Source organism: Tamandua tetradactyla, chromosome 16 (genome assembly GCF_023851605.1).
Source record: "Tamandua tetradactyla isolate mTamTet1 chromosome 16, mTamTet1.pri, whole genome shotgun sequence".
NCBI lineage: Eukaryota > Metazoa > Chordata > Mammalia > Pilosa > Myrmecophagidae > Tamandua > Tamandua tetradactyla.
In genome coordinates this window covers 82905155-83040164 of record NC_135342.1, presented here as the reverse complement: position 1 = coordinate 83040164, position 135010 = coordinate 82905155, and the positions used below count along the sequence as shown (strand labels likewise).

The 135010-nt window shown below is 56.9% G+C and overlaps 7 protein-coding genes across 16 annotated transcripts in view; 4 read left to right on the top strand and 3 right to left on the bottom strand.

Moving 5' to 3' along the window:
- The window catches only part of CTU2 (cytosolic thiouridylase subunit 2), a 6483-nt gene extending 1156 nt beyond the window's left edge, over nt 1–5327 (bottom strand). For all 4 annotated transcript variants that reach the window (XM_077133275.1, XM_077133278.1, XM_077133276.1 and 1 more), the window contains exons 1-11: nt 5220–5327; nt 4556–4630; nt 4003–4081; nt 3682–3741; nt 2238–2298; nt 1487–1596; nt 1040–1308; nt 784–919; nt 537–668; nt 146–237; nt 1–56 (exon numbers count right to left, since the gene is read on the bottom strand). The exon at nt 1–56 is cut by the window's left edge and continues 48 nt beyond it. In XM_077133275.1, coding sequence (XP_076989390.1) covers nt 1–56; nt 146–237; nt 537–668; nt 784–919; nt 1040–1308; nt 1487–1596; nt 2238–2298; nt 3682–3741; nt 4003–4081; nt 4556–4630; nt 5220–5290 — 1141 coding nt within the window. In that variant the 5' untranslated portion in view covers nt 5291–5327. The remainder of the gene's footprint in view (nt 57–145; nt 238–536; nt 669–783; nt 920–1039; nt 1309–1486; nt 1597–2237; nt 2299–3681; nt 3742–4002; nt 4082–4555; nt 4631–5219) is intronic.
- Nucleotides 5328–5443: 116 nt separating this feature from the next.
- RNF166 (ring finger protein 166) lies at nt 5444–14685 on the top strand. 2 transcript variants are annotated; one of them, XM_077133271.1, is made up of 6 exons: nt 5444–5628; nt 11026–11182; nt 12399–12511; nt 12689–12803; nt 13057–13164; nt 13778–13958. In XM_077133271.1, the coding sequence occupies exons 1-6, from the start codon at nt 5474–5476 to the stop codon at nt 13841–13843; spliced, it is 714 nt and encodes a 237-aa protein (XP_076989386.1). In that variant the 5' UTR covers nt 5444–5473; the 3' UTR covers nt 13844–13958. The 2 variants fall into 2 exon arrangements, with proteins under 2 accessions (XP_076989386.1, XP_076989385.1); XM_077133270.1 differs by lacking the exon at nt 12689–12803 and having other exon boundaries at nt 13778–14685.
- A 5369-nt stretch (nt 14686–20054) lies between these two features.
- Nucleotides 20055–26017, top strand: SNAI3 (snail family transcriptional repressor 3). Its single transcript, XM_077130496.1, has 3 exons — nt 20055–20170; nt 24300–24800; nt 25815–26017. The coding sequence occupies exons 1-3, from the start codon at nt 20095–20097 to the stop codon at nt 26015–26017; spliced, it is 780 nt and encodes a 259-aa protein (XP_076986611.1). The 5' UTR covers nt 20055–20094.
- Nucleotides 26018–41251: 15234 nt separating this feature from the next.
- MVD (mevalonate diphosphate decarboxylase) lies at nt 41252–53250 on the top strand. The gene is made up of 10 exons (XM_077133269.1): nt 41252–41384; nt 45510–45580; nt 46068–46182; nt 47170–47316; nt 48428–48627; nt 50093–50167; nt 50360–50578; nt 50978–51093; nt 51928–52036; nt 52658–53250. Exons 1-10 carry the CDS (start codon nt 41315–41317, stop codon nt 52736–52738), a joined length of 1203 nt encoding a protein of 400 aa, XP_076989384.1. The 5' UTR covers nt 41252–41314; the 3' UTR covers nt 52739–53250.
- Nucleotides 53251–54756: 1506 nt separating this feature from the next.
- CYBA (cytochrome b-245 alpha chain) lies at nt 54757–63185 on the top strand. The gene is made up of 6 exons (XM_077133670.1): nt 54757–54862; nt 60392–60461; nt 60660–60734; nt 60936–61019; nt 61509–61590; nt 62704–63185. Exons 1-6 carry the CDS (start codon nt 54805–54807, stop codon nt 62908–62910), a joined length of 576 nt encoding a protein of 191 aa, XP_076989785.1. The 5' UTR covers nt 54757–54804; the 3' UTR covers nt 62911–63185.
- A 2638-nt stretch (nt 63186–65823) lies between these two features.
- Nucleotides 65824–67484, bottom strand: IL17C (interleukin 17C). Its single transcript, XM_077133669.1, has 3 exons — nt 67413–67484; nt 66814–67139; nt 65824–66462 (listed from the first exon to the last, which is right to left on the bottom strand). The coding sequence occupies exons 1-3, from the start codon at nt 67413–67415 to the stop codon at nt 66198–66200; spliced, it is 594 nt and encodes a 197-aa protein (XP_076989784.1). The 5' UTR covers nt 67416–67484; the 3' UTR covers nt 65824–66197.
- A 6250-nt stretch (nt 67485–73734) lies between these two features.
- ZC3H18 (zinc finger CCCH-type containing 18) lies at nt 73735–128911 on the bottom strand. Of its 6 annotated transcripts, XM_077133264.1 has the most exons (21): nt 128713–128911; nt 128207–128333; nt 126995–127214; nt 123484–124094; nt 117852–117936; nt 116990–117061; nt 109805–109953; nt 109414–109506; nt 108174–108331; nt 100954–101071; nt 99369–99637; nt 85196–85387; nt 82702–82827; nt 80922–81026; nt 79284–79427; nt 78600–78659; nt 77144–77304; nt 76760–76959; nt 76253–76349; nt 75256–75352; nt 73735–74639 (listed from the first exon to the last, which is right to left on the bottom strand). In XM_077133264.1, the coding sequence occupies exons 4-21, from the start codon at nt 124078–124080 to the stop codon at nt 74432–74434; spliced, it is 2931 nt and encodes a 976-aa protein (XP_076989379.1). In that variant the 5' UTR covers nt 124081–124094; nt 126995–127214; nt 128207–128333; nt 128713–128911; the 3' UTR covers nt 73735–74431. The 6 variants fall into 6 exon arrangements, with proteins under 6 accessions (XP_076989379.1, XP_076989380.1, XP_076989377.1 ...); XM_077133265.1 differs by lacking the exon at nt 126995–127214; XM_077133262.1 differs by lacking the exons at nt 126995–127214; nt 128207–128333.
- Nucleotides 128912–135010: the final 6099 nt, after the last annotated feature.

The following is a 135010-nucleotide window of genomic DNA, read 5'->3' as shown; positions in this document are numbered from 1 at the left end:
TGGCAGGACCTGTGGCATGACCGTCTCTGGGTGCCTTGGCCAGCTTCTCACTCGTCCTGTAGCCAGGCAGGGGTGGGCACAGAGGCACCATCAGCCAGAACTCTGCCCTGGGTGGGAGGGCTCACCCCCCCCCAATAGCCCGTACCTGTACACGGTGCTGACTGTGGAGGGGAACTGGGTCTGCAGCCGGAGCACGAAGCCTTCCATCAGCCGGTGGATGCTGGCTTTGTCAGGGGCCTGGACCATCAGATGGGGAGCTGCAGGAGCGGCCCAGGCCGGGGACCCTAAGTCTGCCCTTGCTGGGGCTGGAGGGAACAGCCTGGTGACTCCGACAAAGGGCTGGCCCCACCCCCAACTGGGAGCCTGGCCAGGTGTGCTCAGGCACGTGGACCCCCAGCTGGCAGCACCTCCTCCCCATCGTGGGCCCCAGCCCAGCTCTGCCTCGCAGGGTGGCAGCCTGGGGCGGCGCTTGCTCTGGCCCCACATGCCCCACACAGCAAGGGGCTTGCGTGCTGCCCCTCTGAGCTCACACCCACCTGGGTGTCAATGGCTGGAGTGAAGACAGACGGGACGGTGAACAGGCGGTTGTAGAAGGCGACCTCCTTAAGGGTGTGGTCCCGCATGGGCCTGGCGACCACCACATCCCCGTGCCGGTCGTCCGAGAAGCCCTGGGGGGGGGAGGGGACCGTGAGGACCGGGGGCCCTGCTCCCACTGGCTCTTGGCGAGCTCCTGGCAGCCAGCTCACTGGGCGCAGCAGCCCCGCCCCTTGCCTCTCCGCATACCGTGTCCCAGGCTAGGAAGGCTCCTCTCCCCAGGGCCAGGTTGGTCATGAGCTTGATGGCCAAGCGCGTGCAGCTTTCCCCTGTCAGCACCTTGGAGTAGCCATGGGCTCGGGCCACGTGCAGGATCAGGTGGGTTCTGCAGAGCAGGATGTCTCAAAGGCTATGTCGGGGCAGAGCCAGGGATCCCAGGGGCAGAGGGAGCCAGGGTGGGGGCCGGAGAGGGACCAAGGACCCCAGGGTAGAGAGACAGGCCCACCGGAGGGCCTGCAGGAGCTCCTCCTTGGCTGTCAGTGTCTTCACTGAGTTGAAAAGTCTGGTCAGAGCCTCAGTCTGGGCAGCAGGGGGTGGCCGGGGTGGGCTCAGCTGCTCCTCCACCTGGGCCGAGCAGGAGCTGGGCCCAGCCTCCTCAGCCCCGTGCACGTGCTGCTGCTGGATGAAAGTGTCCACGGCTGCCTTGTAGGCTTCCTCGCCTGCAGCCAGCTCCTGGGCAAAGCACTGGAGCACGGACAGGGACAGGCTGAACACCTTCAGGAGCAGGAAGCACGGCAAAGGCAGGAAACGGCATCAGAGGCCAGAGGCCCACTACTCCCAGCCTGCCCTGCACCCTCATGGCCATCCCGAGGGTCAGTTCCAGGGCTCCCATCAGGGACTCCCAGGTGGGCGGGCAGCAGGATGGGCTCTTGCACACGGACAAGCCACCCACCTCCTCTAAGGCGACAACATGCCAAGGAAAACCAGTGGTCTGCAGGATGGACGTCATCTCAGCCAGGACCTTTGCTCTGTCCTTCGGGCTCTGGCCGCAGGCTGCCCCCTCTGAAAGACCAAGGCAAAAAGAGTCAGGGTCACAGCTTTTCCCCAGAAACAGGCACAGAGCAGGGTAGAACAGTGAGGCCACACTGCCGGGCAGTGACTCTGTAAGAACTGGAGGACGTGAGCCCACTTTCCTCTGGGTGATGGCTTCAGAGTTGGCAGTGGGTTCCTCAGCATGGCTGAGGCAGAGAGGCCCACCTGGGAGCTCCCCGAGGGCAAGGCAAGAACGAGGGACCAGGGCAGGAAAAGGTCCCGCTTACAGTGGTAGATGGCAGCTGTGAGTGCAAGACAGGCCGTCCCTTGGTCGGGCCCTGCTGCCTGTGCAGCCTGGGGATGTCCCTGTGTCGCGGGAGCAGAGGCTGGCCCTCAGGTTCGGCCCCAGATGCCACCTGGCCCTCTCCACGGACAGCGCTGAGCTCGGTCCTGCTCATGCCTGTCTGCTTGCCGAGGCCCTGTCCTTCCTGCTGCCATGAAGGAGGCAGCCAGTGCTCCTGGCCCCTGCCTCTTTTATGACTCACTAAACCTTAGGACACAGTTGGACATGTCCACTCTGTCACCTGCAGAGAAATGGCCCCACCAGAGGGAGTGTGAGCCCAGGCCCACCCCCAGTGGCCACATCAGGAAGGGTTAAAAGCTACACATACCGTCAATGTAGACGACCCCTGGCACAAAGCGCAGCCTTTTGGCAGAATCTCGACTCAGACCCTACAGGGAGATGTGACGAGGGACTCAAAGCCCAGGCCCAGTGGCCAGCACCCTAACCCTCAGGTCCAGGAACCACAGGACACTCTGCCAGCAGAAGCCACTGTCCACCAGGCCTCATGCTTCACCGAAAGAAGTGGTTTAATGACACCGGTCAGCGCGACCTTTGGTGGGCTGCCCGGAGCTGCTCAGGATAGGCCTGCGGAGCCGCAGCTCACTCCAAGGCAGGCCTCGGTCCACTCTTGGCCGAGAGAACCTCAGTGCATGCCCACCCCAACTGCCCTGGTGACCCCTTGTCGCCTGCCCCCAAAAAGTGCTGCCCACACAAGAATATGGTATCACCGGCTAGCAAAGGTAAAGGCGGAGTCCCCAGGTACAGGAGGAAATGGCCCAGCTACTGGGTCTGAAGGAACTGGGGCCCCTCTCACCCCACCCCTCTGGCCAGGTCCAAGGGATCCATGAGGGAAAAATAACAGCAAACCAGAGAAGGCCACAGAAGGGCACTCGTCACAGTAACCAGCACCCCCTCACCTGCATGCCCAAGGCCACCTGCCCCTCCTTCTCTCCCTCAGCTGGACCCCGCCACTGCCCAGAACTCCCCAGCATGGAAACCCCTCATGGGCACAGTTTTGTCAGCAGCACCCTCAGCCGGCACCCCACACCACCACCCACTTTGATGTAGGCCCGGCATCAAAGCCTGCAGGGGAATTCCCAACTGCCTCCAGGACATTCCAAGCTGGCCCTCCCAGGATCACAGGCCACCATGCTCTAGTCTGGTGAATGCCGGTCAGTCTCCCAAACTTGCTTCTCTCCCTCATGGCCTCTTAGCCTTTGCACATGCTGCTCCCTCACCCATATCCCTGCCTCCTTCGTGTCTCTGGGAAGAAAGTCCAGGAAACTCCTTAGAGTCTCCCTGAAAACAGCTTCTCAAGGAGGCCTTCCCTGACCCCAGCCGGGGCAGCTCCCTCTGAACCCCCCAAAGCACCTGGACTTATCCAACCGCCACACCCCAAGCACACGCCCAGGACTGGAGAGGCCTGCAGGGGCCCAAGGGCACCTAGGAAGCACGTGGCCTCTAGGAGAACTCGGACTGCACTCCAGGCGTGCCATCGCACCAAGTAACTGCATGTCTACACAGGACAGCAAAGGGACAGAGCGCTGACCTGGGACCCAGCAAGATACTTCAGAATGTGTTTGCATATCTTATACACACGTCCAAAAGCTCCAGGCACCCTAGGTGGGGCATAGGCTGCTCTCTAGCCCCAAAAGAATACACCCCAATGCCAGCCAAGAAGGCAGAGGCCCCTTCCATCAGCACCGCCCACCCCCACCCCGGAGCTTGGCCCTGCACTCAGGCCTGGCTCAGGAAGGGTGTGGGAGATGTACCTCAAAGACTTGCCAGACCATGGAACTGGACGAAGGGCCCCCAGACCAGGCCAGGAGAACCTGGGGAAGAAGAAATCATCACAAAAGAGCACCCATATTTCCAGAAGGAACTTGTCTACTCCCCACCTCTGAGACGACACCCAAAGAGCCACAGGTGCAGGACAGCAGGGAAGACCTGGCGGGAGGCGGCTGAGACAGCCTGGCCTCTGCAGGAGGGGCAACAGGGACTCCAAGCCAGGGCCCTGGGGCTGGGTTGCCCAGCCTGGCAGCTGGACCCTCACCCAAGGCAGAGTAATCAGATGCCCAGACCCCACGCTCTACCTTCTCTCCAGGAAAGATGAGCCGGTTCTTTCCAAGCACAGCTCTGAACTTGTGGATGTAATACGCCTTGAAACAGCCCCTGCAGCACAAACCACCACCAGATGGGACCCAAATGGCTCAGACAGGCTGCGGCCCCCACCCCGCTGTCCCTTCACACCGAGCAACAGGAAAGCTTGCCTAGCACCTACTGGAGGACTTCTCCTTTCTGTTAACAATCTCTGTCTCTGAAAGCAAGAGAAAGCTGTCTGCCAAAGACTAGATGCTGTGCTCTGCCTGTCTCTCCCACAGCTCACCCCAGTCTAGACACCGCTGTCCCCACTTCTGGCTCTCCCATCCCCTGACCCGTGGTTAGACTGTGGAAGGAGTTTATCTGAGCAGGAAAGCAAGCCTTCCCACTTTCACTAAGACACAAGGGTCAACCAAAGTGATGATAAATGCAAAGTCAAGTAACCAAGTGCTTTTTAAAGAAAGTCAGAGCCTTAGAAGCAGGGGCAGCCCTGAGGGCCATGCAAAGCTGTGTTTGCCAGGGTCTCCCCTGACTCCAGGTGCTCACCTGCAGAAGGCATCTCCTGCTCGGATCACCAGGACCGGCAAACCTTCCTTGCATTTCACACACTTCTGCTCACGGCTTTGAAGAAAGGATGGGAGAAAAGAAAACAAAAACCCAGAGTACAGTGGGCTTGGTCAAGACAGAGACCTGTTTCTAAGCCCCAGCTGGGTCAGAGGCACCCGTGTTGGGGAGCGGTCACAGGAGAGCAGTAAAATAGCAAACCAGGAATTGTCCAATCTATCAACTTAAAGAATGACCGGGGGGGGGGGGGCGTGGGTGGGAGTCTCAAATAGCTGGCGCATGAAGGCACTTCTCAGTCTCTCAAAGGCTGGCAGGGGGAGGCCACACAGAACTTGCTCTGCATGACCCGGAGGAGAGAAAGGGGTGGAAGGGACAGCGACTTCCTCTCCTAGTAAGGACAGCTCTGTGTCCAGCAATGCTGACCCCATGGCTGCAAAAGGTAGGGCTGGGCGAGAGGGTGTTCGTCGACCGGCTGGACAGCCACTCCCCGGTGCTGCGGGGCGCGTCCGAGCCTCCACCCGGGGCTGGGACGGAGAACCGTCGGGCCTCCGGCTCGCAGCGCCCAAGGCATCCCAGAGGCTCCCAGAACGCGGTGCCCAGAAGTGACGGCAAAGCCCGGAGACGGCCGGGGGCACCCAGCTCTTACCCAGGCCGCGGCGGCGGCGGCGAAGGCGCCTCAGCCGGGGTCTCCGCGTAGTCCTCGCCCACCTGGCACATGGCTGTGCCGGGTCGCGCAGCGGACCGAAGCCGAAGCAGCGGGCGCGCCCCGATGACGTCAGCGCGCCGCCGCGGGCCGGGCGAGAAGGCGCGCGTGTGACGTCACCGAGGCGCCGTCGCGGCCGTGACGCACCGGTCTGGGCCGGGCCCGGGGGCTGGCGGCGGCGGCGGGGCTGGCCCGGGATGGCGATGTTCCGCAGCCTGGTGGCTTCGGCTCAGCAGCGGCAGCCGCCGGCCGGGCCCGCGAGCGGCGACAGCGGCCTGGAGGCGCAGTACAGCTGCCCCATCTGCCTGGAGGTCTACCACCGGCCCGTAGCCATCGGCAGCTGCGGCCACACGTGAGTGCGCCCGGCCTCCGGGCTGCGGGCCCAGCGCCGCCGCGGGGAGATGGGGCCGCACTAGGCTCGGAGGTGGGGGCGAGGCCCGGCGGCCGCCCCTACGCAGCTCTGCAGCCCGGCGCGCGGGGAGCTCGGGTGCCCCCTGCGCGGCGCCGCCCCTGCCCCCCGGCCGCGTTCTCCCTGAGCCCAGGCGTCCTGGCCGCCGGCCCCAGGCCCGCGACCCCACCACAGCCTGGGCGCATGGGACGAGCTGCAGCTCTGCCCAGGCTTGGGGGTCCCCGCGGGCTGCCGACGGCCAGGCGGGCCACCGCGGGTACTCAGAGGTCAGCAGTCGGACCGCTGTGCCTGCCGCCTTCTACACAGTTTTTGGAGACTAGAGTGGGTAGTTGTAAATAAATGGCTCGTGGCTTGTGCCGTGAACTCTTTCAGCCTACTGCCTGCTTGTCTTGACTTCCGAAGATAGGAGTTTCCTAAAGCTAGGGGAGGGGCTTGTTTGGAGTCTGCGCTGTTTGCTGTGAAGAACTAAAAAAAGTCAGGCTAGGCAGGCTGATCCACAGGGAACCAGAAGCAAAAAGCACCTTGCTGGGGTTTTCAGTTGAAACAAAGGCACAGTGGGCCCTCCAGGGTGTTTCAGTAACAAGGCTCTCCTCCCAGCCAGGGGCTGGCTCAACTCTTCACAGAACTGCCAGCCTGGTTTGGGAGGAGCTGAGATGAGTGCCAGCTTCTGGGCCTCCCAAATGGCTGAATAATACGGCTCCTGAGTGAAATGAGCAGGGTGGGGAGGGCTTCAGCTGTAGCAGTGCTGCTGTGGAGATGGGGTTTTCATTCCAAGGGAACGGGGTTGGCAAGGAGCACCCAAACTGGTAGGAGGCCTTAGAAGCCTTTGCACACAAAAGCAGCTGACTTCAGAGGTGTCTGAAACAAAGAGGGAACTGGCACTGCTGCTTGCTGGTGGGTGTGTGCCTGCTAGACACCCAGAGAGGCGGCAGGGGCAGTGACAGGACCCAGAACCTCCCTTCACCTTCCTTCCCCTCCGTTAAAGCAGAACACACCTACACACGCCATCATGTGCTGCTGACATGTCTCGTCAGGGTGCTTGCTGCGCCTTGCTTTTCATGCTGTCTGTGACATATGGCAGCAGTAGCGTCAGAGCAGGACTGACTTCTCGTAAACGCATACTGGTAAGCATTTCAAGGTGTGTTTTCGGTCCTCTAGCCTCTCGCTGAGAGAGCTGTCAGGCTTGTTCTGGTCCTAAGTTTAGCACGCCTTTCACCCAGCATCGGCCACTGAGTCTCCAGTTTCTTGGTTTGCACAAACAGAATCTTCTCTGTCTTTTTTTTCCCCCTCCAAATGAGCCTTTTCTTCACATGCACGTTTGGTAACACAGAATACAGAACTCACAGCAATTGTGAAAACATTTTTACCAGTAACCTCTTCTTGTATGTTTTTCTTAGCAGGATTCAACAGCTCTCTTCCTAGTCTTATTGCTGGTCCGGCAAAAGCCTTTTCTCCATCCTGTCTTAAAGTAAACTGCTCCCAGGCTCTTCCTGCTGGCTTTTGTTTCCTGGCCGCTATCTCTCCACCTCCTCTAGGCTTCCTGTCCTTTCTTGCTAAAGCATGCATGCAAATGAGCACAGAAATGTTTCTTTAAAGTGTTTTCTGATGATCACGTCACTTCCCCCCTTGAATTCCTGACTTGAGGAAGCCACCCTCCTTCCACAAAGGAGATTTTATGGTGGCGTGCACTGCTGTGTCTGGAGGCAGGTACCTGGCTCCAGCACCAGGACAGAAGAGGATCTGATAGGGAGGGCAGCTCACACGGCAGTGCTCTGTGGAAGAGGTCTCAGGAGACTCTGCAGGGGCCCCACAGGGAGACGCACCATCCCCAGCACTGACCTAGAGCTGGAGCTAGAAGTGGACCTGGCTTTGGGCATGCATCTGGGGCAGACAGAGCTTGTCCATTCTGGGCCCAGCCCTGGACTACTTCCATGACTCTGTTCCTAGTTTGTGCTGCCATATCTGCCCCCATCTGAGTGTCCCCACACGCAGTTTCTTAATAAAAACAAATCACTGGGAAATTACAGTGCTTGCTTTTAAAGCCAGGCATAGGAAATGGTAATATTTTCTAAGCATTCTGTCCATTCCCAGACTGGGTGAAGAAGATGCTATTGGTACTTCTCTCATACGAGGAGACACAGAGAAGTTCAGCAAATTGCCCAGAGTGCTGTGGCAATGCCAGGATTAGGCTTTGGGCATGAGGCATGGCCAGCTTCTTGACCTCTGTCCACCACCTTCAGTGCTCTTGCAGTGGATGGTTTGGCCTCTGGGTCCCCTTAGAGACCCTAGGAACGGGTAGCAGATTTGCAGAACTGTGTGCTGAGATCCGTTTTTCCACTCAACTGCCCATCACCAAAGCCTCTGCTGGGCCTCTGCCCAGGTGCTCCTGGCCCTGCCCAAGGGTATATGAGCTGAGCAGGACAGGTGTGCAACCGCGAGGGCCCCGGGAAGGCTTGGTGAGCTGGCCTCCACCCCGTCGCCTCTCCTGGCTCCCCTGCACCTGAGGGCAGGGTAATCAATGTGCTCTGGTCCCCTGGAGTCCAGGTGGAGGGGTCTGCCTGACTCTCCCCTTTGCCTCTTCCCCAAGTACCCAGTGGTGCTTGCAGGGTTTGGGGTATAAGAGCAGGTGCAGCCCTCTGTGCATTCGTTGCCTGTACCCCAAGCCTCACTTAGCTACTCCATTCCACCGAAAAGCTGCTTAGCGCCAGCCTGCTCAGGCAGTCCCTGGCAGAGACCTCAATGAGAGAAGCAGGCACTGCTGACCCACCACCGGCCGCCAGCACACCAGGCAGCAGTGACTGGGAAGCAGACCATGAGCCGGCCCATGGCCTGGACACGCCCTCCTGCCTCCGCAGGGAGTGTGGCAACATTGGGGCTGTCCGTGTTGGGCCAGGCCGAGTGCAGGCATGTCGGCTCTTTAGACCTGAGCCCCCTGCCCAGCTCCTCCCGGAAGAAGGCAGGCCCTGCCTTTTGTGCGCCTTTCCCCAGGACTGGATCTCTGAGTCTGTGCTGGGCCCCTCCCCTGCTTCTGGAGCCAGCAACCTCCTGCATGTACTTGCGTGTCTGCTCCCTGTGCGTTTTCTTCTGTTAACAGCTTCGCTGAGAAGTAATTCCATCCTGTACAGACTCTCATTAAAAGTATACAATTCAATGATTTTAGTATGTTTATAGAGTTGTGCAACCATCACCAAAACCAGTTTTAGGACATTTTCATCACCCCAAAATGAGGTCCCACCCCCCAGCAGTTACCCCGCAGTCCCCCTCCCCAGCCCCTCGCAGTCACAAATCTCCTATCTCCATGCATTTGCTCGTTCTGATGTGTCACATAAACAGGATCATACAATACGGGTCCTTTGAATTCTGGCTTTGTGCCCTTAGCAAGACAATGTTTAAATGTCCCTCACATTGTGGCAAGAATCAGAATTCAGTTCCTTTTCACGGCTGAGTGATGCTGTGTCACATGTTGGCCCACTGGTGTCTGCTCCCTCGTATTGTCTGTCTCCTGGACCATGTCTGTCTGTCCCCCTGCACCGTGTCTGTCCACCCCCCACCCCCCGCACCTTGTCTGTTTCTCTGCACCGTGTCTGAGCCCCTGCCCGCTGGTGGGCGTGGTGGCACCCGCTGTGACTCCCTGTCCAGATTTCTGTGGGGACCAGCCTCAAGCACTGCCATCAAGTGTCCTGGTGATGGAACGGCCTTCCTTGGCTTTTATGTTGATCAGATTTTGGGACTGCACAGAGGGACGGCCCTGGAATTACTTTCTGGGGCATGAAGGGGGGCTGGGGTGTCTCCTCTGCAAGCTCACAAGGGGCTGTCGGTGGAGCCTTAGCTGTCGGGCTCATCAGGGAGAAGGTTGCCAGGAATCACTCGGGCTCTGATGCGTCAGTCACAGGGTGTCAGGCCGGCCCCACCAGGGAAGTGCCCACAGGAGGATGAGCCTGGGGGCAGCAGGTGGGGGCAGCACCCCCCTAGCAGCCTGGCCTGAGAGTGCTCACCTTCTTCAGAGGAACAGGATTGAGAATCAGACCCTCCCCTGAGAAGGAGAGGAGAGTCTCCTGATGGCAAAGAGAACTCTAGCCCTGCAAACCTGGCCAAGTCATTTAGCAGCTCTGGCACGTTCTCACAACCCCTTCCGAAACAGCGGCTCACCCCCCCAGGCCCAGCTGCCCAAGGTACCAGGGGGAGCAGAGCTGCACCCGGCCTGATTCCACTCTGCAGAACTGGCCGTCTTCATGAGGGGTCGGGCCCCACTGCCCCCACCCGAGCCAGGCACTGCCCCACTGCCCCCACCCAAGCCAGGCATTGCCCCACTGCCCCCACCCGAGCCAGGCATTGCCCCACTGCCCCCACCCGAGCCAGGCACTGCCCCGTTGCTCCAGGAGCTCCATTTACCATCCCAGTGTCACTGTCTGCCAGGGCCCCATCACCTGAGCAGGCTCCGCAGCGCCTCTCACCACGCTGGACCGAGGTGGTCCTGGGACTCAGCTCCTTCTCCCTTTCCTCCCTGTGGAGTTTCATGCCAAAGAACTCTCCAGCTTCCGTTGGCTGCTTTCCCTCCTGCCTGAACATTGCGCTTAATACCTGCAGTGTACAGTAGCTATAAACAGCAGCTGGCAGGGTGCAGGTGCCAGTGCAGGAAGGCTAGGAGGTCCCCAGGGAGCCCAGAGCACACGCAAGGGCCCCGCAGAGGGGTTCTCTGGCTGGCCCTGGGACATGGGCGCCACCAGACAGCACCAAGCACTCCAGGACAGCAGGAAGCCCCAAGATCATGTTCACGCCAGTGACAGTGAGCTGGTGGCCTTAGTAACCCACAAGCACACACCCAGCCTTTGTTAGTTAAGGCCTCCACTTGGACTGGCTTGTGAGTCTTCAGGAATATCTAGGCTAAGTCCCACTTCCCAGGCGAGGAAACGAGAGCAGCTTGCCCTTGCCCTTCCCGAGCTGGAATGGTAACCCCCCACCTCCAGCACTGGGCTTTTGGCCACCACTGGTGTGTGGCGAGTGTAGGGGCACGGCCCACGACATAACAGGAGGGGGGTCGCTGCCTGGTGCCCCCAAAGTGCCCTGGGAATGGTGCACCTCATGTGGCCCCAGGTGGTGCAACCCTGGGCAGTTTCAGTCCTGCTCTGAGGACGAGTCCCGGAGCCCCTCAGGCCTGGCGGGTCCTCTACCATGACCATGTGTCTTCACTCGGAGCCCCTGGAGGGCTCTCAGCTCACCTGGGCCGCCCCTGCACCCTGAGCCATGAGCCCTGCCTTCGCTGCCTGGTGGTGTGGCAGAGGACACAGTCGTGCCCCTGCCAGCTGGAGGACCCCGTGCTCAGCCCCTGTGTTCCTGCAGGTTCTGTGGGGAGTGCCTGCAACCCTGCCTCCACGTGCCGTCCCCTCTCTGCCCGCTCTGCCGCCTGCCCTTTGACCCCAAGAAGGTGGACAAGGCCTCCCACGTGGAGAAGCAGCTCTCATCCTACAAGGCGCCCTGCCGGGGCTGCAACAAGAAGGTACCCTGCCGCCACAGTGGACCCCGGACCGAGCAGGGGCAGGGGGGAGGCTGCAGCTGCAGGCCTGGCTTCCACTCCCAGGACAGGAACAGGGTGTGCTGGGGGTATGGGGGATGCCTTCCCAGCTGGGGCCTGAGCCCTGCCCTGTCCCCCTGTCCCTCGCTGTGTCCCCCTACCATCGCCCCCAACCCCCATGCTATGGCCCCCATGCTGGCAGACCCACTCTCAGAGCTGTGGGTTCTGGGCTCTGGTTCAAAGTGTGCATGTGGCCAATGCAGAAATGTGATGGCTCAGCAGGGATCACCTAGTGCAGCCTCGACCCCCCCCCGATTGCCCCCCAGCCCCCTGCGATCTCCCCCAGAGGCTGCAGAGAGAGGAAAGGCTCCAACGAAGCACCAAAGGGAGTCTGGGGGCAGGATGACACTACCCTCTCTAAGGCGGGTGCTGCCATACCCCCTGACTTGCACAGCCGAGCCCCCCTTTCCTGAGTCCCCCTTTCCCGAGCCCCTCACACTGGCTTCGGCCCCCACCCCAAGGCTGCCCATACTTGGTCAGGGAAAACCCTGAGCGTGTTCCTTTGCCTCAGCAACTCCTGGTGGGCTCCCAGCTGTGCGTTTCTCCTGAGTTGATACATTTGGATTCTGCCCTCCCGCAGCAGTGTCCAGGGTCTCCCACTCAGCTATGGGGCCTCTCTTGGGCTCACGTGCCCAGCTCCTCCCCAGAGGAGAGGGGCCAGATCAGACCCTCCCGGTTCCCTCCCCTCAGTGACCCTGGGCAGCCTCCAGGGCTCCTCTGAGCCACCTCTTGGACCTTCGTCAAAGGGCAGAGCTGCGTGGGGTCCCCTGCCCAGGGAGGCTGGGCTGTCCCCCGCCAAGAGCTTGCTCAGTGCCACCCCAGCACTGGAGCCCCAGCCCTGAGCCTGCGTGGGGTCCCCTGCCCAGGGAGGCTGGGCTGTCCCCCGCCAAGAGCTTGCTCAGTGCCACCCCAGCACTGGAGCCCCAGCCCTGAGCTCCTACCCTGACTCATCGTCCCTTGCTGTCCCGCCTTCAGGGCAGTGGGGGTTATGTTGGGTTTTGGTTTGTTTTTTCCCACTTTTTGACAAGGAATTTTGCAGGAGATGTTTGTCTTTCCTTCAGCTCTGGGGCCCAAGGCTCTGCCTCCCGCTCGGCTGGTCTTGGGCTGCAGGACTTCTCACGCCTCCCCCTGCCGTCCCCAGGTGTCCCTGGCCAAGATGAGGGTGCACGTCTCCTCCTGTGGGAAGGTCCAGGAGCAGATGGCCAACTGCCCCAAGTTCGTCCCGGTGGTGCCCACGTCCCAGCCTGTGCCCAGGTAGGCCCTCGGGGGGAGGGGCAGCGGGACCTCAGTGCCCTCCCCGGCCCTGGCTCGAGCCTCCTGAGGTGCAGCTGCCTGGGGCCACAGGGGCCATGTCTGTTGGCCTTGGGCCTGCAGTGGAGCAGGGCAGCAGCCAGGCCCCCCTGCGCTCACCCTCCTTCTCCCCCGCCCCAGCAACACCCCGAACCGGTCCACCTTTGCCTGCCCCTACTGCGGGGCCCGCAACCTGGGCCAGCAGGAGCTGCTGAAGCACTGCGTGGGGAGCCACCGCAGCGACCCCAGCCGCGTGGTGAGCCGCCCGCCCCAACCCCAAGTCACACAGACCAGGGCCTCCCTCCCCGGTGCCCTGTGGGCCTCCCCCCGCCTTGTCTCTGCAGCCCCTGGAGCTCAGTCCCATGCCCCATCTGGCCCAGGGCGGGAGCCACGTGGGGGGCTCAGAGGCCATGAGTCCAGCCCGGAGGGTCCATCCTGGCTGCTCCCAGTGGCCGTCCCCCACCCCACGCCAGTCACAGGCCCAGCCTCACCTTTGTGCCCCGTCCCAGGTCTGCCCAGTCTGCTCGGCGATGCCCTGGGGTGACCCCAGCTACAAGAGTGCCAACTTCCTGCAGCACCTCCTCCACCGGCACAAGTTCTCCTATGACACCTTTGTGGTGCGTATCCTGCCCCCACCTGGGCCCGCTGTGTCCGGCCCTCACCCTTCCCCTGGGAGGCTGCCGGGGCCTGTGGGCGTGCTGAGGCCATGTGGCCACCAGGGGGTGCCAGCGACTGGCCGCATCCTCTGGCAGCTCCCAGGGGATCCGGGCAAGCGGGAGCCGCTGAGCCCTGTTGCCTCTCAGTCCTGCTGGGGCTGCCTCTTGGCCCGTTTGCTCCTGGAGGCAGAGCACGTGGGCCCCTCGGGGAGCACCCCATTAGGACAGGGCCTGGGGACCAGAATGGGGTTCCACTTCCATGTGTTTGTAGGGAAGTCAAGGGGCTGCGTCCCCTTTGGGCCTCAGGGCCTGTCTCCCTCTCCCTTCTGCTCAGCCCCCAGGGAGCTAGGCCCATGCCGGCTGCACTCGGAGCCCCTGGGGCAGGGTGCAGAAGGGGTCTGCGTGGGACCTGCCAGGTGCTGCAGGAGGGGACGTCTGGGCTCTTGCCAGGTCCTGCTGGGGAGGCAGCTGACCTGCAAGGGCTGGCCTCGGAAGCCACTCCACGAGTCTGGGGCTCCCCTGCTCCTCCCCCACCCCTCACCCGGGCCCTCCCACCCAACTTGCCATTTTCCAGGACTACAGCATTGACGAGGAGGCTGCCTTCCAGGCGGCCCTGGCCCTGTCCCTCTCAGAGAACTGAAGGCAGCAGCCTGGCCCATGCCTCGGGAGGAGCCCACTGGGTGTGCAGGGAGAGCCAGCAGCCCTGGGAGGGCTGGCGAGACAGCGTCGGGACGGGCACAGCCCCGCCGCCCCTGCAGGGCGTCACAGGCCCCTTGAGGAGAGCACCACGGCGCACTCGGCGCCAAGATGGAAGGTCCCTGCCCCAAGCCAGCTTCGGGCCCCACTGCTGAGCAGAGGCTGGGGAGGAGGGGGTCCCACCCGGCGTCCGGCCCACCCCCTCATCCATCCCGTACTGGCTTTTGTGATACTTAGAGATCCCGGCGTTTTTCTAATATCCAGTGCGATGACCTTTTCACATTTTATAGAGCAAAGGAAAAGCAGGTACTCTTCATATTGCAGTGTCTGTGTTTGCCTAGGAATAATAGTATTTTTCTGGAACATTTACAAAGTTATATTTTTTAAAAAAAACAATAAAAAAATAGACATGGGAAGGAGAGATTGGGGGCAGCAGGATCACACTGGGCACAGAGGGGGTGCGTGTACCTGGGGTGGCAGCCCTGGGCGCGTTTCTTCATGCTCAGGGTGCGGGCCGGTCTGTGGCCATGTGCTGTGGCTCTGGGCTTGCAGGCAGGGCAGCTTCCGGGCAGCCTTGGTAATCCCAGCCTCGGCGGAGATGGGCGGGCACCAGTCTGTGGCCTCCTGTCCCCTTCCCAAAGCGCCAACACCCACCCCAGCCAGGGCAGCCTCACCAGGGGCAGCTGAGGCTCCTGGGGGCACAACACCCGTCGAGCGTTCTCGTTTGTTCCATGATATGTTATTGCTCTTTTAAAAAGGTTTAAATAAAATATTTCAAAGCATCTAGAGCAAGACTTAACCAGTGGGTCTTATTCGGCAAATACGAAAAGTGAAGGAGCCCGAGTATCTTCCTTTATGCAGAGTTTTGCCTTTACTCAGGGGACGCAAAGTACGTGTTCATCTTGCTTCGAGGGCACTTTCAGCGGGGAGGGGCTGTGCCTCCGCCTGTCCCAGCATCCTCTGAGGCCACCGCAGGCTGGCCAGCCGTCCTGGGAAAGACGCCTCTGTGCACTGCCTCTGCCTCTCCAGGGCCCAGGTCCCACCTGGTACCGTCCCCCTCCCCCTCCGCCAGTCCTGACGCCTTCAGCCCATGGTTCCTCTGCCCCCACCGTGGCTGCACCGTGCTGCAGACAGCGAGGCCACCTGGGTCAGCGGGGGACTCAGGGTGGGCGTCCTCCAGCTCTCCCACTGCCACCTAGGGCTGGGCACAGAGGCCAGGCGGGGACCCTCAGTTGTACTCACACGTGCCGGGGAGGTGGCAGTGGCCATGGAGACCACTCCCTCAGCCCTGCAGGCCGCCCTGCCTCCTTTCCCCCACTCCACGGAGGATGAGGCCTGCCCCGCTTGGTGGTGCTGAAGTAGCACAGCTGAGGCCACCTCTGCAGGGGCCAGCTACCAGCCCTGAGCAGCCAGAGGAGGCCACCTTCCCCCGAGGTCCCTACAGGTGCCCCCAAGCCTCTGCCTGTTTTCAGGATGTTGGGCCAGTTGTCCCTTGTAGGACCCATGGAAAGCATCGTACCTGCCCTGCCAGCTGGTCCTGCAAGGCCACAGCCCTGAGATAGGGTGGGAGGGCCAGTGGGCCTCGGACACGAGCCTCCTGCGTGTGGTCAGGCCCACGCAGGCCCTGAGTGTGTGAAGCCTACATGCACACAGCTGTCCCTGGACAGGGAGTCCCGGCCCCGTGGTGGCGTCTCTCCCCCTTGGGGGCTGCTCACATGGCTGCGAAGCCAGAGCTTGGTGACCCTCCTTCCAGGGAACGACTGGCCAGCCCTGTGGGGAGGGGACACAGCAGCTGGATCTCAGCCCCGGCGACCCCAAGCCCTGTCCTGGAGGGTCTCCGCTCCCGGGCCGTGCTGACCTGGCTATTGACCCCCTGCATTTAGAGTAGGGTCCCTGGGATCCAGGATCTCACCACTGTACACCGCATCGTTCCTGCACTCTGAGCTGGGCCGATGATGGCACACTCCACAGGGCACAAAACCTGATGCTGCCCGCCAGCAAGGAAGGGGTCGGGGGGAGCCTGTGGGAAGGACCACTGGGCGCGGCCCCTCCCCCGGCCCAGAGGTCCTGGCGCCCACTGGCAGCAGCAGGGAGGACGTGCAGGTGCAGTGGTCTTGGCTGGAGCAGGTATGCCCCATGGACCTGCCTCCCAGAAGGAAAGCCGGTCCCTCAGCGCCCTCTCAACGACCCAGCGTGATGCCTGCCCACGAGCGGGGTCCCTTCCTCAGATCTGTACTGCACCTTTGGGGGACCCACCTCACTGAGATGGGGTGCAATCCTGTTCCACTTCCCCCGTGAAGGAATCAACTCAGAGAGCCTGCCCGAAGCCCCGTACTGCTGAGAGGCTGAGCTGGCCAAGCCCTCAGTTCTCCTGTACGCCGGCCCCCACCTCCTCCTCGGCTGCACACCTGGAATCCCCGAGGCAGCTGATGGTAGAGCACAGACAGCACTGCCCCCAAGGTGGGACCGGGGGACCACAGCTTGCCGTCGGCCTCCAGCCTGGGGCCCGAGCAGAACCCTCACAGCCATTCTCCCTGACATTGGGGGAAAATCAGTCCAGGTCAAAATGATGGTGAAACGCACTCTGCCCGTGGCTTCCCCGGGGCTTGAGCTGCCGCCATACTCAGGCTCTGGTGGCCTCACAGTAGCCACCAGAGCACAAGGCATCGAGCCCAAAGGCATCGAGCCCAAAGCTGGGATGGTGGCCGTTCGCGAGGAGGAGGTGTGGGTGAGAGGCAGGGCCCCCAGCAGGTCGGCTCCCAGTAGGGCCTTGGCTCTGCAGTGCCTGGGGCCTGAAACGTGGGAAGGACGATTGGTGGGTGGAGGGAAGTGGAGGCCACTGAGGGCCCCACACCCCGGGACACAACATCCCCCCAGCCCCAGGCAGAAGAGATGGTGGGCAGGCGGGCTGCTCTTCCAGGAGGCCAGGAGCCCGAAGCCAGTGCCAGGGCCACACCCTCCCACCCCTATCCCCGAGTCCCTGCCCGTCGTGCCAGGAGGTCCCAGCTGTCACACACACTGTGACCACGTCTTCACTTCATACCTGCCGGAACCCTGCTTCACATGGGCGCATGCTCCCAGGGGCCAGCACTCGGATGAATGTCTCTTGGGGGGCTCAGTGCACCCACCAGAGAATGCCAGGAACCGTGGACGTACCTCTTGCCGTGTGGGCTTTCCCGGGCACTCTTCACGCCGTGGGTTCACAGGCTGGAGGCTGCGCTGGCGCCACCTGAACCAAGAGCTGCCGCGTTGCCGCAGCGTCTCAGGGCCGCGCAGGGCAAGCCCGGGCGTGTGCCCGTCAGAGCAGGGAGGGCAGCCGGGAGCATGGCTCTGTTTGGCAAGCTTGGTGAGAGGCCCGGATGCCACTGGGAAGACCCTGTGCTGGAGTGAGGGTTGTAGCTCCTGCTGCATCATCACTGCTGCCTCCGAGGAGCTCCAGAGGGTATGGGAGCCCCCGCCTGCTCCAGTTCACCATGAGGGGACCCCTGCCCTGAGCCAGGAGCCCTGACCCAGCCCTGGCACGGTCCTGCTGACAGGGCACCCCAGCGTGCCAGGAGGGTAGGGAGGCGTTTTCAGGCCGTGGGACCTGCTGCCGTCTGCTGGGGCTGCATGAAGGGCTCCACCTCCTCTGCAGTCAGCCCGCGGGCGCATCGGCCTCCAGGATGCCAGCCCCAGCCTGGCCACTCGTCCCAGGAGCCCAGGAACCCGAAGCTCAGCCTGGGCTCTGGCATGTCCTGGCCACATGTTTCAGCCTTCTGTGACCTGAGCTGTGGCAGGGGTGTGAGCCTGGCTGAGACCCCCGCTCTCCTTCAAGTGCTCCCAGGGTCGTCCGGCCGGGGAGCGTCCATCAGCCGGCCTCCAAGGACAGGGCCAATCCTCTGTCTTTTGGCCCTCATGCCTGGTTAAGAGAGAGGCACAGCACATGGGGTGGGGTGCTGTGGGGCGAATCCAGGGGCATGGTTCTCAAGGCTGGGGAGGCCAAACAGTAAGATGAGCACGTTCCCTCCCCACAACGGGCAGTCCACCCCCCTGGGCCTCTGCTCTTGCCACAGCCTCCTGGGCAAGGCCAGCTGCGTTGTATAGAAGACAAGATACTCAGAGGGAAGTGGCAGAGGGTGTCGCAGAGAGTGACGCTGCTGCAGGCCCAACACACCTGCTCCCCCGGCAGACCCTGCGACTTCAGACTCGCCCGCCACCACGCCCGCCACCTGCCCCGAGGCCAAGCGGCAGTGCCAAGGGTAGAGGACACAGAGCAGAGGAACAGGGACGGTTACCTCCCTCCCTCGGGCTTCACGTCTGTGGACAGGGCAAACACGGAGGCGCTCCTCAGGGTCTCCTTGGGACCACCCTGAACACAGCAGAAATGCACACCTCTGCAGCCACCGGGGGCAACTCAGAGACGCCGAGGAGCTGGCACAGTCCCTGCATTGTGCGTAACTTAGCGACCTCGTGCCGGCGTTCCTCCTTGCCCTCTCATTGGAAATGCACACACACGCACACACACACTCACACACCCTATTATAACCAGTTCCTTGCACCCTCTTTGATCTGGCTCTGCTTCCTGATGGTTCTTTCATTAATTAGGTAAAATAATACTTCAACATGTTCTTATTCTAAAAAGAAATTCAGGAGGTTGAGGAAAAAATTATATTCATTTGAGACGCACGGCTTGGGGTCACAAAAAGTACTCTTTCTAGAGCCTTCTTCTAATTTCCTGGATAAAAGAAACTATTTGATGTCAGAGGGGGCGAGCGTTTGTCCTCTGAAGGCAAGACTGCCAGGCCCACCCAGACACCCCCGAGGCTCCGGGCTGCAGTGTGCCCCCCTGCCACGAGCGGGACCAGGCTCCCAACTCCAGGCTAAGTGGGGGGAAGTTCTTAGGAGGCACAGAGGCATCCGCGGTGGTGCTGAAATATTCAGGCATTGGCACATGTGCCCTTGCAGCCGGGGGCAAGTCCACACCTTCTCTGTGTGCCAGCCCGACTCCTGGCCACCGGGACTGAAAAGGGAGGAGACCCATGCCAAAGTCCCTCGACTGTGGGAGACAGCTCCCCTGTCACGCGTCAGCAAGGCCTGCTGCTCACTGTACCCCTGTCCCTGCTGCTCCCCGAGGGCTCGGACGACCCCTGCGATGCAAGCGTGTGCTAGGAGGAGACCCACATGTTCTGGCAGGCGTGGCAGAGCGTCCCTAAACAAAGTGGGTATCCAGCAGGGGTAACGAGGTAATCGTGCCTGACGCTTGGCCCAGGGCCTGACAATGAGTAGGTGGGAGGGAAGGGCAATGTGGGTGCGTGTGGGCCAGGTGTCTGCAGGGGTTGCCGTCCCCTCTGATGCAGGAGAAGGAAAAGAGAGCATGGACAGAGAGCTCTCAGGCCGGGACAGGTGGACAAGGCTGAAGCAGAGACTGTACTCTGAAGCCAGTGTGTGTGGCGGGCCCTCTCCCCTCGGTGCATCTGCCAGCCCTGGAGCCCTTCGCCAGGCACAGGCGAGGCCCCTGCCCAGGTCTTGGTCTTCCCTCCTGCACAATGGGTGGTGACCCGGCTGCTCCCTCCCCTCTGTCACTCCAGCCCCCTCCTAGTTCCTCAGCATCCACCCACCTCCACCAGCTGGCAAAGGGCACCCAGGCAGCCCCTCCCAGGCCCTGACCGCGGGTCACCCATGAGGCAGGTCGGAGGGGCGCTCGGGCTTTCCGGGGCTCCTGCTCACCTCCCCTACCAGTGCGGGTGTGGACAGGGGTTCGGGGGCCCGGTGCTCCGCGGACACCAGGTTGAGCCCCTCCACGAAAACAGAAACGCTCCGGCCGCCCCGAGCGCCGCCCCCTGATCCGCGCCGAGCGGGTGCCGGGGCCAGAGGATAGCGGGAGCCGCCCCAGCGCGCGGCGCCCGGGAGCCGCGTAGGGTGGAGGGACGCAGCCGCCGCGCGCACCTGTCCTGGGCGTGGCGCCCGCGGCCGCGCCCCCCGCCCGCGCCGGGTGCTGGTTGGTGGAGTCGGAGCGCTATGCTAATGAGCCTGACCCAGCTGCTGGCACAGGCCCCGCCCCTGTTCGCGCTGGCCCCGCCCCTTCCCCGCTCCGGGCTGCGATTGGCGGAGGCTGCGCGCTACGCTAATGAGCCTGACCCAGCCCGCACCTGACTCCCGCTGGACAGACCGACAGACAGACAAGTGGCGACCCGCGGCCTCGCCCGGGAGGGGACGATGCCGCGCTCCTTCCTGGTGAAAACGCACTCCAGCCATCGGGTCCCCAACTATGGGCAGCTGGAGACGCAGAGAGGTAGAGTCCGGAGCCCCGCCGGCCCCCAACCCTCGCCGGACCCCCCGGGCAGACCCCCGCAGAGCCCCGCAGGCCCCCGCCCGCCCTGCCTGGGACCCGGAGGCCCGCGAGGCGGGGAGCACCTGTCTGCAGTCCCAGCTGGGAGGAAAGGCGTTGCCTGGCCAGCGCAGCAGGTGCCCGCGGCGTCCTTCCTGGAAGACCCCAGTGCTGGAGGCAGGTTCCGTGGGCCGCACAGGCGCCCTGCCCATTTGGGTGCTCTCAGCTCCGACAGGCAGAGCGATGGGGCTTCTCTCCCCACTCGGAGCAGGCTTGGGACCTCCCCTGTGGACGGGCGCTGCCCTCCCGCTGAGGGGATCCCAGAGCCGTCTTTCTGTTGCACCAGGCTTGGGGGGCTGGGGTTGGGGAGGGGCCGGGCCATCTGGTCCTGCTGCGGGAGGGCTCCCCAGAGTGCCTGGTTTGGGGAAGCAGGGGAGGGGGCAGAGCCGTGGGCTCCGTAAGGTGGAGAGGGCTGGACCCTGTCCGGGTGGGCCCCCTGTCCAGGGCCTCTCCCCTCTGCGCCGTCCTACCCTGGGGCTCGGCCCGGCAGACTGGGCCAGGGTGGTGGGAGGTGCTGACATCCAGCTAACTTCACTCCCCCACCCCCTGGCATTGGGGTGGGGGAGGCAGGTGCTCTGTGACGTGACGTCCCTGCTGGGCCCCCAGCAAGCAAGTCGCTCAGCCCCTCCTGGAGAGCACAGAGAGGCCAGGGCCCACCCCATCGAGGTCAGCAGCTCGCTGGGACAAGGACATGCCCAGTGGCTCAAAGGGAGGGGCAGGGAGGGGGACACTGAGAGGCAGCAGTCTCCCCACCCCACCCCCATGCTCCCTGGAGGCCCCTTGGGCCCTCTGTGGGCCCTGGACTGCGGGACCCTCCCCCATCAGTGCCACTAGGGGCACTGCCCAGGCTGGCCCTTTCAGATGGTCGTTTTGGACTCTGCCTAGGGAGCCCTGGCCTGCCGTTCTTTGGAGTGAACTGGAGACCAGAGACTGTCTCAGCCTCGCATCTGGCCTTGGCCACAGCCAGTGGGTGGGCAGCTGGGCCTTCACGGGTCATGGTTGGAAGTTTAAACGCCCATGGTTTAGGGCACAGATGTACCATGTGGCCTCTGGACGGCAATGGCAGGCAGGGGCATGGCTGTGCGAGGACGGTGCTGGGGGTCAGCCCCCCATGTGCACTCCTGTCCCCTCACCGTTCCCCCTGCCACTTCCCCAGGCCTGATGGCCAAGCAGACCATCCCTTTGCCAAGACGTTACCCTAGGACAGACCTGAGGTGCCAGGAGTTGGGGTCCCCCAACCCATCTATTTAAAAAAAGGCCTGTTTAAGTCTCCTCAGGGAGCCCCTGAAGCCAGAAGGGTACCTGAAGGTCTCTTCTCCTGGGACTTGCAGGATGAATTTAAAAAGTGAGGAGAAATGAGAGGGCATGGGGGATGGGGCTTCACACGTAGGAGCAGGAGTCCCCGCTGGCAGGGCCCGTGGAGTGGCTCATCCTGCAGCTTGCTACCCTCCCATTGGTGCCTGCAGGCTCGGCTTTGCCCCTGCTGGGGCTGCTCGGGGCTGGGGTGGGGGTGGCAGGTGTCAGGGGCAGGAGACTATATGCTTCCCCATGTGATGAGCTCTTGCCATATGGAAAGGCCTGGAAGGCCCTTTGCTGGGAGTTCCCTGGACATCCCTAGAGCCGCCCCTCCTCATTTCCCTTGGACTTAGGCTCTCAGCCCACTGCTGCCCACCCTTCTGGGGGATGGAAGGCCAAATGACAGAGTTTTAAAGGGGAGAATTGGGGTGCAGGAGTTCAGGTCAGAAGGCAGTGGGGGGCGTGGAGTTTCCTCTGGCTCCCTGAGCTGCCGCCGGAGCTTCGCCAGTCCTCCGTGTGCGTGCCGCTGCCCCCAGGTGGCTCCGCCTCAGGTCTGCCTCGGCCTTTCCTCTCTGAGCCTTTCCTCTCTGAGCCTTTCCTCTCTGAGCACCTCTGAGGAGGTGCAGAGGTGAGTAGCACATCCTTGCCCCGACTGGGTGAGCCGTGGGGGTGCCCCCCCCCCAGAAGACAGATTGCTTGGGGAAAAGGCTTCTTTACGCTGGTGGACCGGAGGTGAAACTTCTGTAGGCCTTGGCAAGGCAGATGGTGAGTCAGCCAGAAATGGGGTCAGAGAGGGCAGAGGGCGGAGGGAAGACACCGGGGAGGAGGATACGAGAGAGGCGGGCAGAGCAGAGGAGGCCGCTGGCTTCCGAAGCGGTTTGGATCTGCCCGCTTGGGCCGCTACTGCCCTCAGGGGGGCTGTGCTGCCTGGACACGGCTGGAAGGGAAAGGGTCCCTGCGGCTGCCCACTCTCCCTCAGGCCTGTCACTGGCCCTGTGCTAGGCTTCCCCTGCCTTGCTCTCGGGACACAGAGGACAGCTGGAGAAGGCGCTGGAGCCTTCAGCTTCTCCAAGGCCACCTCTGCCCTCTGTGGCCTTTGATATCTGCTTCCCAAGGGTGGCAGGGCCCATGAGACATTCCAGAACCCACAGTCCCGTCACTCACAGAGGTGCCACCTGCGGGCCCAGAGGCTGGACGCCTGCCCTCAGAGCCCCATCTAACCCAGGTCCATCCTGCGGGCAGCCTGTTGGCCTCTCACTGCGGGTGACCTCCATGCAGTACAGCACGCCCCTCCCGGGGCTGCCAGGGTCTCAAGGAAGGGAGATCACAGCAGTGGGCAGGGTGCAGGTCAGGCGGAGAGCGGGCACGGCAGGGCAGAGCACGGGCAGGCCCTCGAGCCCAGCCGCCGCCCCATGTGGCCTCCCTTTGTCTCGGGCCTTTGCAGCTCTGGCTGCCACCCACACATGAGCTGTGAAGTAGACGGCTTTTAGTGTCCAGTGTCATTCCAGAACACTGTGTCCCCCTAAAAGAGCACTGACCACAGATCTGCTCTCCACTGGGCGGTCTGCCTGCCCTGGGTCGTCACCCACCAGGTCTGTGCCCGCGTGGCGCTGGCCTCGCTTGCTCGGCTCCAGGGAGCCCTGTGGGCTCCAGCCTTCCTGCCTCTCCACGGCCTAGGAACCCTCCATCCTGCGGGCAGAGCCTGTTTCCTTCTCTTCTCACCCATCGTGTGCGGCCTTGGCCTGCGTGTGGAAGGGCCCTGCGTGGATGTGTTCTCCCGTCTCTGTGCAGATGCCTGTGTGCAGGGCTGCTGGACCCCATGGCGAGTCCATGTGTCACACATGGAAGGACTTGCAGCCTGTTTCCCCGAGAGGCCGCACCATCCGTGTTCCCTCCAGCATGTGCCAGGTTTCGTTCCCGCCCCCACGCTCTTTATCGGTGTCTGATGACAGCCGTCCTCCGGGGTGGGAGCTGTCACCTGTGGCTTACCGTGCATTTCCCCAGTGGCTCACGAGGTGCCGTGTCTGTTCACGTGCCCTTTGGCCATTTGCATATCTTTTTTTGAGAAACGTCTACTCACATCTGTTGTTCATTTTAAGGTTTCATTAGTGGTTTGTTATTGAGTTGCAAGAGCTCTCTCTGTATTCTGGATATGAGTCCTTTATATGTATGATTTGTCAGTATTTCCCCTGTTCTCAGTGGTTTTTCTTTCTGCACAGACAGGCTAATGCCAAAGCCTGCGGATGGAGGTAGAACCAGGGCTGAAGGCTGCTCAACCCGGGGACTGAGCAAGGGGCTGGGGTTGTTTGGAGATGTGGCTTTGGGGAAACTGGACTTCACTCTTCCCCTCAGCCACCGCGTTTGCTCGGGGGCTGCCAGCGCCCTGCTGCGGGTGGGAGCTGTGGCCAGCTCGCTGCAGACACAGAGCCAGAGTCCCGGGCAGTGGGAGGCAGGAGGTGTGCCTGGGCGCCAAGGGCTCAGCCATCCAGCTGCAGCGCAGGCCCTGGGGCCACGGGGGAGCCTGGATAAGACTGACACAGCGCCGGCACTCGAGACTGAGGGCCGCCCACCCAGGCCTTTTCCCCATGAATGTCCTTGTGCTCCTGGGTACGGGGGAGCCAGTGAGGGCTGCGGCCACCCTCACCTGCGCCCCGCCCTCACCTGCGCCCCGCCCTCACCTGTGCCCCTCCCTCACCTGCGCCCCGCCCTCACCTGTGCCCCCTCCTTACCCCTGTAGGAGTCGACCTCTCCTGTTCCACCTGCGAGAGGCTGGCGCGGCCCCAGGACGTCCCCGCAATCGCCTGCATCTCCCTGCCGGGCCCCCATGGAGAGGATGGTCTGGGGGCACCTGGCCCAGATGCTCCGGAGCCCAGCCCGGCCCCGCGCCCCTGCCAGCTCCCCGGGGCGCCCTTCAAGGATGACCTGAACCACCCCAACCTGTCTCCAAGCCGGGCCCCAGTCGGGGAACCTGGGGACCACGAGGCTCCGGATCCACAGCAGGGGCGCGAGGATGTGACGCCGCCCCCAGGGGGCTTTCCCTGCCTCGACTGTCACCTGACTGCCCGGCCCCCGCCGGTGCCCCGTGCCTTCCCCTGCAAGCTGTGTGCGAAGGCGCCCGCCAGCCTGGGAGCGCTCAAGCTGCACCTGCGCACCCACACGCTGCCCTGCGTCTGCGCAGTGTGCGGCAAGGCCTTCTCCCGGCCCTGGCTGCTGCAGGGCCACGTGCGCACGCACACAGGTGGGGCCGCGGGGCGGGGCTGGGAGGCTGGGCAGGGCTGGGGCAGCGGGGGGGGGGGGGGGGGGGGGGCATGGGGGCGGGGGGCACGGGAGTGGGGGCAGGGGTCTCCTCCTCAGCTTGGTCCATTCTGCTCTGCGGGACTGGGGTGGAAAAGGCTGGCGGGGCGGGCGGGGACTCCACCGGCCAGGTGAGGGGCAGGGACAGCGCAGGACTTGGGAAGGCGGGTGTGAGGTGAGGGATGGGGACAGACGGACAGAGGAAAGTGCGAGCTCGAGCTGAAAGGGCCCAGGAAGTCGGCCTTTTCACCGAGCTTACAGCCCTCGGGGTCCGGCGACAGGAGCAGAGCACCGGACAAGGGCCTACTCTGGACCTGCCTGTGGCGCCCCGAGATGCCCCCAGCCCTGACACCACGGGGTGGACATTTGTGCAGCCGCCATTCTCCAGGTCCCGGGAGACTCTCATCTGCGGACGGCTGTCCCCACAGTGTCCAATTTCCTTTTTCAAAGAACCCCTGAAGCCCCCAGGCCGGCTGTAGCAGGCGGGGAGTGAAGGGTGCCCGGGCTGGGGGGCGTGGAGTGCGGGGCTCCCGCGGGAGGTGGCCTGGGGGCCCCGTGCTTTTTTGGGGGGCTGCCGCACGTCTGCCCTGGCAGTGGAAAGCTTCTCCCTTGTCCTTCTCGGGGACCAAAGTCTCCGTAGCAGGAGCGCGTCCCCACTTCCTGGAGGGTGGCACGGTCCCCCAGCAGCTGGCCATCCCCAGCAGCCCTCCGTGGCCCCCCTGTGGACGCCTGCCCGGCTGAGTGGGCCCAGGGGAGTCATGGCGGAAGGGGCAGGGGGGCCGGCGTTGGGGCCTGTCAGCAGGCCGCACGTCCAGCAGCCTGAGGCCCCCCGGAGGGCCGGGAAGCCCCTCTCTGCCTCACGGGGGTGTGAAGGTGCACAGGAAGACGGGAGGGGCGGGGCCGCCGGGGTCCCGGGGCTCGCTCGGGGCATAACCCCCTCACGCGGCGCTCCCCGCAGGCGAGAAGCCCTACGCGTGCCCGCTCTGCAGCAGGGCCTTCGCCGACCGCTCCAACCTGCGGGCGCACGTGCAGACGCACTCGGACGCCAAGAGGTACCCGTGCACCCGCTGCACCAAGGCCTTCTCCCGCGGCTCCCTCCTGGCGCGGCACGAGGAGGCGGGCGGCTGCGCAGCTCCGGAGCGCCGGCGGCCGGCGCCCTGAGGAGCCCGCAGGCCCCTCTCCCTCCCTCCCCCACGCCGCACGGCTCTGGCCCCGCTTGGTTTGGCCTCCGGGAGCCGAGCCGCGGGAAGCGCGTCCCTGCGCTCAGCTGGCTTCTCACCGGGAACAGCCGTGGTCGGCCTTGCTCAGCCTGGCTCCTCTGACCGCCAGCCCCGCAGGAGGCCGCAGCGCCCCACAGAACTTAACTTCGCAGCTGCCATTGCCAGGGACTGGGGGCTCCCTGGACGCAGTGCCGCTTCCCTCCCCCACCCTTCCCGAAGCCGGGGCGTAGGCCTGCACCCACCCCCAGCCCATTCAGTGGAGAGAGAGAAGACCCCAGCCCAGGCGCCCCTGACTTGAGGGTATCTGAACCCCTGGCTCCCCGGCAGCCTGGCAGTTGCCCCTTAGGCTGGCCCTGCCTCCCTCCCGTCCACCACCCTGGAGGGTGCCCCCCACCCCAACACCGCTGCTGAGGGGGTTGAGGGATATGCGACCCGCCTCTGTCCTGGTCCCAAACACAGCTGCCCAGCAAGTGGGAAAGGGCCCGCCCCTACCCTACCCTGTGGGCTGCCCAGAACTTGCTGAGCCTGTGTCCACTTTGAGAATGTTCGGGAAAGTTCCTTAGGACTAAGCCAGGACAAAAACACCTTCTCCACCTGTGGGCAGCGTCCCGCTGTGGACTCAGATGGCTGCAGAGTGTCAGGAGGTGGACAGGCCCTGGGGGCTGGTGTGCCGACCACCACTGAGGGCCTCACGCTCGTCCCAGAGGGGCCTTGACCGTGGGCTCTGGGGCCAAGGAGGACCTCGGTGGAGTGGACAAGCCTGGAGGCCTCCCACTCCAGCCCCCAGCCCGTGCCGCTGGCGCGAAGACGGTGCTTTGAGAGAATCACGCTGATATCCCCAAAGGCGCCACCCAGCCGTGGCCCTCACTCCTGGGGTAGGGGTGTTGCCCCTCGGGCCCATGTGAGCCCCAGGCCAGGCTGTGCTCCAGGGGGCCACCTCAGGCTGGCAGACCCCAAGGCTGCAGCATCTGGACCTCGTTCTCCCCTCTCCACTAGGGCCCCGTGGTGGGAGGTGGGAGTGCGGGTCCCTGAGTGTGCAAGCCCCGTGGTGGGAGGTGGGCGTGCGGGCCTCTGAGTACGCAAGCCCCGTGGTGGGAGGTGGGCGTGCGGGCCCCTGAGTGCGCGGGCCCCTGAGTGTGCGGGCCCCGTGGTGGGAGGTGGGCGTGCGGTTCCCTGAGTGTGCAGGCCCCGTTGTGGGAGGTGGGTGTGCAGGTCCCTGAGTGTGCGGGCCCCGTGGTGGGAGGTGGGCGTGCGGGTCCCTGAGTGTGCAAGCCCCGTGGTGGGAGGTGGGTGTGCAGGTCCCTGAGTGCGCGGGCCCCGTGGTGGGAGGTGGGCGTGCGGGTCCCTGAGTGTGCAAGCCCCGTGGTGGGAGGTGGGCGTGCGGGCCCCTGAGTGCGTGGGCCCCGTGGTGGGAGGTGGGCGTGCGGGTCCCTGAGTGTGCAAGCCCCGTGGTGGGGGGTGGGCGTGCGGGTCCCTGAGTGTGCAGGCCCCGTGGTGGGAGGTGAGCGTGCGGGTCCCTGAGTGTGCAAGCCCTGTGGTGGGAGGTGGGTGTGCGGGTCCCTGAGTGTGCGGGCCCCGTGGTGGGGGGTGGACGTGCGGGCCCCTGAGTACACAAGCCCCGTGGTGGGAGGTGGGCATGCAGGTCCCTGAGTACACAAGCCCTGTGGTGGGAGGTGGGCGTGCAGGTCCCTGAGTGTGCAGGCCCCGTTGTGGGAGGTGGGTGTGCGGGTCCCTGAGTGTGCAGGCCCTGTGGTGGGAGGTGGGCGTGCGGGCCCCTGAGTACACAAGCCCTGTGGTGGGAGGTTGGCGTGCAGGTCCCTGAGTGTGCAAGCCCCGTGGTGGGAGTTGGGCGTGCGGGTCCCTGAGTGTGCAAGCCCCGTGGTGGGAGGTGGGCGTGCGGGTCCCTGAGTGTGCAAGCCCCGTGGTGGGGGGGTGGACGTGCGGGCCCCTGAGTACACAAGCCCCGTGGTGGGAGATGGGCGTGCAGGTCCCTGAGTACACAAGCCCTGTGGTGGGAGGTGGGCGTGCGGGTCCCTGAGTGTGCAGGCCCTGTGGTGGGAGGTGGGCGTGCAGGTCCCTGAGTGTGCAAGCCCCGTGGTGGGAGGTGGGCGTGCGGGTCCCTGAGTGTGCAAGCCCCGTGGTGGGGGGTGGACGTGCGGGCCCCTGAGTACACAAGCCCCGTGGTGGGAGGTGGGCGTGCAGGTCCCTGAGTACACAAGCCCCGTGGTGGGAGGTGGGCGTGCGGGCCCCTGAGTGCGCGGGCCCCTGAGTGTGCGGGCCCCGTGGTGGGAGGTGGGCGTGCGGTTCCCTGAGTGTGCAGGCCCCGTTGTGGGAGGTGGGTGTGCGGGTCCCTGAGTGTGCAAGCCCCGTGGTGGGAGGTGGGCGTGCGGGTCCCTGAGTGTGCAAGCCCCGTGGTGGGAGGTGGGCGTGCGGGTCCCTGAGTGTGCAAGCCCCGTGGTGGGGGGTGGGCGTGCGGGTCCCTGAGTGTGCAAGCCCCGTGGTGGGGGGTGGACGTGCGGGCCCCTGAGTACACAAGCCCCGTGGTGGGAGGTGGGCGTGCAGGTCCCTGAGTACACAAGCCCTGTGGTGGGAGGTGGGCGTGCGGGTCCCTGAGTGTGCAGGCCCCGTTGTGGGAGGTGGGTGTGCGGGTCCCTGAGTGCGCGGGCCCCTGAGTGTGCGGGCCCCGTGGTGGGAGGTGGGCATGCGAGTCCCTGAGTGTGCGGGCCCCGTGGTGGGAGGTGGGCGTGCGGGTCCCTGAGTGTGCAAGCCCCGTGGTGGGAGGTGGGCGTGTGGGTCCCTGAGTGTGCAAGCCCCGTGGTGGGGGGTGGGCGTGCGGGTCCCTGAGTGCGCGGGCCCCGTGGTGGGAGGTGGGTGTGCGGTTCCCTGAATGTGCAAGCCCCGAGGTGGGAGGTGGGCGTGCGGGCCCCTGAGTGTGCAAGCCCCGTGGTGGGAGGTGGGCGTGCGAGTCCCTGAGTGTGCAAGCCCCGTGGTGGGAGGTGGGCGTGCGAGTCCCTGAGTGTGCAAGCCCCGTGGTGGGAGGTGGGCGTGCGGGTCCCTGAGTGTGCAAGCCCCGTGGTGGGAGGTGGGCGTGCGGGCCTCTGAGTACGCAAGCCCCGAGGTGGGAGGTGGGCGTGCGGGCCCCTGAGTACACAAGCCCCGTGGTGGGAGGTGGGTGTGCGGGTCCCTGAGTGTGCAAGCCCCGTGGTGGGAGGTGGGCGTGCAGGTCCCTGAGTGTGCAAGCCCCGTGGTGGGAGGTGGGCGTGCGGGCCCCTGAGTACACAAGCCCCGTGGTGGCAGGTGGGCGTGCAGGTCCCTGAGTGTGCAAGCCCCGTGGTGGGAGGTGGACGTGCGGGCCCCTGAGTACACAAGCCCCGTGGTGGGGGGTGGGCATGTGGGTCCCTGAGTGCGCGGGCCCCGTGGTGGGAGGTGGGCGTGCAGGTCCCTGAGTGTGCAAGCCCTGTGGTGGGAGGTGGGCGTGCGGGTCCCTGAGTGTGCAAGCCCTGTGGTGGGAGGTGGACGTGCGGGCCCCTGAGTACACAAGCCCCGTGGTGGGGCGTGGGTGTGCGGGTCCCTGAGTGTGCAGGCCCCGTGGTGGGAGGTGGGTGTGCGGGTCCCTGAGTACACAAGCCCCGTGGTGGGAGGTGGGCATGCAGGTCCCTGAGTGTGCAAGCCCCGTGGTGGGAGGTGGGCGTGCGGGTCCCTGAGTACACAAGCCCCGTGGTGGGAGGTGGGCGTGCGGGTCCCTGAGTGTGCAAGCCCCGTGGTGGGAGGTGGATGTGCGGGTCCCTGAGTGTGCAGGCCCCGTGGTGGGAGGTGGGCGTGCAGGTCCCTGAGTGTGCAGGCCCCGTGGTGGGAGGTGAGCATGCCAGCCTGCGCGTCCCCTGTGTCCAAGGGGTCCCCTAGGGCGCCTGCCTCGGAGCCCCTCTGGACGCGAGGACGCGCCTCTCCGGTGGGCGTTTCTGTTTATATCATTTCATAGCAGCCAGCTGTCCGGAGGAAGCTGTATTGTAAATCTATTTCTGGGCCCGGTATCTAGTGAAACAAGTGCACCTGTCAGGCACGAAGGGAAGGAATCTCACAGGCCCAAAATAAAGCCGGCCGTTTCCCTCCTGTAACCGCCCGCGGAAAATGCTCTTGTATGTCTCTCTGGGCTGGTGGCAGGGCACGTGGGGCGGCCGGCAGAGGGGCGCAGAGGGCACTGGGGTGAGTGGGCTGCCCTGCACCCCGGCTGTGGGCGCCTGCCCCTCCGCCCACCGTTCCCGCGCCCCCACCTCGCCCTCCTGATGACCTTCCTTATTATGAGCATTCGCTGGGTGCTCATTTAAAACATGGATTTCTGGGGAGAACCAACAAAGGGGAGTCTAAGGATCTACAGGTTACAGCAGCGGCATGGCAAACCCCTTTTTCTCCACGGACTGCTGCCTGGGTTCCCTCACCACAGACTTTTTTCCTGCTATTTTTTAGTTAATACACTTTATCTTTAGAGCAGTTTTAGGTTTCTAGAAAATTGGCCACAGAAGGTGCAGAGTTCCATCTCCCCCCCCATCAGTTTCCCCCCATTGTTTGTTTGATTTTTTTTTACGATACCTGTGGTTTTTGAATTTTTAAAAAATGTTTTTATTCTAAACCTTAAAAACAAACATACAAACATTCTTTTTTTTTTTTTTTTTTTAAAGACAGAGAGAAGGAAGGAAGAGAGGAAGAAAGGGAAACATCTTTTTTAAACATTTTCTTGTTTTTTTATTGTATTTTGTTTCTCTGCTTTCGTTACATGGGCTGGGGCCGGGAATCGAACCGAGGTCCTCCGGCATAGCAGGCAAGCACTTTGCCCGCTGAGCCACCGCGGCCCGCCCCATACAAACATTCTTGATATACAAACATTTTATACATGGTATTGCAATCAGTGGCTCACAGTATCATCACATAGTTGTGTATTCCTCACCATGATCATTTTTCTTAACATTTGCGTCACTCCAACAAAAGAAAGAAAAAAGAAAAACTCATACATTAGCATAGCCCTTACCACTCCCTTCGCTGACTACTAGTATTTCAATCTACTCAATTTATTTTAACCTTTGTTCCCCCCCATTATTTGTTTATTTTTTATCCATATGTTTTACTCATCTGTCCATTCCCTGGATAAAAGGAACATCAGACACAAGGTTTTCACAGTCACATTGTGAAAGCTGTATCATTATACAATCATCATCAAGAAACATGGCTACTGGAACACAGCTCTGCAGTTTCAGGCAGTTCCCTCCTGTCACTCCAATACATCGTAAACTAAAAAGGGCATATCTATATAATGTGTAAGAATAACCTCCAGGATAACCTCTTGACTACTTGAAATCTCTTAGCCACTGAAACCTTACTTTGCCTCATTTCGCTCTCCCCCCTTTCAGTTGAGAAGGTTTTCTCAATCCCTTGATGCTGGGTCTCAGCTCATTCTAGGATCTCTGTCCCATGTTGCCAGGGAGGTTTACACCCCTGGGAGTCATGTTCCACAAAGAGGGGGAAGGCAGTGGGTTCACTTGCCGTGTTGGCTGAGAGAGAGGCCACATCTGAGCAACAAAAGAGGTTCTCTGGGGGTGACTCTTAGGCCTAATTTTAAGTAGGCTTAGCCTACCCTTTGCAGGGATAAGTTTCATAGGGGTGAACCCCAAGACCGAGGGCTCAGCCTATTGAATTGGTTGTCCCCACCGTTTCTGAGAATATCAGAAATTCTCCAAATGGGGAAGCTGATTTTTAGCCCTTTCTCCCCATTCCCCCAAGGGAACTTTCAAATACGTCTTCAATTCACTGCCCAAATCACTCTGAGTTGCCCCGCTGTCAACACCTGCACCGGTGGGCGCGTCTCCCATGATGCACGAACCAGGGTGGACGTGTGAGAAGCCACGCGAGCCCACGTGCACCCTGTCTCTGGCTGTGGCCAGCGCCTGCGGTCACTCAGCCACCTCACATGGGACAGCTTTGCGGCCGACACGTACCCCGGGCTCCCCCCGTCCCCCGGGCCTGCAGTCCTGGCTCTTCCACTGTCAGGACGGCTTTGCCTTTTCCAGAAGCTCGTCTCGTTGGACTCGCCCAGCACAGCCTCTGCAGAGCAGCCTCGCTTGCGTGGACCCGGCCTCCAGATCCCTCCTTGGCCTTTCCTCCCGTCAGCTCTTATCCGGCTGGTTTGTGCCCCTATTGTTGAGTTCTCAGCCTTTTGTGTGTGCTGTGGCTATAAGTCCTTTCTCAGATAGGACTTTGAAAATATTTTCTCCCAGTCTGTGGCTTTTCTTTTCTTTCTCTTAACAGTGGCTTTTGCCAAGCAGATGTTTTTCATTTTAATGGAGTCCAACTTTTCAATTTGTTCCTTCATGGGATGTGGCACCTCGGCACTCCACCCCTGCATCGTCTCCCAGAAGTTGTATGGTTTTGTGCTTTTCCTGCACAAACCATCACTCCTCAGATGTCCACTCTACTCCCCAAGGTGGAGAGGGGCCGGGCCGGGGAAAGGGAGAGGGCCCGGGTCCCCCTGGGAGCAGGTCCTGCGGGCACAGCCCCCCAGGCCGGGGGACAGCAGACACGGGCAGTCAGTGGGCTCTCTCGGGCTCGGGCCTCAGCCTGGCGGGGCTGCCGTGAGTGGCCGTGGGCAGGCTCCAGGCGTGGTCACCGGGCAGGCAGGGCGGTGGGGCCGAGCGAGCACTCCCTGAGCAGGTGCGGGTGCCCGTGCCTCCCTCCGGGCCTGAGCCACTTCCAGCACCAGAGAGGACCATAAATATCACTTGGCCCAGAATATCCTGGGGGTTCTCTCGGTGGCTGGAAATAGCCCGCTCATTACTATCTATATTCAGAGCCCGTTCTGGTCTCTGCTGAGGGCCTAAGTTTAGCTTCCTGGCAAAGTTCAGTGGAACAAAAGTTGCCAGGCCCCGGGGCCAGCGCCGGTCACAGGCCCCGCAGTGGCTGGAGAGAGGCCACCACTGCTCCCGGGGACGGGCGGCCCTCCCCACCCCAGCCGCGGGGCTCGGGACAACGCTGGGCACAGGCCGGCGCCGGCTCAGCCGCGATCTCCCCTACCCAGCGATCTGGTCCCAGCTTTGCTGTTGTTGAGTCATCTGGCCACACTGCCTCGGTTTCCTCATCTGTAAACAAGGAATGGGGTGAGAACACGGGTGCACACACAGGAGGAGGGTGTCAGGCACCCAGAAAGGCAGAGCCAGTGTCTTTGGAAAACACGTGGTCTTTATTTCCCCTCCGGATCCATGCCCGTTCCCTGCAGCCGAGTCCAGGCTTCCTGCTGGGGTGCTCTTGGGATGGGGCACGGGCTGGCGGGGGGCAGGCGGGGGAGTCCCCAACGAGGCCTGGCTTGGAGGAAAGCACAGCCCCCCTGTCCGCCTCGCAGCTGGGGTGCTCTTGGGATGGGGCGCAGGCTGGCGGGGGGCGGGTGGGGGAGTCCCCAACGAGGCCTGGCTTGGAGGAAAGCACAGACCCCCTGTCCGCCTCGCAGCACGGGGGCCCGCGGGGGGCCGCCTGCCCCATGAGGGCCCCTCAGCCCCGCCCTGGTCGAGGCACCCCCCTCTTGCCCCCTCGTCTTCCCCACATCCCCGCTTTCACCACCCCCCACCTTCACTCCCCCGTCTTCGCCAGCCGGCTCTGCTCACACATGTCCACCGGCAGCTGCGTGTCTCCTCCACCCCTTGACCAGTCCATCTCCAGGCAGCATCTCTTGGGGTTCCCTTCCAGCTTTAGTTCTCCTTGTGAGGTGGGCAGTGACTCATGCCCCAAGATGACGTGGGGTCACTTCATGTTCATGTATCCAGCTTGAAATACCAGCCACCCACCCGTCCTGGACACAGGCCTGCACGGAGGGCCCAGGGAGCAAGCCACGGCAGCGGCCAGAGGGGAGGTGGGGGCAGGGGACAGTGGGGGCAGGCAGCTCATTCGCTTCAATGAACGGGGCTCCCTGCAGGAACTGGGGGGCCTGTGATCCCCATGGACACTCCCTGCAGGAACTGGGGGCCCGCTGCCCCTATGGTTTGGTCACCTCGGTGTGATCTGCAGACACTGAGAGCTGGATGCTCAGATCTGTTTTCCCTGGGCCGGCCCCTGCCTGCACAGGGTGACATGGGCGCCTCAGCATGGCCCGCCCCGCCCTGCCCCCCGTCCCAGCACCTGCGCCCCTGCGCCCTGGCCCCCAGACTGGTCCCACTGTGCTCAGACCGGAGTCCACGTCTCCGTGAGCCCTGGGGGCCCATGTGCAGGGCGTGGCTGGGGTGGCCCGAGTGAGCCCTGTTTTCCCACAGCGCCGTCCATGCTGGGAGGGGCGGGATGGACGGCGGGCGGCTCCTCGGAAACGCACATGGCGAGCCTGTCACCCGCGGGAACAGCGGACAGTATTTCGTGCCAGCCATAAGTGTCCTGCTTTCAACGATAAGTGTTTCTGGAAACAGAATTCCAGAAAGTAGTGTCCTCCACGGCAGCGCGGCAGCCTCGCCGACCCACCAGAACTCTCTGGTGAAAAAGTGATTTTTTTAATACCAGGAAACACATCGGGGCGACATCCAGAAGATCTACCCGACCGAGGGCTCTGGTGTTTCCAGACCCGTGTAGGACGACACAGAAATGCCCTGCGGGACGGGGCAGAGGGGCAGAGCTGGAGGGCCTGGGGCTGGACAGCCGGAGCACGTCAGGTCCTGGCAGGCTCGGCTCACCCCAGGGCTCGGGCCCCCCGCGCCCGTTCGTCCCTGCAGACTCGTCTCCCACGCCCCATTCACCTGGAACTTGACCTGGACTTGCCGTCTCTGCCCTTTCATTCTCGATTCATAAGTTAGCTTGGCTTTGTTCATGACTGGTTTGAAGGGAATATTTTGGCTCCAAAATCGAGAGCAAATATTTCTGTCCTACGCGTCAGCAGAGGCAAGCCGTGCTTGGTGGCAGTGGCGTGTCCGTCTGTCATCTGGGCAGTAGGGAGAAGACTAAGGCAGTAAGCTGTCCACTAGCAGGCCGGTCGGCTTTGTCCCGCCCCACGCCCAGCCTCGATCCGGACGCTGTGCCGACCGCAGGCCCCGGGGCAGGGGGTCTCCAGCGGCCCCATGGAGGCGAGTCACACACAGCGAACCGCACAGTCAAGCCCCCCGCCACAGGGTTCAGCAAATGTGCACCCCTGGGCACCCCCACCCCATGGATGTGATAGGCAGGACCCTCCCCCCAGAACACCCTCGTGGCCCTTGGCAGACCCTCCCCCTCCCCCACTCCAGCCCCCCAGCTGTGGCCTCCCTTCTCCCCCCAGCCTGGGGGCTGAGACACCCTCATCCCGCCTTTGCGGGAAGCCCCCAGTGCACCTGTCGCCAGCCACCTGGCCTTCCAAGTTACCTTCATGTCTCTCTTCGCGTTGAAGACAGGCCGTCGCGCGTCCATGTTGGCCGAGGCCCGGGCAGCGTCTCGAGCGACCCCACAGCCACCACGGGCACCGCGGGTTGGAGTCCCGGGCCCTGCCAGTGGCTCAACAGACATTTGCAAAAGAATGAAGGGGAGCCCGGGTACTGTAGAGGAGCCCAGACGCCTCAGAACCTGCGCCTCTCCAGCCCCGGCTTTGGGGCTATTTTTTAAGTTGTGCAGGTACCTCCTTTAGAGGAGACAGGAGGGGCAGGACAAGGCTACCAGGGTGAGAGCCAGACCCCAAATCAGCTCCCCAGGCCTGGATGAGCAGCCCCCCAGTGCCAGGCCCCGGCGCACCCCAACGTGGCCGCTCTGTCCTGGGCTGCCCCCCCCACCGCCCACCTTCCAGCGGCCATGGGGAGCCTCGCAGCCAAAAACCCCAAGTCCCAGCAATTTGCTTTCTTCTCCTTTTGCCCTGGAATTTCCACGCCCCTGACCTGTTACAGAGAGAAGAGAGCAATGATGCTTAGAAACACAACCGTTCTCTCTCAGGAGAACAGATGGAGGGCTGTTTAGGGAAAAAGAAAGGAAACAACATAAGGGAGGAATGAAGAGGGGGTGAGTTGTCCCTCTGCCATGGTTCCTGTGACTGGGTCCCCATCTCCCACCTCCCCATTCACGATCCCTGAGGACAGAGAGGCGCTGGTCCGGCCCCCGCCGCACATCGCAGGCAGCCCCCAGCTGCAGGGCCTCCACCCCAGCCCGGGGCTGGGGGTGCATGGGACCCTTGATCTCTTGCAGGTTCTCAGGGGGAATTAAAGAACATAGAGTGCAGCAAGGCTGCCCACCCCATGGTTTGGGATTGCTAAGCTCGAGGGCAGGGGTCAGCAAAGGGGGCCTGCGCCAATTCCAGCCCCCTAATTGTTTTTGTATGGCCCAAGTGCCAAGAATGGTTCTCGCATTTTTAAATGATTGGAAAAACCTAAGGAAGCATTAGTGACATCTGACTGTAAGGAATGCACATCAGTGTGGTTTTATGGGCCCTGGCCCGCCCACGTCACGTTTCCCAAGGCTGTTTTCGGCAAAGCTGCGGCTGCGTCTGTGGCGCCGCAGAGCGGATGGCACATGCTCTCTGGCCTGTATGGGAACGTCTGCGGAGCCCGTCGTCGAGTGGGCGATGGGGAGCCGCGGGGGTGTCTGTGCGCGACCTGCACCCTTCCAACTCCTCCTGCCAGGCCCCACGTGGCAGGGGCAGTGGGAGCTGAGAGGCATGGCGAGGGGAAATGGGTGAGAAGGTGGGCGTGGCGGTGCACGTGGGGGGCTCTGTCCAGGAACTCAGACGTTCCTGCTCCAAACAGAACCTGCCCCCACCAGAGAGAGGGCACGGCTTCCTCCCCGCTGCCAGGACAGGTGGACAGGCGGACAGGCCTCAGAACGTAGCTGGCGAAGGGCTGTCCCTGCCCTCCCATCCCCCGCACCCCCACCCTGTACCCCTTCCCCAACCCCACACTCCCACCTGAGTGCACCATCCCCCTCCGCTGCTCCTCCATCCCTGTCCTTTGGGGCTGCGGGGGCTGCTAACAGCTCCACCCTCAATTCCTTTTCCTTCTGGGCTCCTCAGATGTGCTCGGCTGGCCCCGATTCATTTCCTCTGGTTTGCAGTCCACCCTGGGGGGGATGGGCCGCTTTGGGGGGGCGTGGCGCTGGGCGGAAGGCACCGCCCAGCCTGGTGGGTGCCCTGGTCGGGTGCTGACGGCACAGGGGCACCTCCTTCCGGGCTGCCTGCCAACTGTTCTCTTTTGTTTTTTTAGATATTTTTATTAGTAAAACAACATGCAAACATTCTTAACATACGAACATCCATACATAAGTTGTGTATTCATCACCATGATTTTTTAGAACATTTACATCACTCCAGAAAAAGATAAAAAGAAAAAACTCACACATACCATACCCCTCCCTCTCATTGACCACTAGTATTTCCATCTACCTAATTTATTATAACCTGTGTTCCCCCATTGTTTATTTTTTATTCCATATTTTTTATTCATCTCTCCATACCCTGGATAAAAGTGGCATCAGACACAAGGTTTTCACAATCACACAGTGACACTGTGAAAGCTATATCATTACACAATCATCTTCAAGAAGCATGGCTACTGGAACACAGCTCTACAGTTTCAGGCAGTTCCCTCCAGCCTCTCCACTACAGCGTAAACTAAACAGGTGGTATCTATATAATGCGTAAGAATAATCTCCAGGATAATTTCTCGACTCTGTTTGGAATCTCTCAGCCATTGACACTGCATTTTGTCTCATTTCACTCTCCCCCCTTTTGGTCAAGAAATTTTTCTCAATCCCTTGGTGCTGAGTCCCAGCTCATTCTAGGATTTCTGTCCCACGTTGCCAGGAAGGTCCACACCCCTGGGAGTCATGTCCCACGTAGATGGGGAGGGTGGTGAGTTTGCTTGTTGTGTTGGCTGGAGAGAGAGGCCACATCTGAGCAATGAAAGAGGTTCTTTTGGGGGTGACTTTTAGGCCTATTCTTAAGCAGGGTTAACCTAGTCTTTGCAGAAATAAGTTTCATAGGCACGACCCCCAATACTGAGGGCTCAGCCTATTGATTTGGTTGTCCTCACTGCTTGCTAGAACATCTGAAATTCTCCAAACGGCAAAGTGGAATATTTCCCCCTTTCTCCCCATTCCAAGGGGACTTTGCAAACACTTTTTTATTTGCTGCCCAAATCTCTCTGGGATTTATTGGGTCATCACACTAACCTGCACAAACTAACAAAATCTCATGCCCATTCAAGATTCCGTGTACTTATGGTGTTAACTAAACTGACCATGTAAGTTAAATAGGAAATGTGCTACCCATAATACGAACTTTGCACCAAGTAAACATCTCTCCCTTTAGTCTCACACAGAAGTTGAAGTTTCAAAACATGGACGATATCATCCTTTACCCAGTCTTCTGATCTACCTTAGTCCTATCCAGATAACTTCATTCATCCCTCTACTCGACGTCTGACCACTTTTTCAACTTCTTAAACAGGTCTTGAATGGGGTACTGCTGACCTTCATAGCGCCAGCATTCTAACTCTGAGTCTCAGGTGTCACATAAATATCCAAAGTTTCTAGGAAAGACCATGTCATATACAAACAGCTCAGCATCTCAGAATTTAGAAATACCAGTTACACTCCTGAATATAAGTGACTGCTGTAAGAGCTTGCCATCCAGGACCCTTACAACAGGCCCCCACCTCATACCTCATGCTCTCGAGTTCAGCTCACAGAGTTTGTATATCATAGTTAGCGCATATGAGCGAGGCACGGTGATATTTGTCTTTTTGTGCCTGACCCTTCATTCATCATCAGTTAAGTTTCGTCTGCCTCGCTGCCCACTCACAGCTTCATTCCCTCCTGTGGCCGCTCAGCCGTCCACTCAGCCGTCCACTCAGCCGTCCGCTCAGCCGTCCGCTCAGCCGTCCGCTCAGCCGTCCGCTCAGCCTGCCACCGCTCGTGTGCACCACGGTTCCCCTCCCACTCCCCGGTCGTCGTACCCTCACCGCCTTGCAACTTTTCAGAATCCCTGACGCCTGGACTGGGGCAAAGCACAGGACAGTGGACCACGCTGGGCAGGCAGCTGCACCCCCTGCTGGCTGGTGTGCAGAGGCTGGGCACGGGGGAGGGGAGCAGGGGGAGGGAAGCGGGTGGAGGAGGGGCAGGAGCCTCCCCGAGGCCCCCGGAGCTCCAGGGAGAGGAGGGGCTGCACCCCGGGCCGTACCCAGCCTGCACCCAGCCCACCTGAAGCCCTCTGCTCCTACAGCAGGACCCAGGCCACGCGCTCGGCTCCAGCGTTCCCCAAGGCCTGCCTCCTGCTGATACACTTGGAGGCGCAGGATGAACACAAGGGGTCCGCAGCCCCTCCAGGGCACCCCCTCCTGGGTACCCTTGCCAGTGGGTGAAGAGGCCCAGGGGACCCCCTGCCCTATGAGCCCTGATCTGACCGACACTTATTCTGTGCTCCTGCCTGCTGTGATGGTCTAAGCAGCTGTGGGGTGCCGCGCCCACTTTACACAGCTCCCCCGACCCAGGCTCAGCAGGTGAGAGCCCCCCAGGCACGCAGTCTAGGCTGGTGCTTGCTTGCTAAAGCTCATCAGAACCAGCCCTGCGTGACTTGTGTGCACTTTAAAATTCGAGAGACCCCGTGCCACATTTCTCTCGTCAGTGCTGGGCAAGTTCCTCAATGAAAGGAAAGTGGAGGCAGGATGTGGGGGAGGCTTGCTTCACCCGTGGCAGCACACACCCTGCCTTCTCTCTTGCTGCTAAGCCTTTGCTTCCCGTCTTCCCTGCACCCACCGCAGGCCCTGTGAGACATGTGATGATGGAGCAAGTCAGGGCAGCGTGTGGACGTGCAGTTTAAAGTTTCCACTCCACGGCGACCCAACAGGCATCAACCACCCCCCAACCCACACGACAGAAAACCAAAAGGAAAAAAGTCTATCAGCTTCGCATAGTTACTTAACAGAGGGGCGGGTGAGGGTGGGCAGCAGGTCAGCCAAGGACACGGCGTGGAGCGGGGCCGCCTGGGCCTACTGCAGGCCAGTTACCCACCCAGAAAAGCATCCACACCGAGCTACCCGTTCAGGGCAGATGCAGAATTCCTCACTCCCGCTTCGCAGGAAATGAACAGACGTCATCCAGGGTAGGGAAAAGGAAAATGCCATAAGCAGGATATTTAGAAACGTGGAGGGAAGTAAAAGCAACATGAAAAGACAGGCCGCCTTCGGCGAGCCAGAAGCTGGAGGCGAGCGGGGTGAGCAGCCTAAAGCCCTGCGGCTGGGCCAGTCTCCCCCACCTGCGCGGAGCGCGGCCGCCCAGCGCCCGGCGCCGGGACGAGGCGCTGCAGAGCAGCCCGTTGGCTCTTCAGGAGGTTTTGGTGTTTTGCTTGAACTACTAAACTGATTGCAAGAAAAGGGAACCATCCCGCGGGGCGCGGATGGCAAGGGCGGCCTGAGGCCACTGTCCTCGGGTGGGCCCGGCGGGTGCGGCCCCGCGCGGCGCGCGGTCGCCTCGCCTTCCCAGGAGGCGCGGGCCGCAGCTGCCGGACGTCCACGCTCGCGCCCACAGCCCCGCGTCCGGCACTTCTCCTGCAGAATGAGTGCAAACGCCCTGTGCAAAACCCACTGCTGTGCAGCGCCGGACGCCCCGGAGGCCGCGGGGGTCCCCGGCCCCGGGGAGACGCGAGCGAGGGGGGCGGCGAGGGGCGAGACGAGGCTGCCCACCGCGGACGCTCGTGTCCTCTGAAGCCGGAACCTTCCGACGCGGAGGACGTTCGTAAAGGGGTAGGGCACCGAAATGCCATCGCCGACGCCTTCAACCCCCCAGCGGAGGGGCCCGGCCTGGGGGCGCAGGAGACCCCCGGACTGGAGGGCGCGGGGCGGGCCCAGGGCACGGAGTCGTTCGGACCGGGCAGGTGTCCGGCACCCAGCGCGGCCTCTCCTCCCCTTCACCCTCCGGCCGAGGAGGCAGGGCAGGGGCGCCCCCCGGGAGCAGGCACGCAGGGACGAGGGGGTAGGAAGGACCTCGAGCCCCATCCCGCCAGGGCCGCCCCACGCGCCTGCGCAGACCCGGCGCCTGCGCAGAGCCGCCTCACTCCCCAGGCGGCGACCGGGGGCGGGTCCAGCGTCGGGAGCCTATCTTCCGATCGGTCCTATTGGCTGAGTGGTGGAGCGTGGCCCGGCCCACCGCTGATTGGACGGCGCGCGAGCCGCCGGGCCTCGCTGTCCAATCGCGGCGCGTGAGACGGAGGCGGTGGCTGGGCCTGGGGCGCGGGCGGAGGTCGGTGCCGGGCCCGGAGGCGCGAAGTGCGAGCATGGCGTCCGAGAAGCCGCCCGTCGTGGTCACCTGCACCGCGCCCGTCAACATCGCGGTCGTCAAGTACTGTAAGGACGGGGCCGCCTGCCTGCGCCGCCGCCCCGAGGCTGGGCCGGCACCGCGGGGCCCGGATTCCCTCTGCGGCCCCGAGCGCTGAGCCGGACCCCGCGGCCCGGCCCCGGCCGCTCGCGTCGTTGCTCCCTCCTCTCCCCACAGCAGCCTTCATGTCGGGGTTGCGGTGGCTCCACGGGCGGCTGTGCGAAGCCGCCCCGACGTTAGTAGGTGACTCCGCATGCCACCGTCAGGGCTTGGCTGTCCTCGCCCGGCCTGACGGCCTTGAGGCCCGGCCTGCGGCGCGGCGTCACCCCTGCACCCCCTGGTTGCTGAGGGGCGCCCCGTCCTCGGGAGGCACCCCGTTAGTTCGCGGATGCTGTGAACAACGCGGGGTTTTGTGTGAACGGGTGTGGTTTCTCTGTGCTGTGTCCGGGAGCGCAGGGCCTGGCTCCGAATGTAGTTGCCTGTTTGGGTTGTTAAGGAACTGCCCGATGTTTCCTGAGCGGCTGGGCTGTGTTGCAGTCGCACCAGCAGCGCAGGATCCATTTTTCAGCATCCTGGCAGGCATTCACTGATGTCCCCGTTGCTGGTGTTTTTAGCCACCGTGATACAGGTGTGTGGTGGTATCCGTGGCTTCAGTTCACGTTGCACTAGTGGCCAGTGTGGGCGCACGTCTTTAACTGTGTTCCCTGGTCCGTGCGTGTCCTCGTCGGTGGACCCAGGTCTGTGCCGGTGACCTCGTTGGATGTTGGCTTTCTCGCGGTTGAGTTTGGGGAGGACTCTGTGTACTCGGCATGCTGACCCTTTGTGGGTTACCTGGCAGGCATGGATTTTCTCTGTTGTAACCTGCTAGCTGCTGGAATGCAATATACCAGAAACGGAACGGCTTTTACAACGGGGAATTTAATGAGTGCTAGTTTACAGTTCTAAGGCCAAGAAAATGTCCCAATTACAACAAGTCTATAGAAATGTCCAATCTAAGGCATCCAGGGAAAGATACCTTGGTTCAAGAAGGCCCATGAAGTTCAGGGTTTCTCTGTCAAGTGAGAAGGCACATGGCGAACACAGTCAGGGCTTCTCTCTCGGCTGAAAGGGCCCATGGCGAACACGGTGTCATCTGCTAGCTTTCTCTCCTGGCTTCTGGTTTCATGACGCTCCCCGGGAGGCATTTTCCTTCTTCATCTCCAAAGGTCGCTGGCTGGTGGACCCTCTGCTTCGTGGTGCTGCAGCATTCTCTGCTCTCTCCAAATCTCTAACTTTCTCCAAAATGTTTCCTCTTTTATAGAACTTCAGAAACTAATCAAGACCCACGCAAATGGATGGAGACATGCCTCTACCTAATCCAGTTTAACAACCACTCTTGATTAAATCACATCTCAGTGAGATGATCTAACTACAGTTTCAAGCATACAGTACTGAATAGGGAATAGAAGAAACAGCTGCCTTTACAAAATGGGATTAGGATTAAAACATGGCTTTTCTAGGGCACATACATCCTTTCGAGCACACCCTCCCAATCTGTAACTTGATTTTTTTTGTCCTATTAATGGGGTCTTTTGCAGAAAAGAAGCTCTTGAATTTTGTTGAGGTCCAGCGTATCCGTTTTTCCTTTTGTGGGTTATACTTTTGGTGTCAACTCTTAAGGACTTTTTTGCCTAGCTCTAGAGCCCAAAGATTTCCTTCTGCTTTTTTTCCCTACAGATATTACAGTTTTACATTTAAGTCGGTGATCCATTTTGATTTAATTTCTGTATGAGGTGTGGAACAAATCGTTGAGTTATTTTGGTTCCTTTGCCTTCCCATCTAAATTTTGGAATAATCCTGTCTATTTCTTTTTTTTTTTTTTAACATGTGCAGGCACCGGGAATCAAACCCTGGTCCTTGGGCATGGCGGGCAAGCACTCTTACCTGCTGAGCCACCGTGGCCCGCAATCCTGTCTATTTCTACAAAGAGTCTTGCTTGGATTTTGATAGCTATATAACAGTTTAAACCCATATATAAATTTGGGGGGAATGGATATCTTCATTAGTTGAGTCTTACATCCATGAATTCGATTATTTGGATCTTTGATTTCTTTCCTCAGTGTTGTATAATTTTCAGTGTACGGTTGTGTACGAGACTTGTTAGATTTACCCCTACGTGTTTCTCGGTTTCTGACTGATTGTATGTGGCGTGGTCGACTAGGTACAGTGCCCCTGTTTATCGCCACGCACGGAAATGCACTGGGCTTTGGTGTCCTGCGGCTTTGTTGAACTCACTTATTACTTCTGGAAGTTTTTGTAGATTCTTGAGATTCTCTGTGTAGACCGTCATGTCATCTGCGAATATCTCTGAACTGTGGGCCTCTTCTTTCCTTGCTTGCCTCGTCACCCCAGCACGACGTTGGGGGAGTGTGAGAGGGCGTGCTGGCCGTGATCCCCGTCCCGGGGAAGCACCCGCCTTCACCAGCAGGTGTGGAGTTGGCTGCGGCTCTCTGGAGATGCACTGGGTCAACTTGAGAAAGTTCCTCTTCATTCCTGTTTTCCTGAAAGCTTTTACCGTGAGCGTTGTGCGTGGTGAGGGGCTCTCTGCATTTGTGGATAGGACCGTGATTTCTGCAGCCTGCTGGTGTGGTGGGCCATGTTGTGGTTTCCGGACTCTGTCCTTTCAGCTCAGTGACTCTTATTCCAGTCACTGCAGTTTTCAGCTCTGAAATCTCCATTTGATTCTTTATGGCTTCTGGGGATTTTTGGCTGCGGCTGTGGTGCCATTTGTTTCGAGCATGTGGTAGCTGCTCGTGGAAGCATTGTTGTCACGGCTGCCCCAGGACCTGGTCAGAGAACCTGGCCTAGCGAGCCTTTTCCCTTTCAGCGTAATCTTCCTGGATCTCAGTGTGACGAGGGCTATTTAACTGAAAACTGCACATCCCAGGTGTCGTGTTCTGAGAATCTGAATCTTACTTAGACCCTTCTGTTTTAGCTGTATTTTGTTTGTTTTTCCTGACAGTGGTCCAGCAGGGAGGCAGGATGCTTTGTTAGCCCCACGTGGGGTAGACGTCAGCCCCAGACACATGGTGGGGTGGCCTGGCTCCCACTGTTGGGGTAAAAGTCCTGACTCCCTTCCACTCGGCCTCTGATATCACCGGGTGGGGTGTGTGGAGCTGGGGCGTGTGAAGTCCCAGCTTCTCCAGCACCATCCTTTCTCAGCAGAAAGGATGTGACATCCTGGATGTCACAGTGGACATCCAGGCCTCTCCTCATCCGGCCCAGGCGGGGGTGGGGCTGCGGTCTTCTGTGGTTTTGGGGGTTGGTGGAGCAGTTACCCTAAAAACGTTGTCTCACTAGGCTGTCCCCTTCCTGGTCCTCTGTGAGGCTGTTGCTGGTGGAGCTTTGCTCCCCTGCACCTCTGGGTTTTCTGGGGTTGTTGGTCTCTTCAGCCCCAAATTTGGGATACTGAGACAAAAAGGAAATCCCAGGCCCACCACCATGTCATGCCTTGGGTGATGAGGCCTAGCCTGCCTCCTCACCACCTTTGAGTTTTCTTACGCTTGGTTATAGAGAGTGTCCAGGGTGTTTAGTTCCTGGTGGAGAGCAGAGGGAAAAGGGCGTCCATCCATTTTTCCAGGACCAGGGTCTGGCCCTGTGGCCTTGTGAGACTGGGTGCCTTTGACCCCAGGCACACTCCATGCTGTATGTGAGTGTGACTTGCCAGGCGGGGCCGACTGCCTGTCCCTGGCACTGGCCCGCCATTCTCAAAGAGCGGCGCTGGGCCCTGCTGTGAGCTGGAGGAGGGCGGGCTTTCAGGGGCAGCAGTGCTCAGCGCGCCAGAGGCACCTTCAGGGGCAGAAGCGTCCCAGGAAGGAGAGTGAGGTTTGGGGGCGTTGGTAGGTGATCAGGGTGCTCGCACTGGGGGCCCCAAGAGATGAACGGATGGAAGAAGGTGACCACGGCAGGGGGCAAAAAAGCCCTGGGAACAGAGAGCTCAGGAGGCGGGAGCTGCCCCAGAAGCTCCCAGAAGACGGGCAGCAGAGGAGGAGGACTCAGAATGTGGAGTGGGAGTGCTCTGTTAAGGCAGAGAGAGAGACCAGGGCTGGGGCGCTGGGGGCTGGGGCAGCCATGGGTGGCTCTGCATGGGAAGACTGATCGGCTGTTCCTTCCAGGGGGGAAGCGGGACGAGGAGCTGGTCCTGCCCATCAACTCCTCGCTGAGCGTCACTCTGCACCAGGACCAGGTGTGTGCGCCAAGGGGACGCCTCCCACCCGCACGCTCGGGTGGGGGCTTGGTGACAACAGGGGCTCCAGATACCCTTGATTCTGTTGCCACGTCCCACAGCTGTGCGTGCCCAGCCCACGCGTACACACACCCTGGGGACTCGTCTCACCACACACACGCACACACGCATGCACGCACACGCGGCCTGGGCCCTGTCTCACATACAGGCATGCACCCTGGGGCCTTGTCTTCCAGCTGCTTGTGCCCACGTGCTCCAGGGTCTGCTTTGGTCCTGTGGGCTGTAGGGTAGGGGTGGGGGCACTGGGCCTCCGGGGCCCACTAGGGCCTTCCCACTGCCCGTCCACCTCGGCCTCCCCCTTTTACTAGCAAGGGCCATGCCTGCCCCTGTGTGGTGATCACAGAGGGCCGCTTCAGCAGCACTGGGGTCTCAGCCAGTCACCTCCCAGTGCTCTGGTCCCCATGGTGAGCCGTGTTTTCCTTCCTAGTTAAAGGCCACGACGACCGCTGCCATCAGCAAGGACTTCACGGAGGACCGGGTCTGGCTGAACGGCACAGAGGAAGACATAGGGCTGCCACGCCTGCAGGCCTGCCTCAGGGAGAGTGAGTTCAGGTTGCTCCTTCCCTCCTCCCCTCCTTGCCTTCCCAGCCCCAAGAGGGTCCCAGCGCAGGAAAGATGCCTCTGGTCCTTTTGATCTGACAAAGGTGCCCTTTGACCCAGTGTTCTAGTTTGCTAGCTGCCAGAATGCAATATACTAGGAATAGGGGAACAGCTTTTTAAAGGGGGGATTTAATAAGTTGCTAGTGTACAGTTCTAAAGCTGAGAAAATGTCCCAATTAAAACAAGTCTATGGAAATGTCCAATCTAAGGCATCCAGGGAAAGATACTTTGATTCAAGAAGGCCAATGAAGTTCAGGGTTTCTCTCTCAAGTGAGAAGACACATGGCAAACACAGTCAGGGTTCCTCTCTCATCTGGAAGGGCACATGGCGAACACAGCGTCATCCGCTAACTTCTTCTCCTGGCTTCCTGTTCCATGAGGCTCCCCGGGAGGCATTTTCCTTCTTTGTCTCCAAAGGTTGCTGGCTGGTGGACTCTCTGCTTCTTGTGGCTATGTCGTTCTTGTCTGCTCTTTCTGAATCTCTCTTTTATAGGATTCCAGTAAACTAATGAAGACCCAGCTGGAATGGGTGGAGACATGCCTCCACCTAATCCAGTTTATCAACCACTCTTGATTGAGTCCCATCTCCAGGGAGATGATGTAATTACAGTTTCCAACGCACAGTACTGAATAGGGACAAAAAGAAACGGCTGCCTTTACAAAATGGGATTAGGATTAAAATGTGGAAAACATGGCTTTTCTAGGGTACATACATCCTTGCAAACAAGCACACCCAGGGAATGCACACAGAACCCCCCAGCTTTAAGGTCTGGGTCTGGGGTCTGCTGTGCTCCGTGTGGAGGAGCAGGGTCTGATTTTGGGCTGTGCTCCTGCATCTTCCTGACCTGAGGGCAGGCGAGGAGCCGGGAGCATGGTCAGGCCAGCCCTGCCTGCCCCTGGGCCCTGACACTGCCCATCCCCACCCTCAGTCCGCTGCCTGGCCCGGAAGCACAGCAGCACGGAGGACGGGAACTCGCTGCCCCTCAGCCTCAGCTACAAGGTCCACGTCGCGTCGGTGAACAACTTCCCCACGGCTGCGGGCCTAGCGTCCTCGGCAGCAGGCTATGCCTGCCTAGGTGGGTACCCACAAAGACGCCTGCTTGGGGCCCCAAGGCTGCCCCCTGCACCCGCAGCTCTCGGGGTCCAGGCCAGCTTGGCTGCCCAGGCATCTTGCCTGTGCTCAGCACGTCCTCGTCAGGTCTCCATCATCTCTTGGCTTTTCAGTCTCTTCCTGGAACATGTATCTGAATGGTCAGACTTGGCTGATTCTCCGTTTATCAGGACCCCTACATTGAAGGTGACAGAAACCCAGCTCAGACTGGTCCAAGCCTAAATTGGGGCCGATTTCTTTGCGCACATAAAAAATCCAAGGGGTGCAGCTGGATCCAGGGTCTCTGGCAGTGTCCTTAGGGATCCCTCCCCCTCTGCTTTCCTCTGGATTGGGTCACTCTGGCTGAACCCTCCCCCAAGCCCGCAGCAGGCTCACACCTTCCTCTCACCACTGAGGATAGAGAAGAGGGGGTGCCTCGGGCCACCAGCAGGAGTCCCAGGAGGACGATTATGGACCTGGCTCCAGCTCAGGGAGTGGGGGAGCCAAGCCTGGAGGTGAGGTCAGCCCCTCTGGGCTGCATGTGCAGAGGGTGGTCCCCAAGGAGGAGCTGCCATACAGACAGCGTGGGTGGGTTCTCCAAGCGCCATGTCCTGGCATCTAGGCCCTTTACCGGGCCTGCCCTTGCTGCCCCTCTCCCCTAGCACTACTGCCACGTTGCGGTGCCAGTCGTCCCGAGTGGGCCACGTTCCTCAGGTTGCCATGCCCCAGAGTTCTTTCCAACACTTCCTGTCCTTCAGAGCCCAGTTCAGTCACACCTCAGAGAAACTGCCCCTGACCCAGTGGACCCTGGTTCGGTCTGCCACACGTCCACTCCAGCCTCCTCCAGCGTGGTGTCGTTAATTTGCAGCCCTGAGGCCTGTGATGTGCCCCAGTCTGCTTGATGTTTCCAGGGCGTGCGTTCGATGAAAGCTGAGGACATGGTGGAAGGGTGGATGGGTGGACATTTTGTCATCTCAGGATTTTCGGATTCCCTCTGGGGAGGGGACTTTGTAGAAGTGGTGTCTGGTTTTGAGCACAGCCTGGTGCCTGCCTGTGGCCCTCTCTGAGTCTCTCCTCCCACCCCTCCCTGCCCGCAGCCTACACGCTCGCGCAAGTCTACGGGGTGGAGAGCGAGCTCTCGGAAGTGGCTCGCCGGGGCTCAGGCAGCGCCTGCCGCAGCCTATATGGTGGCTTTGTGGAGTGGCAGATGGGCGAGCGGCCTGACGGAAAGGACAGTGTTGCCCGGCAGGTTGCCCCCGAGTCTCACTGGCCTGAGCTCCGTGTTCTCGTCCTTGTGGTGAGTGAGACCCAGGAGCTGTGCGATTCGGGCCTGGCTTCCTGCTCAGGAGTCGGGGACAGAGCCGAGGACAGAACCTCCGTCTCTCCAAGCGGGAAGGTGCTGGTTATAGATGTGTCCCAGGCTTCTGGATCACGGGCAGGCAGAGCTTGGGTGCGACTCCTGCACCAGCAAGGGAGCGGCCTCTTCTGCCACCGGGAAGCTGCCTTTCCCAGAACTGCATCACCTCTGCTGGGGTCACTTGGCCCTGGCTTCAGAATGGCAGCCACCAAGGAAGGCCAAGTCCCAGGGCCTCCGCCAGCACCCCTGGCTGGCCACAAGCACACAGGGTGCAGCTCCAGGGTGCAGTTGGGGGTGTGCACCTCATTTCCTAGTCTCTGCACAGCCTGAGGGCACGCCGCAGGGGTGGGGGTTGGTGTTGGGGGCAGCACATGGCTGGGGACCGTCCTTTGTTCTGAACTGTGTTCTTGTCTGCAGGTGGGACTTTGTCTTCCCTGCTCAGACCACCCCTCTGGGGTCTGAGAGCCTGCTCGGGGATGTGTCCCGGCCCTGCAGTCTCCTCCCTGCCTCGGGCACACTCAGCCTGGATGAGTAGGGCCTGCCCTCCCCCCTTCTCCCACCAACAGACACACCCAGTGGGTTTCCTCAGGTCTCTGCATCTAAGGATTGATCTTTCTATGGCCACCTCTTCCAGGAAGCCCTCTTGGATCACACCTGCTACACACAACTTGGAACCAAATCTAGGGTCAGCGGAGGGAGGCCTGTGAGCTGGGTCAGGCCCCTCTCCTGTTTGTGTGGGGCCATGAGCACAGAATGGCTTTTACATTATAAGGGCTTATAAAAAACAGACTGTCAGTGGGACCTGCTGACCTGTCAGAGACGGGGTCGCCCTTGGTCTGGTCCTCCCTAGACCACTGCTCTCGGACCTGCCCCCATGCCCCACCCTGTTCAGAGGGGCTGTGTGTTTCCCGTGCCCTCGTTTATCCGCCTGGACCCAGCTCAGACAGTCAGGCCCTCTCAGAGCATCGTGGGTGTTTCCCTTTGGAGTGGGGTTGTGTCAGGGCGGGTAGAGCGACCTCACCTGAGCACTTTCTTAATTTAGAAGTTGTGTTGCAAGGTTGCTCAAGGCACAGAGGCGGTGGGTGTGCAGTGCAGCTCATCTGGGGCCACAGCCCAGGCTCCTCTCCAGAGGCCCCACTCGCTGCTTCTGCCCCACGGCATGGAGGTGCTCGTGGGGGGTGCGTGTCCTTCCTGCTTGCTTTTCTCGCAGCCCACCTGCTTCGCATCTTGGCAGCTCTTGGCCGCTTTCTGGGTGGGCCCACAGAGGCCTTGCTGGCTCTTCCGTTGCCGCCTGGTCTCCCAGGGTTGTGCTCTGAGGAAGGAGCCGACCTCCCCCTGGGGCGCTGGCCCACAGTGCCGGGGGCAGCGGTGGGGGTGGGGGCGCTCATGGCCCTGTGCTCTGCAGGTGAGTGCCGAGAAGAAGCAGACCGGCAGCACAGCGGGCATGCAGGCCAGTGTGGAGACCAGTGCTCTTCTCAGGGTAGGCAGCCGGGGGCCCCAGCCCACATCCCCTGGGGGAGGCGCAGCACATTGGGTCCCAGTGAGCACATGGGTTTGCACACCAGCCTGCTGGCTGCCACAGCTGGCCCACGTGCCCAGGGCTCCCAGCAGAGCCCAGTGTGGCACGTTCTCCAAACCCACGCCTCATGGTCCCTGGCCTGCTGCCCCGCAGTTCCGGGCTGAGGCGGTGGTGCCAGCACGCATGGCGGAGATCACACGGTGCATCCGGGAGCGGGACTTCCAGGGCTTTGGCCAGCTGACCATGAAGGACAGCAACCAGTTCCACGCCACCTGCCTGGACACCTTCCCCCCCATCTCCTACCTCAACGATACCTCCAGGCGCATCATCCACCTTGTGCACCGCTTCAATGCCCACCATGGGCAGACCAAGGTAGGTCCGGGCGGGGCCGGCCCCGGCTTCCACCGGCTCCAGGAGCCACACGAGGAGGGCTACAGTCTGACTGTGAGCACAGCCGAGGAAACTGGCCCTGCACCGAGCATCGCGCACACCCCATTGAGTGCGGCACATGGCCAGACCCTCACTGGGTCAGTCTCTGTCCTACTCTGTTGCTTTTGTCCAGCATGGCTGTTGACCAGCCTGCAGGCAGCACGTGCAGTTTGCCTTTCCTCTGTCCCCTGGATTGTGGTGCCACGGTCACAGCACACAGGGATGCCATCCAGGCCACCCTGCCCTGGGTTCCTCGGGGAATGACTGGCCCAGGTGGCCCTTGAGACATGGTCGTGCAGCAGAGCAGAGCTGCTGTGTGAGCACCTGCGCCCTGCCTCACAGGTGGCGTACACGTTTGACGCGGGCCCCAACGCCGTGATCTTCACCCTGGACGACACCGTGGATGAGTTTGTGGCTGTCGTGAGACACAGCTTCCCCCCCGAGGGCGCAGGAGACAAGTGAGGCACTGCCCCCTCATTTCCTTTTGGAAACTGGTGGCACTAGGAGGGGCGGGTTGTCGAGACCGTGTGACACTGGGCACGAGGGCCATGGTCCAAACAGGGTCCCAGCAGCTGCCCAAGCACCCTCACTCCATCCTGCACCCCAGTGTGAAGGGCTGTGACTGGGCCTTGTCACTTCCCGTCTCAGCCATCACAGGGATAGCACTGAGGTGTGAGCAGAGCCCATGGCCCCCGTTAGAGTCAGTGCCCCCCCACAGCTGGGGCCCCAGCGCTTCTCTGCTTTGAGCCCATGGGGTCTTACTTCCTCCTGCCTTGGGCAGGGGCTGTGTGCCCAGAGGGGAGGGGTCAGAGGTACTTTTCCATCAGGACAAGGAGAGCAAGTCCGGCTACCCGCTGGTCCCCTGACACTGGGTGCGTTTCCCTTGGGGGTGCTGGGCACTGCGCGGGCCCCAGGCAGGCGCCTGGGCACACCGTCAGCATGGCAGGCTGTATTGACTTTGCTGCCAGTTGCCCTGACCTCACTCCAGGCGAGGGGCTGCCCCTTTGAGGTGGCAGTTTGGAAGTAATGGGAGCCCTGCTTTGCCTCAGGGTTGGGAGCTTTCCTGGCGTTGGGTCAGGCCATGTGTGAAAGGGGTGCACCACATCTGTCCGCTCTGTCAGGTGGGCTGCCTGCTGACCTAGGAGCGCATGAGGAACCCAGGGGGTTGAACTGGGCCTTTACTTCTTAAGCTGTGCTACCCCATCGGGTTGAGCAGTCGCCATGAACCCAAAGCTTCAGGGAAGGGAGGACCCCCCCATCCAGGCCCAATGACCTTGCCTCCTGTCCACCAGGTTTCTGAAGGGACTGCCAGTGAAGCCCGTCTTGCTCTCGAACGAGCTGAAAGCTACCCTGGCCGTGGACCCGAGCCCTGGCAGCGTCAGGTACATCATCTCCACACAGGTGAGGCCGGAGGCCATGGCCAGGCAGGTTGGGAGGCTGCCTGACCCTCACTCTGCTCCAGCTAGCGGGGGGCATGGACAGCATCTCCAGTGCTGAGCACCTGGGGAATGGACACCAGCTTGGCCCCAGTGTCGTCCCCATCTCCTGGCCACCCTCTTAACGTGCATAGGGCGCTCAGCTGGGGTCTGGGCCCACCCACCCGTCTCCTGTCTGGGCTCCACACTCAGTGCCCGGCTCAGATGAGTCTGATTCCAGGTTTGGCCCTCTTGTCCACTGGGAGGCCACATGCCCAGGGCTGCGTTCTTGCCGCTTTATGGCTATGTCCCTCCCTGCGTCTGCGGGACTTGGAGGCCAACGGGCCTGGAGCCTGCATGGGGGCAGGAGCACCTGTCTGAAGGAGCTTGCTGGGGTGTGGGACCCTCTAGTTGGGCCTCCCCTTGGAGGTTCAGCTTCTTATTTGGACTTAACCTGCTAGGGGAGAGCGGCAGGTGCTCACCTCTGCCCCTGTGTGACTTCTGATGTCACCTCTGAGCTCCCTCAAGGGCACCGGAGGTGGGGTGGGGTGGAGGCCTGGAATGGTGCTGCCCCCGGGGACCTGCCATGGGTTTCTCTGCCCCCTAGGTGGGGCCTGGTCCCCAGATGCTGGATGACCCCCACCTCCACCTCCTGGGCGCTGATGGCCTGCCAAAGCCAGCTGCTTGACCATGTCTCCAGCCGGAGCTGCTGCTACTGCCGCCACTCAGAGAGGCGCTGCTGCGCTGGGCCTGGGGAGCTGGGGTGATGCTGAACGCTGGTGTTGGGGCTCTGGGGTTCCTGGGCTTGGGGCCCGGCTGGCAGAGTGTGGGCCACGCCGTCCCCGCCTGTAACGTGTGCCTCGCTGAGTCGGGTTGGGGCTGGGACGTCGGAGCTGTGTCTCCTTGCCAGGGCTCGCTGCCCGCCACCCCCAGACACGGGTCTTGATCGGGGTCATGGCGGCCCCTCCACGCAGGTGGCCTTAGCAGAGACTTGGGGCTTCACTCGGGTCAGGACAGGAGAGGAGAGACCCCCAGGAAGAGGCCCCATGGCCTGCGGGCAGCTCTTCCTTTAGCCCCCATGGTTGGGGGTCACCGGCCTGACCTGGAGGGGCAGCTGCTGGGCTGTGTGGGCGATAAGGTGGGCGCTGGCAGTGGATATCATGTCCTGTCTGCTGGCCTAGAATAAAAAAGTGTCGCTGACTCGCTGTGTGCTGCATCTGTGTTCTTAGCCAGGAGTTGATGGCCCCAGGGTCCCACTCTGAGGTCACAGAGCTAGATCAAGACAGCCCCACCAGGAAGGGCTGCAGGGAGGGTGGTGCTGTGTGCTGGGGCCCACCAGGTGTGCCTTACCTGGGCAGACTTGAAACTGGCCAGGGTCTTAGGGACAGAGCCATGCCCAGCCCCCACAGTGGGTGACAGGTAACTGCTTGGTCTGAGTTAGGGAGCTCTGCACGCTGGGCTCCACACACTGTAGCCCGCTGAGCTCTGGACCTGGTGCCTCACCCCACCTGGAAGGCCGGGCCAGGCTGGGCATCCTACCAGGCCTGGGGTGGGGGGTCTCCACTTGCCTCTCAAGTCTCCTGGAAGGCTGCAGCAGGTGGTGTGGGGGGCTGGCCCTTCCCTGCTGGGGCTGAGGCCTCTCCTGTCCCCAGACCTGGACCTGCCACCCTGTACCATGGAGCAAGGGCCTGTGCAGGGAGCCCCTTGCGGGCCGGGCCTGGGGAGAAGGCCGACACGGATTCCGGGGCTCCCGGGGTTACACATTGTGTTCTGTAGACGGTCACATGAGGTCTTGATTCGCTGAACTGCGGAAGTGGGGGTGGCCACCCCACTGCTCAAGCCCGGCATGTGTTAGAAGTGTGCGGGGGTGGGCGGCTTCCTGAGCCACCTGGCAGCTGGGGGGAATAGGCTCCTGGCCCCACCCAGCCGTCCTGGGCTGCCTCAGTCTCCAGCACCCTACCGGCAAGAGGAGGTGGCCTGGGGACGGCCCAAGCATTGTCTGCCTGCTCTCCTACGTGGGGGGAGGGGCTCCTATGGGAACCAGCTGCACTCTTCGGTGACCCGACCCCCTTGGGGGCGTTCAGTGGGGGGCACCCTGCAGCCTGTGCTCAGTGCCATCTAGGTGGACTCTGGCCCTCAGCTTCCATGTCTCCTCCCTGAGGCCAGGCAACGCCATGTCCCGAGGCTCCAGCACAGTGTCTGGGACTACCCACACTTGAGCTCTGCTATCCCACCCTGGACCTGCCGAAACGCAGGCCCCCGGGCCCACCCGGAAGCAGCGGGGGTGGGGACCCTGGGTGAGCCAGGGTCGGGCACTCGGGGCCAGGGCGTCAGTCAGGGCAGGGCTGCTGGAGGGTGCTAGGAGCAGCGAGTGAGCAGAGGGGACTGGTTGGGGGCCGGCTGTCCTGCCTCTCCGCCCCCGGGACCCCCAGATGTCCCCACACTGGTCCTGCACCCCGTCTGCCTCCGGGGGTGCCCAGCCGCCACACCCAGGAGGCTGCCTGGGCCCCTGCGGCCGTGTCAGCTGGTGAGCAGAAGGCCTGGGGGCAGCTCCCCGGAAACCCAGGCCAAGTCCCACCCACCTCCTAGTCTCGGTTTCCCCACCTTTCCCCTAGGCGGGGCTGCTCCGGCCTGGCCACTGGGATGCCGGGGGCGGGGCGCCGAGGGGCCGGGCCGGGCCGGGGCGGGGCGGGGCGGGGCGGAGGGGCCTGGAGCGCGCGGGGCCTCGGGCGTCCAGTGCGCCGGGCCGCCGCCATGGGGCAGATCGAGTGGGCCATGTGGGCCAACGAGCAGGCGCTGGCGTCCGGCCTGAGTGAGTGCGCGGGCGGGCGGGCCGGGCCGGGGCCGGGCCGGGGCCGGGGCCGGGGCCAGGCTGCGGGCAGCGGCGGGGCGGGGTGTCCGGGGAGTCCCGGTGGCAGCGGTGAGGCCGCGTCCTGCGCCTGCAGCCCCCTCGGACCCCGTGCGGGGAGGGAGGGGGAGTTGCCGTCCCGGCGCTCCGGCCCGTGGCTTCCGGGGACGGGGCGCCCCACCCTGCAGCCCCTTGGCCTGGAGGTAGGGTCCTGGGGCGGTGGGCCTGGGGCAAGGGAGAGGGCGCTCCGCCGCGGCCCCTGTCCCTGTGGGGCCTGAGGTCCCCGCAGGAGGAAGTCCGGGTTTCACAAGGGCCTGGAAACCACCGAGCAAGCGCCCAGAAGTTGCTCTTTGTGGGAGGCTGTGGGGCCCCCTAATCACGCTGGCGCCTAGGGGCCGGGAGCTGGGCGGGGACGGGGGCGACACCGCTGCACTGGATGTGGACGCTGTCGCCTCCCGGGAGGAGCGTGCGCGAGACACCGGGTGCCCGTGGGGGTGGGGGCGGGGGGTGCTGAGGCGAGAGGGAACTGCCCGAGGCCCCCTGCTCTTCCCTTCCGGCCGCTGCCCCCAGGAGGACTTGCACCTGTGCCCCCACGGAGGGGGTTTCTGGGGACCCAGCAGTGGGAAGCCGGCACCCAGTCCAGCACTCAGCCCCTTAGGAGGGAAGGGGACTGTCCTGAGTGAAGTCTGGGGGTCAGCCTGTTCTGGGCTCGGCCGGTCGCCTCCCTTTGGAGCCTAGAGGGGGGGAGGACAGCGGGGTCTGCTTGCTTCCCCCCGCTGCTCCCACTGCAGCCTGCTGGAGGGTCCCCTGGCCTCCCTCCCCAGCTGCTCCCACCCAGGACAGGCCCCACTGGGAACCGAGACCCCAGGCCCTGGTCCCCGTGGCTGCCCTCATGTCCACGGCACTGGCATGTGTGTCCACTTGTGTCCACTCCAGATGGTCGGACTGAGGGAAGTTCAAGGCTGCGTCTCAGGTTCCTCAAACAGGAACCCTGGGGCCCTCCCTTTGTGGAGCCTTCTGACGGGGAGAAGGACTGGGCAGGGCTGGCCAAGTGCTCTTGGCAGCCTCATCCAACTCCTAGAAAAGCCTACTAAGTCGCTCCCTGTCCCTTCCCTGCATGCTCAGTAAACTCCAGTCTGGGCACTCTGTAGCCCCTGCCCCTCCTCACTCCAGCCATGCAGGCCTCCAGCTGGCCCAGCTGGTTTGTACCCCAGGACCTTTGCACAGGCTGCTCCCGCTGGCGTGATGGCCAGGGTGCCCCTCTACTCACCGGCCAGCACGAGGCCTCCTGCTCACGTTCTCATCACATTCCCTGCGCCAGTTCACTCTGGACGGTGTCTCAGTCCCCATACCCCAGAGAGTGGGGCCTTGGCCAGTGTACCCATGGCTGCGTCCTGGCACCCCACGTGGTCAGCACCCCAAGAGTATTTGTGGATGAAAGAATGAGTCTTCATGCCTTCCTGGAGGGGGGGGGCAGTTATGTTATTTTTAAAATTTGTATGGTGGTCAGATACACGATATATATAACCTTTGCCATTTAACCGCTTCCTGGCATACAACCCCATGCTGAAAATTCCATTCAGTGTGCCCCGCTGCCACTATTGGTACCAAACGCGAAGCACTAACACCCTGGGCCCCCACCCCCGCCCCTCGTACCTTGTAACCTTCTCTCCCTCTGTGAGTTTGTATGTTCTGGTTAATTCTCACATCAGTGAGATCGTGTAATGTTGCCCTTTTGTGTCCAGCTCATTCACTCAATGTAATGCCAGGGTCTGTTTTACAGGCACCAGTGCCTCACCCTCTTTGCCAGCAGGTGATGTCCCTTGTTCAGAGCCACATTTTGTTGATCTTCTCGCTGGTCAGGCACTGGGCTTGCTTCCACCTTTTGACTTGTAATGCCGCTGTGGACTCTGGGGCAGGTATGTGCCCATGTGCCAGTCATGCCCTCCTCTGGCTGATGGCAGGTAGTAGAGGTGAGGCTCCGTTTGGGGAAGGGTCACCGCCCAGCTAAGCACGCAAGGAATCTCTCTCCTCTTCCAACACACAAACGCTAATGAACAAACCAAAAAGTTAATAGACAGCTGAGCTCCAAACCAAGAATGGGGAATCTACAGTGTACAAAAACAGAGCAGGGTCTAACGCTGGGGAGTCAGGGGCTGGTGGGCTTCTGGACAGAGCTGAAACCAGGCCACGTGTACAAAGCGGGAGCTAGGCAGTGCTCTGTGGACAAGAAACAGACGAGAAAAGCCATTGCATCCAGCTCCTGGGAGTAGGGAGGAACCCCGCTGTCTGCCGCCAGGGCTTTGGCTGGGAAAAAATGTCACGTGCAAAACAAACACCCATAAACTCAGGCGTCTTCTGGGCCTGGGTGGGAGGGCTGAATTTCTCCACCCTTGTGCCAGAATATTACGATGAGACAGATTCGGGACCACCAGCAGAGGCAAATGCAAAACTGCTGTGTAAGGATAGTCCCAGAGCAGGGCAGCTGAGACTCCTGCAGGACACCGTGCTGGACAGACAGAACTCAGGCAAGTGCTGCTGAGGAAGCCCTGAAGGAGCAGGTGTGTCTCCTAAGCACCAGACGCCAGCACCGTTGAAACAGACCTAGAACAGGTGTGTTTTGTCAGAAGTAAAGGACTAGAAAGTTACATAGCAAAAACAGGACAGTGCCCCAAATGGACTAAGATAGAATGCCTAGAAATTTAAAAATAGGGTCATGAAAGGTTAACGGATGAACTGAACATTATGTAGAGGCGAAGAGAGAATTAATGAAATGGAAGATGGTTCTGAGGGAACATTACCGAATGCAGCCTGAAGAATTAACTACTGAGCACACAGGAGTTGAGTCCTGTTCGGAAGGAAGACCCAATGGATGTTTAATGAGAGTTCCAGAGGACAGCATCAAGAATGAGGGGAGAAAGTATGCAAGGAGAATTTTTCCAAACTGAAGAAACCTCAGATTCAAGAAATCTCAGCAACTAGAGAGAAAAACATGAATTACTACCAGACCGACTGTAGACTTGTCATCACCATAAGAGGTGCCAGGAAACAATGGACGAGCATCTTAGGTGCTGAGGGAAAAACATATCAACTCAGCACCCAGATGAACTATCATTGACAAATGAAGGCATTTCCAGATCTATAGAGAGTCCTGTTCTCCATGAAAGGGCTAGTCATGTTACAAGAGGGGAAGTGAAATCAGAAGTGGGACGGAAGAAATGAAGAAGTTGGTAAGTAAGCGTTGACTATAAATTCAGAAAAAGAAGAAGTAATTTGGAGGCGAAACTGAAGGTAGCCCTTCTCAAGTTCGCTTGTGATTCAGGAAGTAGGATATTTTTTATCATTTAGACATTTGGAGGAATGTACTTAAAAATGTAAGGATAAGTAGGGGGACAAACTGACCTGATGGGAGGGAATATGAAGTATCCGCCACCACGTTTGAAGAATTCTTGTCAAATGTCTTTTAGTCAGGTTGGGCCGTGGAGTTCGCATCCGGGACCCAGGAGCTGCAGGCTGGGGACAGGGCACTGGCCCTGAGAAAGACAGACAGATCTAGAATGTGGGACATGCTCCCAGACTCTGAAAAAGTCAGGATCCTGAGAAATTAAAAAGGATGAAATTGTCCTAGATTTTAAAAGGTGACAGAGACATACAGCCACCAAATAAAAGGACCTTGATTAGATGGAGCCTGGTTAAATGAAAGTTTGTCAAGGGTGTCCGGGGACATCTGGGGACATCTGAACTGGGCTGGTTGACAGGAAGGGGAGGCGACGAGGCCAGCAGTCCAAGCACCTGTCACCTGTGGGCGGGCGGCGCCTCCACCCCCACTGCGAGCAGGAGCGTGTTCAGCCCTCAGGACTCGCTCTGGTGTTTATCCAGAAGCGTCACTGCACACCTGTGCAGCGGGATGAGGGGGAGCCCACACCTGTGCAGAGGGATGAGGGGAGCCCACACCTGTGGAGAGGGATGAGGGGAGCCAGGTCCACACCTGTGCAGAGGGATGAGGGGGGCCAGGTCCACACCTGTGCAGAGGGATGAGGGGAGCCCACACCTGTGGAGAGGGATGAGGGGGGCCAGGTCCACACCTGTGCAGAGGGATGAGGGGGGGCCAGGCCCGCACCTGTGCAGAGGGATGAGGGGGGCCAGGCCCGCACCTGTGCAGAGGGATGAGGGTAGCCAGGTCTACACCTGTGCAGAGGGATGAGGGGGGCCAGGCCCGGACCTGTGCAGAGGGATGAGGGTAGCCAGGTCTACACCTGTGCAGAGGGATGAGGGGGGCCAGGCCTGCACCTGTGCAGAGGGATGAGGGTGGCCAGGCCCGCACCTGTGCAGAGGGATGAGGGGGGCCAGGTCCACACCTGTGCAGAGGGATGAGGGGGGCCGGGCCCGCACCTGTGCAGAGGGATGAGGGTGGCCAGGTCTACACCTGTGCAGAGGGATGAGGGGGGCCAGGTATGAGGGGGGCCGGGCCCGCACCTGTGCAGAGGGATGAGGGTGGCCAGGTCTACACCTGTGCAGAGGGATGAGGGGGGCCAGGTCCACACCTGTGCAGAGGGATGAGGGGGGCCAGGTCCACACCTGTGCAGAGGGATGAGGGGGGCCAGGTCCACACCTGTGCAGAGGGATGAGGGGGGCCGGGCCCGCACCTGTGCAGAGGGATGAGGGTGGCCAGGCCTACACCTGTGCAGAGGGATGAGGGGGGCCAGGTCCACACCTGTGCAGAGGGATGAGGGGAGCAGGCCCGCACCTGTGCAGAGGGATGAGGGGAGCCAGGCCCACACCTGTGCAGAGGGATGAGGGGAGCCAGTTCCACACCTGTGCAGAGGGATGAGGGTTCCGCAGAAGGCAGTAAGGGAAAGAGGAAACAACAGGAGGGTGACTTTAAACCCCCACAAAATGAGAGCAGAAACAGTTAAATTTTCTGTGGTCAGTCACTAAAATACGTCACATTCACTGTCAGACTGGGTTAAAAAGGACGGCGCGACATGGGGTTATCCCAATAGCCCCAACTGGGCGCCTGCGACGGCCCCGGAGGCGGTGGGGGGCGAGGCAGGTGGGGGGCCGGGGCGCCGTCTGTGAAAAGCTGTCACGCTCCCACAGGTGCACTCGTCCTGGGGCGGCAGGGGGTGTGAGAGCGCCTGCGCCCAGCCAGCGGGGTTAGGGTGGAAAACGTGGGGGCGCAGTACAGCCCGCTCGGGAGTGTAAACGTTGCGGGTGAAATGCCGGGGGCATCCTGGAGCCCGGGGGGCAATGTCTGGCTGCAATGGGGCCGCCCCTGCCACCGGCTACCCCCCTGGGGTTCACCCTGACTGACCCCCGTTGCCATCGCAGGGCCCACTCCCCAGCCTGATGACGCACCGAGGGCAGCTGCGTGGTGGGCTGGGGGCTGGGCGTGGCGGGAGCAGGGGGCCTCCGTGGCCTTGGCCGGGGTGGGCTGCAGGGTGAGGGGTGGCCCCTGAGCGCCCCCCTGAGCCACCCTCCCTCTGCCCGCAGTTCTGCTCACGGGTGGCATCGTGGCCACAGCCGGGCAGTTCACTGAGTGGCACTTCGGAGCCTACTCCATGTATCCTTCCTGAAGGCAGGTGGCCCACTCAGCAATCTGGGAGCCCCAGGGATGGGTCCTGGCTGGCGGGGATCCCCTGAGCCCCCTTTTCTCCCAGCCTCGCCTCTGTCCTCTCCCATTGGGCAGGGACCAAACCCCAGGGCCGTCCCCAGCCCTCCCGGCCTCTCTGTCCCCTTGTGGCCTTAACTGGGCGCCCAGCGCGGCGGGCGTCTTCATCTGCCTGCTCGAATACCCCCGGGGAAGGAGGAAGAAGGGCTCCACCATGGAGCGCTGGTAAGTGACCCCCAGCTCCCCACCTGCCTGGGGGCTGGCCACTGTCCCTGGCCTTCCCGGGCTCTGCCCCCACCCCTCTGCCACGTGGCAAAGCAGGCTGGGTGCCCACCCAGCTGCAATGTCCCCAGGTGCCGGGCGCTCTGGGAAGGGGGCATGGCGAGTGGACGGGTGCTGACCCCCGCCTGTCCCCTTCCCCCCCAGCGGACAGAGGTACATGACCGCAGTGGTGAAGCTGTTTGGACCCCTCACGAGAAACTACTACATCCGGGCCTTGCTGCACCTCGGGTGAGCCCCCCACCCGGGGTACTGTGGGCCCTGGGGTCTGCCCACCCCACTGGCCTGGCCGCCGGGGCCTCGTTGGGGCCTCGTCGGGGCCGCCCTGCCCGGATGCCCTCCAGGAGAGCCCAGCCCCACGGGCAGCACCCATGACATCGCACTGCGTGACAGTCTGCCCGCCTCGGTGGCCTGGCTGGCTCATCTGGGCGATGCTCGCTTCAGGTCACATGGCTGCAGGGCGTGCCTCCTTGGGGCAGGTGTGTGGTGGTCAGTGTGGGGCCGAGGTTGGGCTGCCCGCCCGGGGCCTCTCCACGGCCGCTGGGGCTTCCTGGGGCAGGTGTCCCAGAGGCGAGGTGCAAAGTAAGGCCAGGAGCAGCCCGGGGGCCCAAACTTAGAGGCTGGGCTGGGCCTGCCCGGGGACAGCTGGCCTTCATCCCAAGGCCTGGGCCACCCCCTACCCTGACTGCCCCTCTGTCTGCCCCTCCCGTCACCCCCCAGGCTGTCGATACCCGCCGGCTTCCTGCTGGCCACCATCCTGGGGACTGCCTGCCTGGCCATTGCGAGCGGCATCTACCTGCTGGTAAGTGGTGTTCCCCCGCGCCCCAGCCGCCCCAGCCCTGGGCAGTCCTCGCCACCGGCTCTGCAGCTGCGCCCAGAACTCAGGGTCCAGTGCACCTGCTGTGACACAGGGGTGGGGGTGCAGTGGGGACCCTAGATTTACAGACAGGGGCATTGCTGGCCCAGGGTCACACAGCCAGCAAGGGCCCAGCCTGGCTCTGTGGTCAGCCTCTTTCTTCCTCTAAGTTCTCTTTTCTCCAGCCTTGGGGTGGGCTTTAGGACCCCCGGCAGGGGGGGGCTCACCTACGCTGTAGGTGCTGCGTGGCCATCCTGAGGCTTGAGGAAAGGGTGTCACGTTACCCGGGCGCGGGTGAGGGAAGCCGTCACTGGGGAGGGCAGGCAGGGGCCCTCACCGTCCACTTACTGACCCCTTGAGCTCCACGGTCACCCCCAGCCCTGCAGCAGCAGCCTCATGTGCTGCTTTGTTGCTTTGTCCCGGGGACACCACGCCTGTCACCTCTGGGTCGGGGCAACTTGGTGTCCAGCTGCACAGAAGGGAGCTGAGTGCCTGGGGGCTCCCTCCCCGCCATGCAGCCTGCCATCTCGCAGTGTCCAGTGGGCGCCCCTGCGTGGGCGCTCGTGCCCCAGTTTCTTTCCTGTGGGTTGCCTGTTGGCCTTCCTTGCCCTTCGCTTAGGGTCGCGTTCTTTTCCTGTTAATCCACAAGAATTTCCCGTACATTTTAGCTTGGAAGTTTTAGACGTGGACACTGCCTCCCTTTCTCTTAAAGCTCTGTTAACTTTGTGAAGTCCTTCATTGACCACAAGTGTGTCTTTCTCTATTTGTTTTATGGTTTGTGCATTTATTTTTTAAAGATATTTTCCTACATTTTCTCCTATGAACTTTCTCTTCACCCTTCAGGACAGAATGTTCTAGTCCCTAAGTTCGGTAGTAGGGCCACAGGTGCACATTTTATCAGTGTGTGCTGGTAGGGTCACAGGGCACGCAGGATTGGGCGCCACGCCGGGCACACGCGCCCGCCCTGCGTGGGGGGCGGGGCCTCCTCGGCAGAGACGCGGGGTCCTGGGGAGGGCCCGGGGGCGGGAGGGCGGCTCCCAGCGTGGCCCTCGCCCGCAGGCGGCCGTGCGCGGCGAGCAGTGGCTGCCCATCGAGCCGAAGCCGCAGGAGCGCCCGCACGTCGGGGGCACCATCAAGCAGCCGCCCAGCCAGCCCCCGCCCCGGCCCCCGGCCGAGGCCCGCAGAAAGCCCGGCGAGGAGGCGGCGGGGGTCCCTTCGGGCGGCCCCCACGACAGCCCCTTCCCGGTGACCGACGAGGTCGTGTGACCCGCGCCGGACGCTGCCCCACAGCTACCACGGGGCGCTGCGTCCCCCACAATAAACCGCGTCCAAGCTCCGCGCGTGCGGCTCTCCCTGGGGGCGGGGCGACCGCGGGCGGGGGGGGCGGGGCGGGGAGGGGCGGGGCTCCGGAGCGGGCCCCTCCCTCGCCTGTCAGGCTCGGCCGGGTTTCGCTTTCACCTGCTGCCGCGTTTTCTTTCTTAGGGGCACATACAATGTTGATGCACCGCATATTCCATGAAATACAGTATTTGGAATTCCAAGTATTTTATTTCTACTGTGGAAATGTACTTCCCTGGCCTGGGAAGAGTGACGCAAATCGTTTGTCCCTCCGTTCCTGTCTCCCCTGGAGCATCCCTGACACCACTCGTGGGTCTGGGATTCTAGGGACACCCGGTGGGGCTGAGTGAAGAGGGGAAGCAGATCTGGGTAAAGCAAGGGGCTCCTGGAGGAGCCCAGCGCACCCTTGACTTCTTTGTCTCGTTTCTTCAAAAGCAGAGGTGAGGCCTGGTGGCTTTGTCTGCCCCGACCCGGGGGTGGGGAGGACCTGCCCCTACATGCGCCCTCTGGTCTCCCACCGTCACTCTGTTCCACAGGCTTTTCGGCCTCGGCAGGGCAGGCTGGGCCCTCCTGGGCTCCGGTTGTGCCCCCTCCACCCGGGAGCTCCCGTAGGACCTGTTCCACCCCCAAGCGTGGCTTCGGCTCACACCGCCAGTGAGGGCCACCTTTCTCCCCCCGACACCCCCCCCCAAATGCCCCGCTGTTAGAAAGTTCCTCTAAGGTCCAGAGAATTCCTTAAATGCCTCACCTCCTGTTTGCCCACTTGCTTCCCAAGCGGTCATCCTTTATCAGTGCTAAGGCTCCTCCTGTCTGGGGACCTCTGGCCTGGGCAGTCTGTGCCCATGCAGCCGCCTCGCCCCAGGGCCCCAGAGCTGGTCCCAGCCCCAGAGGGCCGCGGAGACCCCGGTGGCCGGCAGGGGCCTCTTGCAGGACCACAGCTGCCCATCACCCACCCTCCACGCCCATCGCGCTCTCCTCGGCCTCCTGCTGACGAACCCTTGGACACACCTGATCTGCTCCCTTCTCTGAGCCTCTGCACGGCCGTGGGCTCCACCTGACCGCCCTTCCTGCTCCCCTGCCTCCCCCAGGCCCATCTTCCTGATGTCCCCAGTGAGGACACTCTCTCTGGAACTGGGGGAGAGTCTCTCCTCAGAGAAGGCGGCTCCTGCAGGGTGCCCCCCAAGACCCCTCCACGGGGCTCCCTGGCAGCTCTCCCAGTCCTCAGGCCCACAGGGGTGGGAGAGTGGCTGACTAGGCAGGGGGGTCCCAGCAAGCCGTCCAGCCACCCCCCAGCCTAACCCCAGCCCTCAGCTGCCAAGTCTCAGGTGGGGAAACCCAGCCTCCAAATGGGGGGTGGGCTTGGCTGAGCCAGGACAGCTCCAGGGGCCCCCACTCCGACGCCTCATGTGCTCTGGACAGTCCTGCAGCGGCATGAGAGACCAGGCCCCAGTTGTCCTGGAGGCCAGTGAGCCGAAGACCCGAGGGGGTGGCACTGCCAGCTCAGCTGCCCGGGCCTGGTGGGTCACCGGAGGTACACTGAGCCCCAAGCTGCCCGGGACCTGCCTGGTAGAAGTGGCATTTCTGGGGCCCCTGCTGCCTCCGGTTTGGGGGCACAAAGCCACAGTATGGATGCCTCGCCTCCAGGTGGTGGCCTGGCGCCCTGCGGGGCCCTTCCTGGACATGCAGCATCTGGTGGAGGCTCCAGCCGCCCTCAGTATCCTTGGCTGCTGGCTACACCCCAAGCCCCACCATGCCCTGGCCTCCTCCCTGGGCTTCCTCCTGCCCTGAGCCCCAGGCGTGTGAACCGGGGCCCACCCTCCCCAGTGGGGCCTTGTTTCAGCCAAGGCCATCTGCAGGACCCTGTTTCCAGAGGAGGCTGCACTCGGGGGGCTGGGGACAGATGTGAACTTATCTGCGGGCAGTGGGGGTGCCTGTCCCTGGGTGGAAAGGCGAGTCCCCAGGTGTCCAGTGCAGAGGGCCCACCATGTGGACTGCGTGGAAGGTCAGGGCTTGGCTTCGTGGTGTGAGTCCATCTCTGCTGCCCAGGAAGCCTCAGGGAGCAGGTGCACACCCCCAGATTAGACCCCTCCCCCCCATGGAGCAGGTTAGACCCCTCCCCCCCAGGAAGCAGGTGCGCTCCCCCAGGTTAGACCCCTCCCCCCCCAGGGAGCAGGTTAGATCCCTCCCCCCCAGGGAGCAGGTGCACTCCCCCAGGTTACACCCCCCCAGGAAGCAGGTGCGCTCCCCCAGGTTAGACCCCTCCCCCCCAGGGAGTAGGTTAGACCCCTCCCCCCCAGGGAGCAGGTGCACTCCCCCAGTTAGGCCCCCCCAGAGAGCAGGTGCGCTCCCCCAGGTTAGACCCCTCCCCCCCAGGGAGCAGGTGCGCTCCCCCAGGTTAGACCCCTCCCCCCCAGGGAGCAGGTGCACTCCCCCAGTTAGGCCCCCCCAGGGAGCAGGTGTGCTCCCCCAGGTTAGACCCCTCCCCCCCCAGGGAGCAGGTGCGCTCCCCCAGGTTAGACCCCTCCCCCCCAGGGAGTAGATGCACTCCCCCAGGTTAGACCCCTCCCCCCCCAGGGAGCAGGTGCACTCCCCCAGGTTAGACACCCCCAAGGAGCAGGTGTACTCCCCCAGGTTAGCTCCCCCTCCCAGAAGCATGGGCTCATTTTTGCACGGAGCTTTCTGGAAGCCACACCAGAATTGGGCCAGGGATGGGGGAAGGCGAGGTGGGGGCCTCATCCAATGCCCAAAGGTCTTAACTCCGGGGTGGGGGGTTATCCGCCTAATAGCACACATTTAAATTAAAAATAAATAACAATTGTTTATTAAGAAACTAAAGGCACAGTGTTTCCTCCTGGGAAGTGGGAGCTCAGAGTGGCCTGGAGCTGGGCAGGGGCCCGGGTGCAGAGGGGCCGTCGGAAGCCGTGTGCCGCGGCTGCTGTCCAGACGTCCAGCGGGGGTGCCGGGTGCCTCCCGACCTGAGTGTCTCTTTGTGAAAGAGCAAACTGAACGCGGGTTGCAGCCCCAGCGGCAGGACGTGCTCTCCCGGCGCCCCCAGCTCACCACCTGCCCGGGACCCCCAGCTCCGCGCCGGCTCCCAGGGCCTCCCAAGGCCTATAAATAACTAATAAATACACATAAATAGGAGGGGCCTTTGTGCCTCTCCCAGCTCCAAGGAGACCCGACTGGGCCATGCTGTGGCGGGGGGTGGTCACCGGTCACCGTGCCTGGGACCTGGGCAGGACGCAGGTGCAGCCGACGGGCACGCGGATGAACTCGGGGTGGAAGGCGAAGGCCCCGGGCGTGGGGGCCCCCGGGCCGTCGCGGGAGCAGGGCCGCCGGCGCAGGACCAGCAGGCTCTGGTGCAGCGGCACGGAGTTGAGGGCCGGCGACTCGCGGCCGGTCTTGGCACTGATGCAGCCGCGGCACAGGCACTCGGCGAAGGCCAGCTTCTGCGGGTAACGGTCCACGTCCGTGTCCACGCTGCGGGAGCAGGGGTGCGGGCAGCGCCAACTCAGCACAGGCCTGGGCACACAGTCGGCGCCCACTGATGGCCCTCCTGGCGCACGGCAGCAGGGGCGCGGCCCCCGGGAGCCTCCCCCTCTCTCCCCACCAGGCCTCGCTGCTGCAGGGGCCCAGGTTGGGGACCCAGAATTTGGTACCTGAGGACTGGGACGGGTGTGTGGAGGGGTGGACAGTAAATGGGCAGGAGCCTCAGTTTCCCCAGGCAGGTCAGGACCGGCCCCCAGGGAGGGCACTGAGGCTCGGAGACCTGCCGGGACTGAGGCCACAGGCCAGGGACCTCCTTGCCTGGGTCAGGGGAGCCGTCCTCACCGGTATCTCCAGGGCGAGATGGAGCGCCGGTGGACCTCGGCTTCCAGCACCTCCTCAGAGCGCAGCGCCGAGCACTGGGTCCAGGCTGGGGCCCCCTCCTGCCGCTTGCGACCCGCTGCCTCCAGACTGGACACCAGGGCTACAGGGAGAGCCTGCTCCCACTTGGCGCCTCGAGCCAGCAGATGTGGGGGCGCCTGGCCGAAGGGCAGCTCCTCGGCCGGGTAGCAGCGCGGGGTCCCGTGGGTGTGGGGCCCCCCCCCGTGTGGGGGACCGTGGTGGGCTGGCAGGGTGGGCAGCCAGAGAAGAAGCAGGAAGCTGGGGAGATGCTGGTGAGACAGGTGGGTGGTCAGATGAACCCCAGTAAGGGGGCACAAGCTCCCCGCCAGCTTGCCCTGTGCAAAGGTGGGGTCCAGCCTCCTCCTTTACAGATGGGAAAATGGGGGTTCAGAGGGGCTGGCAGTTCACCCCAAGGCACCCAGCACACCAGGCCTCCCCCAAGAGTTGAGGGCTTTTGGCCCCCACCCCAACATCCTCAGCCCTGGGGTTGCCCAACCCCCAACTCGCAGAGCCTGGCCCTACTGCGCAGGCGCCGGGCTCACCATGGCGGCGGCTCGAAGCGCTCAACGGCGGCAGCGCACCTGGCACCTGGTGGAACACCTGACACCTGGTGGAACACCTGGCGGCAGCTGGCTTGTGGCGCCCTTTATACCGCGGGCCACACCTGGGGAAAATCCGGAGACCAAGCCAAACGCCACTTCCTCCTGGGAAGTGCCACAGGCTTCCTTGTCCCTCCCCCGTGTCACCCCTGTCGCCCCCAGCCCTGGGCTGGCGGCCCCCCGCCGTCCCGCCGCAGCAGCTCCTGCAAACGGGGCCATAAGTGGCGACTGCGTGGTCAGATATTCTCGAAGCTTCGACAAAAGGGCTTTCCTTCCGCCATCTGCGACATTGACTCAGCTCCGAGCCGGAAACTGGGGCCTGAGTGGGCGGCTGGGGTTCGCCCTGTGCACAGGAGGGGAGGGGCTGTGGCTCACGGGCTGCCTTGTGGGGTCGCGCAGCGCAGCGTGGGCACCAGGAGCCCTAGGCTGGGGGGCCACCTGTGGCTTCTTGGGCAGTGCTGCTGGCCTTGGGGGTGCCAGGGGTGCCTTTGCTGGAGGTGGGACGTCGGCCTGGGGGGGTGCCGGGGTCCCCTGGCTACCCTATGATATGCGCCTGGAGCTGGGCGGCGCCATCCTGCCCTCCTGCCCTTCCTCACCTGTTGGCAGGTGTCGGGACACGACCCCAGGACAGGGAAGCTCTCCCAGGAGGGGCTCTCCAGATTGCAGCCCTTAGCGAGGACCCCCTCTCTGAGCCCCGCCCCTCCCGTGAGGATGGGGGTGCCCTACGGTTGCTTTGAAGGGCTGGGTTGGCGAGCACCGCCATCACTGGTTTCTCCGCTTCTTCCCGAGATAGATGGCTCCATGCACCGAGTCCCCCGGCTGTCCCTCTCAACACCCCCACCGTGACTGCCCACCGTCTCTTGCATGCCTCCTGCAACAGGGAGCTCACCACTGGTATCAGTGTCCTGTGGCTGCCGTAACAAACTGGTGCTTTAGAACAACAGAAACGTGCCCTGCCGCAGTGCTGGAAGCCGGTGTGGATGGGGTGGCTTCCGCGGGGGCTCTGGGCAGACCCGTGCCGCTCCCCCGGCCTCTGGTGGGGACAGCCATCCTGGGTGCCCCGGGCTTGTGACTATGTGGCTGCCACCTCTGCCTCCTCCTCTCTCTTATGAGGGGACCAAAGAGGGGCCCAGGGGAGACAAAGGGCTGTGTCGGGCAAGGAGGCTGAGGGAGCGGGCGGGGGAGCAGCCCCTCCCTGGGGTGACCCTCACGGCCCCTCCCTGTGTACCCTGGACCCCTGGAGGCAGTGTTAGCAGAATGCTTGATGAAACGAACGAGTTAGCATTTAAAATGAGGAAATAAGTGAGTTAATGGTGGGGTAGAGGGGGTGAATTAATGCTCGGGTGAATAAGTGAGTGAATGGTCAAGGGAACCTAGGAGCAGGGGTGCCTGCCCAGGCCCCGCCCGAGCCGCGGTGGGGGAGGGAGGAGCCTGGCTCAGACCCCTCAGCCCTGGAGGCCCAGGTACGGCCTGGGCTTTGCCAGGGCAGTTGCTGCATCCGGGGCGTCCTGTCCCTGCCCTGGGTTTGGGAGCAGCCAGACTCTGCGGACAGAGGGGGACTGGGGTGTCGGGGGCGCCGGTGCCGGCCAGGCGACGAGGCTGTAGGTGACCCACCGGCCTGGCTGAGCTGGTCCAGCAGCAGACCTGTGGGCTGAGTGCGAGCTCAGGAACTGCTGCCAGAGGTGGGGTGGGCAGGGCCAGTGGGCAGCGCCTCGGGACCCAGGACCTCCACATTCCCTGGAGCCAGCTTCCAAACACGACTCGAATCCGAGCTGCAAAGGACTTAAGGCTGAGTCGCAGGAGACTTCCTGCCTTGGGTTGCTCTCCCCCAGTGATGGGGAACTCACCACCCCTCCATCAGCCCCCCTCCCACTCAGGTTCCTGCTCAGAAGCTTCTCCCTTGTCCTGTTGAATCTGCCCCACCCCCACCCCCTAGCTTCCTTCCGCAGGACTCCGAGCAAAGCGGGGCCACCTCCTTCTCTGTGCCTGGAGCTTGACTCGCTTTCTGGATGCAGCGGGCTGGGATGAAGGCCCCAGACTGCCGGGGGGGGAGAAAGCCTGGAGGCCCCAAGGGGACCCCTGGCCTGCGGCCCATTGGCTCCTTCCTGCGGGCCGGTTCAGGTGAAAAGGCCTGACCATCGCGCGTGCATCCAGGCCTCTGCAGAAGGGATGGACAGATGGATGGACAGGCGAAAGGGATGGGAGTGAATGGAAGCTTGGCCCTGGCCCCGCCCTCTGCCCCTGTGCTCTGTTGCCTGTAGGCCCCTCTGCCTGCACGGGACCCGCCCCAGCCCCCAGGGGCCTGGTCGGCTTCTCTGGTCTCCATGTTGGTATTTTTCTGGCTTTTCCGCAGATGGAGTCGCAGGTGCTCTCCCTGCCTGCACGGTCCCACCTGGGCGCAGCTTTTGGCTTTTCCTTCACGCAGGTGGCTGCCTCCTCCTGCTTTCACCTCCCAGGGTGTGGCTCCTGCCCGCGATGCAGCCCCTCCCGGTGGCTCCCAGGCCTGTTCTGGAGGGGAACACTGCCCTGGGGACTGAAGGGTCCGGGCAGGAGGCCGGAAGGACGCAGGGCGGGGGCCGGGCGGCGCCTCATTCCTACGCGGCTGAGGCAAACCCGGAAGTCCCTGCTTGGGCAAGACTGGAAAGGCTGCCGCGGGAGGAAGGCTGGAGGGCATCCCGGAGGCGGTGGTGCCTGGGCAGGAGGGGGCAGGCACAGCACCTGGGGGGCCAAGGAGGCCCCAAGGAGACCAAAAGCAGGAAGATGGGAAAACACAAGAGACACCCAGAGACAAGGGGACGGACGGACACATGAGCGTGGCCCAGTCTGCTCAGAACCCTGCAGAAGCTGGGCTGGCGGCGGCGCAGGCGGGGTTTGGTCTGGACCCTCGCTGGCTGCCCTGGGCCCTGCCTCAGCCACGGTGTCCCTCGGCCCCACTGGCCCTCGCTACACGTGGCCAGGGACCCTGTGCTCAGAGCGTGTCTCAGCGCCACGTCCCCGTCCACATCCCCTCCAGGACCAGTTCCTGAGAGCAGGGTCCTGAGAACAGGCAGGGCCTTCCAGCCCTCGGCAAGGCTGACCGCTGACCTGGAGTCCTGGGCTCGGTGGAGAGGGGCTGGGGAGGGGGTGTCTCATGTGGGAAATTGGGTCCTGGCGGACGCTGTCAAGGGCTACATGGGCCCAGGCGCCACGGTCCCCACCAGAGACCCTCGCAAATTCCATCTTCACTGAGCTGTGTTGCCACGTGAATGTGACAGTCACGTGCGACGGCCTAGATGAATTTCACATTGCAGTAGAAAAAATTTAAAAAATTCTCGTTTCTTGAAATGAAAGAGAAAGAGGCCCGGCTTGAGTGTGACAGGGAGGGGGTCACAGTGAGAGAAGCCAGAAGGGACCGTGCCCGGAGCAGTCTGGGGGCTGGGGGCATGGCAAAGGCCGGGGCGAGGCGTAGGCGGCGAGGCAGCGCCTGGGGCACCTCGAGCCTCTGGGGTGGTGAGTCCTGAGCCCCCGGGTGGGCGGGCAGCTCTAGAGCTTGGCATGGCCCAGCTTCAGGCCTCTGCGGTGGCGGGCACCCCACATCTACACATGCAGCCCACGCTGGGGTGTCTGGGGCTGCCTTGAGCTGCTGTGGTTCAAGGTCACTGCCAGGGGTCTCGATGCTACCAACGGGGCTCGTACCCTCCTCAACCACTGGGCAGTGTCCCCAGCCCCGAGTCCTGCCTGGCAGCCCTTGTTCCACAGAAAAACAGCCCAGCCAGGTGGGTCATGGGCTCCTCTTGTCCTGCTAGGCATGGTGTAGCCTTGTCCCCACTGCCCTCACGTGGGAAGTGCATCCAGTGGCTGCTGGAGACTGCGCTGCCCACAGCAGAGCACCCCCGCCCTCTGAGGGTGTGGCGTCTGCCTGTCCCCGTGGCCCTCCCGGAAAGTCTTGTCCTTTCCTTCACTGGGCGCTGCCGTCTGCTGTGCAATTTGGGGACACAGGACCCCTTCTGCAGACACTGGCCCCTGTGGGTGGTGCTGGCTGTTTAGCACTCACTGAGCAGAAGGACGGTAGCTTTGGCAGGGCAGGGTCCTTGCCCGGGGCTTCCAGGATCTTGCTGGGGATGCTGATTGCGTGGCCCTGAGGCTCCATCCCACGAGCAGTTCTTGCCTGCCCCCTGGCCTGCGGACGGGTGAGGAAAGAGACACGCAGCTCCCATCCCCAGCCTCGCCCGACAGGGCTCCCCTGGCCAGACCCGGCCCGGCATCCGGCCCCTGCATTTCCCGCTGCCCTCACTTGTCTCCCGGCGTCAGCTCTGCGCCCCCGCCCCCACCCCCACCCCAGGTCGTGCAGATGGCTCGCCCACGGCTGCTCTGCTGCCCAGTCCTGCTTGGGCCCAACCCGGGAAGAGAAACCCGGCTGCTATGAACATGAAGGTACCCATGCTGGCCTCTGCTCTCGCCTGGGGGATGGGCCTTCCACCCTGCGCCCCTCATGGGTCCAGGCAGGGCTGGAGCTGGCAGGCACAGGGCCTTCTGGGGTGGACACCTCATTCCCGAGGGTTTAGTCACGTAAGCTGACCTGAAGGGCAGACACCGGGGGCCGAGAGGTCAGGGTGAGCTTTGCTGTACAGAGATGTCTGGGCTGGGAGACAGGAATGAGGAGTTACCCAATCAGAGGGTTCCAGGGACCGGGAACAACATGTGCAAAGGCCCCGAGGTGGAGGCACAGGGGTGGGCTGGGGCTGGAGGGGGCAGGGGGCAGCCTGGAGTGGACAGGACAGGGCAGCCACTGGGGGCTGAGACAGCTCTGGGGGACATTCTTCCAGGCAGAAAGCACTTGAGGAACAGGACCCTCTCCAGTTTGCACAACAGCCTTGCTGCCCTGCCCTGGTGCTCCCTGGAAGGCAGCGATACCCAAACCCTGCCTTTGGGACATACTGGGGGCCTCCCCCTCCTGAGGGCCCAGCCGGGGGAAGTCTTCCCACAGGCCCAGTAGGGGGTACAGTTGCCTTGGGGTGTGCCCTGCCCTCTTCCCAGGATGTGCACATCTGGGTTGGGGTTCAATATCTCAGGAGTTCCTCTGGGGGCCATGTCCCAGCACTGGTCCAAGAGTGCAAATGAGAGGTCAGTGGGAACATGTGGGGGCTCTCTGCGGCCGGGCGGTGTCCCTGACACCAGCTGTGTTTAAACCTAGCTTCTGTGTTGTGGGGCCAGAGCTGACCTCGGCCCAGCAAGGTCAGAGGTGGGGTCCTCCCCATCCAGGTTCACTCTCCAGCCCAGGCCTGAGCCCACAGAGTAAGGTCCAAGGTCAGGAAGGACAGCCTGGCGGGGGGCAAGAGATGCCTGAGGGTATCACCTGGTCCTTAACCCACGGCAGTTGCCACAGGCGGGCGTGGACCCGAAACGGAAAAGCACAGTAGGCCAGGTGATGCTACCACGCTCCACTCTGGACACCCTCATTCCAGAGTTCAACTGCCTCGTAGGCCTGGGAAAGCCGAGGCACGAGTCTCTGGGCACCTCCCCAACCAGGCGAAAGGCCACGCCCTCTGGGAGGCGTGCCCTGTGGGCGCTGCGGACAGCGGAAGCAGGAACACAGGCTATGAGCCAGGCTCTTGGGCATCTCAGACCCGGATGCTGCATATAAAATGATGCCTGAAGGACCCCAAGGGTGGAGGGGTGGGTGCAGGAGGCCGCTGGGGTGCCCTTGGAGCCGGGGGTGAGCACGTGCAGTACCCAGTGGGCAAGGAGGCCCTGGCACCCTGCCCGCTGGCCCTCACCCTCAGCTCAGTGGTTCCCTCTCACCTGCCCCGGGCTGTGCCCACAGCGCACTCACTCCTGTTCTGAACTTCTAACATTTAAATGTAAATGCCTAAGTTGGGCTCCCTCTCACTCTCAGGGTGCCGAGCGGCTCCGTGTGAGGGAGCAGGCCTAGGCTGCAGGTACACCTCAAGGGACCTTTCCTTGCAGACCTGCTACCTGCCCACCTGCTGGCTCTGGGGTGCCTATGACACCCAAGAAGGGCAGAGCAGACACCAGTGGGGAAACTGAGGTGCAGAAACATGACCTGGTGAGAGAAGGCTCCTGAGAGGCGGCTCTAGAAGCAGAGCCCAGAAGGCAGCCCCTGCAGCACGGCAGACGGGGCTCGGGGCCCCACCCCACCCCACCCCACCATCCCAGCAGGAACCTGTGCGGCTTGCAGCCCCAGAGCGTCGGCCAGGCCGGGGGTGGCCTCAGCCAGGAGTGGGTGAAGGAGGGGCTCAGACACCACCAGGAGGGCAAGGACAACTGCTTATCAAAATACTTTATTTTGGGAGACCCCCTCAAAAAGACCCTCCAAATCCGACAGATGCCCCAGCAAATACCCTTGGCCTTTTTTTTTTTTTTTTGGTCTTCTCTATTTTTTTTTTTCATTTTAAATCAACTAAAACAATTTGATGCTTAAAATAAGAGAGGAAATATTTCCCAATCAGATTTTAGTCAAGAATGTGTATATATATATATATATCTATAAAAATATATATATATATATATTTGATCCTGGGGACGGGCGAGGAAGGGAAGACGCTGCAAGTAGCTCACCAAGTGTTCGGGCCCCTTGAGGTTTACTGGAACAGCCTGACTAGCAGAGGGGAAGGGCTGCAAAAGAAGGGGGGCCAGGAGGGGAACGGCACCCCCAGGGACTGAGCGGGGCGCAGGGGCCTGTACTTTACACAGACGTGGTGCCGTAGGCTTAGGCCTTTGTGCCCAGCCTGCCTGCCGGGGGCTTCTGTGTCAGTCTGCGGGAGGCGGCTGGGACCCAGCGCCATCTTCACCATGTGGCTTCTTTTCCAGCTGAGAAACTTTTTTTTTCCTTTTTTAATTTTTAAAAAGAATCACAGCCAAAATAAGATATTAACTGCAAAATCCAAAATGGCTGCGCTTACCCCATTTATAAAAACACGGAAGAGTCTCTAATCGGGGAGGGAGCCAAGCCGTGGGCCCCGCTACACCTTCCCTGGGATCTTGGCCCGCTTGCGCGCAATGGCGTCCTCCACGGCCTTCAGCTGCTTCAGGAGCTCCTCGCGCCGCGACAGCGTGCTGGCCTTCCCGGGCTTGGAGCCGGTGGCAGCGGTGGTGCTGGAGTCCGAGGCCTTGCCTGGGACACTTGTGACCTTGCTGGAGCTCTTGGGCTGGGGTGACCCCTGGCGCTTCCTGCAGGGAGGGGCAGAGGGTCGGTCTGGAGTCAGGGGCCTGCCCCAGGCCAAGCGAGGGAGGGAGGCCTTCCCACCTGCAGCTCTGATGCCCACCCCACCCCTCTGCCGGGGGAGAGCCGACTGCCTGCTGGGGCACGGCCAGGGCTGACCTGGTGAGAGCGAATCCTGCCCTGGTTATGCAGGTCGAGTCCTGAGGGCTGAAAGGAGCCCCTCGAGGTCAAATTCGTTTCAGGTCACATGACTAGGGGGTGTGTGAATGTGAATATATGGTTGAACTCTTCTTCCCTCTTGCCCCTTTTGGGGATCCCACAGAGACCCTCGACAGCACAGCCCAGGCCCCAGAAGGACTTGGGCACCCGGGAGTGAGGTCATGTGGAAGGAGCTCAGCTGTGTGTCCCCGCATGAGGGTCTCCTCTGCCTTGGGCCGAGCACCTCAGGCCCTTTCTAGGACCTGCGGGCCGGGGCAAAGAGTAAGTGAGGGGACACCTGCTGGCCCTTCTGCCTTCTGGCTTCAGCGCACTCAGGACATGTGCACCTGCAGGGGGCTCGCATGCAGCCCTGTCCTGTGGTTAAGGCGGCCCCGGACCACCTAGGGTGCGGATGAAGACACTCACCTGTCGGGCTGGGCTGCAGACGCCTTGGAGTTCTGCCCTCTTGGCCGCTCAGGCTTTGGGGAGCTGAGTCTCCCACCCGACTTCCGGTCCCGAGAACCTAGCACCATGGGTAGAAGGAGGCACGTTTACCCTCCAGGTGAGACTTGGGCCCCTACAAGTGCGGGGGGTGTGTGTGCAAGGACAGGGCCGAGGGCCGTAGCCATCTAAGGAGATGGCACCTGACCACTGGGCAGGATGGCCTCACCTGGACGCTAGGAATCTAGTTCCCAAAGTCCGAGGCTACAGAGCACCTCTTAATTTTGAAGAAGATAAGCAGGGAAGAGCCCAAAAATAGGATCTGGGAGCACAAATTGGACCAGAAATGCCAGCCCGGGAGCCACTGAAGTCGAGGTTACTTACGAATTCTAGGCTTCCTGGAAGTCAGAGCAAAAAAAAGGGATACACTGCCCTCATCTAATACAAAGAAACCAAAACTCCTCCTAAGCTTTGCAGAATTCTGCAACAAAAAAGGTACAGCAGTTTAAAAACTAAAAGAAAAACCAGCCCAGAGTGTCTTACTGCCGTGCTGTTGAGGGGAGGGCACATGGCCAGGCTATGAGTGCCAGGCTGGCGAGGAGGTAGCGCCTGGGTGGACAGCTGCCTAACACAGGCCCATGGACACTGGGGTGAGCAGGTGGCCAGCAGGGCCAAGGCACCCTCTCTGGCTCTGGACAGATGAGAGAACCTACTTGATCTCTGGTAAGCCAGACGTGAAATTTGTGAAAAAGGAAAAAACAATGCTCTTCTTCTAATTTTTTTCTAGGAAAATAGTTATTTTTCATGAATTATGTTATGTTAAAATGAGATTGGTTTACTGCTTCTATATTTAAATGAGTAAATGTTTTTACATATTTGTTGGCAGACAGGCCTGAGCTCCAGGCCTCCGAGCTCACTTGGGCATCCGGGACCCCCTGCCTGGGACCCCTGCCCAGCTGTGCCCTGGGGGCTGGTTGCTCACCACGGTCTGGGGAGGCGTTAGCCCGCTTGGCTGGAGGAGGACTTGGCCTGTCCTTGTCTGATGGTTCATAGCGCTTCCTGCTTCCTTTATCAGCCGCCTGAAAAACAACAAAGGGGGCCCAGTGAGGAGGACTGGCAGGCCCTGTCCACCTGCGTCCTTTTGCTGGGCTTTTGGCACCATCTGCCAGTGGACTCCACCCCCTGTGGGGCCATCCTTGGTATCCCCATGCCCTGGACCCGATCAGCAGTGCAGCCTTCAGAGAGTTTGCACAGGAAGTCTCTGCTGCTTGGGGGAAGTGAGGAGGGATGGACCGGCCGTCTCTGAAGCCGGGCCGGTGTGTGGTCACTGTTTGTCCCAGGTTCCCCATTCTTCATGAGAGGAGCCACCTCACTGCAGTCTCAGGAGATGGGATCAGACCAGAGCAGGCTGTCCACCCTCTGAGGCCAAAATGGGCACTGAGAGGAGAGTTCACTGTCTGAATGGGGGACCTAAACCCTGCAGTCTCACCTTGTTTAGCAGCGTCAACTTGATCTCCTTGTGGGCAATAAAGGTGCCCTGTGGGGGCTGTCCCGGAGGTGCCTGTGGCGGAGCCGAGGGCTGCTGGGATGACCGGCTGCTGGCCGAGGGCTTCGTAGATTTGAGGGCTTGTGTGGACGAGTCCCTTTTCCGCTTATCTTCTTTAACACCATCTTCTTTTTTAGATTTTCCTGTGATTGACAAACCATCAGGGTTCCACTCGTGTGCTCCTCTGAGGAGGAAAAGCGCCACCAGCCAGGGTGAGCTGACAACCACCTGGGACGCCTGTCTTCGCTTTCCCCGGGCGGCTCGAGGCACCCACCACCATCCTTCCTTGGAGCAGCACAACCCCAGGACACTGGAGCCCCCGCCTACCTTTCTCCTTCTTCGGCTGGGCTGGGGTGGGAGACCGTGAGCTGGCCGAGGATACGGGGCTGGCCAGGTCCGCGTACATGTCCTCCGAGTCCACACTGTGCATGGAGCTGCTACTCGATGTGGCGCTGGACACCGAGGAGACGCTGCTCACACTCAGGGACCTGACACACACGAGCACATCTGTGTCTGCGTGACCCTGGGCTGGGGTGGGCACGGGTTTCCCACAACCCGCCTTTACCCAGGTCCCAGTTTCTAAGGACAAAGATTCCAGGAGAGCTTGGGGCAGTGTACAGGTGTGACACTAAGGGGCTCCCGTGTGTCCACGAAAGGGCCCTGCCCAATGGACATGCCAGAGCTAGGGAAGGAAATGTGCCCGAGCCAAGCCCCAGGGCTGGGGATGGCACACCTTACACAGAAGAGTCCGTGGCTGAACTGCCAAACGAAAAGGAAGCTGGCGTTAACGTGCAGTAAAATAAAGAACCGAGACTCCTGCAGTTCAACAAGTTGTGACTCATTAAACCTTTGAAAGTGACCTCCAATTTACCATCTGCCATGTTTTGCCACAGCTCTTGCTACATGTGGACTGGAAATGCTCAAGGTCCTGTGAAGGAAACTGCTACTTGACTTTCACTGCCAAAGGCAGCCAGGCACTGGCACCCGGTAGGGGAAAGGAAGTGAGAAACAAATATTTTTCCTAACTTTTTAAAAGGTTAGACCTTTTAAAAGAAAAAGTCTAGACCTATACTAATTTGGGCAAATGTATTAACCACCCTACCTGGAAATTAACAAGTCTGATTTAATCAATATAAGGATGGATTTTTGATAATGTCTTCTTTTTACCCAACTAATAGCTGAATTCCTTTTTTATTTAAACTTTTCCTTCAGATTTTTCCCCCTTTTCCAAATAAATAAAAAAAATAAAGCCTTTGCCTCAGGACCTTTCTCTTTTCCACCTAGAGACTGCAACTTGGACAGTTCTGCAATCCCCTTGGACTCCAGCCTGCCTCGGGGCTGGCCAATGCCATGTACCCCAGGCTGGACCCCTGGTGGCACCCTTCCCCTGCCCTCTACAGAGAGAGAGGGCCTCCCGGTCCCACTGGGCTCGAAGCTCCTTGAGGGACTGCAGTGTGTGTGTGCACATGTGGGGGGGTCTGGGTCATGCCAGGAAAGTGACGGAGGCCGAGCGGTGTGGGTGCTCGGGGGGCCTGGGTAAGCCTCCTGGGGCGAGTTTAGGCTGGGTGTGTGCTCCTTTTCCAAGGGAAGGCAGTGACGACTGCTGGTTCAGAGAGGCCACCCCCCCAGGTGACTTCAAACTCACAGGAGACACCAGCAGGAAGCTGGGGGCTGCCAAAGGGAGAAGGGAGCGCCCCCTTCACTGACCGTCTCACGGGACCCGGGGGCCCTCCGAGGAGGGGGGGAGGGGCAGGAGGCAGTAGGGAACCGTCCCGACAATGACCTGGATCTGGAGCTGGAGCCGCTACAGCTGCTGCCGCTGCCGCTGCCGCTGCGGGTCCGCCTGTAACACAACCACACCGTGAGGCCGCCCAGGGCAGGGCCCAGTGGTCAAGCTCCCAACTCGCTGCTGACTGCGAAGTGGGCCCGGCTCTAACTCCTTGCAGACACAGCTTTCTCTCAAAACAGAGAACTGAGCAGTTCGGCCGGGCATGCTCCTCAGCACTGCCCCCTCCTCCAGGGAGGCCCAGCGAGCAGGGATGCTCAGGGCCCTGTATTGCCCTTGGGGCCTTCAGTCACTCTCACCCTAACTCAGCGCCCCCTCACCCCCCCCCCCCTCCAGGGAGGCCCAGCGAGCAGGGAAGCTCAGGGCCCTGTATTGCCCTTGGGGCCTTCAGTCACTCTCACCCTAACTCAGCGCCCCCTCACCGCCCCCCTCCTCCAGGGAGGCCCAGCGAGCAGGGAAGCTCAGGGCCCTGTATTGCCCTTGGGGCCTTCAGTCACTCTCACCCTAACTCAGCGCCCCCTCACCCCCCAGGGACTCCCTGAGGCTCCTGGGGTGTGTGAGAAAGGGCCATTTCTCCCACTGTGCTCGATGCAACCCCCCCCCCAACTCCTGGGGGTGCTCGTCGCAGTGGTCACAAAGACATGGAGGAACCCGAGGGTGGCGGGAGGCTGGTGTGCTCACCTCCTGGGGGGGCTTCTGGCTGGCCGCTCCTTCCTCCTGGCTTCCCGTGGCTCTCCTGGCTTGGTAGGCTCGGGCGCAGGAGCTGGGGTTTTGGTGGTCTGTGCTGGGGCTGGGGGCAGGGCCGGCTTCTTCAACGCCTTCTCGCTGTGAGACAGAGGGGCTCAAAGCCTGCAGGCCTGGGTGCTGCCCACACCTCAGGGCATGGCACCTGCCAGCTGGGGGGCCCAAGTGGCACCCCCACTTCTTGTCCAGGTGCACCTCTGTTCCCAGTGGAGCCAGCGTTACTGGGACTCCCAGGAGTCCTTGAGGCAGCCTAGGATTGTTTTCCTGCTTCAGGGTGTCCTGCAACCCCTGACAGACAAGGTGAGGACAGATCCCCTGGAGACTCCTGGGCCCAGGCACCCCCCCAGACCTCCTGACTCTCAAGCTCTGCAGTGGGCTCTCAGGGATTTTGAGCCCCACTCCATGTGAGGACCACGGTAAAGAAAACAGCTTTGCAGGCCGCTCTTTGCTGTCAGTGCCCGTGACCCTTGCCCTATCAGGGGACCCAGAAACCAGCAGACAGCATCAGGAGACACTCCTGGGTGAAGGGAACATCGCCCCAACCTGACAGTAAATCTAAAATCGTGTTCACTGAGTGAACCCAGAAACAAGTGCATTCTGTACAATTCCAGAATGCGCAGACTGACCGAAAGTGGCCACTGCAGGGGCTAGGGCGGGGTGGGGGTGAGGGTGAGGAACGAGGAATCCCCCCATGTGACTGGAAGGGGGCTGGCCACCAGGGTGGTTTTTTGTACGTCTGTTATGAGTGAAAGCGTGAGAGGTACCATTTAGACAGAGGCAGCTTATTGTCCAGAAAGTATATGCTCATTTTTAAATGATTTCAAAATGTCTCCGGGGCCAGTTTGTTGACTCTCTTGAGGCTGAGACGACCAGAGGCAGGGAACCGTCCAAGGCCTGCCACGTGGCAGGCACTGGCCACTGCTGCTGAAGAGACAACCAAGAGCAAAAGGTGCAGGGCTGGGGCCACTGCGCCCCCCGGCTGTCAGAAACAAGAACGAGCAGCTGCTCTTACAGACTCGGCCAAGCTGCAGGAGAAACGGCCCACCTTTCTCTCAGGAAAACTGAGACCTGGCGCTCTGTTCTGAAGTCTGCATCATGAGCCTTTCTGAACGTTCCTGACCGGTCCCAGGACTGCTGAGCCGCAGTCTTGTTATGAAAGGTCAATTCACAGGGGCAGCAGAGAAAGCAAACCCGCGTGAGCTTCTGTGGCAGCTGTGTCTAAGCTGCAGCCTCCAACCTGACTCAGGTGTGGGGCATGGTGATGGGGGGCAGGGGCTGTGGGAGTCTCACAGACTGTGGCACTCACCAAAACGGGGCCTAACGCTGGGACATCTCTCTGACACTTCACCGCCAAGGAGCGCAGGCCTACATGGCCTGGCTCAGAGGCCAGGGCTCTAGCCAGGAGCCTTTGGAGTGAGGCCCCTCCCCACACACCCTGTCCCCTCCTATCCTCGCCTACAGCTCTCACCAAATTCCTTCACCTCTTCGGTCACCAACAGAAGGTAGGAGGGAGGAGGAAGCGGGGAAAGAGAGGGAGGGGTGTCAGCTAGTAACTCCCGATGGCCTAGGACTTACCCTGCTTTCCCGGGAGGCGGAGCCAACTCCCCTTTATTTCGGACAGGAGGTCTGTGTGGGGAGGGCGTTGGAGATGGGGACGGGGACGAGGAGAAGGACCGGGACCTAGGAGTAAAGAGCAGTGTGAGGGGTGCCGAGGACCCCTCCTCAGCTCACGGAGACCACCACCACAGGCTGTTTGCCTCAGTGCTTTAGACTGTCCTTGAATCATCACCCAAGGGTAAACAGGAGAGGGGCGAGAGAGGCCCAGAGTATGTGCAGGAGGCGAGAGACATGGGCCCCTCTGGACCCCCAACTCTGTGCTCCCACACCTGGCAGTGGCGTCATCAGGCCCCAGGGCATCCTTAGGAAAAGGGCCACTTTTTCTTGTGCCGTGCTGCACAAGACCCAACACTCCTTGAAAGGGTCCCATCTGCTCCACTGGTTGTACCCTACTAAAAATGTTAACTCAACCGTCAGTTTCAACAGCTTCCATGACTTCTCAATGCTGCTTCTGAACCCTCTCGGCAACTACATCCTAAAAAGGGCATGCCTGCTAGCAAGGAGGCCGTGCATGTGGAGAAGTAAATGACAGCAAGACTGACTGATCAGAGAGGCAGCAGTGAAGGCCTTTACTCCAAGTATGACATCTGGGAACAATGCCTCCAGAAGGACCAGGAGTGCTGCACTGGGGCTGTGACCTACCCAGACCTTGGAGGGGCAATGGGACAGGGACAGGACCCAGGCTGAGGCAGGAGCTAAAGGATGTTGGACTATCGTGGAGGAAGCAGCCTAGATGGCATCCACCGTATCCCCCCTTCTACTTTTGGTCACCTGCTGGTCTGGGGCCATTTCCTCTCCCAGTGGAACCCTGGATAGGAAACACAAAGGAGAAGCATGCGGGAACAGGAAGGGGTTTTCCACACAGGCAGAGTGTAACCGAGAGGGATGATACCAGCTTCTCCTGGGGGCAGCCCAGGGTGGATGTGGAGTTATTCTGGACGTTTGTGTGTGTGCTGGGAAGATTATATGGGGAAAGAAAAGCATGTGAAAGACTAATGAAGACAAAAGAGAGCCTCCAAATTTTTCTTTTGACATTTTAACTATTGTCCCTCATCCAAATGACAACTAAGCATTGTCTAAAATTATCAACAACATCTGCCTGTTTCCAAGCGGGGAAGGAAACAATGCCTACATAACAGGCGGCCCAGCAGAGTGCCCAGCGGTGTGGGGAATGGTCTCCATTTGTGCTGTCCCCTACAGCAGCCACCAGCCCCGTGTGGCTACCGAGCACTCAGAATGCACATGGTGCCCATTTAAAACTTTAAATTTTATTTAATTCAAGTCTAAATGTAAAGAGCTACAAGGGGCTAGTGGTCCTGAGGCACTCTGGAGGGCATGGCCGACATGGTGCTGGCCTCTGATGGCCCCGTGTCCCATGTGAGCCTGCTGGCATGAAGCTGACCCCCACACTTCCAGACTGTCTTACATGGGAAGCCCGCACTGCTGTGGTTTCTGCTGTTTGCCATTTTGTCACATTATTCTTCCACAGAACTGACCATCAGACAGCCTTTGAAGCTGTTCTGAAAAGCACTGGACGCCTAGAAGGACAACCAGCAGACAGGAACCTGCCAAAACCGGAGGCAAGCCTGGCGCGGCCGGAGTGTGTTGGGATGTGTCCAGTTGACGGTACGTGCTGCCAGGGTCGCAAGGCCACCCCTCAGCCATGCTCACACGCCCCCCGTCCCAAGCAGAGTGCAAAGGAGGCAGGGACCAGGGACCACTGGCCTGGCGGACATACCTGGATCGACTGCCTGAGAACGAGCTGTGCCTGGAGGAGCGGCTGGAGTAGGAGCTGTAGGATGACGATCGAGAACGAGACCGGGACGAGCCAGAGCCAGAGTAGGATGAGGAGCGTGAGGACGACCTGGGGCACACAGAGGGGAAAGGGCACCTTCTCTCACCACCCTCGGCACCTCCAGCATCAGACCTTGGTCCTCCAGTGTCCACCTGAACAGAGGTGTGCACACGTGCGCGCCACCTGGACACGCATCGAGGCCAGACTCCCCCTGCCGTGCCTCTCTTCCTCGTATTTCATTTCTCTCCCGGCACGACTCCCCCTGCCACCCCAAGTACAGAGGATGCCTTCACAGAAAACAGTATGTGCTGTTCAGCTGAGGGAGATGCTCTCTAAGAACCAGCAGCCCCTGGGCTCTGACAACTACCAGTAACAGACGACAGGCAGGCGGGACACCCTGTGGCCTCTCTACCTCATTTCAACATAAAACACAAAACATTTGTTTGGGCAAAACCGGGAGACTGTGAGTGCCTTTAGAGAGGGAGCTTTGTATCTTGTTTTTTCTTTTTGGTTTCACTTTTTACTTTTCAAGGTGTAAGGAGACCAGTGGGCTCCACGCCCCCTGCACCCAGCTTCCTGTTATGCTAACAGCTTATATAACCATGGCACAAAGACTGGTTGGCATTTCACAGTTTTCCCGCCAGTGCCCCTTTTTCCCCAGGACCCAGCCCAGGGTTCCCGAGGGTCTTTGGTCCTCACATCTACTCGTCTCCTCAACCCATCTCAGCTCCCCACTCTGCCTTTCATGACCCGACCCTGTTGGGAAGCACTGATGACACCTGGCGTGACCCGACCCTGTTGGGAAGCACTGATGACACCTGGCGTGACCCGACCCTGTTGGGGAGCACTGACGATACCTGGCTTGACCCCTGACCCTGTTGGGGAGCACTGAGACACCTGGCGTGACCCGACCCTGTTGGGGAGCACTGATGATATCTGGCGTGACCCGACCCTGTTGGAGAGCACTGACGATACCTGGCTTGACCCCTGACCCTGTTGGGGAGCACTGAGACACCTGGCGTGACCCGACCCTGTTGGGGAGCACTGACGATACCTGGCGTGACCCCCGACCCTGTTGGGAAGCACTGACGACACCTGGCGTGATCCTCGACCTTGCTGGAGAGCACTGACGATACCTGGCTTGACCCCTGACCCTGTTGGGGAGCACTGAGACACCTGGCGTGGCGTGACCCGACCCTGTTGGGGAGCACTGACGATGCCTGGCGCTCTGTTCCCCAGAGGCCACAGACTGTGCAAGAACACCTCCATGGCGCTGTGCCCTCCTGGGCAGCTCTGAGGCTGGTGTGCCTCCTTTCTGGCACCATGGTGTCTGCTGAGTCTCCCGCCCCACTCTGCAACTGAAGAGAACCCGGCACGTCCTGCTTCCCACCGTCCATGCCACTCTGACCCCAGCATCGGGGGACGGCTCTCCCTGGGACCACTTTCCATCACTGAGGTGGCCTGAGAGACCTTCCATTTTTCTGTCCACTGTCCCTCCTGCCCCGTTTACTCCACCACTAGTTTTCGTCAGCACGGATGTGCATGCGGAGACTTTGCTCTGTGGGATGAAGGGGACGCTGGAGTTCGAGGTGTCTCAGGCCCCCCTGATGCCCCAGCCCTGGCAGAAGTCACTTCTCAGGAGCCTGGTTCCCTTCACAGACCAAGACCAGGCTCCTGGGCTGGGACCACTGACGAGGACACACACGCGGACCACCCGTGGAGGGCGCGCCGTGACCTCCACACCCCTCCACTGCACTGACACCTCTAGCTCTGGCCCAGCGCCATGGGACTCACCCCGGCCACCCCCGTGCTGCTCTGGCACTGGCGACTCGGCGTTCATGCTCTACAGTACACTGGTGTGTTTGTTCAGACCTAGTGGACGCGTCTAGACTGCAGGACCCCAATCCTAACTGCCACAGGGAGAAAGACTAACTGCACACAGGACCGCATGCAGCTCTCTGCCTGCAGCCCAACACTGCTGCCTCAGTGCTCCTTCCAAAGGCGCATGGGGGAGTTCTCCTCTGCGTGCTCCCCTCAGGGTGGTGACCCAACTCTGGCAGTGCAAGCAGCTCATCTGTCAGTGCTGGTGTCCCCCCAGGCCCCAGCCCAGGGTCCCCACATCGGCTGGTCTTTGTTTTGGGCCATGGGTCCCTTACATGGTTCTGAGCACCTGTCTTACTTGGCCCTGACTCTCCAGTCCTCCTTGTTACTGCGTAACTCTACGTAGAAGAAACAGACATCCTATTTAGTCCCACTGATCTCCCTGAGATCCCAATTCCTCTCAAGTCTGCCTTCCCCAGCAGGAACAAGCCTGACCAGCTGCCCCTGAATTCGACCTGGCGAGGACAAGCCAGTGGGATCAGAGTGACGGGGAGGTTCCGGCACCTGGTCCTTCCACGGCACTTACTAAACATGCAGACAAGCTGTTCTTCTTTACCTGGAGGAATTAGAGGCAGAGGCTGACGAGGCTGATGTTTTCCGACGTCTCCGTGCCCGACTAGGGGAGACCGACAGCCCAAGCTTCTTCTTAGGAGACTTAGATCGGCGCCAAGGGTCCTTCCACTCATCTGCTCGCTTCACCTGTGGGCCCACAGAGGCAGCCTCTTTCTTTGGTGGCTCAGCTTGACGGCTACAATCATAGATGCAAAGACGTTAGTGACTCTTGGGCCATCTCTGGTCCCAGCACCACGCTGCTGGGGGCAGGGAGCTATGAGGGGAGCTATTCGTGTCCAAACAGCACCTGAAGAACAAAGGACCACACACAAGCGAGTGACGGGTCCTCTCACAGCCTGTCTCCAACAAAATAAGCAGGGACTCCCTCTCTAAAACGTTTTCAGCTTAACTGTCTCTTCTTCAGGGAAGTATCCACGTTCCTCCTTCTGAGCACTTTCCCACTATGAGGTGCAGCTATTTATTTTGTGTCCGCCTTCCCCATTACACCACCACCCCTGGGAGAAACAGGGCATAGTCCTCCTCCCCTGACACTCAGCTCTCAAGCCTGCACACAGTAGGTGCAATACATAGTTATGCAATTAAAGAAGGATGGGGCACTTGTTTTCAAATGCAACACTCAGTATGAGAATTAACAGGCCAAGCCTTAAGCATGTTATTTATTCTCTGACTTATGTTCAAAGAGATTGGTTTAAAAGCACCCAGAAAACATTCTAACCCAATCTTGGGAAGGGGACTAAGGGGGGCCAACAAGAGAGACGAGAGGCACTGTGGTGTGTGGCCAGTGATGGGCTATCTGGGGTTGGCAGGGCAGAGACAGGAGAAGGCCTGCTGGGCACTGATGAGCCATCTGTCCCAAATCCCAAAGGGGAGCACTGCTGGAACTACAGAGGGCATACTGAGAACGAAAAAAAGGTGGAAAATCACAGACCTAACGGTGGGAGCTACACTGCCTATGTAGGTGCCAGCTGCCTGATGAGGCTTGAGAGGCTGGGGGCAGCCCAGGAGGCTCAGCCAGGAGCCCCAACAGCACTCGGGCAGCATGGGGGGAGGGGGTGTGGGGCTGAGAGGAAGCTGGGAAACGCAGTCTTGAATCGACGGCCCCTGTGTGCCCCTTCCCCAGAAGTTCATGGTGAAGAGAGGCTGCACAGTGCCTCTGCTGATCAGAAGGCAGCTCAGCACCATGCGGGTGACACCTACACTCTAAGAACATTTCACAGATCAAAACACACCTACTTACAACGAACAGAAAATTAGGGCCCCAGAACTAATAACAGAACAGTTTAATTTTAGTTATTCATAGTTAGAAAAACTGAGAACATAAATGCCCAATATAACGGTATCTGCTGATCCTGTGGTAACCTTTTTTTAGAAATTAGAAAACGATAAATTCACTAAAAAATTTTTTGGAAAATATATATCTGCTCCCCATCTCTCTGTTTCCCGCATTCTGTCTCCCATGGTGAGTGCACACGTGCACTCACATGCACACTGTGGGCACTCGGTGGGCAGTCCGATGGCACTGGGGGGACTTTTTCCATGTTCTACTACCATGCAAAAACCCAGTGTCAGAGTTTATATAACCTAACTATCTCTATACTTAAGTCGTTTCTAACTTAAAATACACTGCATTAACATGACACTTTCAGATACAAATCTTAACGGAGATCAAATTTTTTTTAGAGCAAATTCCTAACAAGTGGAATTCATGGGTCCCTTTCAAAGTAGGTGAACTTCTAAGGGTTCACGGGACATTGGCTGATTTCCCTTAGAGTCAAAACAGGCCATGACCATGGAGGCTGCCCATTCTCCCTCACTCTCAATACTGCCGGTTCCTGGACTATGATCTAAAATCCAGAAGCAGCCAAAGACAGAAACAAATGAACCCCCAAATTCTGGCAGCTGTAAAAATAAAAAGCAGTCTCTTATTTGTATCAATAAGAATATATAATTTTTAAAATGGCAACTCTGATGACTGGCAAGGCTTACGTTTTTCTGGGTTTTTTATCCACTTGTCTTTTTTGTTGTTGTCTGTTCTTGCTCTTTGCCGGTTTTCTAAGTTCTTTGTATATTAATGATTATAACACCTTTACTATATTGTATTTTTTTCTGGGTTATTTGCTTTGGATTTTGGTTGTGGTGGTGTTTGACACACCTAGTCAAATACTCCATTTTCTTCCTGTTGTGGAGTCTCTCTTCTTTAATTTGCTTTTAGGACTTAGAAAGCCCTTCTCCATTGCTCAGTCATGTTCACCTATATTTTACTTTTAGTTCATTCAGAATATCTTTCTTTACTAACCCCACCCTAGTTCACCTGGAATCCGTCTTAGGACATGGTGTGATGGGAGAACCTACCCCCCACCCCCACCCTATTTGTTGTTGCTAGAATTTCATTAAACTTACTAATTGTATTCCTCATCTATACGAGTCTTCTTTTGTGGGTGTCAGTAAAGGTTTTTAGTTTTCTTCAGAAAGGTCCTGCCTTTTTTTTTTAGTTTAGCTACTGTGTTATTGCAAATGGGATTCTCTACAGCCAGCATTTGTTTGATAGCTAGCTTTACCATGAACCAGCATCTAGTATATTACATGATGAAATAGAAAGACCATAGCCTATTCCTGCATTTATAAACAACAAACCAGCAAGAACCATGCTGAATGCTGGCTAAGAACATTTAAAACTGCCCCGAGGGCACATCAAATTGGGGCTGTACATCCCTGCATCTCCGCCAAATCCCCGAGAAAGACACTGCCACATAAATGTATCCTCCTGGAAAAGTTAAGCCAGGAAGTCCGTGAAAACCTGGCTGACAATTCCAGCCAGCCACAGGCTGACATAGTTGCTTTCCTCTTTATACTTATGTTAAAATTCTCATCCCAAACCTCAACAGAACTCAGTTCTCATTAGTCATTGTCAGGATGGCCCAGCCCTGCCATACGGGGTAAAAATCAGAGCATAGATGCTGGATGCACAGCCAAAGAGGCTGCCCTGGTCTCCCCAATCTGTCCTCACCAGGCAGACTCTCTGACTCACTTACGGTATAAGACTATCGATTTCAAAATGAACTGGTTTCCACAGCAGGGCAGAGCCAAGCCTACAACAGTCTCTCATTTTTCTGGCTTCTGCTACCCACAGGCCTGACCCCTCTCACCACCCCTGAGCCAGCCCCTCGCACATTTAGAGAGAGCTGGTGCCATCTTCATGCTCAAGGGGCTGGTTTCCAGTCCCATGAAACCAGCAGCTGCCAGTAGGCAGTGCCAGGCCGTTTCCCACAGTATGCCCACCACGGGCTCTGAGAAGATCTCAGGATGCGGCTACAGGATGATCTTTACTTTCAGCTCAATTTCCACAGTGACTCACTTTGACAGGAGATTCTGGGGTTCAATTTATGGCAAAGATGTAAAATTTCCTCTTAAAATGCATGTAAGTTTAAAATGTGAAAATATTTTAAAAATTTAAATAAAGAAATAGGATAGGTGGTACCTGCCTAGAGAAAGTCACACAGGTAGCAACTAAACCAGGCATGTCTGGGTCAGTGTGGGAGCTGTCCGTTCTGCAGACAGCCACTGTCTAATGCTGATGAGTTGGGCCCCAAGGTCCTCCCTCTCCTCAGCTCTCTGCAAAAATGCTTTCAGACTTGGATGCAGAGTGTGAATCATCAATTTAATGGCAGGTGTTTGGGGAAGAATGACCGAGTGATTAATTAATAAACACTTCACTTTCAAAATTCTGTCTGGGAAAAATGCTCATACAATGCTGCATGGGGGCCGGGGTGGGGGTCACAAGACTGAGTACAAGCAGTCTTTCACTTTTTGAGTGAACAAACAAAAAGCAAGTCCCCAGATGGAAACAGCACATTGGCTCTAGAGTCTTTCCTTCCTTCCTTTCACCTTTGTGCACCCCAGAAAGGGCAAGCTTTAATCCTGAACCAATTCTGTGGGGCGGCCTTCTTTCAATCCTGACTCAGTACTGTAGGGCAGAAACTTTTGATTAGATGTGACACAACCCAACTGTGGCTGCGACCTTTTGATTAGACAGAGATGTAACTACTCACTCTGGGTGGGTTTTGATTAGCTTACTGAAGTACTCCTAAATGTAGTCCTTTGGGCTGTATTTTGAAAAGTTGGAAAGATTTTAGTTATAAACCAACGAAAAAACAAGGAATAGTTTATTTCTCTAACAGTCTGACCTCGATATGATTTAGAATCAGGAGAGAAATGGCCTAAGAATGGCTCTATGAAAAAGAACATTGTACTAAAGTTAGAGTTGTTCTGCAAAAGAACAAAAAAGGGATGAGATGTTGTATGTTCAACCCTTCATCTCACCCTTTGACCTTGTCATCCTTTATTTCAGAAGACTTTTTGTTGTCACTTTGTTAAGAAAAGAACCAAATATTGTTTCACAGTAACCCATTTTTCTGTTTAGCACACTATTCAAACCTGACAATTTTTGACATTTTGCCCTCTCCAAAAGGAACCCCAAAGGACATGGAAGTGTTCGGGAGGTTTTACAATGATTAAAAGGCATTTTCTATCCTTTTGTTAAATTTTTATGGGTGAAATGTTATTCATACATGGAGAGATTGTGTAAAATTCCTGAAGACTTGACAATGTCTCACTGTCCCTGCTGTATCGCGATCATGACCTGCATGGTGTCGGACAATGGTGTGATGTTGCTGGTCATGGTTTTAGTTATTCTTTACAGGTCATGGAACAACCACATTTACTTGTCAGTTACACTACTTTGTTCTAGTGCCTCGCTAGAAGTGTATGTGGTCAGCTCCAAGTCAGAACTTCATCTTCAACCAAAAGGGACTTTAACAGAGAAGCAAGGCAAGTATGTCAATTATGTTCTATCCATTAATTAGCATAACCCTGGTAAACATGTAAAGGTGAGACAAAACTCCTGTATGGTTTGTGTCTGATGACCCCAATGCAAGTCAAATGTTTTTATTTCTAGAAATAGGTTCATTTAGGAAATGCTTATAAGAAAATTAGTGCCTAGACTGTAAGCCTGTGGAGTAGTCACACTTACTCCTGAGCTCTGTTATTTCTAATTTCTAAACTATGAGAGGCTGTGCTCTTCGTGTATAACCCAGTATGTCCTTTGGGGTTCCTTTTGGAGAGGGCAAAATGTCAAAAATTGTCAGGTTTGAATAGTGTGCTAAACAGAAAAATGGATTACTGTGAAACAATATTTGGTTCTTTTCTTAACAAAGTGACAACAAAAAGTCTTCTGAAATAAAGGATGACAAGGTCAAAGGGTGAGACAAAGGATTGAACACACAGCATCTCATCCCTGGTGCTCTTCGTGTATAACCCAGTAGTTCCCTGGGCCTCTGGGAACTCCCTTCCCTGGGCCTCTGGGAACTCCCTTCCCCAGAGTACTAGAGAAGCAACGGCACCCCAGCCAGCAACTGTGAGAACAGCTGGAGACTTCAATTAGGGATGTAAGTGAGGCTCACCTGGTTAGGACCTGTGCTGGTTTGGAAGGATGTGTGTCCCCTAGAAAAGCCACATTTTAATCAAAATCCCATTTCATAAAGGTAGAATAATCCCTATTCAATACTGTATGTCTAAAATTGTAACCAGATCCATCTCCCTGGATGATGTGATTAGTTGTTAAACTGGATTAGCGGACAACATGTCTCCACCCATTTGGGAGGGTCCTGATTAGTTTATCGGAGTCCTATAAATGAGGAGACATTTGGAGAATGGGCGATTCTGAGAGAGCAGAGCAGAATGACATAGCCACGAGAAGCAGAGTCCACCAGCCAATGACCTCTGGAGAAAAAGAAGGAAAATGCCTCCTGGGGAGCTTCGTGAAGGGAAGCCAGGAGAGAAAGCTAGCAGATGACGCCATGTTTGCCATGTGCCCTTCCAGCCGAGAGAGAAACCCTGAACTTCATCGGCCTTCTTGAACCAAGGTATCTTTCCCTGGATGGATGCCTTAGATTGGACATTTCTATAGACTTGTTTTAATTGGAACATTTTCTCGGCCTTAGAACTGTAAACTAGCAACTCATTAAATTTCCCCTTTTAAAAGCCATTCCATTTCTGATATATTGCATTTCAGCAGCCAGCAAACTAGAACAGGACCAAAATAAATCAGAATAGAGGGTAAAAGATATCTTCTAATTTGAAAACTTTAAATTCTGTGTAAGACCAAAGGAGGAGAGATCTATTTTGCCCAAAATCTAAATTTCCTGTGGTACACTATCTAATTTGACCTGTTTGGCCAGTTTATGTTAACTACCTAAATCACCTTTATGTGGCATGGAACCCAGAATAGGGAATGAGATTTTAGTATTCTGCAAAAGTTGATAAAATATCCTGGTTTATTTCAAAGTTGTTTTGGGCATAATATGAAAAAGTACTTGCAAGGTCCCTTGAGGGACTAGGGGAAAAAGTGTGGAACTATCAAACCTCCTCACCTGAGGAATTCCTGCTATTCTTTTAGGCAACAGGATCCCTCAATTTAATAAGCCAAGCCCACGATCTTGAAGTCCGCTCCTATGAAATTTATTTCTGTAATGGCAAAACTAAGCTTGCCTATAGTTAATGCTTAAGATTCACCCCCAAAGAACTTCTTTTGTTGCTCAGATGGGATCTCTCTTCCTTCAAGCCAAATTCTACAAATAAACTCACTATCATCCCCCTTTGTGGGTCATGAATTCCAGGAGTAAATTTCCCTGACCCCATGGGATTAGAATGGATTTGTGATATAAACGGGGAAAATAAATCAAATTTCTGTGATTAAGAGAGTTCAAATAGAATCAGGAGATCATTCTAGAGGTTACTCTGATGAAAGTCTCAGCCAGATACAGCCAACAGTATTCCTGAATCTATAAAAGTCATTTATTTAAACCTATAATTTTCAATTTACTTATTAAGTTTACTTTTCAGAGACTTAAAATCTCCAGATTGTTCCTATACCAGTTAAGCCCTGAAACCCAGAGGTACTGGCCTCTCCAAGAATGATAGCCAGTTTTATTCCTCTTCCCCATAATGATAATGCCCCTTTTCAGCATGAAGAAGTTCTAGTGGTCACCACCCAGATAGCCCTCAAGATTGAGGGATGGACAAAAATAAAAGGGAGCAACTATATCAGATAAATTAAAAAGTAACAAATGATTATGATTACTGAATCATTACACAGATATTTTTCTTTCTATATTGTAGAACAGGCAGAAGTTAATACCTGAAATTACTGAAACTCAACCAGTCTCATCCTTGTTTATTCTTACTTAGTTATTCTAGCTTAGTCTTAGCCCTGTTTATACCTATTATTGTAATTTTAACAACTCCATCCCCCCTTGCTTGAATCCATAAAGCCCTGCCAGGACTTAGACTTGGTGAGTCAGATTTGGGGCCGATACCATCTGCTCTCCTTGTAGCATTAAACTCTTTCTCTGTTTGAAACTCCAACGCCATGGACTGGCTGTAACGTGCACTGGGTGTAAGAGAGGCCATGGATTCTTTCGCCTGCCATGCTCAATAACCAGTTCCTGAGACACCGGGTTTCAGAAAGAGAAAGAGTTTATTACTAGGCACACAGTAGAGAGCAGATGGCCCACTGGCCCAAAATCTGTCTCCCTGAACCACAGTAATTCTGATAGTTTCATTAGAGAAAAGATAGGCAGGGCTTAGGGTAATGGCCCCAGATGATGGGGAGAGAGGGGATATAATCACTGAGCATGCACAGGTGATTACATGCTCAGTCACAGAATGCATGAAAGAAAATGGTGGAATGAGGTCTAGGTGACTTGTAGGTCACAGTCTAAGCTACTGCGCGTGTCGGGGGGGGGCCCACTTTGGTTTGATCAGTCTCGGTGATCAAGATAACTGTGGACCTGGGGTGGGTTAGTTCTGGGCTGACCCAGGACCCTTTATTAATAAACATTAGAGGCTGTCTTTAGTGATTACAAGACTCTGAAGTTGAAAAACTGGATAACTGGGTACAAAGGAAGGTTAGTCACAAGGTGTTCTACAGTCACTGGGGCAGGAGATAAGGGCTACACAACCATCAGAGATCAAGGCGGCTGGATTACAATTTAGAGATTTCACGAACTTCCCCTAGTCTATTCCAATATACCAGAAAGCAAAAAGGAGTATCGATAGTAATCTACGGTAATCAAGGAGTATCTATAAGAATCAAGTACAAGGAGTATATTCAGTAATCAAAATCATCCCTTAAATCCTGATATCTCGGTTTTAGAACTCATCGTTTTTGTTTGTTATCAATGTCACCCAACACCAGTAAGTTCAACTATCGCCAGGGTCGTGAATGAAAAATACTTGTGTATCCATCAGCAAGTTAAACCTGACATAGATAATAAGGAGGGAAAAACTCGGGAGGAGGGTTAAGGCCAATCTGCCGCAGAAAATCTGAAGGGGGTCTGCCCCACTGTGTTTCATGACCTCGGTCCCATGTCAGCCCAGGCACGCTTGCTCTGGAGGATAATAGGGTTGGGGACGGCCCCTGAGAGGCTCTGGGGAAGGGCCCCGTCCTCTTTGCCCATGGGGTCTCCAGGCCTCCCTCATGTGGACAGTAGAGAGAAGCAGGGCTGAGATGACCAGAAGCTCTTCAGGAAGCTGCTTCTATCCATGAATGGAAACCCCCCCACTCTCCCCCCAACCCCAGGTACCCTAGCTGGACTTGGAAAACCACAGGGACAAAATACACTGGGCCCCTCCCTGTCCACACCCCAAGGGCACTATCAGGAAAGCCTGCCATGTGGGAGGAAAACCCGGGGTGAATAAAGAAAGCTGGCAAGAGATTGCCTCAGTCAGGAACAGATCTAAAATTTGCATATACACTTCTAAGAATAAGTTGAAGAGGAAAAAAACCCTCCAGATAATCTCTGAGAGAGGAAGTGGCCGTTCCTGTGGCCCACCTGCCCACAGATTCCTCCCTCCTGGCACCCAGGTCTTCCGTTCAAGTCACAGGAGAGCTACCCCCAGGAGCAGAGGTCATCTTTACTAGGAAGGAACTAAAGTACGCCCAGAAGCAAAGCAAACATAAGAGCAAGACAAAACAAAGAGGGCTCCAGGTCAACTCCAACACACCTCTCCTCTCTACCATTATCAGCCAGGAAAGGAAGTGTGGGTTGCAGATAACACAAAGTGGCCACACTCAGGGTGTCTGGGAACTCTGATCCAAGCAGCTGCCAAGTTTGGGGATTTAAAAAAAAAAGAAGTAAAAAATAGACTGAGCCTCTTCTAACATCAAAAGGGCTGGAGATGTGGAAGCAAGACCTGGAAGTAGGTGAACTCATTAATGTCTGGAGAACCTGAGAACTCTCAGTGTTCTTTTCCCCTGGGTTCATTCTGTGCACATCTGTGGAGCACTGGACAAAGGGGCCACCCTGCCTGGCCCCCCAGTTGCTGAGAGCCAGTATCTGCATGCCCGTCCCGGCTCAGGATTTCCGGGTGCACCGTCCCAACTGCAGCTGTTCCTGCTCACGCCCCAGCCAAGGACCAGCCCTGCTGCGGTCTCCGGCCCCAGGCTCCCAAGCACCACACCTCTTCCCATGGGTGCTGCCTCCTCCCTCAGGAAAGCCCATCTGAGGAAACCCTGCATGCTCCCCACGTCATCACTTGTTGTGGTCCCTCTCTTAGAGACCGAAATGCAAACAGTGATGACACAAGATGGAATGGGATGTCACCCACATCTCCTATCAGCATTTCCCAAGGCTGTGTCCCCTACTGAACTGAGCAGGCCTACAAGACATGCCACGTACACGCTGAGTGAACGGCACCCAACATGAGGAGTAAAATCCTCCGAAGTCCAGACAACCTCCAAAGCAGATGCAGCCCTGGCTGGGTATCCCCTGGGGACAGGGCTACCCCAAAGCCTGGTGTACCCCAAAGCTGCCAGTGCTGGAACACTGTCACTGATGGACAGTCCTTCCCAGGGAGACAGGTGAGACTGGGCACGGCAGACAGAAGGTCCTTTCCGCTCGGAGCAGAGGTGGGGAGGAGCTCAGCCCGGGGGACCCAGAGTTGGGAACTATCTGGGAACTGAATCATGACTGCGAGCAGTCAAGAACAAAGTGACTGATAACAGCTGCGACATGAGCAGCTGTTATCAGCTGCTCATGAGTCTCTTTATGGAGACTGTGCAGATCTCCATAAGGTGACCTGGCCACAAGCACCCTGCACTGGCCAGCCCTCTTACAAAAATGGGATGACATTCTTGGAGGACCCCAGGACCACCAGGAAACAACGATGACTTCAGACAACATGAAGGAACTGGTGCCGGTGGGGAGTGCTGACTGGCCAGCACTCAAGTGGTCAGCATTAGCAGGTTTCCTCTGGAAAAGAGAAGCTGTCAATTTTGACACCTGAGGGGCATGGAAAGCCTCAGAGGTAAGTCTGAAAGTTCAAGTAGACAGCTTTAAAGATGAAGAACAGTTTCAGCATCTCCTACAGGCAGGTCACAAACCCTATTTAACAGCAAAGGGCTTGGCCTCAGCTCAAATTCCAGCCTGTAAAACGCCACATCAGCAACACCCACTGGCTTGCCATAAAGATCAGAAGCAGATTTCAGAGAAGGGATTCCCTTACTGAAACAGATGCATTTTATAGAGCTGGTTGAAAGGTTTGGTTCTACTCTAAAAATAGCCCAGATATAGCCATGGTTAAAAGGTCTCAAAAGATGTAATTATAAACAGAACCCGGATGAAGAGAGGGTAAAGCCAAGTGGCCCTCTAGCTAACGTATGCGGCCTAGAGAAAAGCTGGTAAGAAACTCCTGAAGGAGGCTCCCGGCAAAGGCAAGCCTGCGATTCCCGACCTCTGCATGGACCAGCTGAAGCCAGTGCAGGAGAGTCACGGAGAAGAGAGACAAGCAGGAGCAGTCGGCCTCAGACCCCACAGTGCGGTAGCACTGTCCATCTGGACCCCTTGGGAAGTCTGCGGATTTCCTCCTTTGAGCAGCACAGACGACACTCACAGCAGCCCCTCTCTGCCCTGGAGTGGGGGGAATGAGTGGGTGGGCTTTAGCGAGTTCCTGCTGGGCTGCAGACTACGGAGAGCCTCCATGTGCAGTGCTGGTCCCTCACTCTCTACTCTGGTCAGTGTCTCCAACCAGTGCCCACGGTCTCGTCCTGCGGCAGATCTCCACACAGGACACAGAGCCCTCACTCGTGCTGGTCAGTGTCTCCAACCAGTGCCCATGGTCTTGTCCCGCGGCAGATCTCCACACAGGACACAGAGCCCTCACTCGTGCTGGTCAGTGTCTTCAACCAGTGCCCACGGTCTCGTCCTGCGGCAGATCTCCACACAGGACACAGAGCCCTCACTCGTGCTGGTCAGTGGGTGAAGGCACAATCTTCTCAAGCAACCCTCTCTGGATGAAATTATGTTATAATTTATTCTATTATAGGTGAGGAATGTTCTCTCCATCCATCTGAGGATTAAAAAATCCCCAACCTGTCAAAAGCTAAACTATTCCCAAAAGAGATATCGCATTTATTTTCGCAAGGGAAATTAGCTACCTCCTGAAAAAGTGGTCACACCTGCTCTGGCTAACTGAAGGAAGAGGAAATAGGAGCAGCGTGGGAAATTCTAGTCTGGTGAAACCCTTGCCATTCAGGCCAGCATCAGGACTGACCGGACTGAACAAGGGGTTGGAAGATGAGACTCAAGACTCACTACCACCCACAAGCACGACAAAATCAAGAAACATGAGAATCTCGTCCCTGCTGATGGGAGCTTCATGCCAGAGTGGCCACCAGCATCAATCAATCACTCAATAAACCAATCAATCAATGGGTTTGAGTCTAAAGGAAAGAAAACAAAGCAAGCTTAGTTTGGTGGGACACAGCTGCATCTGATTTTAGACTTTAGGAAGCCTGACGGAGCCAAGAGCTTCTGGAAACCTGACTTGTTAGTCATGGCCTAGCTCGAGGCCCCGAGTCCTCAAGGCCCATGTGTCAGCTCAGAGCCGGCCGCAAATCCTAGCCAGAATCCGAGGCCAGTCCTCCTGCAGGATGCTACCAGGTCTCCAGGCCAACAGTGACCACAATCCTTCCAAAACGATTTTCGGATTTCTATTACACTTTGCCCTGAAGAGATCAAGTACCACCAAAAATAGAAATCAACACTAGAAGGGCGTACGTCTCATACACGCAATCTTACGCAGCTTAGCAGCACATGAGCCACAAGTGTAGAGAGACAGCTGGCCCCTGTGGGGTCATCCTCCAATTCCATCCCAAAACAACATCCCTGAGCTAGAAATGCAGATGCCAGGCTTGGAAGTGCACCCAGCTTTTTAAAAAAGGCAGAAGGTTAGAGGGGCTGGGAACAGAGTCTGTGACTCTAAGAGCAGACTTGCTGATTGGGATCCAGCAACCAGACGCTCACCTACTCGGCTGAACCCATTCGCCCACCTGCCTGGTGGTTAAACAGTCTTTCTGGGTCTTTCTTCTCCCAGTATGAAGGATGTGGATGCACAGGGAGGAATGGCTCTTCAGAGCCACTTTATGAAGCCAGGAAGCCAACTGAGCTTGTTCTGAAGGAAGCTGCAGAATTCAGGCCACAATTTTATCAACCCTAGCATGTTCAGCTGCCACGTATAATAACAGTGAACACCAGCCGTGTGCTGGGCTCTGTGCCAGGCCCTGAGGCAGCAGCATGCATAAACAAGATGCTCACCCTCCTGGGGGCCATGCTCCAGAAGGGGAAGCCTGCCTGAGCATAAGGGTCTGAGCCAAGTCCTGTGGGTTCAAGGAAGCCATCCAGCCTTCAGAGCACTCGGGAGTAAGAGCAACAAGAGCAGAGGCCGTGGTTGTGAGCAGGTGGCACTGGCATGAGTGGGGTGTGAATGGACAGTGCTGGTGCCAGTGGAGTGTGAGCAGGCAATGCTGATGTAAGCAGGGTGTGAAGGTGGCACTGCTGTGAGGAGGGTGTGAACAGGCAGCACTGGTGTGAGCAGGGTGTGACTAGGTGGCTCACACAGGTGAATACATAGTTACCACATGGCAATCTCACTCCTGATATATACCTAAGAGATAAGGAAACTAGGTCCACACAAAAAGTTGTACACAAATATTCATGGTAGCATTATTTGCAAAAGCCAAAAAGTGGAAACCACCCAACATCCATCAGTCGATGAACCGATAAATAAAATCTGTTACATGCATATAATGGAATATTTAGTTACAAAAAGAAACAAAGTACTGATACATGCTACAATGTGGATGAACCTTAAACAATTATGCTAAGTAAAAGAAGCCAGAATTCAAAGCCACATATTATATGACTCCCTTTATATGAAACGTCCAGAATAGGCAAATCTACTGAGACAGAAAGCAGATATGAGTTCCTGCCTGGGGCTGGGGAGGTTGAAGGGGTATGGGAAGTGTCTGCCAAAAATGGGCAGGGCGTTCTTTCCTGGAGTGATGAAAATGTTCTAAAATTGACAGTGGAGATGGCAGTTGCAAAGCTGTGTGCATACCCTAGAAACCAGTGAACTATATACACCCTAGATGGATGAACCATATGATACACGAATTACGTCTCAATAAAGCCGTACAAAACCCACTCCAAACCCCAAACCCCAATGACGTGCTCGATTCTCTGAGGACCACCCACTCTTCCCTAGTGCTACACTCAGATATGCTTACAAAAACCAAACCCAACCCAACCCAACCCAATGCTGCAGCCCCTCTGACCGCAGACGCCCTGCCCATCACAGCCCCCATATGGGCAGCTGCCATGGAGCCACATGGCATCAGCAGGACCCACCCCCTAAAGAAAATCTTCTCCCCAGAAAGACTCACAGGACACGTGCCATCCCCTGGCCAGGAGCACGGATACTGCAGAAACCAAGGCTCCAAGCCCAGCCCCAGGGGTCAGTTGTGTTCGAGGATAGTAACCGGGTGCACAGAGTGTCCATGATGTGACAGTGGGTCTGGGCAGCACCCCCCGAGCAAGGACATCATCTGTCCTCACCAGCTCTGAGCATGTTCATGTCCAACAGGACCAGGGGAGAGTGGGACAGCCTCGCTCCGGTTCAAGTCAGAGGGGACTGCCGAGGGAGGTTACATAATAGGCTTTCATTTTTGCAAACTGTGGGTGAACAGCTGTGTGCCCCAAACCTAAAGGAAGCAGGTGTTCTCAACTTGAACACCCCTGAAACCCAGGGTGGGCGCCTACCTTGGTGGCTGAGGGGAACGAGGCTTTGGCTTCTCCTTGTCCTTCTCCCGTTCTTTCTCTCTGTCCCGGTCTCTGTGCTGTCTGTCCTTCTCATCCCGCTTGGCTCGCTCTCTCTCCCACTCCTCTTTCCTCCTCTGCCGGTCCTTGTCGCGTTCTCGCTCGCGCTCGCGCTCGCGCTCCCTTTGCCGTCGCTCCCTCTCTCGGTCTCTCTCTCGTTCGCGCTCTCGCTCTCGCTGTCTGTTCTCTCTTTCTCGTTCCCTTTCCCTTTCCTTAGTCAAAAAGCCAAACACACAGAAGCAAAGGAGGAGGTGAGGGCAACAGTCTTCTCCAGCGGTAGCTGTATCTCAGAGTCCCTCCTTACACACAATGTTGACAAGTGGATGAGGTACAGCTGAGAGCTGAACACAGCCTCAGTGCGCCGTCAGCCCAGCTCTACAGCCCTGTGGGAAGCCAAGGGCCTGCTGTGTGCCAGCTGGGTGAGCCAGGCAGAAGAGTCAGCTCTCCGGACTCAGCCACCTCCTCTGTGAAACGGAGGAACAGGGGCTGCCTCTGAGGGTGGGTGACAGGCAAAAGGTCATCATGTGTATCAAATACCTCCCTTCATAAACTCTGGGACACAGCATGTACCCCCAAACTGTTGGCACTTGTTTTCCCAATATGATCCTCAAACACCTTCTTGAATGGTCACCCTGCTCTTATATTTATTCATTTCCTCTAACACTTAAGATTTAAACAGAGTAAAGCGAAAAATCCCAGCACCTGTGACTGATTCGAGGCTTAATGCTGCCTGTGGGGACATGCCTGGTTCCTGGGACTTATGCTTTGGCCCATCTCTTGGGCACAGCAGGGAGGGTGTGACTGAAGCAATCCCAGGAGGTCCCTCCTTCCTTCCAGGCTCAGTACCCCTTCAGCCAATCCCAGCCAGAAATCTGCTCCAGATGGTTTTCTTAGAGACACAGGTCCTCTTCTCCACAGCTCAACATTAGGTGGGACCTGGGGCAGTCAACCTCCTTTGCTGCTGAAAACTCACTATGCTGTCACATAAGCTAACATGTATGAACTGCTGCTACCCAATCCTCTCCTAGAGGCAGCTTTCTCACATCACCCTAAACACACAGGGCTCAGGCCCTTACATCTGAGCCACATATGTTTATAAATAGAATATGATCTCTGGGGCTCAGATCGACTCAGGAGGAAATGCCACTATAGGACAGTATTCCATTAGACCAAGAGTCAGGGCAAGGAGAGGTCCCAGGAAGCTGCTCTCCCAAGTACATCAGAGTGACAAGGACTTAAAAGTACAGAGAATGGGACAGCGGCAAGCTCTAGGGGGTGAAGCATCCTCCTTTGCAGGCTGGCATCCATGACCTGATTATCAAATCTAATTTAAAAGAAATACAGCAAGAACTAAGCATCATAAATACAACCAATGGATCTAAACTAGTCCTTCACAATCAATCAATTTAGGCTTGAAACCAGTACACAGTGCCAACAGAATTCGTCCACAGAACGTCTCATGCAACTATAAAGAGGTGATTCTGACGGGCTGGTCAGGCTCAGAGGAGCAGAATGAAGACTCACTCACCCGGTAGTTGTGATACGGTTCTGTCTCAGTGTACTGCACCCTGAAATTTTCGTACTGCCCGCCACGCCAGAACCGTTCTATTTCGTAGTCGTAATAAGGATCTGCGTAAGGCTCCAGTCTAAAAAAAAAAAGGGAGTAAAAGTAAATCTTATCACTAAGTATGCTAACGAAAAAATACCCCATAAAATGTTAGCACACTAATACCCCATGACTGTGTTGAACTTATTCCAGGAATGCAAGGTTGAGTCAATGTTAGGACATCCATTAATAAACTACACGTAATAATAAACTTAAAGAGAGAAAACAACAACATAGGATTATACCTAAAGATGACAAAAATCTGACACCCACTACTGATGAATATGCAAGAAAATAGGAATCGATACTTTCTTAGCATGGCAAATGTACTTATTTGCTTTAGACCTAGTTAGAATCTTCCTACAGAGGGAAGCCTAAGAAGCATTTTGACCACGACTGGACACCAGGAAGGAGCGCCATTTTCGAGACCACCCAGCAGGGTCTGGAGGCTCTGTGAATGCCTTCAGATGGAGGAACCAGGAGTCTGGGAATGAGGAGGGGAGCTCCCGCCTCCTGCACATCATGTTGTCAGATACCTGAGAAGCCCAAAGGGCAGTGACAGCACGAATTCAAAAAGAGAACTCAGCAAGGCAGACGGATAAAACATTAACAACCAGAAATAAATGAAAAATAAATAAATAAAAATAACAACCAGAAATCAATAGTCTTCATATACATAAAGAATCACCAGGAGACAGAGTGTAGAGAAAATCTCATTTTAACAATAGCAAAAAGACAAGATACTAAGAATAAAATATATTTTACAAGAAATGTGCAGGAACCCAGGTGTGAAAAACTTTAAAATACCCCCTGGAAAAACACAAAAGTAGACCTGTAGAAATGGAAAGAAATCCCTTGTTCCTTGACAAAGAAGTCAGTTCTCCCTACATGGATTTATAAATCCAAGGCAATTCCAACAAAAATACTGATAAACTTTTTTATGGAGCCAAACAAATTGATAGTGGAGTTCATATGAAAAAACAAATATGCAGGACAGCCAAGAAGACACTGGAAAAAAAAAAAAAAGACTGGCCTTGTGGACATTAAAGCATTGCAAAGCTGACGATTCAATAGCATCGTATCGGTGTGTGAAGTACAAACATAACCCTGGGGTAGATATAGTCCAGAAATAGATCCAAGTTCAGATGTGAAAGACGGCATCTCACTGTGGCAAGGATGGACCTTCCAACCAGTGGTGATGGGAAAACTGCACAGTCACTGTAAAGGTAAGAGTAGACGTCTCCTTACAAGAGCACTCGAGAACAAACTCCAAGTGGGTCAGAAGCCACGTATACCTACCCAGGCAACTGGGGGAGTTTGCCTGAACTCTGGGGGCAGGGAGCAGCATCGGCAGTAACTTCTCTTCCTTTCCTCAGGTGCTGGTTGGGTGGGGTGAAAAAAAGAGGTATATGTACACCTGGCGACAGGTGAGTGGGACACCTGGCCTCAGGATGTTCTCTCCAGGGCATTTCTCAGTTCCAGACCAATTCTCTCCTTCAGAGAAACTGGGTAGAAGTAGTTTCAGGTATCCACAGCCTGAAGAGGTCTCAGCTCTGGACCGGCCTCTGCTGGCGCTGCTACCTCACTGCTTTCTAAGAAACCTCACTGCATGGTTCAGAGCGTACCGAGGTACAGAGACTAACCCAAAGCTGGCTTTGTCAAATAATACAACTTTTTTCCTTCCAAACAGCCAGACATCTTTCAAACTATTTAACCATCACACTACTCCAATCTTCTTTAATTGGAACAATTAGTACATCTTTGTAGAGGCCACTGGGATATATGCATCACGAGAATGCTGAAGAAAGAAAACAAAAGGCAACACTATACACACCATCAAGTGAGACCACATAAACTATCCTTCCCCATATGGATGTGAGGGTTTGTGTTCTGTCAGTTTTGCGGAAACTGGTTTAAATAAAATCAAAGTGGCCCTTTTACTGCAGGCCTTCTCAGAGTCTTTGCCATGTACATTCCAGGGAGGCTGATGGAGGCAGAGGACATCACACTGCCAAGCCCTCCACCCTCAGAACCAAGCATGGGCTTCCCTCCAGCCCAGCAGGGCCTGTGTTGCCTGGAAACACCAAGGAAGGCCGCCGTCCAGCACTACCGGGCTAATGCTGTGCTCCTCTGGCACCACTGCGAAAACTTTTGAACAGTAGCAGAAATGAGTTTGGAGGGACATTTGTTTAATGTAGTTAATTTTAAACCCAATCTCATTGAACAGTATATCATGAGCTCCACAAACATTTCCAAAACAGGGCTTTAGGGAAGACAGCCTGTTAACAGGGGTCCTGAGAAAGGGGAGCCTTGGAAGAGTAAGTTTCCACAAAGTTTAAACCAAGTGAGATAGGCTCAAGGGCTCTGTCTCTCTGCAGTCTTTAACTTGTCAACCTGCTCACATCTCTTCAAGACGGGCATCTATCACACAACATCTAGCTCATCTGACACCACTGGGACTTACATTTTTGGGAATACCTACTAGCACCTGTGCACACTCCATGGGGATGGAGCTGTATTTGCACTCCAGCTCCAGGTCTCTGGAGCATAGGTGGCGTCTGACTCCCACCCAACCCCACAGCAGCACTGCATCTCCCTGGGAGGAAGCGCTGAAGTCCCGCACTGGGGGAGGTGTCTACCCACCGTGATGTGCCCAGGGGACCTCTGCCATACAGCCCTGCCCAGGAACAGGTGAAAAGCCTGGCTAGAAGAGAACTTTTAAGAATCAGAGGTTTGAGCTAGAAGTTGAGGGATCGCTTAGTTTAACTGTCTCATTTCAAAGACAAGGAAACCAAGACCCAGGAGAAAAATTATCTACTAATTCACACTTTTTACCTAGGGGTTACAAAATATTACTCAATGAAATGACGTAGGGGTTATAAAATATTACTCAATGAAATGAAACTCAGAGTTAGCCCCCCCTTTTTTTAAAGGACCAACCAAGCAGCCAAGCATCTAATGAAGCACAAACACACAAAGGCACACTGTTTTAAATTTTCATAATTCTGGGGACAGAAAGAAGATGCTAAAAACTTGCAAAGATGAAAATAAAAACAAAACTTCAGACATCTCAATAGCCACAATGGAAGCCAGAAGGCAATGTGAAAGTTTAAGGGAAAATGTTTTTCATCCTAGAATTATACACCAAATACTACTAAATTGTGTGGACATAACAGTGGCATTTTAAAACACACAAGGTCTCAAAAAAAAGAAAACCAAAACCAAAACCCCCCCCCCCAAAAAACCTGTCCCTTACACCCTTTCACAAAAAGTTATACAGAAGATGAGATCTACCAAAACCAAGCAGTAAGCCAAGACAGAGGAAGACGTGGGAAAAACAGAAGAAGTGGAGTTTTGAGGCCGGGAGGTGAGAGGCAGCTGAGTAGCCGATATGGGGAACACATTTCCAAAGTTGAGATTGCACGGGAACCAACCCAGAGGGGCGGGTGTGGTGGAAAAGGGGGCAGGTGTGATGGAGAAGGGGGCGGGTGTGGTGGAGAAGGGGGCGGGTGTGGAGAAGGGGGCGGGTGTGGTGGAGAAGGGAGCAGGTGTGTTCTCCTCTGACCAGGTGAGGAGGAAAAGCCCTGGAGAGTCAACAGGGGCAACTCCAGGACCTGGCCCCACCCCTGCAGCCTTTACTCCTAGCAGTGGGGACGGGAGAAGGGCCCCAAGGAGGCGCAGGCCGCAGCCATTTGCCCCCAACTGCACTCAGAGTGCATGGCAGCACCACCCGATCTTGGGCACAGGCCACTTTAGGAGAACCCAGAGAAGCTGGCAAACACGGACTCTTCCCTGGACCAGAGCCCCTCGTGTCTGACCACACAACCTCTGCAGAACTCCCCCTTCCCCTACCCACTATGGGAGGCCTGATCCACCAGGTCAGGGAAGCAGCACAGCCCAGCTGCCTTTCAACGAGACAGAGACCACAGACAAGGTCCCTCACAACGTCTAATCGGGAAGATGGCCAATCTTAACTCAGTTAAGTGATTAAACCAAGAACAAAGCAGCCCACACTTGCTAAGCTCCTATTTAAGTGGTTTTCTGAAAGCCACTGCTGCTGGTTTCCCTGGGGCCCACCTCAGTATGCTACTCCACGAGAAAAGCCTCCTGGAGAGCCCTCCTCTCGCAGAGACCAGCCACAGCTGCCCACCGAGGCCCAGCCCTGAGCCTGGGCGGGAGGCTCCCATTGCCCCCCCCCACCCAGATGGCACCCCCTGCATCCCGGGGTCCCTCATGTTTTAGGGACTGCACACTCCCCTGGAGGGAAAGAAAGCCTCAGGAGCTTCCCCGGCCCCTGGGACAGAGATGCCTCTGTGTGGCCCACCAGGTCTCACAGATCGGAGGGTGCCCGAGCAGTGCCTGAGCAGTGAAGAAGGAACTCGGAAAGCCATGAACTGGATGTGTCCGTCTAGAACACCATCGTTTTACTAAGTGATCCTGTAAAGGGGATTCTGTTCAGTCTCATAAAGGAGCCAACTAAGAAACAATTCCCCTGACCTTTGTGCCATCTCAGAAGGCGCTTTCCTAGGCGCTCTCCATTAGGTGCTGCGTGCCACTAGCCCTGCAAAGTGGACACCGAGCCGCACAGCCCCCACTACAGCGCCCCACCGAGCACCTGACTACTCTTGTAGATTCTAGGTGGCAACTACAGTTTCCCACCCCCAAACTCGGTAACAGGGAACAAAATAAAGGGCGATGTTTACAGAGAGGGTCCATGCCCTAGAGATTACCTGAAATTAGTGGCTCTCAAACTTTAACGTGCACCAGACTCAACCAGAGGGCTTGTTAGACTGCTGGCCCAAGCACCTCGAGTTTCCCCCACGGTAGGCCACATGGGGCATGAGAGTCTGCATTTCTGACACACCCCAGGTGACGCTGGGCTTGTGGTCTGGGAGCCCACTGCAGGAGACCCAGCACTAAATCGAAGCCGTGCTCCTTCTCCTCTCAGTGAGGCAGGGACGCAGCACGGTCCCACAGCTTGCTGTGGTGCTGGAATGGGGTGTGAGCTCCCTGGGAAGGATCTTGCCAAGTGGAGTGCCCCACAAGCAACACCAACTCAAACTGGAGGCCCTTGAGCCACCTGCTAAGCTCCTGCCGCGCCTCGTACACCACCCTCCTGCGTGTTACCCACGCCCCTGAGGTGCCAGCTGTTCCGAGGGAGGGCCTGCCCAGGGTGGGCATCAAGAAGGCATCAAAGCTGGACGAGGAGGAAGGGGAGTGCACCTTCCTGACCCCTCCCTGTCAGCAGTACCTGGGCAAACACCCTCAAACAGGCAGGACAAGCCCCATCACCATCTCAGGCCAGCGGAGCGGGTACCCACACCCCCCTTCACCCTCCAGGGGTCCGTGCCTCAGTTCTGCAAGACCCCTCCTCCAAGTTTCTAAGTTTGGACAATTCCACCCTCCCTCCTTCCCTCCCCCGGGAGTGACAGCTGCTTCCTGCAGGTGCTACCTCCATGGTACCTGAGGGCTCTTTTGGCCCTTCAATCACCTAGGTAACAAGTTTTCACAGCAAAGCTCCTCAACAAGTGCCCATCAGAAACAGCCAGGACAGGAAGCTTTTCCAAAGTGATTCACAGCAGGGACTGCATGGAGGAAGTCACTCACCAGGCCTGGGGGGGCGCCACACTTGTACTTTGCACAGGACCCCTAGGCCAATTCTGAGGCACAGCTGGGGGGTTAAAAACACATACAGGTAAAAACTGGGCTCCTAGATATTAAAAGAACCTGAATCTCACCTTCCGCCCAGCACCTACTCCCAGCAAGAAGGCAGAGGTGCAAGTCAGGTGGCGCCTCCAGCCTGGAGTGCTCTTCCCTCAGAAGGCTTTCAGAGCCATGGCAGGTGTGCATATATGCACCTGGAGGGCACCCCAGGATAAGCAGGGAGACCACAAGAGGCTTCCACGTCAGGGCAAATTTTCCTTCCTTGCCACTTGGCCGCCACACCACCTTCTGTGCACCAAGGACGCAGCAACGGCCCTGAGGCAGGAGCGATAAGACTGCCACCCCACTTTACATGGGAAAAACCAGAGGCCCAAAGCACTTCAGGCCTTTGCCCAGGGTGACCAACCAGGACAGCAGAGTTGACATTAGTTCTTGCTCAAAACCCCTCTGTGATGGATCATTCTCTCCATATAACATGGTTTCCTTAGAAAAGGTGAATGTTCCAAGTAGGCCTTTAAATCTCAACACTTCTGAGCTGCTGTAATGGCCTGGGCACCCTGAGCCTCCTGCCCTCTGCCTGCTGCAGTCAGGAAGCCAGGGGGACAGGGAGGGGATGAGGAGCCCGGGAATGGCCATGTCAGTTCAAGTCGAGGCAACTGACCCAAAGGCACAAGCACTGCACATGCTCCTTTTCTCGGTGCCCTGTCCTAGCCTTTAAGCCCTCAACTCCCAGTGAGGATGGCATTCTAACGGCATGTGTACAGGGGCAAGTATAGCTATGAGACCACGAGGATGCTAAAACCAATCAGGATCCTTGGCCAAATTCTCATTCATGCAAGTGACCAGAACCCATGCTGTTCGTGACAGAAATGTGGCCTGTTCCCAGCACAGCTGCTGTCCTCTGAAGACGAGGAGTGGCAGGTGATGGGAGTGCATTTGTTAAACAATTCCTAAAAAGGGGCCTTCTATTTTTCAACCAGCATGCACCTTCTGTAATTATTTTTTAAAAGAGTAGTAATAAAATTTGGAGATGGAGAAACAACAGAAGGCATTTATAATGAAAAAGGTCAAGTCTACCGTGCTCTGGGATTTTAAAGATAAATCTCATCATTTTTCTGGTTCCTGGGTAATGCGGGAGGGCTGGGGAGGAGTCAGTGAGATTTGCAGAGCTTCAAGAGCTACTGGAACTCTCCCAGGACAGGCTATGAGCTCCTTGGCACAGAGCTTAAGCAATTCCTCACAGAAGCAAAGGACAGAAAAGGCAATTGCAAAAAGGAAGTGGGAATCACTTCAACCCCAGCAAGAGCTGGCAGGCATCGGACCCAAGCCCAAGGCTACTCTTCAGAGCACAGACCTGGCCCAGCTGAGGACAACTTGACTCACTTCCCAAAGGCAGGTAAAGGAGAACCTGAGGGCAGGGCATGCACGGCCTTCTCAGCTGCAAAGCGAAAGGGAGGAAAAGGCAGGGCCTTCCTTACGCTGCATCTCTGACATCTCTTGTGATCCGATAATTCCAATCACGGAAAACTTCGTTTTCTTTATCAAACTCCCGTTCATCTTCACCAATGGTCACCGTAAACCTTTTCTCTTCAAAATCAGGCTCCTGTTCTTTCCGAATGGTTGCTTTTTTTAATACCTACCATTGTAAGAAGAAAGAAGTCAGCATAGGGTCAAAACACTGACGGCCACTACTGAGAGCACCTGAGAAGACCCGATGTCCTGACCCTTGTGTTCTGGCTCTGACCAGGCTGATGCTGGAGGGCTGGCAAGGACGAAGAGCAGTCTACAGTTCAGGAACACAAATGCACCCCTTCTTGGGCACAGGCATGGGAGGGCAGAACAAAGTCTGTGTCCTGTCTCTGCGGCAAATATCTGTCCTTGGCACTCAGGATACTCCCATGAAAGCGAGCCATGGGGCTCCCTATGAAGTGTCTTGGAATTGACTCAGGAAGCTCAGAACACTACTGCGGTGAGGAGCACAGGGAGGACACTTGAACAGTGTGAGGAGGCCAGCGTGTGCATGCTGCAGTGACGCTGCGAGAAACGGCATAGAAGATCATCCGAGTCTCAGCAGAAAGGAAAATGGGCTGAGTGTGTACTGAGGGAGAAAGGAAATGTTAAGTCTGTCACCTTGCTGGAAAAGCTGGCCTGGGGGTTAAGAGAGCAGTGTTCAATCACAGACTTATTTCCAAACGGTAAGGCCACAGCCTACAGTACTCCGGGGGTCAGAGCGCAGCTGAAATGAGGGAATAGAGAGGGAGCAGCTGGCCTGAGCACAGTAGTCGCCCTGGGCAGAGAGGATGCGGAGGCATGCACACTGCTGGAGGTCCATGGAAGTGAAAGGAAGGCAGGCTTGTCCAGACGGGCAGGGGCCCTGGAGGGAACAGTGAGAGAGCTCTGTTTGCCTCTGTGTGGCCTAGCTCCCTCTGGGAGAGGGGACTGATTGCAGATGCTACTTTTTGCTCTACAATGGTAAGGGTCGGGCCAAATGCTGCCCAAGGAACAGAAAGACCCTGAGTCTGTGCGCCTAGGAGGGAGAGCTAGTCAGCATTTCCCATTCTTTACTGCTTAGAAATAACTACAGAAACAGACCCTTAACTTCAAAGGCCTTACTGAACTTTTTGCCATTGTCTCTGGATTAAAGAAATGCTAACAGTGAGTTTGTACAATACGAACCACGAGCATTTTTCTCCTAGATTTTCTGCTAAAATCTGTTACCTCCTTCGCATGCCGGAGTCCTCGCTCCCAGGCACTCTCTGTTGGGGGTTCTGGAGGGGGTGGAGGCAAAATTTCATCAACTACTGGCCCACCCTATTAAAAAAAATCAGAAGGAAAAAAGAAAACAAGTAAAAACTTCAAAATCCATAATGAAACAGGGCAGTAAAATCATCAACTCAAACCAGCAGCAGCCGCTGTGGGCCTCGCCTCCAAGCCTCACTACTGTCCCTGGATAAGGCTTCCCGAAGGCCCAGGTGGACACGATGGCGTCTCTAAAGGACAGCCTTGCAGCTAAGGTGAGTCACAATGCCTTCGACAGGAGGCGTACTAAACTGTCTTGAGCACAGAATTCTGATGGCTGGTAAATGAATAGGAAGAGGAGTTCACGCACCCAAGGACTGGCAGGCATCAGTGGGTGAGGTCCAAGAGGCGGGGCGCCATTAGGTGGGAAAGGGTCGGCTTTGGAGATGAGGGAGTAGTTCCCCTTGTCGTTCACTCCAGGGTGTATGAACCTACAATTCATTCCCCAGGTACAGTTCCCTAGGGAGACAAAAGTCAGGTCAGAAAGCACCCATGTAGCCAAACCGCCCTGCCATCCTCCTGCATCTCTGGAGCAGCACTGGGGGTAGGGGAACCCAGGAAACAGCTGCAGCAGCATGTGCTGGGAGCACAGGTGCAGCAAGCTCTCATGGGGTGCTGAAAGTGACCCGCACAACCCCCAAGGTGGGTGCTCCTATGTTGGGAGAGGCCCCGGCTGGGCCCACTTCCCTCCACAAGGCCCTCTGGTACACCCAGAGTACGCAGCATACAGGTGGCAAGGTCTGCGGACGGCATCCTCGGCCAAGGGAATCTCCAGGAGACTTCCTAAAGGGTGGTTAATTCTTGAAGGCTCCTGAAGGAGGTTCGGGGCTCACACGGTAAAGATGAAAATAACCCCCGTTTCAAAGTCACTTTTTTAAAGAGTCAGTGCATATCAATTATGTGATCAAATTTTTTCTCTTAAAAAAGAGGAAGTCTGAGAGCTCCCAAGTGCTGAGCCGGCCTGGGGAGAGGCAGCTGAAGGTGGCCCAACAGCCTCCTCCTGACTCTGCTGGGGATTTACTATGAGTTTGTAGAGAGGCCAACACCCCAGCCCCCACGGTGGGGGTCCCAGGATCACAACTGTGCATTATTTTTATTCCGACTCAAAAAACACTAATACTGAAATAGAAAATGAATTAGAAGCATAAAAACAATGAGGACAATGCAGATCTGTCCCAGGGAAACCCTGACAGCTCTAGGTAGTGCATTTCCCCTACGGTCACAACCCACTTCAGGGTATTGCCGGGACTCAAAAGATGGGGCGCAAAGTAAACACAAGAAAAGTAAACTTACAAATAATAAGAAACTGACTTCCTCTTTTGGCACTCAGCAACAGAACTCCACAATGATCAAAGGAAACCACTTAACTTCACAGGGTCGAATGTAAGAAGTTGAAGTTAACTTACTGAGTGAATTGCTTTTTTAAAATTTAATTTTATGAATAGGTAATGTATTCATAAAGTGAAAAAATAAGAAAACATACAATGCCTAAGTGTTAAAAAAATTTTGATATGCTAAAATGTAGTTAAGTCTTGTCATATTTTAATGTATATTTAATCCTAAACATAATACACCCTTCAAACATTTGTCGACAAATCATGTTTTCCTTTATAAAATGTAAAATAAACAAATAACCATTTTGTCTTGAAACATTATATTTAAGCTTATATTAAAGCTAACATTTAATATAACATAATATGTTGATAAAAATTAAACACTAAAAAAGTGTTTAAAATGGTTTCTCTGGGAATGCAAAAATGGCTAAATAATTTTTAAAGTTCCTCAGAAGGTTTGGAGAGTTCATGTAAGTCAAAGAGGTGTTGAGGAATGTTATAGTACAGGGGATTCAAAATTGCAGAGCCTCAGAGGATTAAGCAAAAAAGACCAGATGCTCATATATCAACAAGGAATTTCAAAACACTATCAACTCCTTTTTGATCTGACACTTAGAATATTCATTTCATATCAACATTGCTTGCGTAATTTTAAAAATGTTAAAGCTCATTGTAGACAATCTGCCAAGTACAGAAAAGTATTAATACTACAAATCATGGCTTTTTCCTAATTTTTTTAGGCTGAAAACAAATGGAGGGTGGATATTTGGGTATTTGTTACTACTCTCTGTTCTTTTTGCATTTCCGCAATTTCCAAAACGGAAGGAAAACATCACTCATGAGCCCACGCTCAGAAAGGTCTCCCTCCCATCACTCCTGGCAGCAGCGAGGATAAAGAGGAACAAGGTATGAGGATAAAGACAGCCGGCAGAGGAAAGCCAGAGGAGAAGAGTAGGTGGGACGGCAGACAGCCCGACTCCTCGGGGCGCCCAGGGCCTGAGGAGCACCCCCTCGGCTCCAACACTCAGAGGATGCAGCCGGTCCAGGAAAAGTGGTCGGTTTAGATGTACTGGCAGGTGCCAGTGTCCAGCAAATGTTAAGTAAAAAAGAATTGCAGGAGTATTGACATCCCATTTACTTTTTTAAAAGTAAATTTTCATCTGTGTAGAAAAGTCTGGACTGTGGAGAAAAACCTTTATCTCTTGTTTTCTTTACTCTGTCAGCACATCCTACTTTCATAATTTAAAAAAGCAGTATGTTAAGAAAAGGGGAGGGGGAGATTCTCCAAGAAACAGAAGAATAAAGATCCAGTTCTAGGTTTCAAATCGTCTATTATTTCTGCTTCTAAATGCAACTCGATGGACACAAAATTTTTTATGTGGATAGCGATTCTAACTGTATAAAGAAACAGGCTGACAATCACGACGAGGACGGTGTGTACGGGTACGAAAACACAGCAAGAACAAGGAGAAATGGAGACAGCCGTGCCAGGGTGCCAGGGGGGTGGGACAATACTTCCTTCGCTTTCGAAATGTGTATTATTTTTGGTACAGAGGGGCTTCAATGGCATCAAGAATGTTCTAGTTCTAAACTGGATGAGGAATTGTTTTACTGTTCTTTATACCTTCTGTAAACACATCGCTTTGTATGTATGAAATATTTCATAATGAAACAACCTAAAAATGGAATACATGTAAATAAAAAATATTCAAACACAATAAAAGGTACACAATGTAAAGTCTCACCCCAAGCCTCCAGAGGCAGCTATCAATTTATTGGGGATTAGGCAATCAATCAATCAATGTATCCATTCTCATTTTTTCCGACACAGAGTATACACTCTGTATGGACTTCGCTTTTTTCAATAGCCAACGTATCTATAAGGAACCTGAAAGCTTAATTTCAACAAAACAAACTTCATGAGTGAAGCAGACGTAACATGTAAAATAAGCCACAGTGGGTTCTTTGGCAGAAATCAAGGACGCGAAGCACACAGAGGTGACAGGGAAACAGAGTCAGGTCTCATGGACAGCAGCCTGCTGGACGGCTTCCAAGATCAGCCCAACCCAAGGGGATCTACCTGTGTCCCAGTGTGCAAAGGTGCCAGGAAAAGAAGTCTATGGGCACGTGGCCAGGCTGGGTATGTGTGGGCAGGTCTTAGGTCTGGAAATGTGATGAGATTTCAGAAATGTTTGTCTGTTTATCAGTACAGTGGAAGACTAAAATTATTATAATAAAATAACAGTAAATCTAATATGTTAACATAAATGCTTTATGGAAATATATTTTTTCCTAAGAATTATGAGAAGCGCGGCAGTTCCCTTGTGAGAATTCACATACCTGCTTCTGTGCCAGATTGGCTGTAATACGCTGTTTTGGCTGAAGGAGGTGAGGAAAGTTGGCCTAACACAGACACAGCAATGGGGGGGAAGCCTTCTAATGGCCTCTTCAGACACCCTCGTACCCCTTTTCTGATCCTGTACCAAACTCAACAACTGAAGGTTTCTTCGCCGCCAGCTGCGAAGTGGATCCACGGCCCTGCCACCAAGCTCCCTGAAGGCTGCACCCCGAAACCTGCCGGCCCACCCTGCCCCTGTGCTGGCGATCTTCCCGGCTATGATACATCACGGGAAGGTCATCTGAAAACCATTTGGAAGCAAGTCCCAGGAAGTCATCAAGTTGCTGGCAGTGGATACAAGTTTTCCAAAATTCTTATTTTCACTAGAGAACTTGAATTGCAACATTAGCAAACAAATATTGTCAGTTTCCTCCTTAAAAGACAGGCTTATTTCTGAGAGTGCCTGAGAGCATCTCCACATCTGGGTAACCATGGCTTGTCTATCCTTCTCTCTTGTAAAAACGGTGCTCCCTAGCAAGAGGGTCATTCAGCTCAAACCTGGCCTGCCCCTTGTCCCTCTGTGCAGGCAGAAGCACTCTGGATGTGCTTTCCACCACCTGGACAATGAGGACGCATACTCAAGGACCTTATTGGGATGACAGAAAGGAACTAAAACTGGGATTGTGGTGATGGTCGCAAAACTCGAAAATTTACTAAAAACCAGTGAACTGTATGCTTAAAATGGGCGCATTTCATGGCATGTAAATTATGCCTCAATAAAGTGGCTTTTAAAAAAAATGGCATGTATAATTTTTTTTTTCTGTTTTCGTTTTCTTTTTCTGAACGGATGCAAATGTTCCAAGAAATGATCATGATGATGAATGTGCAACTATGCGATGATATTGTGAATTACTGATTATACATGTAGAACAGAATGATCAAACTAGGAATGTTCCCATTTGTTTGGTGTTCTTTTGGTATTTTAAAAAACAAAATAAAAAAATTATATACAAAAAAGATGCTATAAGAGAAAAAAATAATTAAAAAATTTAAAAATGGCATACTCATGTGCCAACATTCATCAAATTATAATTCTTCCTGCGGCAGCAGGGATGCTGTGAGGGGCACTGCATGTGCATGGTGGGGGCAGAGATGTGACCACGAGCATAGCCTCAAGGCCAGGGAAACACACAGCTCGGGAAAGGGCCTCCAGGACTCCCACTGGTTCCCAGACCACACTCTGAGAACTGCTGCTTTAAACTTCAACAGAGCACGTGGGTGGGACGTGGGGGTCTGACACAAAGTGAGCCTGGAGCTATTCACAGCAGACTAACCTAGAAACCCAACGCAGGACAGATGAAGGAAAACGCAATGCCTTTGTGTACAGGCTTTTCGAGATGTGATGATTTAACATAAACCTATGAGAGGTAAAAACATACCACAGACAGGATGTTGGTGCTTTAAAATGTTTGCAAGCTGTGCTGCCCTCACGTTTTGTTGTCAATGATCATAAAAATCAATGTGCCCATTTGGGCAATTAAATGATTGATGTACAGATCACAATTTATCATAGAAATACAGCTAATAAAATTTTTTACAGACATTTTAAGTTAAGATATATTTCACAAGTATAAAACACACCCATTTAAAGTGTACAATTCAGTCATTTTTTTTTTAACACAGGCAGGCACCGGTAATAGAACCCAGGTCTCTGGCATGGCAGGCGAGAACTCTGCTGCTGAGCCACCGCTGCCTGCCCAATTCAGCCATTTTTATTATATTCTCAGAGTCGTGCAGTTATCACAACTATCTAATTCTAGAACATTTTCGTCATCCCCCAAAGGAACTCTGTACCCATCAGCAGTGTCACGCCCCATTCCCTGCGACCCCCAGACCCTGGCAAACATGAGTCTACTTTCTGTTTCTGTGGATTTGCCTCTTCTGGACATGCTATGTATGGGGAATCACACAACATCAGGCCTTTTGTGTCCAGCTGCTTCCACTGAGCAGGATGTCTCCAAGGCTCATCCGTGTTGTGGCGTGTCTTAGAACCTCATTCCTTTTTATGGCTGAATAACATTCCACTGCGTGGCTCGGCTGCATTGTGCTCGCCTGCTCATCTGCGATGGATGCCTGGGCAGTTTCCAAGTAACGCTGCTATGGACATTCACAGAGAAGCCTCTGTGTGGACAGGTTGTCAATTTTCTTGGAAGTGGAAAAATGGAACTGCTGGATCACATGGAAACTTACATTTTAAGGAACTACTGCTAGAGTGTTTTCCCAAGTGGCTGCAGCATTTCTCATTCCCACCAGCAAACGAGGGTTCCAATTTCTCCACATCCTCCCTAGCACAACAAACTTCATTTTATTTTTAGAATGACTTGTTATTAGAGGGAACTTAAACAGATTCATCTCAATTTGACACCAAGTTTACAAATTACAGGTAAACAAAAAAAATTACATTCAAATAAATGTCTTATAACCAAGAAAAATAAGGAGACCTGTTCTAGAAAATGGAAAGAATCTGCCATTTCCTTTTGTCTTACATCACATTACACTGCAGAATAAACAAACAGCGGGGGGGGGGGGCAAGATAAATTTAAAAAATATCCCTGAAACAGAAGTTACTTATAATGCTCAACTAAGCTGTAAAAAATGCCTGCTTTCCACCAGCTTTAGACTCCCTCGCTGGAGAAACTTGTACCATGGCCACACTCACCGAGACCCAAACCTTGCCCTCCATCTGCCCTCGGCAGTGTCACCATTTACTACTTGGACTGTGGCTCGCATATTTTTTTTAATCTGTCTGACTTCAATGTGACAGCTTTCAGTGCTTACTCAAGCAGACAGCTCCTATGTTAATTTGCAGTTTCCAATAGTGAGTTCACTTCTTTTATCTGTTCTGCCTCTAAGTTCTGGCAACAAGTTCAGTGAGTGATACCCTTGGCAGAGAATGGTGGATGCCGCTGCCTCCTGCTGTAGGGACAATCCTGCCTTCCCGACAGGACCGGCCCTTCGGCACCACTCTGCCATCAAGAGGCCAGAAGCACTGCATGGTGCAGGCTGTCACCAGGGCTTGGCCAAGCGCACTGCTTCCCTCCTTGCTCTAATCCAGTCATCTGGGGGATGGACTGACTTCATTTACTCCCACACCACTTCGGAAAAGCAGTCTTCCACTTCAGCTGAAATGTTCTGACATACGGACACTTTCAACACCAAAGTTTCTGCAGAGCTGGAATGATGTACTTTTGAGAACCTAAGTGCTACACATCTGTCCTCAGGGTGGCCAGCTGCCTTGATCACCCTGTGGTGTTCTCTCTACAGCACATGGCTGCCCCTGGCCCACAGCCCACCAGGTGTGCCCAGAGTCTCTCCTGGTGCAGAATGTGTACATGTTACCCAGACATGCCCAGCTCTTTCACCTGGGGGAAAGGACCACAGACATGGGAGAGCCTTGGTACCCATCACACCAGCACGCAGCAGTCCCTCAGTCAGCCCCGGTCCCTGTGCATCATCCCTGGGCCACCTTGGGGTATGAGGAACAGGACTCCCTGAGGCCTCTCGGTGCAGACCCTGCCCTGCACGCTGGCTATAGCCCTACTACCTACTGTAACCCTGCCCACACCCGTGCCATTGGCTCGCATCCCTGAGAGCACTGTGGTGGCCCCATTTCCCACCCCTTCGAAATTGTGCTCTGCCCCTCAAGACCCCACCCCCCTCCTGGCTTCACAGCTGTGTTCTGGATCCAGGAGCAAGAAGTCTGACCTTGGGAGCAGTGGGACTTTAAGGTACCAAAGAGAGTGAATATAGTATATTTTTGTACCTTTAACCTGGCCTCTGAATGGTATGGAATTTGATATTGGTGCAAGAAGAGTGGATAATGGTGGCACAACATCTGGAAAAGAAGTACACAGGAAGCTTGTGTGAACTTGGGGGGTACATGCAGGCGGGGTCAGTGAGCAAAGTCATTAAGAGGTTAAATAAAATTAAGAAAAAGAGAAAAGCATCTTCCTATCTGACCAAGGAAAATGCTGAATTACAAGAAATATGCCAAAATTAATGCTGTACATGACAGAAACACTACAGTTTGGAAATTCTCATTTCCATTCTCAAATCACCCAAGACTTTAAAAACAAAACAAAAAGCCATACTATCGTGATGTTAAGGATTCCAATACATTTTAGAATGTGGTTAGTATGGATTTTTAAACAAGACACCATCAGACTGCCATCTGCTGCAGCTACTTGGCTCACACTGCTCACTTTCTAGGGAAAGAGCACACCCTGGTGCCAGGTGGAAGCCCACCCCAAATGCAGGCTATCCTTCTGACACATCTCACTGAAAAGCGTTAGTTCCCCTTACAGTGGTGGGGATGTCAAAGCTGGCACCTGGACACCTGCCTTCATAGAAAGGACCACTCAGAAAGATGACTGGTGCCTGAAGTACAGCCACGGTCTGTGGCAGACGAGGGCCTGGAATCCCAAGTGAGAGAAGGACCTGCCTCTCTCACCACGAAGGTAAGCATGCGAACAACGAAAGGACCAACCAAAGGACCTGCTGTTGCTCTCGGACCACCCTCCAGCCTCACCCACCCCAGCCGGCCCCAGTGCAGCCTTTCCGGAGGCCCAGGAACACGCAAGGCCATACCAGCAGGCTGCTCAAAGGTACCTGGCTCAGACAATTACCTTTCATGAAGAATCGGCAGGTGGGACGAGGCCTCACCTTCCTATCACTGGGGTCTTTCACTTCACCTTCTTCCAGGTCATCATCCTGAAACAGAGGACAATGTGACTTGAAGAGGGAATTGCTTTAATGAGAGGTGCCACCTATGAAGAAAGAGGTGGGAGGCGCCCCCCACTGGGACTGCTTTCGCCCAACCAGAGGCCTGAAGCTAGGAGCGGGGCACTTCCACATGTGCACAAGACCCGTGTCCTGGCACGCACCAATTCACGCAGATTTCCTTCATCTACAAAGTGGAGATGATCTCAAAGCTTGCTCCTGAGATCAAGGCATTAAACACAACAATCTAAGTAAGAACGCACTTGAACTACAAGGACAGGCAACAGTAGCACTGGCGTCCAACACCAGGTGAAGGTTCCGAAAAAGTGTGCCAGGCCCTCTACAGTTCATAAAGCATTACGGCATATAGCACACATGATTTCACAGAAATCTAAGGCAGCCTATGTGCCACTGGCGCTCCTGTACTGGAGCTTTCTCAGGGTGAAATGGCTCCCAGGCCAGAGGGTAGCATCAACTTCCACCTTAGGAGCCTCTTGTCTGACGCTTTTGTCCTGCGGGAGAAAGGCCTGGGTTCCAGTGCTGACCCTGCCTTCCCCTGCCCGGCATGGTACAGTCGTGGACACATTCCCCACATTGTGCCTTGGCTTCCTCTCCGCAGAACAGAGGGGATGCCCATCTCACAGGGCAGCTAGGGGCCTCCCTGAAATTGCCCAGGGCACACGGCCTGCATGTGAGGCTGCCCGGAGAACACGGCAAATGACAACTATTACCATAACGGGGACAACACCCTCAGAGGTCAAGCACACCGAGCGATGATATTAGGGGATTTTGACTTTCTTCTTTGTGAAGGTTTTTACCTTCCCATTCAAATTTTCTAAACAACCCATATGCACGACTTAATCACAAAAGTTACTTAAAAAATGACAGCTTCTGTGACAAAGGCAGATGAGCACATGAGCTGCAATGTGGAACCACCACGCCAGCGGAGAGAGAGGCAGCGCCCCGAGACCACCCCGAGCCGGAGGCTCAGGTCCCAGCCTGGGCCTGTCACAGTTCCTAAAACCCCAGTTCCTTTCTCAGTCAAACGGGGATATAAATACAGGTCTGTAATCCCTTACCCCAAACCCCTGGAACGGAATGTGTTCTGGGAATTCAGAAATGTTTTGAGTTTAGAAAGCTAATATACAGGGTTTGAGGGTTTGAGATGGCACCCCGTAATCAACACAGTAATCTTTCTGGAAGGAAACCCGTGACTATTTGCACTATAGGAAACAAATGCAAGACCATAAAGAGCCTCACTTCAGTTCAGGTTTTCCATCAAATGAATTCAGAAATAACTTTCAATTCTCCGAGCTTCTTAGATTTCACGACTGTGACTCATGCTGCAAGTCTGCCTTTCCTCACGTGCTGGCACGCAGGCCGACCCTCAACCCGATACTCCACGCTCCTAGGAGGTGGGCCCCTTCTCAAGGGCGGGGTGAACACGCCGCTCCCGGCCCAGCGTCCCTAGGGGCGTCAGGAGGGGCAGCCCGACCAACGCGCACCGGAAAGGCAGAGCCTTCCCGGGTGCAAGTGCAGAGCAAGGGTGCGCAGGGGGAGGCCTTTGCAGCCATCTCCGACATAAAAGGAAAGGCGGGCTCCAACCTGTACTATCTCATATTTTCTCACACAGGAGGGCAGGTGGTGAGCTACCAGCTGTGACAGGGAGTCGCGGTCAGTTCTCGCAGGACATGGGCCACTGAGCTGCTGTCTTGGAGAGGCTATCTGACACACGTGCGCAGCCATCAGAAAGAGGAGCAACGCAACAGAATACAGGGACTGCCCTTCTCCAAAAGGGAGAGCCCCCAGTGGCCATGTAAGTTCTGTTTACCAAATGACAAGAAACAAAAACACCCAATAAAATGAGCAAAGGAGGCGGACAGATGAAGATGAGGAACTGGTCTGCAAGACAGTCAAGAGCAGGCCTGAGAAGACCATGGAGCAACCCAGGGGCGCCTCAGACCCCGAGAGGAAGGACAGCTTCTGGTGGGAGGTGAGCAGAGGTGCGTGACAGAGGGGGGCAGTCCTTTACAGACAGGCAGCCGGACCCTCGTGTACTCTGGCCTCTTCGGTTTGAACAGGTGAGAGGCCCTAGATGCAGAGGCCTTGGCTATCCCACATCTTCTTGGTGTTGCACCACAAGTAGCCACAGGCTGTACAAGCTGGCCCACAGCTCTACACACAAGACTTCATCCCCATCCCACCAGGGATGCAGCACGCTCAGACAGGCGCTGACATTGGAAGGGTATTCTAGCAGCACACCAAAGACACTTCACAGGAATTAAAGGCCTTAAACACAAACTTTGTAGTTTAGACCAAATGATCTAAAGGTCCTATTACACAAATTGATAGTACAATCAAGGAATCTAGACCAAAACGGTAGAGATGCTGGAGGGTGGGGAAGACCTTCCCCCAAAACAGTTCATCTGTTTCAATGACCTGAAAATAACAGGGAAAAAGCAGGACAATGTAACCTGACAAGAGAAAAGTGCTCTTCAGTTAAAAGGATAGATCAAACCATGCTCTAGACGTTTCTACCTCATTCTTCCTGGTGGCTCATGAGAACAACTCAGAAAAAGGGTCCTTTGAGGACACACCTCTTCCATGCAACCAAGCCTGCAAGAGCCCTGCCAGGAACAGGTGCTCGCTAAGGGGTCTATTTTTGAGGTTATAAGCCAAACCGCATATTTTGTCCTCGTAAAAGTATCCAGACAGTTTACCTGATACCAGAGCTGTGCTTGAAAGCATGGGGTGGGAGTTCCCGCTAAAATCCAGGGTGTTGATGACCCCCACTCCCTGCATCCCTAACCACCAGAGAAGAGCACCCGAAGGCAGGGAAACGGGGTGAGTGCAGGAGCATGAAGAGCAGCACTGTGAGAGACCCTGCAGGGGGTGCTGGGTGGACATGGGCCAAATATCCTTCCTGGCAGGAGTGGGAGGTGTGCAGCTGGGACTGAGAGCAGGGGCAAAAAGAGCAACTTTTCAAGTACCAGCAGACACCCATCCATGGTGGCTGAGGGCTCTCCTGAGCTGCCCCCCCACTTTTACTGCTAGCCCATAGCCTTTATGGGCCCCCAACCAACTGGGGCTCTATGTACTCAAATCATTCTTGCTGGTTGCCCACACGTGCCAGGCCCAGGTTCAGAGGTTCAGAGATGAACTGGCTGAATAGGTCCTGCTCTCAGGACATTTATGTTCTTGACAGGGAGGGGAGACCACAGAAACAAGGACACTGACAAACCAGTTAACTCAGGCGGCTGCACTAAGCCAGGCATCACAGCAGCACTTAAGCTGCTACTAAAGAATGGGGAGGAGCCAGAGGCGTCAGGGATCAGGCGCAAGGAACCACACATGCAAGCGAAGAAGTATGAGACTGGAGAGCCCCCTTCCTGGTGCAGTGTCTTGCCTGACCGTCGTCGGCCTGCCCTACAGCAAGGACTCCGTTGCGTCCCTCTCCCACCCCCCACACAATGGTGACCACACAGCAAGAGCATCCCCTCTTCATGCCCAAGGCAGGGACCTGCAAGCGGGTAACTCAGGCCTGGGGACCGAGCCTGGTGGCCACGTGAAGCGACGGCTTGGGTCTCTCTGACAGCATGCTGTTTCCAGCTGGGCTATGAGGTCCTGCCCCTGGAGGGTGCTGCTCAGGCCAAAACCAACCAATACAAACTGCAGGGTCCAAGCAGGTAAGAAAGTCACACTCAGTTATCAGTCCACATGCTCTGTTTTGGGGGACCAGCAAACACCCGGTCAGTGAGCTTCAGCAGCACGGTCCACGCGGAGTGGGAAAGGAGGCTGATGCGCACATCGCCCTCCAGGACCCCAACGGGGTCACAGCCCCTGCTCCCGGCCTATGGGAACGTAGTGGAGGTGACGGATAAAACTGACTCGACAAAAGTGAAGAAGGGTCTGTGGGCAGCCCTCTTTTAACTAGAAATGAAATAAACTTGAATACCCTCTGCCTGCAGCACCCCAGCTCGCAGGACCGCAAGCATTCTGCCGCAGGAGGACGCGGCGCTGGTGCTCTACAGCACCATGAACCACGCTCGTAAACAACCTCCATCAATCACACTTTGGCCAACAACTTTGTCCTCTGCCCCCACTTCAGCTCACTTGATAACCTGGAGTTTTGCAGCATCTCTTTTCCCTTTGCCAACCCTGTGGTTGAGGGGCATCTTCCGAAAATGGAAGGGAAGAATGAAGGGCAAAACATAAGGAAACTCTTAAAAATAAAGTCCTGACAGTACCTTTTTACCATAATGTTAAGCAAAAATTATGAACTTACAACACTTTCTATATATAAATGAGAGAGAAAAGATCTGAGATGTAAAGATTTCACACACGTGCTTCTCTTCTCATGAAGGTGAGTCAGACAAGCAATATCTAAAGGCCTTAAATTCACTGAGCACAGCACCAGCCCCACTGGACACAGATGGAAAAGTGGAGCCGTCTTAAAGCAGACTGAACTTCGGGACTAATACTACTGGGGGACGGCCACTCGCTGTGTTAAATAGCAGCTAGCATTCTTCCGCTCCAACCACAACATTTCTGAGAAATGGCCAGCCCACCCACCCTTGACTGCCACGATCCTCAAGGAGCACTATCTCCTTCTCGGAATCCTTTAAAAGCCCCCCTGATCATTTTACTATGCTTTGTATCCCCTCTCCACTCTTCTGCGTTACACAGTTTTGAAAAGTATCACTTAGCAGGACTTCGGGCTTTCCCCCCCCGCAAATCTTCAACTTCTTCAATACCATGATTAAAGTTCTTTCAACAGGATTATCTGCCATAAAAGCCCAACCTAACTCATCATCTAGGATCTCTAATTACTAGTGTTGCTGCTTGCCAGTCTGAAGACAAGATTAATTTAAATAAGTACCAAGAAATTGTGATGGCTTTGTCAAAAGGGTGCTCGGACATACAATTCCATTTTTTAAAAGACTCCTGCTCTTCTCAGGTTATTTTCAGGGATATAACCAGAAGGCTCGGCACAGCCGGTCCTCTCTCCAGAGGCAAATACAAAATTTGCCTTGGAGGCAAATACAATAATGCCTCCAAGAATAAATAACACTGGAAGGAAACCTCTCCGGTTCTTTTTTATCTCAAGAACTTAAGGAGCTGAAAATCCACGATGATTTCTATTGAATGCTAACTCAAATACTGTTTACAGTTAGCAAAGATAAAGGGGAAAATGAGCTGTTCACGGGTTTAAAAAAAATCCAGAATGTAAAAAAATTGGGCACTAGGCATTTTCATTCAACCTGACCAAGATCACCAAAGCATGGGTGAAAAGAGGCCTATGGAAGTTCTGGGTGCCACCCGTGGCAGACACAGAGCTTTCACTCCTGACTCTACATCCTTTCTGAGGGCTGCAGCGACTACACCAGGAACGATGCCCACATGTCCCTGCACTCCGCTGTCCTAGCCCTTGGTTCCAGCAAGCAAATCCCCTGGTTGTCCCTAGGAGGTGCCAGGTACAGGGGGGGCACAGGGGGGGGCTGAAAGTCTTACTAGTACCCCTTGCTCGGTCATACTCACATCAATCTCCCCATCGTCAATCTCTCCATCGTCATCCTCTTTTTTTTTCTCCTTGACAGCTTCCATGGGTTCTTTTTCCTCCATATTCTTAATACCCAATTTCTCTTCCTCTCCCGGAGCTCCTTCGCCTTTGTCTTCATCGTCCTCAGCTCCAACCTTCTCGGCTTCGTCCTCTTGGGCAGCAGGAGCTGGCTCCTCGGGCACCTCCTCATCGTAGTCCAGCTCATGCTCATCCAGTTCCCTGGTCACTGAGGAGGCCTCGTCCCGAGGGTCACTTGTCCGATCCTCATCCCCCTCGTCTTCACACGGGGAACTCACTGGACCCCTGCTCAGCTCATTGGCATCAGAGTCCTGATCCTGAGATTTGGGCTCACTTGCCCGGTCCTCCTCATCAGAGTGGTTCTCCTCTTCCTCCCGGCCCAGTCCCCGAGCTGCATTTTCCTCAGCCTCTAAGTCGGACCCTCTTCCCCCAGTTCCGTCCAAATCCTGATCAGACCCACTTTCCCTCAGAATGTCGTCGTCCGAGAGCCCCTGCTGCTCGTCCTCTTCACCCTCTGGCGTGCGAGGATCCCGTTCAGGGCTCTCGGCCACATCCATCGGTGCCCACGGTTCTGGAAGAGAAAGGGGAAGAAAGTCACAGCATTTAGCAAAACAGAAAGCCAGCCATGCCCTCATCTTCCTGACCTGACGGGGAATCAAGACCTCTACTTGGCTTGGCCCTGCACAACTCCTCCCCAAATTCCAGAGCTTCACTCTCCAGACTGCTGCCCTTGGCTGACCCTCTAAGGAGACCAACGGGCAGTGAAACCCACACAGCACACCCAGAAGACCCACCTCCCTTCAACAGGCCACAGGGTCAGGACCCAACACTTCCCACACCCCAGCAGAGCCATGGTCCAGTGCTCTCCTTGCAGCGTCATCCACACGACTGCAAGGGACAGCTCCGGAAGTCTTACAGTCCTTTCGAAATTCAAGAAAATGTGCATTATGGAATGGGGCAACAAAATTGAAGGCCCACATTTGGCCATTTTTCTGCAGTCACCTCAAGCAGTGTGCAGCAGAAACCTGACCAGCCCGTCCTGGTCCCCAGGTGTGGACTTTCTCCTTTTACTGAGTGCACTTTCCTAAAGCATGGCTTCCGGCTGCCTTCAGCAGAACCACTCAAATGCAGACCTGTTCCACATGCACCTCCAACAGACATTCAAGAGTGCTCTACACACCCCAGTGATGCCGAGAGCCACTGCGCAAATCTAGTACCTGCTACGGAAAGAAGCCTGGCAGAAAAATTTACAAAGTGTGAGTAGTTCAAAGTCATAGTGCCATTTCAGAAGATTTAATTTCTCTTTTTCCTCATCTAGACTGAATTATAAAGTGAGTATCTTCTGGTTTTCCCACTGCAATGTCCTAAAATGTGGATTACATAAGGTGGGGTGGGAGCATGTGTGCACACCACCATCAAACAGTCTAGAAGCAAACGCTGACCCGTCACCAAGCACTGGGCAGTGAGCTGCTTACATGTTTGTTTATAATGATAGGAACCGAAAAAGGTCCAAACAGTCACTCGATTCTTCTTCCTGAGGCTTATGACAACTTCTATTTAAAATAATCCATGCCATAGTCATGCTGCTTGGTGTCTCAGAGATATCCGGAAAAAATTTATCTGTCCCAAGATGACCGCAAGTTTACAGGTGAGACAAGCCATCCGGTCTGCAGCTGCAGTTGTGCATGTGTACGCATGCAGGAATACTTTTAAAAAGGCACAGTATCAGGAGTGGATTTTATCTAGACTTAACTTTCTTCTTTGCTGTTAATGGAATTAAAACTGAACATAAATCAGGACAAGTAACTTAAAACCTGTTACTCCACGGAAACGAAATGGTTAGCAAGAATACTAGTTTACACACCAGCCAATCTAAAACAGATCTTAAAATGATTCACTTTTCAGTTTTCCAACTACACTCTCCAGTTAGCATCCAGAGGTGGAACTATTTGAAGGAATTACTCAAAGGTTGATCCTAAAATAAGGTTCTTTATTGAAAATGAGAAATGGGCAGAAATCCTGCCCCCACTCCATTTCCCAGGAGCCTGAGGCAGACCGATGAGGATGGAGGAGGCCATGCTACGGCTGCCATGTTTCTAAGTGTTGGAGACCAACAGTCAAGGCTAGTGGCACACTAAGTGACCTTTCCCCCTGCTATTCTTACTTTCTAATTTTAACAAAGTAAACAAAAGAGTTTCCTTTGCACCTAACATCCTAAGCCTATGTTTAACATACAGTTTCTATTACGTTGTATATAAAAACAGCTACATAAAAGCACAGAGTTGTTCATCTCCCTAGTACTATCATCTGCTTGGTACCCAGGAAGCAGTCAGCCAAAGCTCAACCGGTTCCAGAGTCTTTTATAATCCCACTTGAAACGTGACAAATTTTGATTCTCATTATTATAGTCTAAGGGCAAACCTGGAAACAAAGTTACCTCTTAAAACACTTGTTATGGAAAATTTAATGTCTTCTCAAACAAGTTTAAAATAAACAATCGATAAGTCTGCAGAGGGCACCTGCTCAGCTCCGCCACAGCTTTGCAGCATGCTATCCTTTCCAGAGGGATGCAGAGCACAAACTGCTCCAAGCAGGCGACTTCCTGTCCAGGGGCCAGGGCAAGGCAGACTTGCACTTCGGTTTTGGTCATGATTAAGTTCGACCAAATATCTTTGTATATTCTGACAGACTTGAAATTAATTCCTAGAGTAAGAAATAAAAGAAAACAAGTGCCTACCTTCAAGTACCTGAACCAATGCAGTGGACAAGTAAACAATGGGACGTTTACCTTTTAAAGTATTGTTTTCTTATAGGGCACATGGGTCAGAAGAAACAGCCTCCCAGCTTTTCCACTTCCTAGCATCAGGATCTGGGGGAAAGTGCATGAACTCGCCAGACCAGGTAGTCATGGCCATCTGGCAATGGATCTACCTGGTCTTTCTGCCAATGGATCTACCTGTGTGTCAGAAGCGACCTGAGCCATACCACGTGGCACAGAAAGAAGGCACTTCCTTGGAATCAGGCGGTTTGACTCCCAGGCCCTCTCTGGACTTCCGTGTCTTCATCTGCTTTAGAGATTAATTCAGTTTGGCAAATATGCGAGTGCATTCGCCACATTGGGGTGCCTGGAAGGTGAGGATGCTTGGGAGGTAAATACATGGCCTACCAAGTGCAGCAAATGAAACACGATCCTCTGGACAAGTCTTAACTGACCCCCACGTTCACAATTTTTGCTCAATTTAGTCTTTTTACAACAATCACCCCATCCTTATGGATTTGTGGCAAGGTTTAGAGCTAATTATTTAATCTTCTGGTCCACAGGACTATGAACTTGCCTTCCATTACAGGGTCTCTTGCCTTATGACATATGGTGCTTGATATTTATCAGTAAATGACCAAACTATTACTTAAGAAACTACCTGTTGCATACAAGCAAGAAATTTAAATGACTAATTTGAAAAAGAATGATACCAGAACTCAGGCACAGTCTCCTTTTCCAGCTGTCACTCTAGTAGACCATGCTCTGAACCCAATGGCACTGTTGAAGCACAGAATGTGTTAGGAACTTCTCTTTTAGAAGAATCTTCAGAATCTGCAGAACATACTCTGGTCTTTCTTCAGTGGCAGCAAATCTTCCTCCTCTCAAAGCGGACTACTTTGAGAAACAGTCAGAAGTCATTCAGGGCCTGGTCTGGAGAGTGAGGTAAGTCATTGAGCCAGGTAAGATAATTTTGGTCAAACATATGTGTTTGAATGATAAACTGGATGAAATGGTTTTTCTCACATGGCTTATATATTTACTAACAAAACAGGAGTTCTAAAGAGGTTTTGGCAAAGGAGCATCAGTGACATAACCTTTGGGACACTACTTTTAACAGAATGGTTTCTATTTGAGTGCCTGAGTTCTGGTATGTCTGGTTAAAATTCCAATTTATAACTTGATAGACTTTTAATATCTAAAGGAAATCTGCCCCTACAGTGGTGACAGATACCATCCTCTGAATTTATTAAGCTGACCATCAAAGGCACAACAAGGAAATACCCATCTCGAGACAGTGTGTAACTGTGATAAAGTAAAAAAGCTCTTTAACTAGGAGCAAGGTCACAGCTTACCTGTATGCTCTCTGAAGTAACTCCATAAAGCTTTCTTAGAACATCTGAGCCATTCCCTCTAAAACTGGAGAAGGGCTCCAACCTTTGGGACACATTTGAGTGGTTGCAGAGGCTGGAGTCTACTCATATGCACAGACCGTAACACTATCAGGCAAACACTACCCACCCAGAGCTCGGAACGCCACAGGCAAAATGACAGAAAAGAGTCTCCAAGGAGAAAGGATGAGAGCCATCCTTAAGCCCCAAATAGTACCTCAGATGTCAAATGCCCTCTTATTCCTTTCCCCCCAAACGGATCAGAAGACTGACTTACTTTTACAAATGAGTTTTTGTAAAACAAAGCTCATTTACAATGATCAACCACTCTGCCCAGGCAAACTCAGCTGCCTTAAATAATCAGTAACAACTTTGGTTTCAGCAGGCGAAAGACTGCATTAGTCTTGAAGTCTTGGGTTTTCCCAGTATCATAACCGCAATTAGTTTACACCAGTCGCCCAGCACCCTTTGGGCTCCGAATCAAAGGCACAAGGAAGTTGTTACATGTTCCTAAAGGACCGGAGAGCGTCTCACCTGTGCTCACTCTGAAGGCGAAGGACCAAGCTCCAGGCGGTTCAAAGAGCTCACAGTCCCGGGAGCGCCCACCAGCACCCCGGGCTGGCCTACTCCGGAGGGCGAGCCCGCGCGCCTCTCAAACCCGCTTCGTGGGCGGCAAACGTGCCCGGCGAACGGCCCGGAAGAGAAATGACAGCTTCAGGAACGTAACCCCTCGGCGGGGCGCGGACGCAGCTCGCGCGGAGCTCCGACTCGGGGGGCGTTCCGGGGCCCTCGCGGGGCCGCGCTCGCGGCGGACAGAGGCGGGATCGTGCCAGGCTCCGCGACCCCCCTGCCGGGGCACCCGAGGGCCACGCTTCGTCCGCGGCTGCCCACGGCCGCAGGGCACAGCCGGAAACGCTCTACGGCGGCGGCCGCGCGGAAGGTCCCGGCCTCAGCTCCCGCCGTCGCCACGTTCTCCGCCCGGCCGCCGACGAGGCGGCCTCCTCCTTCCCACCGCCGCCGCCCGCCCGGCCCTCGCTTACCTCAGCGCGAGCGCGGAGACGGGGGCCACGGCTCCGCTAGAGTCGCGGCGGCGCGGAGACGACGTCCCACAGTCCTTCCGCTCCTCACAGGCTCCGGCTTCGGGCGCGACGCGGGCGGAACAAACGGGCTCCACTACCCGCGGGGGCCGGCCATTGTGCGACGTCATCAGGCCGCGACGGCCGACCTGCGGGCAGGCGGGCTTCCTCCGCTCGCCCCTCCCTCCCGCCTTCCTTCCGGCCTCCGCGCGGCGCCAGAGCCGTCGACGCGCCCCGCCCCGCCGGGGGCGGGCTTCTGCGCCGCGCGTGCGCGCGGCCGTCCTTCGTGCGCCTGCGCGGAGGGGCGGGTGGGAGCGCGCCTGCGCAGGGGGGCTGGCCCCCCGCTCTCCCCCGTGAGGCCGGAAACGTGCGTGGGGGTGAACTGCAGAGCCGAGCGCGGGTGACCCTGTTTGCACGGAGAACTCGCTGCTTTCGCAGCCCTCAGGGTCGCGAGTGTCATCAGCGCCCATGAGGGTCCCCGGTACCGCGGCGAGGCCCGGGGCGCCCCCTCTGCGCCTTGGGGCGTTGGGTGTGGGTGTCCTCCCGCCCCGGGGGGGCGCCGCGCCGCGGGGGGGACCTCGGAAGCGGCCCGCGGATGAAGGGAGCCGATGAGCGAGCGCAAGGATGGCGCTGCCCAGAGCAGCAAGCCAGGGACGCGGGAGCCAGAGCCATGGCTGCCAGGGCTGGGGGCGCGGATGGGCACAGGGTTTCTTTTCGCGGGGGGGGTTAAAATGTTCCCGAAATACCATCAGTGGTGAAGGCTGCCCAACTTCGTGAACATACTGAAACCACTGGCTGTGGACGGACGGCAGGAAGGAGAGGGTGTGCAGGTAGGAGCTGCCAGGAGGTGTGGGAGGGGAGAGAGAAGGGGCTGGGAGAGGTTGGGCAGAAGGGTTTGGGGAGGGGAAGAGAGGGAGAGGAGCCCCCGGTCAGTTCTGCCTCCTGAACTCTGGAGTCTTGCATTATCCCCCTTTTCACTGCTCTCCCTGCCCTGGTATGGTTCATGCTGTCCTCTCCACTTGCCAAGATTAATGCCACAGCTTCCCCTCCCTGCCCCCCAATTCCTGCAACTGAAAGCAGCCAGAGAACCCCTTTCTAAATTTCAGGCTGGTTCCCACCACCCCACTCCAGCACCCTCCAGAGCACCCCTGCCGCAGAGATGCAACCCCAGTTCCTCGGCCTGACCCTTCAGACTCTGTCATCTGGCCCTGCCAGTCCCAGTCCTCCCAGCCTCATATTTCCTTCTCCCCCTTGGCTTTGCCCCAGGTCTGCACACCTGCCATTCCTGCTGCTTGGACCACTGTCCCCGCCTTTCTCCTTCACCTGGCTATCTTTAACTCTTCTCCAGGTCTCACCTGGGATGGACCTCCCAGAAGCCCTCCTGCCACCCCCAAAAGAGGCTGAGCCTGGTGCCACCTGGGTGAGTCTCCAGCACCAGTGTGTGCCCGTTGGGGCAGCAGCCAGGACAAATCGTATTGTCCTGCTCCTCGTCTGTCCTCCCAGCCAGTCTGTGAACTACTCGAGGGCGGCACTGCGGCATTTACCCCATGGCTCCTGGGCAGGCACCGAGCTGCCGATGAGAATGTTTGCCAAGTCTGGAAACCATGTGCAGAGGAGTTTGGAGATCCTGAGAAGACTTCAGAGGTGGGCTCAGGGCTCCGGCCTCTCCAGATCTAAGTCCCACGGGCTGCACTGCTGAGCTCCAGTCAGAGGACCTGGGGACCAGGGCTGGCGCCCCCCCTCAGAACCTCTTGCCAGCACCAGCTGCTGAAGCTGTTTCCTCTGTAAAATGGGACTGTCCACAGCTGCAAAGCAGGTGACAGGCATGGAGGTTCGCCGACAGCAGGAGGGGTTGTGGTGACATCGGCGAACAGTGGTGGGGCTGTTCATTCAAGGGGCCCTGTGCCCAGTGCTCCCCACTCTCTTCTTGTTTCGCGTGGGGACATGGAAGCTGTCGAATACCTTGTCACTCTGGATGTCACCCCAGGTGGCCAGGGCCCCATGCCTGAGCCTCCAGCACCGAGCCGGGCTGTCTCCCACCTGCTTCTCTGTTGTGGAAGAGAGGCGTGGACATCTGATTCCTTTCAGCCCTCGTCATCTGGGGGCCCCGTTACCAGCACCGAGCCAACTACCTGACCAGCAGGCAGGGTGTCCTCAAGTTCTCTGTGCCACCAGGCCTGGTGTCTGCCATGCAGGTACCTTCCAGGCACCAAGGCTGTTCATTACCATATAAAATAGCTGCATTACTCAGCTGGGAGAGAGTTTTACCTGACTGAATTTAACAAAAAGGTGTGCTAAGCCCCACGGGGCTACAGCTTCAGAAAATAAGCAGGCCTGTTGAAAAACGGTGAAGATGCACTCCCCTTGAGCAGCAGTCCCACTCGGATGGGTGCCCCAGCTTTAGAGTGGGGCCCCTGATCCGGGAGCAGCCTCCCCTGGGGATCTGTTACAAATGCACTTTCTCAGGCCCCACCCTGGCCTGCTGAGTCAGGAAATCTGGGGGTGGGGTCCAGCTGCTTTGGCTTTAACAGGTTTCCAGGAGATGCTGGCGCCTCCCTTCCCCCATGGGTGACAGCCCCTGCCCGTGGGCATCGGGAGACTCAAATCAGGGTTCTCAGAAGATGTTTTAGTAGTCATTGAAAGAACAAAGAAAACGTAAAGCAAATAACCCAAATGTCTGTCAATGAGTGAATGAGTAACTATCTTTTTTTTTTTTTTTTTTTTTTTAACATGGGCAGGCACCGGGAATCGAACCTGGGTCCTCGGGCATAGCAGGCAAGCATTCTTGCCTGCTGAGCCACCATGGCCCACCCAGTAACTATCTTTTAATGTAAGAATTCTAAGTACGTATGTTAACACAGATGAAGCTTAGAGATATTGCTGTGCCAAAAAAGCAAGTGACAGAAAAAACAGACATTTATAGAAAAGTTAAAATGTCAAGTATCTGTCGTGAGGGCACCAGGAGTGTAAATGGGACCTGGCACTGCCAGTGGGAGTGCAAGTTGGTGCAAACACTTTGGAAAACCACATGGTATTTACTAAAGCTAAGCCCTGTGCAGCCCCCAACCCACGATTCTAGTTTGGGGAGATTCCCAGGACAGATGAGCTCATGTGTCCTGCAGAAGGCATGCTTGGGGCAGCACCGTCTGTTATACTCCAAAGTTTAAGAACCCAGAGTGCATCAAAAGCCTGGATAAAGAGCTGTGATGGAGAACACGATGGAATACCGTAGAGCAAGGGAAAGGAACACATGGTCTCTGCACAGTACTTGGCTGACTCTCAGAGGCATTATATTGAGCAAAAGAAGCCAGACACACGCTTGTGTGCTCACACTCACCACAGTTCATTTCTACAAGGTCATCCGTGACAACAGTGGCCGTAGCAGTGGCTGCCTTCGGGAGGGACGGGAATGAAATCTGTGTGATGACCAGACGAACTTTTATAAAATCTATCAGCGCACATTTATATTTATACACCTTACAAGATGTAAGTTAGACCTCAGTGAAAAAAAAGAAAAAGGAAAAACTAAACACTTTTGTTTAGCTGTACACACAGATTGTAAAACTAAAAAACACAAGACCCAGGCAGACACCGAAATCCAGGACAGGTTATTCTAGGGTGGGAAGGAGGACGGCATCCGGGGGTGCAGGGGAAGCATTCACATGTTTCCAGGCGTTGGAATGAAAGCTGGGGTTCATTTTATTATTCAGTACATCTTATTTTTGCGTGTTCTAAAATATTTAACAGAAAGTTATTTTAATTTAAAAGTACTTTTATTTGGTGGATGGAAGCCTGGGAAAATTCAGGTGTGTGAGAGAGCTAAATCTTCCTCTTGGGATCTGGGATAGAAAGTGAACCGATGTTCTTTAACCTGGTTTTTAGGCGGTGGAAGCTTTCTCCTTGAAGCGGTGGTGGGGGACACGTGACATTGTGCATTTGTCAGAACCCCACAGACCCGTGCAGCGCGTGCAGGAGCCCGGGGACTGCGGGCTGTCAGGAGACTTGTGCTGTCAGCTCAGCGTGTGTAACGAGCATGCCACCCCAGTGTAAGGTGGAATGACAGGAGAAGCACTTCGTGCTCTCTGCCACCCTCCCAACTGCTGTAAAAAAGACAGTTTATTAATCTTAAAAAGTCATGAAGTAGCAGGATGAATATGTTACTGGAGATGCGAAAGATGTCAGAAGAGACAAAAGAGCTGAAAATGATTGTCTCTTAGGACTGGGAAATGGGGGTGAAGAGGGGCACAACCATTTTAAAAAAAATATTATTGAGTTATAGTTTACATTTGCTGAGATGCATACCTTTTACCTGTACAGCTTGATGAGTTTTCACACACACACACACAAAATATATATATATATATTATGTGTGTGTGTGTGTGTGCGCCCTGCAGTTGCCACTGCAGTCAGGATATATGACGTTTCCGTGGCTTGGAAAGCTCCCCCGTGCCCCTGGCACTTGCCTCCTGCCCCCCAGACCCCGTTTGTCTTTCCAGGAGCATCGAGTGAATGTGGGCTTTGTGTCTGGCTTCTCTCACTCAGCACAAGGCTTTTGAAACGTGTCCCTGTTGTGTGTATCAATAGTTTGGGAAACTAAGGTTTGGTTATAAGACTTAGATTTTTGGACTACATACTTAAAGAGAAAGAAAAGAAAAGACAGGCAGCTCCCAGTGCGAGAGCCTGCTGTGGGTCTCTTAGCAAGACTGACCCCCCATCGGCCCACCCCCACCTCGGCTGAGAACCGGGCCTCGGATTTGGCCCCTGCCTTCCAGGGAACCGGCTGTGTGGTGTGTGTGGCCACCCATCTCCTCGGGCCCCAGCCTCCTCGTCTCTACAATGGGGTAGTGCCGGGACCCACCTCACAGGCTTAGCGAGGGACCCTTGTGACCTCGTGCCAGCGGAGGTGAGCTCCTCGTGACTGCTGCCCCTTCTCAAACCCACCCCCACCCTGCCCTGCTTGCACTGCAGGTGGGTGACGTCCTGACGGGCTGGGCATGGCGGCCGGTGTGTGGGGGGGTGTTGGTGGCATGTCGGAGAATGGGCAGAAGGAAGAGCAGGGACACGGCACCGCTCTCCTCTCGGCCCCAGGGGGTTGCTGTGGCTCCAGCTCTCGCTGAAACCCTCTGCCTTGTGTTCTCATCCCCGGAGACTCTCCCAGTTCCAATTCCTGACTGCTGGGGTCTGCTAAAGCTACCCTTGTCCCTCTAGCTCTGGGAAGGCCCTTCCCATGGCCGCTAAGGCTCACACAACCGGGAAGGGAGGAGGTGGGACCGTGCTGCATCCTTGAAACCAGAGGGTGGCTATCCCAGGGCCTAAAACCACACAGTACTTTGGGGGCCTCCCCTGCCCCCCAGCGTTTGACACGTGCACACCGCACGCAGGGCATATGGGATGGAAGGCCGTCGGGGAGGTGGCCTTCCAGGTGCCCCCATCGCGTGCTCCCCGCGCCGCCTGCCCTCGCCCACCCTGGGGGGCTAACCCTGGACAGGAGGCAGGGAGCAGCCACCGGAGCCTGTGAAAAGTCCATGGTGGCCAGCAGTTTAGGGGAGGAAACCAGATTTCCAAGTTCCACCAACCGGTGGGGTTTCGTTTCTTTCCCCTCCAGGATCGCCCAGCTGGGCCGTGCGCTGTGCAGGGCAGAGGTCTGCCGACCCCGAGGGCAGCTCGCAGGGGTGGGGGCTGGGTGCAGCTGTGACCCTGACCCGAGGACGTGTGCCCCACGGGGGATCTGGCCGCTCCCACCTCCTCTCTGGGCCCTGTCCCTCCACCCTGATGCAGGCGGCGCTGGCTGGCGAGCGCACCCAGGTTTGGGGGGGCCGCAGCGGGGCCTGTGCTGCCTGGAGGAACACGTCTCCATGTGACCACGGTGGCAGGAGCAGAGCGCGGGAAACAGCACGTGGCTGAGGGCCTGGTAGGCAGGCGTCACGGCAGCCGGTGTGGGGCAGGACACGCGTGGCCCCCAGTCCCCTAGCCCCCCGCGCCCAGCAGCCCACAGTGCACCCAGTCAAGACAGAATACATCCCGCCCACAAGACAAAGCTTCAGAGGTGACGGGGTGACTGCTGCCTCCCAGGTGTGCAGTCTGCAGCGCCCAGGTGGGGACCGCGAATCCCAGTGCTGAACTGGGGTGCGAACCGGCCACGGTCTGCGATCGTGCCTTGACTGAAGGGAGGGAGAGAGAATGCCCATCGGCCCCAGGGCCTTGGTGCGTCCTGTGGGCAGCCGGCACTTCGGGGCCCCGCCATGTCCCTCCGCCTAGTGGT

What these genes read in the sequence shown, in the direction of transcription:
- RNF166 (XM_077133270.1), top strand. Translation starts at nt 5,474, where the DNA reads ATGGCGATGTTCCGCAGCCTGGTGGCTTCGGCTCAGCAGCGGCAGCCG. An exon ending in ATCGGCAGCTGCGGCCACAC is followed by an intron (nt 5,629 to 11,025) that starts GTGAGTGCGCCC and finishes GTGTTCCTGCAG; the next exon opens with GTTCTGTGGGGAGTGCCTGC. An exon ending in ACGTCCCAGCCTGTGCCCAG is followed by an intron (nt 12,512 to 13,056) that starts GTAGGCCCTCGG and finishes GCCCCGTCCCAG; the next exon opens with GTCTGCCCAGTCTGCTCGGC.
- SNAI3 (XM_077130496.1), top strand. Translation starts at nt 20,095, where the DNA reads ATGCCGCGCTCCTTCCTGGTGAAAACGCACTCCAGCCATCGGGTCCCC. An exon ending in GCAGCTGGAGACGCAGAGAG is followed by an intron (nt 20,171 to 24,299) that starts GTAGAGTCCGGA and finishes TTACCCCTGTAG; the next exon opens with GAGTCGACCTCTCCTGTTCC. An exon ending in CCACGTGCGCACGCACACAG is followed by an intron (nt 24,801 to 25,814) that starts GTGGGGCCGCGG and finishes CGCTCCCCGCAG; the next exon opens with GCGAGAAGCCCTACGCGTGC.
- MVD (XM_077133269.1), top strand. Translation starts at nt 41,315, where the DNA reads ATGGCGTCCGAGAAGCCGCCCGTCGTGGTCACCTGCACCGCGCCCGTC. An exon ending in TCACTCTGCACCAGGACCAG is followed by an intron (nt 45,581 to 46,067) that starts GTGTGTGCGCCA and finishes TTTCCTTCCTAG; the next exon opens with TTAAAGGCCACGACGACCGC. An exon ending in GGTACATCATCTCCACACAG is followed by an intron (nt 52,037 to 52,657) that starts GTGAGGCCGGAG and finishes TCTGCCCCCTAG; the next exon opens with GTGGGGCCTGGTCCCCAGAT.
- CYBA (XM_077133670.1), top strand. Translation starts at nt 54,805, where the DNA reads ATGGGGCAGATCGAGTGGGCCATGTGGGCCAACGAGCAGGCGCTGGCG. An exon ending in GGCGCTGGCGTCCGGCCTGA is followed by an intron (nt 54,863 to 60,391) that starts GTGAGTGCGCGG and finishes CTCTGCCCGCAG; the next exon opens with TTCTGCTCACGGGTGGCATC. An exon ending in GGCTCCACCATGGAGCGCTG is followed by an intron (nt 60,735 to 60,935) that starts GTAAGTGACCCC and finishes CTTCCCCCCCAG; the next exon opens with CGGACAGAGGTACATGACCG.
- IL17C (XM_077133669.1), bottom strand. An exon ending in ATCTCGCCCTGGAGATACCG is followed by an intron (nt 66,463 to 66,813) that starts GTGAGGACGGCT and finishes CTGCTCCCGCAG; the next exon opens with CGTGGACACGGACGTGGACC.
- ZC3H18 (XM_077133264.1), bottom strand. Translation starts at nt 124,080, where the DNA reads ATGGATGTGGCCGAGAGCCCTGAACGGGATCCTCGCACGCCAGAGGGT. An exon ending in CGTTCCCCTCAGCCACCAAG is followed by an intron (nt 85,388 to 99,368) that starts GTAGGCGCCCAC and finishes CTATGATTGTAG; the next exon opens with CCGTCAAGCTGAGCCACCAA. An exon ending in TCTGCCTCTAATTCCTCCAG is followed by an intron (nt 82,828 to 85,195) that starts GTAAAGAAGAAC and finishes TGTGTGCCCCAG; the next exon opens with GTCGTCCTCACGCTCCTCAT.